At 43.4% G+C, this 144,179-nt stretch overlaps 1 protein-coding gene across 1 annotated transcript; it reads left to right on the forward strand.

Annotated features, from left to right (window-relative positions):
* Positions 1-16,123: 16,123 nt before the first annotated feature.
* rps6ka2 (ribosomal protein S6 kinase, polypeptide 2) lies at positions 16,124-97,021 on the forward strand. Its single transcript, XM_067236000.1, has 17 exons — positions 16,124-16,199; positions 16,280-16,359; positions 31,039-31,145; positions 31,356-31,393; positions 31,492-31,634; positions 37,132-37,202; positions 37,298-37,386; positions 37,821-37,885; positions 38,405-38,507; positions 39,913-40,043; positions 91,350-91,475; positions 91,654-91,743; positions 91,827-91,985; positions 92,157-92,318; positions 95,810-95,886; positions 96,348-96,603; positions 96,854-97,021. The coding sequence occupies exons 1-17, from the start codon at positions 16,142-16,144 to the stop codon at positions 96,977-96,979; spliced, it is 1,881 nt and encodes a 626-aa protein (XP_067092101.1). The 5' UTR covers positions 16,124-16,141; the 3' UTR covers positions 96,980-97,021.
* Positions 97,022-144,179: the final 47,158 nt, after the last annotated feature.

The following is a 144,179-nucleotide window of genomic DNA, read 5'->3' on the forward strand; positions in this document are numbered from 1 at the left end:
CCTTACTTAAATTAAAAGCTTCTCCACACATGGCTATAACGCATTTTGCGTTGTTACTGACAATGATCGCTACCAGTGAGCTTTTTATGAATGAACGATTTTCCACTAAATAAATGTCAAGCTTATTTACGTTTTTGGGGGCATATTTTCAGTTAGCAGATGGCACTGTTTGAATCGCGATTCCATCTGAGATAGCTCTACTACCGGTAACGTTGTTGTTGGAATAATCTTCAAAGGGGGTTCTTTATTAATGAATGAGTGCAATATGAGTAGGCTAAATGCCTGAAAATATCACGAGAAAGGACGTTTAAGTCATAGAGATTAGGTCAATTTTTACACCAGTCTGCCAAATGTATTTGTTTTGATTCAACTATAGGCTTCTGATCACCATTTCCTCTTGGGAAATGAGAAGACAACTATTTCATTCTACACTATGAGCTGCAAAAAAAAAAAGCTTTTAAATCTATGTAATGTTTATAAATAATAACTATGCATTTTTATATGAAACATACTGTAATATCAATTGTAAAAATGTCATTAAAAAACACACCCTTCTGCAACCGACGCAAGCAAGCACACCCTACAATTTCCCCAGAAATTGTACCCTCTCTAGTTAGTTATTATTATTATTCCGCCATGGGTGTCTATGGCAGCCCCCAGAAGCGCTTGGTCGAAAGTTGTGAAGTTTTGCACAGTCATTGGGGACAGTCCCGTGGTCTATTCCACAAAGTTTCATGTGGCCTACTTGGGCACTCTAGCGCCACCAACGGGTCAAAGTTGGAGTTGCGTCTACACAAGTAACTTTTGAACCGTAAGTCCGATTGTCAAAAATGAGGTACTGTTGGATTCCTTGGATCAAGCCGAGTTCAACGCACACCATGGCGTCAATTTACGGTTATGTAGATTTTCCGCCATTTCCGGTTTAATCAAAAACCTTTGAAAGCCTACTCCTCCTACAATGTTTGTCAAATCTTCTTCAAAATCACCAGATATGCTCTTCAGACCAAGCCTCACAAAAGTTATGGTAAGGAATTTTGATCCTCAAAACCGTTTGTCCGTGACAGCCAATCAAATTCAACAGAAAAGCCGCCAAACAGGAAGTGAATTCATATCTCATCAGTTCTTTGAGGCAGTGACACCAAATTTGGTACACCGTCTCAGAACCTTATTGTGAGGATGTCCCCCAAAAATGTCATGTGACTAAAAGGGGGCGTGGCCAGAAGCATAAACGTGTTTTTGCTTATAGCTGTTGAAGTGTTTACCTTAATAAAGTCATTTCTTTGTCTCTTGATGTCTTGTGAGATCCCAAGCCTGACCATCGATAATATTTCATAACAACCGATTTGACGCGGCCGCCATTTTGGATTTCATGAAAAAGGGTAAAAACCTTTTGCACGTACAAGTTTTGTCCAATGTTTACCAAATTTGGCACAGATTATCTTCAGACCCAGGTTCACAAAAGTTATTAGATGGATTTTCAATTTTCAAAACCGTTTGTTCGGTAGAGCCGATCAAAGGCGGCGGTAATAACGGAAGTCACACGGCCGCCTTTTTGGATTTCATGGAAAAGGGTAAAAAACTTTTTGCACGCCCCAATAATTTTTGTCCAATGTTTACCAAATTTGGCAAAGATGATCTTCAGACCAAGCTTCCCAAAAGGCATCAGATGGATTTTCCATTTTCAAAACCGTTTGTTCGGTAGAGCCGATCAAAGGCGGCGACAAAGCCGCCAAACAAGACGTGAGAGCATATATCAGCAACCATTTGTCCGATTGTCACCAAACTTGGATTCCATCATTCCCACGAAGAGCAGAGGGCTGGGGTGCTATACCAGAAAAATCATTGGTATGTTGGTAACTTGGTGTGTTGAATGAGTGCAACAGGTTGTTGTGACTTAATTGTTGCACAAGTGCTATGGAGGCCATGTCCTGCTCTGGACTGCTTGGCCCCTCCATTGCTGCTTGCAGCTATATTTAGGATTCCTCCGTAAGGAGGAAACCTATTGTTATTGTTAGTTTTATTATTATTTTTTATTTTTTATTCTTGTACCATTGTAGTCTATGGCAGCCCCTAGAACCATATGGTAACTTTTTGTGAAATGTGGCACACATTAAGGACAGTCCCTTCTTTATTCACACCAAGTTTCATCTCCCATTAGATCACTCTAGCGCCACCAACGGCTCAAAGTTGGACTTGTGTTTACACACGCAACTTTTGAACCGTATGACCGATTCCCTGGATCAAGACGAGTTGACGTCAATTTCCGGTTATAGAGATTTTCCGCAATTTCCGGTTTTATCAAAAACCTTTGAAAGCCTACTTCTCCTTCAATTTTTTCCCCAGAATTTAAACACATCATCGTCAGAGCAACCCTCACTCAATTATTTGATTTTCAAAACCGTTTGTCCGGTACAGCCAATCAAAATTGGCAACAAAGCAACCAAACAGGAAGTTGGGTCAAATCTCAGCAAATCTTTGAGATGTCAACACCAAACTTGGTATAATGACTCGGAACCCTCTTCTGAGGATGTCCACACATTTTTGGCGTGGCCGCAAGAAGCAAAAATGTGTTTTGTTCAATAACTATTGATTTGTTTGCCTTGATTAAGTGATTCCTTTGTCTCATGATATCTTGGGACATCACGTGTGTAACTCATAATTTGTGATAATAGCCGAATTGATGCGGCCGCCATCTTGAATTTATTGAAAAACGTTTTTTCTGTACTCCTCCTACAAATGTTGTCCAATCTTCACCAAATTTGGGAGATTATCTTCACACCAAGCTTCACAAAAGCTATCACGTTTTTTTGATTTTCGCATTTTCCATCGCATTTCCATCAAAGATTAATCTTTGATGGATTCACACCAAACTTGCTGCGTGTACTCGTTACCCTCTTCTGAGGATGTAAAAAATATTTACTAGGTCATTTGACTGCTTGGCCACCTCATTGCTGCTTGCAGCTATATTTACATTTGTCATGTCATGAACATACTAACGTTTATTACAAAATGGTTAAATCTGCTTTAAAATAACGGGAATAAACTCTATAAACAACCGTCATGTATGTGTGCAACCATTTGTAAAACTGGCTATGTTAAGGCAGGCAAATGTGGGGTACAGTAAAGGTGAAATGGAACGCGTCTTTCTGCCTTGAAGCTGCGTGCGCATCATCATCAAAAACCATTTAGTCTATATTTTTTACTCTACTCTTAAGGCATGTTTAACTTAATGTCTGCACCTCTCTGTCACCAACTGTCTCTGGATTGGGGGGTGGGGGCTTCACAGGGTGTCTACAGGTATAAACAAGTTAAATGTAAGACTTTTTAAGACCTTTTAATACCACTTCCAAATGAAATTAAAGACCAAACTTACGATGGAAATACAAATCAAAAGTGGAAATATACAATAATCTTTCCAAGTAAACACTGATGTCTGTTCAATATGAACAGTATGGTAAAATGACAATAATCGGTTGAGTTTAAGAACATTGACTAAATGTGTGTAATGCGAAAGGATATCACAAAATTGTAATTGCTGTCCTAAATTATATTTATGGTGGAAAAAGTGGAGCAGAAACTAGCAATTCCATGAATCCCATGGAAACAAAGGCAAATGTGTGAGATGTACTGATGTGGAGCACAAATCATCCAAGAAGCAGTAATTCTCTTGAGTGTTTTTTATTCAGATGAATAATCATTGGATTCAGGTCAAAAGTCTATCACTTGAACTGCTTTCATCACTTAAGACACTCAAAGTCAGCAGCTTGGCATGCTGGGACATGGAAAGGATTAAACATTTAGACTTTCATCAAGGTAGAAAATGTTGGTTTGTCCTTTTTCATCAATGTCCTCAAAAACGCAATCTGCAGAGCCAGTAGACACAGTAGTCTGTGGGGTGACTGTCTGTCTCTGGAGGGCTGGCAGGCAGGGGCAGGCAGGGCAGGCCAGCTGGATGAAGCTGTCCTGGGGTCAGGGCTGAAATGAAGCTGTCCAGCTAGAGAGGGGTAGTCCAGCAAGGAGTCTCAGCATACTCTGTTGAGCAGGCCTCTGCATGACCCTCCAGACCTGTAAAAGTGAAGAAAGGGTCCATGTCAGTTGAACAAAATGAAGCTTTTCCCCATCTACACTTGATACAGACTTCAGTTTTGACTGTGAAATGCAGGTATTACTTGAACTTGAATCCAAATGTGTTGACCTGATGGAGACCCATGCAAAGTCGCTCAAAACACAGGTTCGATTCAAGGCTCTGGAAAGAGTATTTAGCTCTAAACTGGTCAATATACACATCTGACCAAAGACCAGCTCGACCTTTAGCCTGGTCCTAACCAGACCCTCGTACATTTAATTTGTACAGAGGGTCTGGGATCGCTCCATTGACAAGCGTTAACTTCCTTGAAGGCGGGTACTCTGTTGAAGTTTTAAACTATTGGATCTGCCCAGAGCCACTCTAATCTGCCATAACCAATTGCTAGCGTTCGCCTTAGCCAACTACTTCACCACGGAGCTAGCTGCCGTAGCTGGAAAATCAAACTTTTCCCGAACCCCGTGGGGAGGAGGGCCACAACATCATGACCACCAACAACACTCAGCAAGCATTGTTCTTGCTCCGGCTTTAACTTATATTATATTATATTCAGCAGCGTTGCCATAACCGCAGAATAGCTTCGCTCGCATCTTTCTCCGCCGCCATTACTGAACTACAACTCAAACTAGTGCACAACATCAACGTCATCGTTCTCAGCCACTCCCTCTGTTCGCTGATTGGACCTACAATTTTTTTTTCTTCTGAAAACCGACTGATGCACTCAAATCCCAGACCTAGTACAGAAGCAAAATCCAAATTGAGCAGAAGTACGTAGGAGGGCAGAGCCAGGCTACTCGACCTTTGCCTGTAATCAATGATTCTGACTGCCAGAGACCTTTAAATAGGCTGACTGAGTGAAACTAGCCTGGCTAACGTAGGTCGCTTTCTCAGGCAAATGACAAAGGAAACAGGATTGCTTAGAAAAATCATAGATACTGGATATCTTCAGCAGGCTCTTGTCTACAAAAAGCAGTCCTCCCTGACGTTTTTGGAGTAGAACTGAGTGAAATACAGTCACTGCCAGTGAGTGAATTAAGTCTAACTCTGAGGCTAACGTCAAAACAATGCACTCTCACTCAAATTGCAAGTTTTCCACAAAGCACAAAAATAATAGGACCATCTGGCTAAAAGCACAATTCCCACATCTCTTGAGGCTGCCCTGCCCTTTTCGGGGGTAGAATTTACCGAACTGTAAATAAAATGGTGAACATGATGCAACAAAAACATGGCTGCCGCCTAAGCCTATGTGGTCTCCCTGGCGTCCGAACTCACTCCAATTACAAAGACTTTCACACCCAAATCAAAATTCTAAGCCTACAGGTCGGTGGGGAATCGCTTTTTTCTCCGAATGGCTGCCCTCCTCAACCTTTTTGGTGGAGAATTCGCCGAGATGCAAAATGATTCACGAATTATAAACACAAAGGGGAAAAGCTAGCTACTTTTCGAGTTCGGTTTTCTGTCACTTCAAACTCACGATCTGAAGGTCTAAAAGTGCTCAAACCTTCACCATAATTCAAGAGTAGTGTACTTTCACAAACCCAATCATTGATTCTATCTTAAAATGTGTAAAAATAGGACTTACCGAACGTGGCTGCCTCCAACACGGCTATCAGGCGACTCCAGTTGAAAACAACAATGGCTGCCAAAAAAAATTTTTCATTCGTAATGGCGAGCTGCGATTGGAAGCGAAATTAAACAGGAGCTAAAAACCGAGGGTGGGGGCTTGGTCAGCACACAATTTTCAGAAAGCATGTGTGTGTGTGTGCGTCTCGCCAAGCTTGCGCGTGTGTCAAGTAGGGTGACCACCTGTCCCGCTTTGCGCTGTATCGCACAGCATTTTCAATATACGACATGCGGGGCAAGGGGTGATAATCAGGGTTCTAAATTAACACCCGCCAACCCGCCAAATGCGGGTTAAAATTAATTTTGGCGGGTGTTAATAAAAACTCACTAGCCAGTTTGGCCGGTGATACATGAGGCATTAGATGAATGATACATAAGGCTCTGTTCTCGGCATGGTTCTCGGTCATTTATCCCCCTGGCAGTACTTCCTAAGTTTCCCATGAACACTGTGCCGTAATGCTACGTGATAACGTTTTATACGCCCATTGGCTACGCGCAGTTGAAGTGAAACCGGCGCGAGAAACCGTGGAAACGAACGGAGCGTCCACCAGAAAACACAAGGAAGAAGTAAAACGAAGCATAGCGGATCATAGGAGGTAATAAGAGCTAGAGTAGTAAAGTAAAAAGTTAACTTAATGCGGCGGTGGTTAGGACAAACTTCTGGGGGCGAGAAAAGGAACGAGGCAGGGGATGAGGAATTGATAGCACTAGAGAAACGAAGAAAAGAAAATGTAATGCCAAATGGCCGACGGGTCGGGAATGGCTTGTGTTTGACAATGAAAATTTTGTCATGTTTTGTAAGGATTGCCGCATGTAGTCTACGCATAAGAAAAATTATGTTGCTTACTGACAGTCTAGTGTAATGGAAATACACTGTTCTTAATAAAGAGTATATTAGGTCAGTTTAATTAATGCCTGCTTATGACAAAACGTTTCTGTAAATGCATGGGCAGGAGTCAATCTCATGACGCGAATGGACGTTTTATCCATTTACAATAAATCGTGTCCTTACGTGTTGGTGATTTCACATACCCTTGCATCATACTTTTGTGCTTCATTTTACTTCATTTTCTGTGTTTTTCATGCCAACAATGTTAATAAAATGATCAAATGCATTCAGGGAAACTCATAATTGTTCTTATTTTCACTGGAAAGAATTTGGCTAGTGTAAATTCTGATGGCTGGTAACTTTAGAAAGTTACCAGACAAATGTATAACCCTGGTGATAATGCTGTACGACACAACGCAAAGCGCGACAGGTGGTCACCCTAGTGTCAAGGGGCAGGATGAGTCTTGAGAATTTGGAGCACGCGCGCTATGGAACAATTCAATTGAATTCAATCATATATTGACATATCAAGGTGAAATTGCGTATGGTACTTCAGAATGATGTAAACTTGAAGGCACAAAGGTTTGAAAAACCATCAGTCAAAATTATATTTGATTTATTAACACAAAGATATTGTGGCAATGTGGACATTTACATAAATACACTTCTTTCAGCCATTTTGTATTTCATTCCTTATTCAATTTGACCCTATAGAAAGACGTGTGTTCTACAAATCTGTAACAATTTTCAAGTCGATTGGATCTATGGTTCATGAGGAGAAGGGTTTTGAAGGTTGTACCAAATTTGGACAGTACAGCAAAATCTATCATGGCGGACCTTATGGGTTCTTGAGGCTTTTTTGTTCCCCATGGGAAATAAGGCATGTATACCAATTTTCAGGCATTTTGGAATAATGGGGCGCTGGGGAAATCACGTAGACTTTGGGAGTGGCTTATAGCGCCACCAATGGGTGTACATGGGCCATTAGCGGTCTGGGAGTAGTGAGTGACCTGTTTTGAGTGACCAGGACTTTATCTCTTCGCCTTTTGGGCACGCCGTATGACAGAAACTCAAAACATAGCTTAGACTACGCATTTTTGTGCGTATGCGCCTACGTACATTTGACAATGTAGCAGCCAATAATGTAATAATTACCGTTAATGTAGTAACTGCCAACAATGAAATACATTTTCCATTCTTAATTTAATAAAAGTTGATAATGTAATAACTTACCAATAATGTAATTAACTTTTCTGAACCAATAACATAATCACTTATTTCCTATTATGCAATAAGTTCTTACATTATTGGCTGGCTATTACATTATTGGGTCGGTTAATAAAAAAGTATTAAAATGGTAATAATTGGAGCCAGTAATGTAATAATACACTTATATCACTGTTTGTTAACATTTTATTAAGTGTCAGACTTCCATAACACTTGCCCTTACTGTTGCTTCTCCCAAATAGCTGCTCAAAAACCTGACCAAACCTGACTCCTGAATCTTAGTCTGAGAAAACAAACACAACAGACACACTCTCTCTCTATCCATCTCTCTTTGAACTTACATTTAGTCATTTAGCAGACGCTCTTATCCAGAGCGATTTACAGTAAGTACAGGGACATTCCCCCTGAGGCAAGTAGGGTGAAGTGCCTTGCCCAAGGACACAACGTCATTTGGCACGGCCGGGAATCGAACTGGCAACCTTCAGATTACTAGCCGGATTCCCTAGCGTCTGCTAAATTACTTAAAGACTAAATGACTCGTATATTGCCCTTTAATTGAAACTCTTATGCATAAGCTAATTTTGTATTTTAGGTCATGTCATATCGTCAGTTTAGAGTTTATAGAAGGAAATAATGTGGTTGTAGATTGCTTGGTGCCACTTTTCAATGACTACCCATGAATTCCATTTCAATCAGGAGAGACCTGAGGGGTGTTCCATCAACGTTGATTAAGGAAAAGCGAGACTTATTTCGACAAGTGTTGCTTACTTTAGCGAGAATTCCGTTCCATGAAGGTGGCTTATTTTAGTTCTAGCTACGTAACCAAGGTAACTTATACTTCTGAACTAGCCTTACTGTGTCAGGGCGTATCCGTTATTCAACCCTGTAGATGAAAGTGCTCAGATTATACAAAGAGCGTTTATCCCACCAGCCCTAAGGGTCTTCAGAGACAGAAGTAATGCTTCCATGACCAGTATCTGTGGAAGATGTATAGGTTCAGCAGGCCCAGCATAGTTTATCTAGATAGATTTTATTGTCATTTAAAAAATATATATACATATATAGAACAACACTTTAGCAACTCTTGAGGGTGGCAATGAACACATAAGAGCAGCCTACCATCCTTAGTAGAAAGTAATAGAAAGGAGAGTAGTACACTATAATAGTAAAAAGGAGGGTAGTAGACCCTGGCAAAGTTATTTTGAAGTAATTTATTAATTTTGTTCAAGATGTGAAGAACATTATTAGCCCACATCAAGTGCAAAACATGGCCTTCTTCAGTGTTTAGAATTGTATCCAACAATTTTCAATTCCTGCAACGTTCTTTTTTTGGCTATTATTCTCAACCTCCTGTTGAGAATATCTGTTGTGATTACTGTCAGAAAAGTTTCAGACAGCGCATCAAATTACGCTAATTATCAGTAGGCCTAAATTAGGGATGCACCGAATCCAGGATTCGGATTTGTCAGAATATTGGGCTTTTTGACGGGGGTCGGTTTTCGGCCGAACCTTAGAATTTTCCATCAAACCCTACGCTCGCTACACTGGTCAATGTAATGACGCCGCCGTTGATTACGGGAAGGTGTTTACGTAGGTGGACCGTTCAATGCAGTAAGCTGAGAGAAAGTGAAAACTGAACTTGTGAACTTGTCTCGTGGTGGCAAGGACCCTAAATAATACACATATTCTTCACTGTTAAAACATTTGTGTATGAAACATCCGAAAGAAATTCAAGAAATCTAAAAGGCTAATATTTTGGATATTGATTGGATCTTGAGATAGGGTAAACATAGGCATATGGTAATTGTCAATATAGTTTTTCCCACTTGTCTTCCTGGCATAATGTTGCCTATTCTTTTATTTACAGTAAAAATAAAATGAAAATACAGTGGACTGTGGATGTTGTTTACTTCATTAATGTGTTTACTGTGTTTATGGACTGATGATGGGAGTAGGATTCGGTTGTGGATTCGGTATTGGGCCGAACCCCAAAAATCTGGATTCGGTGCATCCCTAGCCTAAATGCATTAGTTATGTTAAGTAGATTTGGTAGGTGTTAAGGATTGTGTAACTGGGTAGTGGAGAATAATACAAGGTTAAATATTGGACAAAGTTATTTGTAGTTTAATGTAAGTAATGATGCAATCACAAGATACACAATGAAAACAACACAAGATGTTCGTAGTCTAGTACAATGAATCAGTCGATGATGCAACAGCAGTCTCACAGAAACAGAGTATCAGAATAGAACAAACAAAGACCTTCGTTGAGAAAGTGGTTGTGACAGAGATCAGAAAGAGTTCTTCCCACACCAAGTTCTGTCTCCCTGTCCTCGGGAGACAGGTCTTGTACCCCCCAGAGAGGGAGGTCTGTGACAGGCGATTGGTCAGAAGACCGTGGGGTGGGAATGTGGTTGTCCATTTAAATGTCCAGGGCGTTCATGGTGGCACAAGGTGGGCAGTCCAAGGATCTGGTGATGTTCAGAGAGGGAGGGGGTGGAGAAGACCCACAGGTCTACTCAGGGAGGGGGGCAAACAAGACCCACAGGTCTGAGGTAATACAAGGGAGGGGGGCTCCAGGGAAGGGAGTAGATCGCCCCAAGGTCCTGATGGCGTGCAGGGAGATGGAAGCTGCGCCTCTAAGGAAAGGGGGGGGGGTGGTCGTGTCTCCAGGAAAAGGGGTGAGGCAGACCAGGCCAGGGTCGATGATGTATGGGGGAAGGTGGGGCAGGGTCTCCAAGGGGATGCAACCTCAGAACAGAGTATATCCAAAGGTGGTCAGAGACCGGCTGATCTGACCCGTCCTTAGCAGAGAAGAGTTACTGTCCCAACATTACCTTATCTCCCAAGTTGACACTTTTACTCCCAAGCGCTGAGAGGCCCTTTTGTGCTCACTGCGGTCCCTGAGCATCACAAACTCGCCTCCCAAAACAGTCTGCCTGACATCGATGAGCTGTTAAATATCCACACTTTGAACATGAATGAATGAAAGCCACCACAAAATCATTGGCCGTGTGCCCGGCAAGCACAAACTCCTGGAATGGGCTGGAGGCCTCCTCGTGTTAAGCTGCGGTCCAACCTGAAGTAAAAATATTTTATAAGGATGACTGCACTCACCGAAGACGTTCTGTACTGTCGTCGTGCCTCATACCTTATTTGAGGAGCTTAATTTGCTGACAGCGATGGATCCATGATTTAATGGACTTGCCTTGTCATGCAGCTGAGCTAGCCCAGCTGTCGTGCACTCCAAACTTTTCCAGGTGAGTAATCCAAAGTGGCTTCTACCTTTTACAAAAGATCGAGATTTTGACTTTGCCCAAAAGGTTGTGGTTTTTACTTTGTAGCGACTATCCAGTCCTCCACATTAGTCGTGCCGTAAAGAACCAATGTCCAGACTTAAGTACGTTTGGGCTGTTCCCGTTTATTAAATATAAACCCAAATGATGAATGATGTCGTCCAGGATCCGGGTGGTGGTCTATGGCAGCAGGATGGATGGATATGTAGTGGAGTAAAGGCCTGTAATATTAAAGCGGTAAAAAACGTGTGACCTCCCGTCACCCTAGCCTCCAGTACAATGGTGCCTGTGCCAGATTTGCTTATTTTTTTCGAGCGAACAGGAGGGCGATTTGAGTGGAGCGGGATGCAATCTGCATTGAGCGCTGAGCGATAATGAGCGGAGCGGCATTGTGCGGCTTTGAGTGGGGGAGCGGAGGGGTGAACAACTCTGTGAACCAGGAGCGGAGATTCTCACCGCTCCACTCACTGGTGTCGCTGTGTTGTCCATCATTTTTTCTGTTTTTGCGGTGTCTTATTTTACCCATAATACAAAGCGCAACAACCCTTCTAAATCAGTCTTACGTTAGTCACTCATAGTTAAGCTTTATGCAACAGGTAAATTGAAGGGTCTATGGCAAGTCAGACTTAAAGTTACATTTAAGTCTAAGACTAGGTTTATTTTTATGCAACCGGCCCCTGCATTGTAGCAAGGCAGACTCCAAGAGCTAGAAGTCCTAGAAGTCCAGTTGCATAAACTTAGTTTAAGATTAGTCTTAGCCATAGACAGTCTTAAATTGTTAGGTTAGACTAGTGTAATTAAGCCTGTCTGTTGCATAAATAGTAAGACTGACTTAATCTGGGGCCAGTTGCATAAAAATAGACCTAGTCTTAGACATAAATGTAACTTTAAGTCCGACTTGCCATGGGTCTTTGTCAGGTGATGTCACGGTTGCGAAATCGAAGAGCATTATGGGAGTAGCCGCCATGTTTGAGGTATGAATGCAGTGGTGTTCTGTTGTTGGAGAGTTGTGTTATTAATTTATAAGCAAAACATCTTACATTTATTTATTCATTTAGCAGACGCTTTTATCCAAAGCGACTTCCAAGAGAGAGCTTTACAAAGTGCATAGGTCACTGATCATAACAACAAGATAGCCAAAAAAACATCGCGAGTAGCCAAAACATGAAGCACACATTGTGAACAACCAAAGTAAGTGCCAAAGGGAAGAACCATAAGAGCATGTAGTTAAACAAGTCACAACCAAACAACATGAACAGCTATAAGTGCAAGTGTACCTGTGGGAAAAAGCAAGCAACAGTAATAAAACAATATATCACAGCGAGAACCAAAAATTTAAATCAGTTACCACTAACCACAAGAGCAACAAGTCTCTAAGCAAGAGTCATTGTGATCCTTGAGGAAACTAACATCGGGTCAAGCGAACCGTTCCTAAGTACCGTTGTACTCCCGGAACAAGTGCGTCTTGAGCCTTTTCTTGAAGGTGGAGAGACAGTCAGTGTCTCTGATGGAGGTGGGGAGTTGATTCCACCACTGGGGGGCCAGACAGGAGAAGAGCTTGTGTTGGGACCGGGCGGTCTTGAGCGGTGGGACCACCAGGCGGTTGTCTGAAGAAGACCGTAGGTGGCGGGTGGGGGTGTAAGGCTGCAGGAGAGACTTGATGTAGACGGGTGCAGTCCCGTTCACTGCTCGGAAGGTCAATACCAGGGTCTTGAATCTGATACGGGCCATGATAGGTAGCCAGTGGAGAGAGATGAGGAGCGGGGTAACATGGGAGCGTCTGGGTAGATTGTAGACCAGGCGGGCCGCCGCGTTCTGAATCCTCTGAAGAGGGCGGGTTGCACATGCTGGGAGACCAGCGAGCAGAGAGTTGCAATAGTCCAACTTGGAGAGGACGAGTGCTTGGACTAGCAGCTGGGTGGAGTGCTCAGACAGGTATCTCCTGATCTTCCGGATGTTGTAGAGGGTGAATCTACACGACCGGGAGACCGCAGCAATGTGGGCCGTGAGGGAGAGCTCGTCGTCCATGGTAACCCCAAGGTTCCTGGCAGAGGATGAAGGGGTCACCGTCGCAGATCCCAGGGTGATTGAGAGATCGTGGGAGATGGAGGGTTTAGCCGGGATGATGAGAAGTTCTGTTTTGGCGAGGTTCAGCTGGAGGTGGTGCTCGGTCATCCAGGCGGAGATGTCTGTGAGGCAGGCCTCAATCCTAGCTGAGATCCCCGGATCGGTCGGGGGGAACGACAGTTACAGCTGCGTGTCGTCAGCGTAGCAGTGGTAGGAGAAGCCATGGGAGGTGATGATTGGTCCAAGTGAGGTGGTGTACAGAGAGAAGAGGAGGGGTCCAAGGACGGAGCCCTGTGGGACACCAGTGGAGAGCTGGCGAGGGCCCGACAGTTTGCCTCCCCAGGAAACCTGGTAGGATCTTCCCGACAGGTAGGATGAGATCCACTGGAGTGCAGTGCCAGTGATGCCCATCTCAGAAAGTCTGGCGAGCAGGATCTGGTGGTTAACCGTATCAAACGCTGCAGAAAGGTCCAGCAGAATGATAACGGATGACCTGGAAGCCGCTCTGATCTTCTGTTTTTACCATTAAATGTCATGCAATCGTCTTATACAGGGCTGTAACATATATGTACTCTTACTTTAGTATTTCTGACTATAGTAACACTTCTGGTCCCATGTTATGAAGCTAAAACCTTTATCATGTTATTGCAGGTCAACCTGCATATGAGATGATGGAGACTGACCCAGACTGGGCACCCTCCCTCCACCTGGGTCACAATTTATATATTTGTGCATGTACTGACATTTAAGTCCTTTGGTCGGAATGTATGTAAATCCTGTACCCAGCCATTGCTGAAATGTCCGTGTGCTTCAAGGTATTTACAGTTTTTAAATTGTTCACTTGTATAAGCACTTATACCATAAGGATTGAGGTAGCAATGCGGGGTCAGCACTCCAATTTACTGAAGTCAGCTTGTATGGATGTATGTCTTGAATGGAAGACAATTTCTCAAAATAACGGTCCCTAGCATTTTTTGTGAGTTTATCGCAGTACGGCCTTTTCTCAGTTTTCTTGTGCTTCTCCAGTTTTGCAAATTATTTGCTTGTTATCTCTTGTAAATTATGTTCAGTGCTCAGTCAGTACGTTAGCCTGGAAAATGGCGCTGCGGTGATGTCACACACAACAAACCCACGTGAATGACAAAAACCGATTTACCTTCAATTTACCTGTTGCATAACCAGAGCATGTGAGCGGAACGCTGAGCGAAGAGCGCTGAGCGAAGAGCGGAACGCTGAGCGAAGAGCGCTGAGCGAAGAGCGGAACGCTGAGCGAAGAGCGCTGAGCGAAGAGCGGAACGCTGAGCGAAGAGCGCTGAGCGAAGAGCGGAACGCTGAGCGTGAGCGGAGCGCGGAACGCTGAGCGGAGCGCGGAACGCTGAGCGGAGCGCGGAACGCTGAGCGTGAGCGGAGCGCGGAACGCTGAGCATAGCGGGGCGCGGAACGCTGAGCGTGAGCGGAGCGCGGAACGCTGAGCGTGAGCGGGGCGCGGAACGCTGAGCGTGAGCGGGGCGCGGAACGCTGAGCGTGAGCGGAGCGCGGAACGCTGAGCGTGAGCGGAGCGCGGAACGCTGAGCGTGAGCGGAACGCTGAGCGTGAGCGCGGAACGCTGAGCGTGAGCGGAACGCTGAGCGTGAGCGCGGAACGCTGAGCGTGAGCGGAACGCTGAGCGTGAGCGGAACGCTGAGCGTGAGCGGAGCGCGGAACGCTGAGCGTGAGCGGAGCGCGGAACGCTGAGCGTGAGCGGAGCGCGGAACGCTGAGCGTGAGCGGAGCGCGGAACGCTGAGCGTGAGCGGAACGCTGAGCGTGAGCGGAACGCTGAGCGGGAGCGGAACGCTGAGCGTGAGCGGAACGCTGAGCGGGAGCGGAACGCTGAGCGGGAGCGGAACGCTGAGCGTGAGCGGAACGCTGAGCGTTCCGCTCACGCTCAGTCACATTTACTATGAATAGACTGTGTCTCTACATCTGAATTGCAACTCATTTCTTTCTCTCTGTTTTCATTAAAGATCCTGAAAAGTGGACCTGAAAACGAGTTTTAAGTTCGCCACACCACAGAATAATGTTTTATTAACTACCCATCCAAATTCGAATGAAAAAATAACACCGACAAGTATGTTAAATTAGGTTTTGAAATCGTGAAAAAATCAGCAGTCTTCTCTGCTTGAGACTGGGGGGGCGTGTCGCCTGAAGGAGCTGAAGCTCCGCCCCTCGCTGCCTAGTGCCTACCTCCGACCCAGATAATAGACGCTATGTCAAGCCGAAAAAAAACATAGAATTAGAGTCGAATGGGAGTCAGATGGCTGAGCGGTTAGGGAATCGGGCTAGTAATCTGAAGGTTGCCAGTTCGATTCCCGGCTGTGTCAAATGACGTTGTGTCCTTGGGCAAGGCACTTCACCCTACTTGCCTCGGGGGAATGTCCCTGTACTTACTGTAAGTCGCTCTGGATAAGAGCGTCTGCTAAATGTAAATGTAGCCTACTAACAGATCGTTGGCATAGCAACTCTGCCCTTACCGCAAGGTTTAGCCAAGGGAAGAGGTGGCTAACTTTTTTAGCTCAAATTAAGTCAGTCTAACTATTTATGCAACAGACAGGCTTAGTTAGACTAGTCTAACCTGACAATTTAAGACGGTCTAAGGCTAAGACTAGTCTTAAACTAAGTTTATGCAACTGGCCCCATATGTGTAAAGTGCATTACATTGTAAATGGAACAGTGTTGCTCTCTGTACCAGAAGAATAATTAATTTTTTGCTACCAGTAGTGCCAGTATTTAGTCATAGTCAGTAGACAGTCAGTTTATGAATGTGAATGGGTTAGGTGACAGGGTGCTTTGGCAGGAAAGACAAGTAGAGCTCTATTCTAGTTATAGTTGTCCCTCTTCTACCCTACCACACCCCCATGTTCCATTGTGCTGATGTCAGTCTACTTACAATTTCTCAGTGTTGTCATAAAATATCATACCACGATTCTGATGGCTGTCTGCATCTGTGTTTCAGTTCGGGATCGAGTGCGTTCCAAAATGGAGAGGGACATCCTGGCAGAAGTCAACCACCCTTTTATAGTCAAACTGCATTATGGTGAGAATCAATTCATCATAAGATTGTGAGCAGTGCAAACTTGAAAATTGCTTTGTGTCATGTGTCTGTATGTGCATCAGCATTCCAGACGGAGGGAAAGCTGTATCTAATCTTGGACTTCCTGAGAGGAGGAGACCTCTTCACACGCCTATCTAAAGAGGTCAGCACATAACCATGACGACACAATTCTGATTCACCCACCCAATCCCCACCTCCCTCATGACTAATTTCCCTATCAACACCTCTTTCTGTGCAGTTGTTTATACCCTCAGTTCAGAAATGGTTAAGACTACCAACTGTGTTCCTCATAACAGACAACTTGTTGTCTGTCCTGTCTTCATTATTGTAACTCTTGGAGTCAGCCAGTCATCCCTTTCTTGCCTGTAGCTAGTCCAAACTGCAGACTGCACCAGAAAGAGGGACTATTATTTGTCCTGTTATAGTCCACCAAACCCATTAGGGTCCAAATCTGACATCATGAAGAAGTTGATGGTCCAGTAAATAATCCAAAGCAAATGGAAAAAGTCCCCAAACTAACAGCACAGTGGGAGAGTCACGCACAATGGTAGCATGGATGAACTAAGGTAGGGAGAGCAAAATATTTAAAGGCATGCAGCAGTGCAATACGCTAGCGGAGAAGTCTTGTCACTGGTCTATTGGATAGAAGCGAGCGGCTGGTCGAACAGCTGAAACCCTGATGAGCCCAGGCGATGTAGAGAAAAAGGGGAGAGCACACATAGCGGGGAGAGTATGTAGTGAGACAGAATGGTTATTTACCACCCAAGCCTGCAGAGTTTGGTCTTCCTGACTGAACTTGTGCTAAGCTTCCTTAGGTTTAGGCTGTTTAAGACCTTTGAATCCCAAGCAACCCAACCAGTGGTGAGTACATGATGTTTGAAGTACAGTGCATCATAGGGTTTAATTGCTATTACAGGTTCCCAATCTGTGTGGTGAAAAATCCCTGTTGCTGTTTAGTAAGGTTCAGGTGGTCTTTTCTTTTTCTTTGTTTTTCACAGAATGCAACTTCCCACATGAAACATTGTTTTTTATGTATCTCTTTACTAAATACTTGTTTTTACATGGGCTCTATGTGCTCTCAGTGTTATTGCTTGTCTTCCAAGGTGTATCCTATGTAATATAATATATATAATGCTGTAGTAGACAGACCTGATGGAATGCAGTTGGTTTGGGATTCGAATATACAGTCATGATTGACCCATGTCAAATTGTAGATATTGGGTTACTTAGCTGGAGGCTGACATACAATAAGAATTTCTGCCTGATTCATGCATAACAGGTACACCTTGTAATGTACCATGCAAGGACATATTTTCCTTACTGTATTGCGAGAGAACATAATCCAGTAATTCAAATAAAAAAATGTGGCCTGATGACAGTAATGGAGTGAATGCAGGGTCAGCTGTATTTGTGTAGCTATTTTTTGACTGCTTGTTTTCTTAAGTTTTATTTTATCTCCATGGAGTGTAGAATACATATAATTCTTAGGTTAAATAGTTAAAAAGGTGTGTGTATAGACTGTGTATAACTAAAAACCCTTTCTCGCTGAATATTCAGGGGTATTATCTTCTGTTTTAGTAATTCCTGGTAAAATAATTTTAAAGAAAAAAAGAATATAGGCCTTGATGTAACGTTTCATATTTTATTCTATGGTACATGCTATAATGATTATATCAACTATAAATATAGCTGCAAGCAGCAATGCGGGTTGCTCCGCAAAATGGCAAAATACTATAAAAATGTATATTGTAGAAGGTCGAGAGTTGGACAATAAGAGAGCAAAACGACTTCATGTTTGGCCAACAACAATAGGCTGAATGGGGATTTGAACTCATGAGCATAAGGTTACAAGTCAGTCGACTGTTTTATCCTCTCTGCTACAAACCAACTGTTGAGATTGTATGAGTAGAAAGGGCAGAGTATTAGCTTTGGTCAGCTTTGGGACAAAGGTTAACAAACGGTTGACATTTCAAGGTAAAATTGCATAAAATTGCGCATGGTACATCAGAATGATGTCACCTTGAAGCCAATAAGGTTTGAAAAACCATCAGTCAAAATTATATTTGATTTATTGACACAAAGATATTGAGGCAATGTGGACACTTACATAAATACACCCCTTTCAGACATTTTGTATTGCATTTCTCATTCCATTTAACCCTATATAAAGACACATCTGCCCGCACACTATCCCCATCCATACTGTTTCCCTCTCCCAGCGCAGGTCATGCCATAGCAGAAATGCTGCAGCAGCCGCATGAGATTTAGATGTAGTCCAAAAATTGCCTCCCGCAATCAATACATATCAACCGCAACATTGTTTTCAAACTTTCTCAAAGATGGCTTGAAAACCACAGATATAGACTTTCTTCTATCTTCTCTCGTAAGAGTAGATCTCTTACCAGAATTTTTGTCAACCCACAATCAAGCATATAGCCTCATGGGCAACTGGCTAGGGTACAGCCCGCGTTCAGCTCCTTCCGAGTATAGGCTCTGATAGCAACATAGCCGACTCTCTCTTCCCATTAAACTACACGCATTGCACACTCAGGGTGAACAACAAGATTATATTAACTAACAAATAACATTACAAACATCTAACTGAACGAACACAACAACTGAAATCCTTCGCATGGCCATTGTAACTGAACTATTTTCCACAAGTTTTTGGACATGCCGCACTGCATGCTGGGTACTCAAGAGCGCTGACAGCTGATAATCTAGCTGTGCTCCGACTGCGTGATATGACGAGATGCTAGTGACGCGCTAAGGTCTCTGATTCTCCTGCATTAACAAGTTCTGCTTGATTAGCAAGCTATTTTTACTAATGTTTTGTTAGCCATTGAATGGTAATGCAAGCTAGCTAAAAACAATGTTAGTTAGCTTGGCTAAACTGATTTTCATAGCAACAGAAATCAACAAATCAGATCAGTCGAACTTTATTCAGAAAGGGGGGATCCGTATTTTTTACTCTACTCTTAACGCATGACTGTTTAACTTAATGTCTGCACCTCTCTGTCACCAACTGTCTCTGGAGTGGAGGGTGGGGGCTTCATGTCCAACAAATTACACCCCTGAACTTTTAAAACAGATCTAATGGCTTACTACAATTGTAAATATCCTATGGCTTCTTCTCCAATTGGGCCTCGATACAATGTCATCTAATATTTTCTGCCCATTCTGCACAGTTTTTGGGGACTTTCCACACCAGCACCCTTTGCCCAGTCCCTCTATTCTGCCCTACTACATGTGTTTTCCAACACCAATTACAATCAACCCTGGGCAGGGACGGCGCCAGAGAATTTTGAATACAGGTGCTGAGGAGGTGCTAGATCATTGACAGGGGGAGCTGCACAATTATATATACATAAATACTATTAATAAAGAAGCAGTACTTCTCTTGAGTGGTTTTTATTCAGATGAATAATCATTGGATTCAAAAGTCTATCACTTGAACTGGTTTAATCACTTAAGACACTAAAAGTCAGCAGCTTGGCATAGTGGGACATGGAAAGGATTAAACATTTAGACTTTCATCAAAGTAAAAAATGCTGGTTTGTCCTTTTTCATCAATGTCCTCAAAAAAGCAGTCTGCAGAGCTACTGTGTCTGTGGGGTGACTCTGTCTCTGGAGGGCTGGCAGGCAGGGGCAAACAGGGCCTGCAGGCAGGCAGGGCAGGCCAGCTGAATGAAGCTGTCCAGCTAGAGAGGAATAGTCCAGCAAGGGGTCTGTGATGCTCTCAGCATTCTCTGTTGTTGCTTTCAGCATCCTTTATTGAACTCTGTTGAGCAGGCCTCTGCATGACCCTCCAGACCTGTAAAAGTGAAGAAAGGATCCATGTAAGTTCAGTTGTGAAAAGCACAGCTTTTTCCATCTACACTTGACATAAACTACAGTTTTGACTGTTAAATGCAGTGTCATTACTTGAACTTGAATCCAAATGTGTTGACCTGATGGAGACCCATGCAAAGTCACTCAAAACACGGGTTCGATTCCAGGCTCTGGCAAGAGTATTTAGCTCTAAACTGGTCAATATATACACATCTGACCAAAGACCAGCTCGACCTTTGCCTGTAATCAGTGATTCTGACTGCCAGAGACCTTTAAATAGGCTGACCGAGTGAAACTAGCCTGGCTAACGTAGGTCACTTTCTCAGGCAAATGACGAAGGAAACAGGATTGCTTTGAAAAATCCTAGATACTGGCTATCTTCAGCAGGCTCTTGGCTACAAAAAGCAGTCCTCCCTGACGTTTTTGGAGTAGAATTGAGTGAAATACAGACACTGCCAGTGAGCGAACCAAGTCTAACTCTGAGGCTAACGTCAAAACAATGCACTCTCACTCAAATTGCAAGTTTTCCACAAATCACAAAAATAATAGGACCATCTGGCTAAAAGTACAATTCCCACATCTCTTGAGGCTGCCCTGCCCTTTTTGGGGGTAGAATTTACCGAACTGTAAATAAAATGGTGAACATGATGCAACCAAAACATGGCTGCCGCCTAAGCCTATGCGGTCTCCCTGGCGTCAACCTTTTGGGTGAAGAATTCGCCGAGATGCAAAATGATTCACTAACTAAAAACAGAGGAAAAAAGCTAGAGCTACAGTGGCTACTTTTTGAGCTCGGTTTTCCGTCACTTCAGACTCACGATCTAAAGGTCTAAAAGTGCTAAAACCTTCACCATAACTCAAGAGTAGTGTACTTTCACGAACCCAATCATTGATTCTAGCTTAAAATCTGTAAAAATAGGACTTAATACCGAACGTGGCTGCCTCCAACATGGCTATCAGGCGATTCCAGTTGAAAACAACAATGGCCGCCGAAAAATAATTTATATTCGTAACGGCGAGCTGCGATTAGAAGCAAAATTAAACAGGGGCTAAAAACCGAGGGTGGGGGGTTGGTCAGCACACAATTTCCAGAAAGTATGTGTGTGCGTCTCGCCAAGCTGGCGAGCAGGATGAGTGTGCATGCGCTGTGGAGCCATTCAATTGAATTCAATCATATGTTGACATATCAAGGTGAAATTGCGTATGGTACTTCAGAATTATGTCAACTTGAAGGCACTAACGTTTGAAAAACCATCAGTCAAAATTATATTTGATTTATTAACACAAAGATATTGTGGCAATGTGGACATTCACATAAATACACTTCTTTCAGCCATTTTGTATTGCATTCCTTATTCAATTTCACCCTATAGAAAGACATGTGTTCTACAAATATGTAACAATTTTCAAGTCGATTGGATCTATGGTTCATGAGGAGAAGGGTTTTGAAGGTTGTACCAAATTTGGACAGTACAGCAAAATCTATCATGGCGGACCTTATGGGTTCTTGAGGCTTTTTTGTTCCCCATGAGAAATAAGGCATGTATACCAATTTTCAGGCATTTTGGAATAATGGGGTGCTGGGGAAATCACGTAGACTTTGGGCGTGGCTTATAGCGCCACCTATGGTCGTACATGGGCCATTAGCGGTCTTGGAGTAGTGAGTGACCTGTTGTATCATTGGGCCAAATTTGAAAAAATCGTGTCAAGGACTTTTTGCGCTATTGGGCCATTTAGTGGAGAAATATAATAATAAGAATACTAACAAAAACAATAGGTTTCCTCCTACCGGAGGAACCCTAATAAGAATACTGTTACCACCCTCCCTGGGCTGAGCGAACTGCAGAAGGCTTCCGATGTCTAGGGGCAAAGGAGGGTCTAACCACGAAGGGACCAACACGAACATAGACGAGGGTGTCGATATAACCGTGTGTTTATTGTACAAACAGATAAGGCGTTCCTTGCCTAGTGTGATAACAAGGGAGTAAGCTGCGTGATGGACGTGTACACCCATGGGCGGCTTACCTGTCCCCTCTCTCCTGTGAGTGACCAACAAACAAAACAGAACACAAACACAAATGGTTCAGGCAGGGGGGTCCGTGTACTTTGCGGCCAATGGATTTTCGTTTTGAAATTAGAAAACAAAAATTGGGAAAAGAGCTGTTTCCCGACTACCATTTAAAAATAGGAAATAGAAAACGGAAAACGAAAAAACGACCCGTTATCTGATTTTCTTTGATGTGCTTAAACATGGAAATCGGGAATTAAAATAGTGTGTGGAAATCTCCTTTCTCAATTTTGCATAGATTTTAGTGTTGTGACCCGGAAGTTGCTCCCACGAGCTTGACAGTCACATATTCAGGATGTCAGCATAGGGCGCGCTGCCATTTGTATGGAAGCAAATCAGTGACATAATGTTTTGAATTTTAAAAGGCATTGAATACTTTGAATAATTTAAACAACACCGTATTCACATATTTCAATGAAAAAAAAATATCTGACCCAAAAATTCAAGACCCGGCAATTCAGGTTGCTCAAATTCGAGCCTCCCCATGATTACAGTTAGTTCAAAGCATATTGTTATATTTAAGAATAAGACCCTTACCAACTTTACCAAATGTTTTTATTAATGATTGTACTTTATTTGACAGTAAATGGGAGTCAGGTGGCTAAGCGGTTAGGGAATCGGGCTAGTAATCTGAAGTTTGCCAGTTCGATTCCCGGCCATGCCAAATGACGTTGTGTCCTTGGGCAAGGCACTTCACCCTACTTGCTTCGGGGAATGTCCCTGTACTTACTGTAAGTCGCTCTGGATAAGAGCGTCTGCTAAATGACTAAATGTAAATGTAATAATACATATATTAGTGATGCTTTGAAATTCATTAAATGGCCCATTTCCCCAAAAGTCAAAGAGACTCACTTTAAAATTATTTATAAAATATATCCGGTCGCTGACTTTCTTAGAAAAATATTCAAATTTGGTCTCGAACCTTCTTTATTTTGTGAGGTGGCTGCTGAGACTCTGGAACCATGCTTCAGTCCGATGTAATCCAATTTTGCATTGAAACTCGATTGCTCTGCGAGCAATTTTATCGTTCATCTGCTCTGCTATGCGCCCTCTGCTGACATCCTGAATGTGACTGTCAAGCTCGTGGGAGCAACTTCGGGGTCACAACACAAAAATCTACGCAAAATTGAGAACGATTTCCACACACTATTTTAATTCCCGATATCCATGTTTAAGCACATCAAAGAAAATCAGATAACGGGTCGTTTTTTTGTTTTCCGTTTTCTATTATCAAAACAGAAAATGGAAAATGGGTCGTTTTCCGTTTTTTGTTTTCCTATTTCTAAATGGTAGTTTTTGGTTTTCTTATTTCAAAACGAAAATCCATTGGCCGCAAAGTACACGGACCCAGGGAAAAAGCTGACACGACATGCTACAGCACACACAGAACGCGGATGGATGACTGGGGATCGGAAGACAGTTCTGGTGTCTTAAAGGCAGCGGGGAAGACGGACGGGATTGGGATTGGGCGGAATCCGGATTGAGCACGGCGATCCTAGCCAATCGCTGACAGCCACCTGCGGACAACGATAGGGAGGGGCAAACACAACAGGGCAGACCAACACTAACTGCAAGGCCCTACAGGCCGTAACAAATACTAACAAAAACAATAGGTTTCCTCCTACCGGAGGAACCCTAAATATAGCTACAGGCAGCAATGGCGGGTTCCTCCTCAACATTTCAAACCATTACAAAATTGACATGACACAGACATGTGTTTCATACATGTACACAACATTTCAAGACAATTGGATCAATGGCTGATTTCAAGGCATTTTATGCAAATCTTCACAAATTGTCACTGTAGAGACATCCATGCTGCTGACATTGGCTGGGTTTCCCAGATTCGTTAAGAAGCTCTTAATGCTAAGAGCTTCTTAAGAGCGTTCTAAGAACGCTCTAGAATGCTTTTAGAACGCTCCTAAGAAGCTCTTAGCGTTAAGAGCTTCTTAACGAATCTGGGAAACCCGGCCATTATGCGTTCTTAAGACTCTTTTGTTCCCCATGAGCAATAAGGCATGCGTTCCAACTTTCAGACATCTTGGCCTGACGGGGTCAAAATGCCACCCTTTTGAAAGTGACAACTTTGAAGTGTGTTCTGTGCTCTGGCCAGGCCCATCATGCAGAGATCCATTCTTTAAAAGCTTTGACTACAACAATAACTTCATGAAAGTGAGGATACACTTTACAAAAAACATACCACATGCGGCAACACTGTTTTCAAAGTTCCCCGGGACTGGTTTGAAAACCATGGATATTGGAACCCTGCCTGAATTGACCTCTCTCTAGAATCTCAGTCAAATCTCTGCATCCCCATGCCACTTTGTCATGTGTTCATATGTGGATTGCTTCCTGAACTCCAGGTAGAAGTTAAGAAACAGGTTCTACATTGGGAGAACAAAACTGTTGATATGATTATGGATTATGTCAAACATAATTGTACATTGATGCAGGAGAATGCAGAAAAGAAAGTTGAGAAATTAATGACATTGTAAATGAATGTTTTACAGAAAGAAAATAATATGTTTAAAGGAAAAAGGAGATCCAGGGGCAGGCAGCAAGGGGAGTAAGAGATAGACAGGGATATGTGCATACTCTGTAAACAGATACGCCACAGGGCAGGTTATTGTCACAGTATACAGAAATAGTCAGTACCCTTCAGTCATATACTCCATACTACTGCACTCAACCCCTCCCGTTTTCTTCAGAACAAAGAGCTTGCTGTGGCCTGCTCAAGGACACTCAGACAGTAAACAGCCAAAATCAAAGTAATAATAATCAAGAATAGGGGACGCAGAGCTTCTCTTTTTCAAACACAGAGCTACTAGGTTAGCCAGTTCAAAAGTATACAGTACCCAAATCAATGAGATGATCTCCTGACCCCGAACATCTATTAACCTGACACAGACACAATATACTCTTATTAATATCAAGCTTACGAGAGAACGTACTAACTAGTATCCAATGACTAGTTCTATTGATTAGTGAATAATGTAAGCACACAGGAAATCCCAATTTCTTCCACAGTGGCTCGGGCATCTGATAAGGATGCCTCCTGGACACCTCCCTGGTGAGGTGTTCTGGGCACGTCCCACTGGGAAGAGGCCCCGGGGAAGACCCAGGACACGCTGGAGGGACTATGTCTCTCGGCTGGCCTGGGAACGCCTCGGGGTCCCCCAGGAAGAGCTGGTGGAAGTGGCCGGGGAGAGGGAAGTCTGGGCCTCCCTGCTTAGGTTGCTGCCCCCGCGACCCGACCCCCGGAAAAGCGGCAGATGATGGATGGATGGTTTAAAAGGCTACCTTTTCCTAAACTGACATGCACTGAGTTTCAACATCCATTTACAAATGTTTTCTCTATTTTTTACTCTACTCTTAGTGCATGACTGTTTAGCTTAATGTCAGCACCTGTCTGTCATCAATTGTCTCTGGAGTGGGGGGTGGGGGCTTCTTATCCAACAAATTACACCCCTGAACTTTTAAAACATATCAATGGCCTACTACAATTGTAAATATCCTTTGGCCTCTACTCCAATTGGTCCTAATATTTTCTGCACATTCTGCACAGTTTTTGGGGACTTTCCACATCAGTACCCATTTCCCAGTAATGCTGGGAATACAACTATATGACAACAATAATGTTTAATGTAACTGGACTTTCTAACAGTACAACTGGCCCAGCTTGGCACCCCAATGGTCTAGAAACTCCCATACCTGCATTGCAAATCAAGACGAGACTTTTCATTAAGCCCAGTGGCAGACTCATGCTGTTTGAGCTGATTCTATCTCTGTCCTGGTTCTTCTAGACCTAAGTGCAGCTTTTGACACGGTGGATCATGAGATTCTCTTGGAACGTATGGAGAACTATGTTGGGATTTCTTGTACGTCACTTCAGTGGTTTAGATCGTATCTATCTGATAGATCACAATATGTCCACTATGATGGCTGCTCATCCAGGAGCTCCACTGTAAAATACGGAGTACCACAGGGTTCAGTTCTAGGCCCTCTGTTATTTTCACTCTATATGCCGCCTTTAGGAAACATAATTAGAAGCTCTGGGGTAAATTTTCACTGTTATGCAGATGATACTCAGCTATATATGTCTATAAAGTCTGGAGAATTTCCACATGCTATGGAAAAATGTGTTTCTAGGTTGAGAGCTTGGATGACTGCAAATTTCCTTCTTCTAAATTCGGATAAAACTGAGGTTCAAATTTTCGGTCCTAAAAAATATAGAAATAATTTTTTCAATCTGACCTTAGACCTAGACGGCGTCAAAGTCTCTCAAAGCCAGCTGGTAAAAAATTTAGGAGTCACAATGGACCCAGACCTTTCGTTTGAGTACCATATTAAGCAAATTACCAGAACTGCATTTTTCCATCTACGTAATATTGCCAAAATACGAAAATTTCTCTCAAAGGATGATGCCGAAAAACTAATACATGCATTTGTTACGTCCCGATTGGACTATTGCAATGTGTTGTTCTCTGGCCTCCCAATTACCCACCTAAAAAATTTACAGCGGGTGCAAAATGCTGCTGCTAGACTATTGACCAGAACAAGAAAGTTTGATCACATAACACCTACTCTTGTCTCTCTACACTGGCTCCCTATCCAAGCCAGAGCTGACTTCTACTTCTACTAAGTTCTACTACTAACCTACAAATCTCTGCATGGATTGGCACCACTGTACCTCTCCGGTCTCCTTGCACCCTATTGCCCCGCAAGGACACTTAGATCTAGAAAAAAAAAAGACTAAATGTAAATCTCAAGATGCCGGCTATCTGGTGGTTCCCAAAATTAAGAAAAAAACAGCTGGAGGTAGGGCGTTCTCATATAGAGCACCTCTTCTCTGGAACAAATTACCTGTCTCAATTAAGGAGTCTGATACTGTTTCGACATTTAAAATTAGGTTAAAAACGTTATTGTTTAGTCAATTCTACGACTGTTAAAGGTAAGTATGTTACTAGTTGGAGTTAACGGGGGACGGGTTGTTTCCATCCTTATTCTATAAGTATAACTTATTTTAGAGTTCTCTTCCCCTGGAACAGATTTCATGTTCCAAACGAGGGGGCTGTCGCTGTCTTGGTGTGTGTGGGGTTGCATCAAATTCCCCTTTTTTGCTCTGTTAAATTGCTGCACCAGTCCACACTTGACCGGTGGGGATCTCATTCTATTATGACTGTAACTGTTAGCTGCTCCTGGCATTCTCTAATCCCTGCTCTCCTCTCTCTGTCCCCCCCCACACACATCCCTTGTGGTGTGGGGGGTTTGAGTTGTCAGCACCTGCCTGGTCGTCGGTCGGCCAACGCTGGACCTGGTCGCGAGTCTCCCGGTCCTGTCCTACATCTATAAAGTTGAACAATGGATTTTGGTGTTTCAAAACCCATCGACACTGTATGACTATGTTTAGCCTGTGTTCTGTTCCTCTCTCACCAACCGTCTCTGGAGGAGGGGATCCCTCTCTGAATTGCTCCTCCCAAGGTTTCTTCCATTTTTTCTCCTGTTGAGAGTTTTTTGGGGGAGTTTTTCCTTGTCTTCCTTGAGGGTTTAGGTTGGTAGAGGGGCAGTTCTATGGGCGTATGTGAAGCCCTCTGTGACATGCTTGCGTGTAAAAAGGGCTATACAAATAAATTTGATTTGAGGTTGTCAAATATCACCACTCATGGACTTCTGCCTAAATTGACATGCACCAACTAAGAGCAATGAATTTCAACAACCATTAGCACATTTACTCTCTGTTTCTTGACTCTACTCTTAATGCAAGACTATGTTTAAGTTATTGTCTGAAATTCTCTGTCACCAACTGCTTTGGTCATGCTATCTTAAAAGTCTAGTCCTTAATTGTTTAATTGTGCCAAAGAAGACCATAGAATGACCAAGCTGTGTTTGTTTGATTCAACTTTATAGTTATGAAGAAGAAGACATTCTGTTTCTTTTAACAGTAGAATTAGCTGTGTTCAAACTAGCCACAGAATGGCTACTAGTCTAGAATGGCTATTAGGCCAAGGAGTGAAGGTTGGGGCTTGGTCAGCCCACAATGTCCTGAAATGTTGTGTGTGGGTCTCCCCAAGCTAGCAAGTGTGTCAAGGGCTCTGTTCCCTTGTGTGTGTGAGAATTTGGAGCACGCACACTGAGGAGCAGAGGGAGAGAGGATTTGGGGAATAAGCCCTAGCAATTAGCAAAGCATGCATATTTGAAATATTCATAAAAAATCTACTTTTCATCTTACATTCAACTTTTTCTCAGATTCGTGTACTAAACATTCTCAAGAGTCTTCATTGGGTGTGCTTTGCCTTCGGCAAGGGCACAGCCTTTGTTCTCTCACATATGTATTATTATTATTGTTTCTCTTCACACCCCTAAGCCTTCGTAAATATTTGGACTACATAGACAACCTAGGTGTCAAAAGTTTCGTCTTGGTAGCGATTGAGTTGCTTGTATTTTTATTTACGTTCCGTTGCACGGTTTAAGTAGAAATTAAGTTTTAGTGGCAAAAAGTGAAGCTAATGGTGGCTAACTTGCTAGCCACAGTCAATGACGCTACTTACGTCACTAACAGAGCTAGTCACTGGATGTGTATTTAATATGTGGGGAAAGAAGCAACCCTGTCCCAATATGCTTTTAAATCTATGTAATCTTTATAAATAATAAGTATGCATTTTTATATAAAATATACTGAAATATCAGTTATAAAAATGTCATTAAAAACCCTTCTGCAACCGATGCAAGCAAGCACACCCTACAATTTCCCCAGAAATTGTACCCTCTCTAGTTTGAACTTGTGATTGAATCAAAGTATCGGTTTTTGACCGGCGGATGTGTAAAGCATTATTTTAGCGTCAGCGATAAATTCAATTTGTGACATACCAAGTTTGGTGTTGATATCTCAAAGATTTGCTGAGATGTTATCCAACTTCCTGTTTGATTGCTTTGCTGCCGATTTTGATTTGCTGTACCGGACTAACGGTTTTGAAAATCAGAGATCCCTAGGATGCCTTTTGTGAGGCTCAGTCTGGAGACAATCACGGGCAATTTTGAAAAAATGTTGACCAAATATGTATGAGGAGTAGCGAAAAAACATGTTTCCTTAATCTTTATTGTACAGAAAAATCCAATATGGTGGCCATTATAGGTTTCTTGAGACTTTTTTGTTCCTCATGAGAAATAAGGCATATGTAATGAATTTGAGAATTTTGGGACTTATGGCCTGCAAATGGCATCACTTTGAAAATGGACATATTGGGGCGTGGCCTGTAGCGCCACACATTTACATACATACACCCCTTTCAGCCATTTTGTATTGCATTTCTTTTTCCATTTCACCCTATATAAAGACATGTATTCTACACATCTGTAACACATTTCAAGTCGATTGGATCTATGGTTCATGAGGAGAAGATTTTTGAAGGTTGTACCAAATTTGGACAGTACAGCAAAATCCATCATGGCGGACCTTATGGGTCCTTGAGGCTTTTTTGTTCCTCATGAGAAATAAGGCATATGTGATGAATTTCAGAATTTTAGGACTTATGGCCTGCAAATGGCATCACTTTGAAAATGGACATATTGGGGCGTGGCCTGTAGCACCACCTATTGTCTAAAGTGACCCATGTTTGGTATGGTAGTTACTAATGGTCTGCAGTTTCAACATGCCAAACTTCACAACCTTTTACAGTTCTGGTCTAGGGGCTGGCATTGACTCCCATGGAACCAGCATTGTAATAATAATAATACCACCAATAACAATAGGGTTCTCCTACCGGAGGAACCCTAATAAGAATACTAACAAAAACAATAGGTTGCCTCCTACCGGAGGAACCCTAATAAGAAGAATACTGTCGGAGAAATTTAGAATGTAAGGTTATATTCTGAAAATACTGGTGCTAGCATTACTTTGTCAGTAGAGAGCCCTCTCCCTACATGACCTATAGATGACACTAGGCTTATGTAAACAAACTGACCTAGGTTGACCATTATCATACTAGAGGTGCAATAAACCTTATCTGTGTTGAGTGAATCATATGGTCAAGCCTAGGGTCGGAGACCTCTGTAAGTTTCCACGTGCATGCGCACTCTGTCTCTGGGGTCGATCATATTGACAGCTGATATGCAGGGGAGGAGACTTCTCACTAATAAAGGGTCTAACCTGAAGACTTGTGAACCAGACAAACTTTGTAGCACAATGGCGTGTGATGTTTTTGTCTCCTTGTGGGCCGGCTGCAAGCAATAAAGCTTTTTTAAACTTGTTCACCGACTGACTGTGCAATGCCTGATAGATTAATATTCCTGACAAATAAAAAATAAATAAATAAATAAGAATAAACCTCTTACTGAAGGAACCCTAATAATAATAATAATACTAACAAAAACAATATACCAACAATTACAATAAGGTTCCTCCTGATGGAGGAATCCTAATAATACCAACAATTACAATAGGTTCCCTCCTACCGGAGTAACCCTAATTAAGTGGTACAAAATATGTAAAAGGTTGTTGAACTAAGTTAGGGTATATTGATAGTTGTAGTGTGTATTAAATAACTTTAATACATAATCAATCCACCCATCTTGCCACTCACTCTATCCATTGTCCTTCAGGCCATCCATTCAACCATTTATCCATCCATCTTTCATTTATTCGGCTATTCACCCACTAAAACCAGGAAGTACTCTACGTACATACGTTTGCAGTCTGAAATATTAATTAATGAGTGTTGGGGGTTCACATGAGATCTCTCATATGGAACAGCAACTTTGTCTATGTGCAAACTTACTCTCTGCTTAAGCTCCCTTTTTCTTTTTCCTTATGAGCACTCCTCTAGCCTCTTCCCGCCAGTATTTTTTCAGTGTCATTGTACAATGTCCTTTTGCAGCATTCTTTATTGAAGCCTAACTATTTGTTTGTCTCTCTTCTCCTTCCAGGTAATGTTCACAGAAGAGGATGTTAAGTTCTACCTGGCTGAGTTGGCTCTTGCCCTGGACCACCTTCACAGACTGGGAATCATCTACAGAGACCTCAAACCAGAGAAGTAAGGCACACACACAGGCACACTAACCACCTTCTACCTCCAGCCTCTCCCCATCTCCCTATTTTCAACTGTAATCTTTGCAAATTTCCAACTGGAGTTGTGGGCCATCTACACCTAGTCCACAAACTCAAACAATCCTCCTCCATTTGACATTCTTTATTCTAACCCTTTGGATTATATGAAAATGTTGGGTAACTTCTATCTTCACAGCATTCTTCTAGATGAGGAAGGTCATATAAAAATAACAGGTGAGGATCTGTTTCCCCCTCCTCCCCTAACATGGGCATAGTGCTCATTGTGGTGACTCCCTGAGTTTTCCATGTTTCTTTGTTTTTCTACCCTGCAGATTTTGGTCTGAGTAAGGAGGCCATACAGCATGACAAAAGAACCTACTCATTCTGTGGTACCATTGAATACATGGCTCCAGAGGTGGTCAACAGGCGAGGACACACCCAGAGTGCTGACTGGTGGTCATTTGGTGTATTAATGGTGTGTCTCCACTTTCCACCTCCCTTTTAGGGGGCCAAACAGCGAAGCTGCGAAGCCACCTTAAGTGTTTCTACCTTTTCTTATTATTATAATTATTTATAAGGTTCCATATACTAACAATAACCTATTGTTATTGTTAGTTTTATTAGGGGTCAAGCAGCCAAGCTGCGAGGCACCTATTGTTTTTGTTAGTTTTATTATTAGGATTCCTCCGTCAGGAGGAAACCTATTGTTATTGTTAGTTTTATTAGGATTCCTCCGTAAGGAGGAAACCTATTGTTATTGTTCGCTGGCCCCTAATTTAGTACACAAATCTGAGAAAAAGTTGACTGTAAAATGAAAAATTTATTTATTTCAAATATGCATGCTTGGCTAATTGCTAGGGATATTTCCAATGAAATGTCTCCCCTTGCTCCTCAGCGCGTGCGCTCCACATTCTCACACACTCAGCCTTTCCCTTGACACACGCACAAGCTTGGAGACGCACACACAACATTTCAGGACATGACAGGAAATGTGGGCTGACCAAGCCCCCACTCACTGCTTGATTTTCAGCATAGGCCCTAGAAGACCTAGCCTGGTCCTAACCAGACTCTCGTACATTGCATTTGTACAGAGAGTCTGGCCTCGCTCCATTGACAAGCGTTGACTTCCTTGTAGGCGGGTACTCTGTTGAAGTTTAAAACTGTTGGAACTGCCCAGAGCCACTCTGATCTGCCATAACCAATCGCTAATGTTCGCCTTAGCCAATGCCTTCACCAATACTGTAACAGAGCTAGCTGCCGTAGCTGGAAAATCAAACTGTTCCCGAACCCCGTGGGGAGGAGGGCCACAACCATCATGGCTACCAACAAAACTCAGCAAAACTTGTTTTTGCTCCGGCTTTAGCTGTTGGATATTCGGCAGCGTTGCCACAACGGACTGAATGGCTTTGCTCGCATCTTTCTCCGCCGCCATTACGGAACTACAACACAAACTAGCACACGACATCAACGTCATCGTTCTCAGCCACTTCCTATGTTCGCTGATTCACCGGTAGAAAATCAACCTGAAAAATCAGACTTACGTACCTCATGGCCAGACCTATGTACAGAAGCAAAAATAAAATTGAGCGGAAGTACGTAGAAGGGCAGAGCCAGGCTATAGAAGACCTTGGTGTCATTGCATTTTCGATTTTGTATACAATGGTAAAAAGTTCTAAAAATCCTGAAACATTGATAGTATAGACCAGGGGTTCTCAAACTTTTCAGCCCACGACCCCTAAAATAATGGTGCCAGTGACTCGCGACCCCCGCATCCACGGAGGTGGTTTATGTATACGTGGGAGTAAAAATAGGCCCTGGATCTGATCCAGACCGGGCCACCAGAACCGGGCCCCGTATACGCCACCACAGCTAACCTGTTAATGCATGCAATACTTGATGTGATGCTAGTTCGGGAGTTCGATAGTAAATGCCAATGGAATGCCAAATTTTTTGGCCTTTATTTGAGCGCAAAATATTTTTTGAGCTTTAGTATAAAATAAACAGCTGTTTTGCAATTGGTAAAACCTTATCTATTGAAGGTGATGTATTTTTGTCTCTTAATTTTTCAGCCCCACCCTTACGTTTCTTAGCCTGGTTTTCCATCGTTATTCTTCTCCCGGTGCTCCCGATGGCCAGTTCGCTACTGTGGGGCTGTGCCGCGGTGGTGGATTTTCAAGTCATATTATTTTTAATTTCGTGCTATCAAGGGGTGCTGCATCACCCTCATCGCCCCTAGTTCCCATGGCCATGGGTATTCCCTCTCCAATGAAATCCAAAACTCAGCCTGTCAGTGTCTTGGCTGAGAACGCTGTCTTTAACGTTCGGTCTCTTGACAGTTCAACTAATGCGTCCTCCTGCTTGGATGTCAGATGGTTTGCCGTACTTACAGTGAATGGAAAATCAAAAGGCTGATGGCTTTTTTATTTGCATGCATTAATTTAACTACTATTTTTAACTTGTAAAAATTTGGCTAAAATATGCTATTTCTAATTGTTTTACAATGTTCCTTGATTTCTGGAAATCATCTCGCGACCCCCCCTCGTTGTCTCGCGACACCCCCCCACTTTGAGAACCACTGGTATAGACCATGAGTAACTACCACACCACAAATGGCCCACCATTACCCATAGGTGGTGCTACAGGCCACGCCCTGACGCTCAAAGATACAAGGCTTTCTGGAATGGGTGGGCTGACCAAGCCCCCACCCTTCACTCCTTAGCTTGAAGCAAAGGCCCTTGTGGATCTTGATGGTATTGCATTTCAGATTTGTTATCCCATTGATAAGTCTGCAGCATGGATTTTTCTATACAGTGACAATTTGTGAAGAATATACATTTTTCAATGGTTCGCAATCCATCAGGAGGAAACCTATTGTTAGTTGTTATTATTAGTTTTATTCTTTTTAGGGGCCAAGCAGTGAAGCTGTGAGGCACCTATTGTATTTGTTAGTATTATTATTATTATTCCGCCATGGGTTCCTATGGCAGGCCCTAGAAGCGCTTGGTCGAAAGTTTAGAAATTTGGCACCCTCATTGGGGACAGTCCCCTAGTCCAATTCACAAAGTTACATGTCTCATACTTGGGCACTCTAGCGCCACCAACGTGTCAAAGTTGGAGTTGCGTTTACACATGTAACTTTTGAACCACATGTCTGATTGTCAAAAATGAGGTACCGTTAGATTCCTTGGATCAAGCCGAGTTCAACACACCATGGCATCAATTTCCGGTTTTATAGGTTTTCCACAATTTCCGCTTTTATCAAAAACCTTTCAAAGCCTACTCCTCCCACAATTTTTGTCAAATCTTCTTGAATGAAAGAATAAAACGTTTTTGGCACAGATTATCTTCAGACCACAATCACCTTGACATGTCAAAATAGGACTGAATTACAGCTGTTTAAACTTGGGCCAAATCTGACAACCACTTGCCACAGGAAAAACTGCTTATATTTTTACCCAGTAACTGAACTCTGATTTTCAGCACTGAGAATAGCTCACTAGGATAAGTTGGTGTCCTGGCAACAGCAACCTCAGAGGTTCCAATACAGCCAAAGCCGACAAGCTTGTCATGTCTCTGATTCTCTGTTTAGCGAGACTGTAAGCCACTGCAAAGGAAGCCAGGTACACCACAGTCGCAATCTACCTGTAGTCAAGCTGTGTATAGTCAATGCAATCCTCACACAAACTATCAAAAAGATTTTTTGATGGATTCACACCAAACTTGCTACGTGTATTTGGAACCCTGTTCCGTGGATGTCTAAAATGTTTTTTTCGTCATATAACCTGCTTGCCCCCCTCATTGCTGCTTCCAGCTATATTTATTTGTGGTATTCTTAACCCTTGTGCTGCCTTTGGGTCACATGACCCAAAGGTTCATAACGAACCATCGTTGTGTTTACCCAATTTTACCCAATACAAAAACAAATAAAAATAATTTTCTTTTAACCTTTGCAATGTGGGGGGTCTGAGACAGCCCAACGGTTAAAAGAAAATGCTTCACTTTGTTTTTGTATGCTGTAAAGTTGTCGCAATACGACGGTGGGTCACAAGGACTGATGGGTCACAATGACCCGAAGATAACACAAGGGTTAATTGTACCAGCCAGGACAAGTCTAGTTTTAGCACACTTGTCTAGACCTATGCAGAGCAACCCCCCAGGTGGAAATATAATCTACCTGTCTAGAAAATCTAATTTCCTCAAGAGTAGAAGAACTGGGGGGAGGGAGGACAGAAGAGAGCAAAGAGGTGGTAAGAGGGGAATGGTGGGATGACACAAAGGAAATGTTAAGGTAGAGAGAGAGCAGGGAGTATGTATTTATGTAAATCACATTTAAAAAATGTCTCCAATCAGGATAATAAGGGCATCCTTGCTATAGTTCAGGATTTTCAATAACTTAATCTACAATGAAACAGACAGGGATAGGGAGTCAGTTGGCTGAGCGGTGAGGGAGTCGGGCTAGTAATCCGAAGGTTGCCAGTTCGATTCCCGGTCATGCAAACTGACGTTGTGTCCTTGGGCAAGGCACTTCACCCTACTTGTCTCGGGGGAATGTCCCTGTACTTACTGTAAGTCGCTCTGGATAAGAGCGTCTGCTAAATGACTAAATTTACTCTTCATACACTATACATTACTGCTGTGTATGTTTTAGAGGAGTTGGCCCATCTCCAGGCATGCAGTGTTGAAGAGTTCCAAGAGTGAATTTCTTTCACCGTCACAGTATGCACAGTCACATAGATCAACAGTTGCATAATAGGAGACATAAGGACAGGTCAGACTGGCACATTATTACACTATTTTAATATAGATGCCTGCTGCAATTAATTCCAATTTAAATCTAAAGAAAAAGACAGAGGGATGAAGAGCAAGGACGACAGAAAATTATATAGTGTTAGATCAGAGAAAAAAATATTATTTTGTCAGCAATTTGTGTGGTTAATCTACATTGTTTATTTAATAAATGGGACATATCAGGGGCCTGTTCCATAAAGGCCGCTCAAATAATATGGACTTAAAGTCCCAAACCAGACTTGAATTAGCTTAACAAGTCAAGCGGGGCTAAAGCAGTTCCATAAAGGCCAATTTCAGCTCACGCAGTCCTACTAATTCAAGTCAGATTTAAGTAGTCAAGCTAATTGCACGTGCACCCTATTCTTAAGCAGCCAGAGAGGTAAAACATGGATCATACAATCCACCACGGCAAAAGCAATGCACACGGCCAAGTGACTTCTTCCAGAAAGAACGTTCCCTTTAAGCCGTGTAGTATGACAGCTCCCTCATCCACCGCTTCATCAAAATGAAACGACACACCATGATTGACGTGAACGATAGGCTACGTAGGTCGAGGTCCTTTTTTAGACCTTTAGTTACGTCGTTGATTAAGTAACAAACACCCTCTAAACACATGTAAATTATTTTATTTTTTTACATTGTTTTAAATAAATAGCCTACTATTAATCAATACATTACCCAGTAGCCTAACTTTTTAACATGGTTGTGTCGGGAAAATGGAGGATATAGATGTAGCCTATGGATTTAGGTGTGTTTTCCAATTGTAGACTGTTAACAACTATATAGCTATGATAATTATACTCGGATAATTTAGATTGAGATAGGCCTATGCCTGATGCCTAAACATTTGAAATCACAAACTACTGTAGGCTAGCCATAGGCTACGTTTAACGTGGTGTGTATCAAATCATTGTTCATCATTGTTTAATGCATTAGGCTAAATGTTGTAGCCTATGTAGGCTATTTAAGTTGATTTTCTATCAATGTTGAACATATTGAACTGATGAGAATAAGAAAATGAGAATATCCGTGGTAAATCATCGTTTTCCCGTTGGGTCAGTGTTACAGGAAGGTCTGGTTAAGCACCAAGTCACACTAAGCCTGACAGTTAGCCTGCCCCGGACCAGACTAGTTTCACAGCCTAAGTTGAAATTGTTTCTGTTTTTTGTTTGCTTGCATGTCAGTTTGAGATGTTGACAGGGTCACTACCTTTCCAAGGGAAGGACCGTAAAGAGACAATGGCTCTGATTCTGAAGTAAGATCAAAGACACTTATACATTCCTATGTTTCTGTGTTTGAAATGTCCGTTAAGATACATCTCTGCTGATTGTTGTTGATTTTTTGTTGCAGGGCAAAGTTGGGCATGCCTCAGTTCCTCAGCCCTGAGGTACAGAGTTTATTACGAGCACTATTCAAAAGAAATCCTACCAACAGATTAGGTACAGTGTTTGGCAGTTTATGTTACGAATATGTGTGTGTTGTGTATATCAGTCTGTCTTGCTTCAGTATTGCAGCAGGACATGAGGGCTGAGCAGGTAGGATTATGGTTAGCCAGACAGAAGGGTAAATATAAATAGTTCCATAAATCACTTCATACGTGATTCATCACCTGCTGATGTGATGTGTCATTGCATTTCTTATCAGTATTTCCTACCTGACTTGCTCAACCCGGGACTAGGGTCTTCTGACTCAGGCATGGTACAACCACCTTTCATAAACACAGATTTAGCCAGCTACAACACAGAAAAGCTAGCGATTCCATTGCACGGGTGGGTGGTATTTATACTGAGGAGAGAGGTTAACTCGGTTACACTCATCCCCCTAAACTCACTCCCACATTCTACAATAATCAGTGTGTATGTGCGTGTGTTAGGAGCTGGACCGGATGGGGTAGAGGAGATCAAGAGACATGATTTCTTTGCACCAGTAGACTGGAACGTAAGTACAAACCTACTTGGGTACAAACCTCACTCTCCTCTCTACTCACTCCACCCAATCTCCATTTCTACTCCCCGCCCTCTATCTTGTCCCCTACCTGAAAGGCAACTGTTGCCAGAGGGAATATGAATTTGGTTTCAACAGGATGTTCTCTAGAATAGAGAGAACATTCTACTTCTCTCTCCATGTCTTTCTCTGCTGGCTGGCGGGTGGGCGGGTGGCCGGGAGACAGACAGACAGACAACAGGCAGAAAAACTTCAGAATGAAGAGCTGTTTCTCATTTTCTGTAGATAATTATCTTTTACTTATAGCACCTACTGTTAGGTTGAACCTAGATGTGTTTTTAATCCTGATATACACACACTCGCTGTCTACTCAATATTTTCCTACTCCCTTATTCCTTGTGTTTTGCCCATAAAAACCAAGGTAGCGATGATTGCACCTGCAATCTTGGACCTGAGTTGAAGTGAATAATCACAGCCCTTTTGAGCTCCTCCTGTGTTGTTCTTGTTCTGTAGAAGCTATACAGGAGAGAAATTAAGCCTCCATTCAAACCAGCTGTAGGACGGCCTGAGGACGCGTTCCACTTTGATCCTGAGTTCACTTCCCAAACTCCCACAGGTCTGAATCCAAAGACACAATCACACACACTGCTGATGTAGCGATGTACTGCTGATGTAGAACTAGTTACTGTAATCTGAAAGGTGAATATTTGATACATGCCAGTAGGGCTGCAACTAACGATTATTTTAATAATCGATTAATCTGTTGATTATTATTTTTTATTAATCGATGAATCGGATAAAAAAACTAAAACAAAAAAGCATTAATTTCCAACCCTTTATTCAAAAACAGAACTGACAAATTCACAGTGCAAAAAATCTTCAGAATGTGCACAAACAGGCACACAATTTTGAAAAGGTTATTAATATTAGCGTGGATTTAATGCTATTTTCCAAGATGAGCAATTTATTTGAGCCATTGTTAAGATACTCTGGTGTCTGTTTGAGGTTTTATATTCCCAAAAATATGATAAGTCTACATTTTTCAAAATGTTATGGGTTGTTTTCACCCGGTCCCTAACGCGATGCTGCAAAGTAGCGTCTTCCGAATGTGAGACGAATGTCGAATATGAAACTAACTTCACCTCGGTCAATTAACACACTGATTCGATGTATTTAGTGTGAAATGCTCCCACACCTTGGATGACTTGGGTCGTACTGATTTCTCTGCCTCCGCCATGTGTTTCAGAATAACGATACTCAACAACGTCTCTCCGATGGCCTTTCCTCTACCTCCGCTCCGCGCTCAACTAAACTTTTTTTTTTAACACTCAAACATCTCTGCGACATATTGAATGGCGTAATAATCGCGCGACACAACGAATCCATAATGAAATTCGTTGCCAACGCTTTTAATAATCGATTTTAATCGATTCGTTGTTGCAGCCCTACATGCCAGATATCAGATAATTTTGCATTTAGCCTACTATATGTCTGTTGTTTCGTAGTCAACATGAATACAAAGATTTACATGGTCAGTTCAGATTTCCTCTTAAAAGCAAGATAAATTCCAAATGTAGAAATGTTCTAACATTTGCTGAACCTGCATTACCCACTGTTCAAGCATGGGTGCCCAGCCTGGGTGTCCTTAAGTGCTGCTTGAGCTGTACCAGGCAACCAAACTGACTGACCCTCTTTCTCTACTGTCAATACCAGCTCTTCTGTCATCCGATCAGCTGTCAACACAATCCTGTATTTCAGTCACCTATTACAACACAACAGTGTTATAATTTGACAGCCCTCCATCAGACAGTTGATTGGATCACAGCAGTATTTGAAAAGATATACAGTTAATTAGATGTGTATTGGTTGATACCAATCCTGCTGCCTTCCAACATATGGCTGCCATCCAATCAACTGTCTGATGGAGGACTTGTCTGCAACATCAGTGTCCTAGATATCCTAATGGCTTGAGTGTGACTAAAAAGTATGACTGATGTCTGTTGTTCCCCCTGCATCCACAGACTCCCCAGGAGTCCCCCCCAGTGCAAACACCCACCAGCTCTTCAGGGGTTTCAGTTTTGTTGCCACCAGTCTGGGACAGGAACAGTCCATTGCCGGATTTCGATCAAACACAGTCAACCCCATTGTACAGGTAATGCCTCCAAGTCTCAGCTCTAAATCTCTATCTTCAGCTCTGAGCCGCTCCAGTTATGTAACTATCTGAGGGTATCCTGTCATCTGCCTCATAGTTCACTGAGCCATGTGCAGATCCATTGTCCCTCAGACCAGACTATCAATCAAATCTGTCAACAAACAGACTAATTCTGCAGACAGACATGGTTTCAACTCTCTACTGCACATGACAAAGCTGCAGACCATCTTTGTCTATCTGGTCATCCATGACTTTTGATTTAGGATGAATTAGAACATGGGGGCTCCGCAGTGGCTCACCAAACTAATACGCACACCATTTAGGCTGAAGCCATGCGTGGCTTGGGTTCGAATCTGGCCCAGGCCCTTTACCGCATGTCATCCCCTTCTGACACCAGAACTGTTTTGGAATTGTTACCTCTAACTGTACGATAAAATAGTCAGGATGCCTGATTTAACCAATTATTTATTAACACCAATGGTAAGTCACAAAGATATTTGTGATCCGTCTATCGAAGGGCAACACGCTAGTCGACATGCCTTTTGAGTTTGATGCAGGACAGTTCTAACATCTGTTGATCCTATCAGTATACATGTCTGTCACAGTCACAAGTCCTCCCTATGATCAACCTAATCAATAGTAAGGCTTCACCCTGACTTACAGGATAAAGTCACACCTATGGTTTCTAAAACTAATCAGAATCTATTGTTTCTTACATTCCACAAGATTTCCCCTTAGCAGTTAAGATCACACCATAAACCTATAAACCCTTAGGATTCCCTTCCTATCTCCGCCAGAACTTAATTCAGTCAGTCACCTGTTTTTACAAGCAACTGGTAACATTCTATATTGATCAGTTAACACTTTACAACCCAGGGAGAGGGAGGCAGATTGACTCGTTAATATCTGACTCAAATTATGAAATGTGATTCTGACATGAATCTCGGACATAGGTGAGAATCGTATGCTTGATCAGGGCTCCGACCTTAAAGTAAGCTTATTCACTAATCAACCGTTTATCTCTACTATGGATATATACTTATCCACAGTCACAGTGTGTAAACTGACCCCAGAGGCTACAATATCAACTTTGGAGCATTGAAAGCCCTACTGAAAGTGACTCAGTAGTCACCTACTTCGAAAGTGTATGTCTATAAACAATAATTGCCGAATCAAGCCAACTAGCTCAAGGTTTTCACTGCCTTAGTTTGAGCGATACATACAAGGAGAACCAGTAGCTTTAAATGCAAATGATAGTTTTTTATCTAAATAGTAAGATAATCAATACATAATAATAACTAGAGAGGGTACAATTTCTGGGGAAATTGTAGGGTGTGCTTGCTTGCATCGGTTGCAGAGGGGTGCGTTTTTTAATGACATTTTTACAACTGATATTTCAGTATATTTTATATAAAAATGCATACTTATTATTTATAAAGATTACATAGATTTAAAAGCATTTGCTGCTCATTTACAACTCAAAATACTAAGAGTGAAGTGTAGAACGAAATAGTTGTCTTCTCATTTCCCAAGAGGGAATGGTGATCAGAAGCCTCATAGTTGAATCAAAACGAATACATTTGGCAGACCGGTGTAAAAATTGACCTAATCTCTGTGACTTAAACGTCCTTTCAAGTTTTTCCCTTCTTGTGATATTTTCAGGCATTTAGCCTACTCATATTGCATTCATTCATTAATAAAGAACCCCCTCTGAAGCTTATTCTAACAACGACGTTGCCGGCAGTAGCTATCTCAGATGGAATCGCAATTCAAATAGTACCATCTGCTAACTGAAAATATGCCCCCTAAAACGTAAATAAGATTGACATTTATTTAGGGGAAAATCCCTCATTCATAAAAATCTCAGTGGTAGCGATCATTGTCAGTAACAACGCAAAATGCGATATAGCCCTGTGTGGAGAAGCTGACCCGGTAAATTGTACTACTACGGTACAGTACTAGACTGTGTTCGTCTTGGTAGCGATTGCGTTGGTTGAATTTGATTTAACGTTCCGTTGTACGGTTTAGGCTGAAATTAATTATTTTCATGAACCGATGGACAAAGTTTAGGCTGTGGCAATGGAGTTCAGGTTAGTAGTCACTATTCAGATAGTTTCACCTATTGAACGACTTTTGATTTAAGTAAGGGTAGTGCCGAACAGTTCTGTCGCCGTTTGACTTCTAAACAGCTGTGGAGATGTTTTTGTTAGATACTAGACTACCCTTACAAAAAATAAGTATATTAAAGTATACTAAAATATGGATAGTACACTTTTAGTTCACTTTTGATATACTTTAAAGAAGTATGCGTAGAAAATAGTTCACTTTTGATATACTTTTAAGAAGTATGCTTAGAAACAGAAAATGGTATACATTTCTTCTGGAGTAGGATGTACGTTTTCTATTATATTATTTATATTAATTTTAAAGTACCTTACAGGTTATATTTTTTAGATATTAATGAATAATTGAATAACAAAACAATAACAAAACATTCTGAAGCCCTATAATCTTATACTAATAATTATAAATTGGAGTATTAATGGAAAAAACGAAAAAGCTACTTGAGAAAAAAGCAGACAGAAGGATTGCATTATGCATTTGAAGGTTATTCTGTCAAACTGACTGAAGAACGAAACAACGTGAAAAAATGTGCTGATGAGTTTGCTCTTTGTTCGAAATACAAATGTAACTTCATGAATTTCGTTTTTTAAATGTGTCTGCTTAGAATGTAATGTTTTGTTGCGTGGTCATTGTTGTGGTGGTTTACCATTGTAACCATGAGTTAAATGACTTACGTTTCATAAGAAGAGCTGGATTCTTGCAACGCTTGCGCCGTGATTAGCTTCTTTCAGCTAAGAATCTGTAGTGTAAAGGCTGATATGTGCTTCTGCGTTTTTCGAAAAACGGACACATGGGAACGCCCTCGTCTCCGTGGAACGCCCTCTACGAGCTCTCCGTCAGCCCTCGGAGAGCCACGGAGAGCTCGACGTGCACCTCCTGAATTTTCTACCTATCCGTCGTAATTTCGGAGAGCTATGGAGACCCCCTTGGCTGTGATTGGTCAGTATTAAGAACCGCTTGCGTCAGGGGCGGGGTTGCCGTGATAAACAGGACAAACAGAATCCTTTGACCGCCATTGCTGTAAGTTTTCACAATTCATATTTCAGCTAAACAGTACATGTAAATCAGCATCTGAATTAAAATGTGACGAGAAATGGGCAGTGTAGTTGCTGAAAATGTGCGTATGTTATTGATGAAACGGCTAATTTGTAAATTTGCTCCGACTTCTCGATAACCTAGGTAAATAAACACTCCACGCCGACTTACAACCGTTGCACCACCTACTCTTCTGGCGGTGAATTGTTTTCAGCACCCACAGCCTACGGAGAACCATAAACGAAGTCTATCCGTCCGTATCCGGAGTCGTAGGGGAGTCAGGTGGCTGAGCGGTGAGGGAGTCGGACTAGTAATCCGAAGGTTGCCAGTTTGATTCCCGGTCATGCCAACTGACGTTGTGTCCTTGGGCAAGGCACTTCACCCTACTTGCCTCGGGGGAATGTCCCTGTACTTACTGTAAGTCGCTCTGGATAAGAGCGTCTGCTAAATGACTAAATGTAAATTTCACTTCATCAGTTCTGCGCACTTCTCCAGATACAGCGTTCACTGCATGAGTAATTGCATTCCATGCATCGGTTTTATTTACTGCTTTGTATCCACAGCTGACGCTATTAAATATGTGTTGTTTGTCGCTAACTTTTTGCAGCTGTACCTCCACTTCAGAATTATTAAAGTTTTTCTGTCTTTTGTCGAGGCCTCCACCCTCTTTACCACGTCGTTTTGACATTTCTCTGAGTGTGCACACGGCCCTGCCATATCATGCCCTTTTATGGGAATTAACGGGGCGTTTACCTACGCTAAATAGGAGCAACGGGGCACGAGCTTTCAACTTACGAAATATTGGGATTCATCATTCTAAGAACACACCTGCGAACAATTCTGCTGTTTAAGAACACATCATGAATCACACGTAGATTTCTCTTAGGAACTTTCTTAAGAACAAATTTAAGAAATAACTTAGTAAGATATTGGTGAATGAGGCCCAATGCGAGCTACTTTAGCCAGGTGGGGAAAAGACGTTGAGTTTTCTTTCCAAAATTTAGTAACATCGGCGTCCGGGTTCTGTCTTGGGGATGAGAGGTACTTTTCGACTTCACCTTTGGCATCTCCGGTTACACGTTGCGGCTCGCTGAAGTATGACCCGAACAGGCAAGCTCTTTTTGTTTCAGGCTCGGGATTCAGGTCGGCAGCTGGTAGGGTGTCGGTCTAGGGTGTTCGGCTGGGAGCGTTAATTTCCTCGGTTTCTTTGATGAGGAAGTTGCGGATTTCCCCGAGTTTGTTGCATACTGACTCATCTCGGATTATTATTATTATCTGTCTTGAAATGGGGATCGAACACTGATGCTAAAATGAGATGTTTATCAGTATAGTATATATTCCATAGAGAATTGACACGTTGTTTGCCAACGTTTCTGCCCATTGGAAGTACAGCGTGAGTGCCATCGCAGAGCAGGGATTTGATTTCCACGACAGCAGGGAGGATCATCCCCAGGTTGCCCAGCTCCTTCTGCATTTTGTCTGTGAGGTCTGATATCGGTGTCAGCACACTGACAAGGTGGGTCAGCTGCCGTACTTGATTCAGGGTGATGTTAGCAACATTAGACTTGAGTTTGTTTTGCCATAACGGCTCCTTTTCGAACAACCGGATGACCGACTGAATCATCCGCAGCTGGCTGCAAGCAGTTGTCGGACACCTAATCGGTCGGTTGTCTCGGAGTTCAGGGTGCTCTTTCGTACACTTTTCACCAGGTGCCCGACTTTCACTAACAGCCTATTACAGTTTTTCTCAATTGTTTACACACAAATACTGGTACTTGAGACACAATGACCACAACATGTAACTCATGCACCAACCCCATGAACCAATTCTGCTAAACTACAAGCACAATTCCTGCTTTACACTCAAATTGCAGTTCTAAAACACACTTTTTTCAAAACACTACACACAATTCTCTGCATTTGGCACAATTTTCATGAAGAAAATATTTTGTTTTCACAAGGAACACACTGCCATTCAAATACGCACACTGACTCATCGCATGGACAAACACCTGTCACACAGTTTTACAATTAGCAATCAGAGCTTTAGCATAAAAGGGCAACAGGTGACCTCTTCTGTTTTTGAGCAATGGATGCCAACATTGGAAACAGAGGCAGAGGAGGAGGAGGACGGGGAGGACGAGGATGAGGATGGCCAAGGACCATAATCTCTGATGAGATCCGAGCCGCTTTGGTTGACCATGTGGTCAACCATGGTCTAACAATGAGGGAGGCTGGGCAAAGAGTACAGCCAAATTTGAGCAGGTACACTGTAGGATCCATCATCCGGACTTTCCGAAATGAGAATAGGTAAGAAATCTACTCTGACTACAAAATTGAAGTAGGCCTACTGCATATCAATACAGTACTCAATGAGTACAGTAGTACAGTATTGCCTGTGGACTGTTCTGTATGACTGTAAAAATAAAGTATGTTTAAAGTATTTGGAAAATGTATTCCTACTTTGTATTCCTACACAGTATTTAGAGTATTTTACTATTTGTTTGGCAGAACTGAAAGATTACCAACACAAGGTGGTCTGGGACGTCTTCTGTCTCCTGAACAGGAAACTGAAATCATGAACATGGTCCTAGAAAATAACGCCATAACATTACGGCAAATACAAAGAAAAATAATAATAATGTAACTGTATACACTATACAGTAAATTATTCTGTTGTTTTGTATGTAGACAACTGTATGTGCAACTTTGTGTTGGTTGGGATGTACACTGTGTACATTGTTTTTCTAGGAAAAATACGTAAAATATATTTGTTACCGTGTATTTCTGTGTATTTTGAGATTAAATAACATTGTTTTGAATGTTAAGTTTAATTTTGCAGGAGAAGTGAGGGGTTTTGACCATTGTGTGTGTGTTTTTTTGATTTGTGTGTAGAGTTCTGAGAGTATGAGGTATGCATTCAGAAAATGTGTGTAACCAATCGAGAAAAACTGTAATGTTGTCGTGCTCGTCAACGGCGTCTTTGATCGCCAGCTGAAGCATGTGAATGGGGCATCTCAGATGTAAATTCGACACAAAAAAAGTACTTATTCATCATGGTTTCTACATTGGTGGTTGTTTCTTCCACTTGGATATGCGAGGATGCAGGTGGTCCCTCATCCTCCTCTCCATCTTCAGCGCTGCTGCTGGCATGTGCGGTCACTTCACCCTCTGCCTCCTCTTCAGTGCCAGGGAGGAGGTTAAACGCCTTGATCATGTTGCTGGCACTGTCAGTGACGACCCGAATCTTCATACTTTCATACTTTTGGTAAATACGATCTGCGGTATGGTGCCCCTGTATGTGCTCACAGCCACTCGCGGAGCCAGAGGGGTGGCCGGGGTGGCACTGGACCCCCTGATATCGGACTGGCCACCCCAGGTAACACCCCACGATGTCATCTGCTATCCCTGGCAATTGGATGCTGATTGACATTTAATTTATCTAGTTAAAAGCATTTCTTTTCAGTCAGTCACAAATCACTACGCCAGCGTCTGATACAGCATCAGCGACGGAAGACAAGAGCATTATATTACAGTTATCGTTTTAAGGGTTAGCATTGGGGTTGAGACTTCCTGAACAAAATGTTATGAAAGTTGAGTTGCTGGGCCGCAGAGTAATAGAAAAATATGCATATTGGCAATTGTTCCATAACAGATTCAGATAAGAGAAATGTCTCTGTTTTTGTTTAGCACTTAGCACTACCATAGTAGCTAACAGCGCAGTTGTCGTACTGCGGTGTAGTTGATTCAATTTAGTTTTTTTCATTTTCATCAACAGTATTATTTAGCCATTTGAAATCTATTGTAATGACCTGACCAGGTCAGAAAGGAACAATCGTCCAGGCATAAGATGAAGTTCCCGAATTGATGTTTATTAACCACACGGTACACAGGCTACTAGTACGCCAAACAGCTGTTTGGCCCTAGCCCAAGCTAAATAAAAGAAAGGTAACCCACAAAACAATAGTGACCTTCTCTTGTAAAACCCAGACGTAACAGAAAGAACAGATGCAAAACCCGGTCTTAACTTCGAATGCTCCATCCCCCCTGCCCAACCCCCCTCCATGCCCCTTCGACAACCACTTCAGCATCCGAACATTCCGGGCATTCCCATGATTGGCAGATAGCAGGTCGGACCCTGCGAACACTATTGGTAAACAACCAACTAATAGCCTAACACACGTCTTTCTGTGTGGATCGCTACTCTATCATTGTACCTTAACTGCTAAGATTCCTTGATCAGAATCAGAATCAGAAAGGGATTTATTCGCCATGAAAGTTTGCACAGACAAGGAATTTGCTTTGGCAGGAAGGTGCATACAATAAACATATACCTAAAATTTAAATATGTGGACTAACTATACTAAGGGTACATAAACTAGCAGTACTAAGTGGGATTAGAGTAGAATTAAATATACAATAAAATATAAGTTGCCGTAAATTACAATATAAAAGTACAAAAATACAAATATTACAAAAAATACAAATGTACAAGATACCATGTTGTGGTGCAGTGCAAAAGCAGAGTGTTTTAAGCAATAAGTCATTTGAGTCAGTGTGGTCCCTTGGCCTTGTTGAAGAGGCCAACAGCGGAAGGGAAGAAACTGTTTTTGTGGCGTGAGGTATTGGTCCTGATAGACCGCAGCCTTCTGCCGGAGGGGAGTGACTGAAACAGGGAGTGTCCAGGGTGTCGGCCACAATCTTCCTCGCTCGCCTCAGGGTCCTCGAGGTGTGCAGGTCCTCGAGGGTAGGCAGATTGCAGCCAATCACCTTCTCAGCAGTACGGATGATACGCTGCAGTCTGCTCTTGTCCTTGGCAGTGGCAGCAGCGTACCAGACGGTGATGGAGGAGGTGAGGATGGACTCAATGATGGCTGAGTAGAAGTGCACCATCATTGTCTTTGGCAGGTTGAACTTCTTCAGCTGCCGAAGGAAGTACATTCTCTGTTGTGCTTTCTTGATGAGGGAGCTGATGTTCAGTTCCCACTTGAGGTCCTGGGAGAGGATAGTGCCCAGGAAGCGGAAGGACTCCACAGTGTTGACTGGGGAGTCACACAGGGTGATGGGGGTGAGTGGGGCTGTGTTCCTCCTGAAGTCCACAACCATCTCCACTGTCTTAAGAGCATTGAGCTCTAAGTTGTTCTGGCTGCACCAGGTCACCAGGTTGGCCGCTTCCCACCTATAATCAGACTCGTCTCCACCAGAGATGAGCCCAATAAGGGTGGTGTCGTCCGCAAACTCAAGGAGTTTGACGGACGGATGACTGGAGGTGCAACTGTTGGTGTACAGGGAGAAGAGCAGAGGAGAAAGGACGCAGCCCTGAGGTGATCCGGTGCTGATGGACCGGGAGTCAGAGACTTGTGTTCCCAGCTTAACGCACTGCTTCCTGTCAGACAGGAAGTCTGTGATCCACCTGCAGGTGGAATCAGGCACGTTCAGCTGGGAGAGCTTGTCCTGAAGCAGGGCGGGGATGATGGTATTGAAGGCAGAGCTGAAGTCCACAAACAGGATCCTGGCATAGGATGCTGGGGAGTCCAGGTGCTGTAGGGTGAAGTGGAGGGCCATGTTAACTGCATCGTCCACAGACCTGTTGGCTCTGTAGGCAAACTGCAGGGGGTCCAGTAGAGGGTCAGTGATGGATTTAAGGTGTGCCAGCACCAGGCGCTCGAAAGACTTCATTACCACAGAGGTCAGGGCGACGGGTCTGTAGTCATTATGTCCTGTTGGCCTTGGCTTTTTGGGCACAGGGATGATGGTGGAGGACTTGAGACAGGCTGGCACATGGCATGTCTCAAGGGAGGTGTTAAAGATGTAGGTAAACACCGGAGACAGCTGGTCAGCGCAGTGCTTGAGGGTGGCTGGAGAGACAGAGTCCGGCCCAGCTGCTTTGCGGGGATTCTGCCTCTTGAAAAGTCTGTTAACTTCACCCTCCTGAATGGAGAGAGTCGTCACTGTAGAGGGGGGGAGGTGGGAGGCCTCCTGGGTGGGAAGGGGTAGTTCAAGACTGTCCAATTGTCTTTCAAATCTGCAGTAGAACTCATTCAGGTCGTTGGCCAGGCGGGAGTCGTTAGTGGAGTGGGGGGCTCTGGGCTTGTAGTTGGTAATTTGCCTAAGCCCTCTCCAGACAGAAGCAGAGTCGTTTGCAGAGAATTGGTGTTTTAGCCTCTCTGAGTACAGTCGTTTAGCCTCCCTCACCGCCTTGCTAAACCTGTTCTTCGACTCCTTGAAACTGTCTTTGTCCCCACTCCTAAACGCGGCCTCTTTCTCTGACCTCAACCTTCTGAGTTTAGCTGTAAACCAGGGTTTGTCGTTGTTGTAGCTTACCCTGGTGCGTGTTGGTATACAGCAGTCCTCACAGAAGCTGATGTATGATGTCACAGCCTCTGTGAGCTCATCCAGACTATTGGTAGCAGTCGTGAACATGTCCCAGTCAGTGCAGTCCAAGCACTCCCGCAGATCCTCCATAGCTTCACTGGTCCACTGTTTTGATGTCCTCACAGCAGGCTTACAGCGCTTTAGCTTCTGCCTGTATGCAGGAATCAGGTGGACCATGGCGTGGTCAGAGTGACCCAGTGCTGCTCGGGGGACCGCATGGTATGCTTTGCTGATTGTAGAGTAGCAGTGATCCAAGGTGTTTCCTTCTCTGGTAGGGCATTTGATGAATTGTCTATATTTTGGGAGTTCTTGAGTGAGATTGCCTTATCAATCTATTAACGTTACAAAAGATTAACACTGCAGTCAGATAGCTACCCTGTTTGCTATTGTATAATGCCTGTTTGAAATATGTATTTCAGAGTAGTTCAGTCAAGACACTCACGTGATTGATTTCACCATTTATTCATATACCAGTACATGAAAAATAAGTTTAACATTGGCGGAATGCATGTACATGGGGAAGCGCTCCCTGCTCCCAGCAACGAGTTAAATCCCCAAAACACCGACACTCCGCCAGTCTATACTATGTGTAGAGCGGAGCGTCGCTCCTCCTGTGTCACAGGAGGACCACATGACATCCCACTAATTTACGAGTGACGAAAAACAAGGCATTTCTGGATGCCCAGGTCATGCTATCATTAACGATGACTAAGGCTATGTGTGCACATCCATCATGTTTCATACCATCTGATGCGCGGTCTACGGAATCGTCCCACGCACACGTCCCGTCCAGACCCAGTGCTCAACGAGATGTGCGCCCCAACCAGCCCCATACACCGATCATCTCTCCGGTACCCTTCTCATCCAACGCGGGCAGATGCCACCTCTAGAGCATCGCTGACACTAGCGGCCCATCGACATTGAGCCCAGGATGTAAACAAAGGCAGCACAAGACGCTATGCTGGAACACAGTGATATATTATCCAGTGGGAAGGAACAAGGTATGTGTGTGTCAGCGGCATGCTGTTCCCTGGCCGGTATCCGGGGTACATCCTGAGATACCTCCAACAGAAGCCATAGTGCGTGCAGCATGCATGCGCATAGGCAACAGAGAATCTACAGAGAAATCCAGCGTTGCATGTTCTGATAGCCTTCTCATCCATACAGGGCAGATTTATTCTACCTCTAGAGACCTGCCCTCTAGCGCCTGTCGGCGACCCAAAGGATGTACGCGAAGGTGCGTGTGTGCGCAGACATGGGATGTTACATGAGGATGTGAGAACAAATGTGTCAGCGGAGCATCCGCTGTTCCCTGGGAGTCCAGGGCATCTCAACGGATATCCCCATGTAGACACTGGATTCTGATGGCTAGCTTAGCGCATTAGAGCACGTCTACGTAAAGCCGACACAGTAAAGGGAGAGTGATAGGGAGTTTATCTGCTTTCTGGCCGCTGCTTCCGTACACTGCTCATGACAAGACGGATAGACGGGCTCCCCAGAAGGCTGCATGATGAAGGATTCGCACATCGAACGTACAACTGGACACCTGCCACCAATGCTTTGATGGACAACGGTTGTAGCTTTCGGGACTCATACGGTGCACCATGAAAGGGCACAGCACAGACATGTTTACAGGCAGAGGGCTCAGATAGAACGCACCACAGTATGTATAGAATATTGAAGCCAGGCAGAGTCATAGGATTTTTTATGTCGAAGTGCACACACCCAACCTTATGTAGTGACAGGCTGTGCTGCTGCAGAATCAGATTCTGAATCAGAATAATCTTTATTCGTCATGGAAGTTCATACAAACGAGTATTTACTGGGGCAAGAAGGTGCATACAATAACCGTCTATGGATCTAAAGATTAAAAGTAGAGCAGCACTGTGACGGAACCACCCGGCCCTAATACAGCACGGAAATGCAACCGGAGGAGAACACAGAAAATCCACTACTAAAATCGTCCAGTGCAGAACGCTCGTTCAACAAATCAACTCAGCGCTCCCGACAGCGTGTCGAAGATGCGCGGACTGCTGCAGCAGCCGCATGTCACCCGAACCCCCGCCAGCGCACACTGAATAGATGCTTTGAGACAGGTGGCGAGGCAGGACCTGAACGTTTCGCTCATGTTCGCTTGCCCAGCCACGCGCCTGCGATTTTATCATATGGATGGCGTTGTCCACACGAGCGTAACACATGAAAAGGGCCCATGTGGAATCAAGCCGTTAATGCTGGCCACTGCGCTGCCATGCGGAGCAGGCAGGTCACTTGTAAGGCGCTCTTGCCCGACTATTAGCGTGTGGCTACGCCTTATAGACTAGTCTGAACGGAGAGGAGATACTTGAAAAGCCCCATCATGATTGAACCCTTGCTACTTTTTTGGACGAGTGCATCCACGACGCCCGGCTCTCGGAGCGCAGGCTATTGCACACATGACTAACCGTCGGCGGCTCAGCCGGCATAAAACCCACGAGTCAGGACATTAGCAAGTAAACAACAACGATTGGGATGCTTCTGATGCAGCACAAGTCTCCGACTTTGTGCCGCAATCGATTGGACGCCTGTCCAACAGGTCAGCGCAGTGAGGAAACATGAACGTGATTCACGTCCGTACCTGCAAATTTCGCTCCTCATGCCTGATATGCCACAAGTGCTCGTGGTTGGCTCCTGGACGCGGTCCGCCTTGGGCAGCACAACAGCAGCACGGGAAACGGAGCCGGGCTTCCCTTTCCCCGGGGAGCACACAGTGGCGCGGATGGAATGGCCTCACCGCACTCGAGGAACAAACAGGAACAGCTCCTCGTGGCCGAACCCCATCTTGTACAATGGACAGTCCTTAACCCTTGTGTTATCTTCGGGTCATTCTGACCCATCAGTCATTGTGACCCACCGTCGTATTGCGACAACTTTACCGCATACAAAAACAAAGTGAAGCATTTTCTTTTAACTGTTTGGCTGTCTCAGACCCCCAACATTGCGAAGGTTAAAAGACAATTATTTTTATTTGTTTTTGTATTGGGTAAGATTGGGTAAACACAACGATGGTTCGTTATGAACCTTTGGGTCATGTGACCCGAAGGCAGCACAAGGGTTGATGTTGGCCGATCAAGGCCAAACGGGAACTGCGCCCTGACTCGGCGTCCCAAGTTTTCACAGACCACATAGGTGCAGGGCTCCTAGGACAGAGAACCATCAGGAAGCAGCTTGAAACCTTCTTTCAGATCCCCAAAACACGGACACGCCGTCCAGGTCCGAAGAGAAGGACAGGGAAACACGAAAGACAGATAGGCTAACACAAGACATAGAACGGGAAGCGACCAGCAATGGCAGCAGTGCAGAACACAAGGTAATCGAGGATGCGTGTGCGTGCATGTGTGTGACTTTATAGCGCCGCCTGTCGAGCTAAGCATATGAGCTACAAACACGGCGATGGGTGATTTGACGCGCGCTGCCCGAGTGCCATGCCTGAACTTGCTTCGCTCATGGCTAGCCATGATCTAGTAACTTAAAGGCTGGTAGTTGATTGAAGATAATAATGGGGATATGTTTAAGATTGAGATTGGACTCAAATGTGGGTAATTGGATGTGTAGGCCTACATGTTATTTTTGCTTAGGGTTCACTTCAAACATTAAAAAAAGGGGTGAGATAGCAGACTTCTTCAAAAAGCTGAGCAAACAGGATCAGGTGGAAATAGACCCCAGTCCTTGCACCACCCCAAGACCTCAGAGCAGCTCCCTCCCCAAGGCTACAGGCACCAGGTCAGAGCATACTTGGCAGTCACATGCCAAGTTTAGCTTGTGTTTGTAGGCCACACGTAAGCCTACACAAAAGTTTTTTTCCGATTAATCCTCACTTTAAAATGTTGGTTCTTGATTCATGAGTGTTCTTGTTTTGATGGCTGTGGCATTTTTTGTGTGAGTATACACTAATAGTTATGTTTTAATGTAAAAGATTCATCAAAGGATCTAAACTCTAACCAGGGGGCCGTTCTCCGTACGTCGCTAACTCAGTTAGCTGGATTTGATTGTTGACGATTTGTCATTATCTTGGATTGTTCGGTTCTTCGAAGCTCATCCTGGACTTGCTGTCATAGCAACAGGTCCGTAAGCTTAAACCTGCTCGGGAGCAGGTTTATTTTATGTAAACACGATGAGATTGAGGCTTTACAGGCAGAGGTGATACAGGAAGTCTGTCACAGACATGTCTTGTCCCTTTTTACTACAGGAACCTGTTGCAGAAGGTGCAAGAATAATTAGCAGAATTTAACATGAAACCGAATTAATTGCTTATTGCTTGATAGATAGGCTCCTTAAGCACAGCGCGATACGCGAGCTAGCCTATACTTTTTGAGAGGATAGCCTATAGTTTTTTTGTGAGGGTGTCCTTTACATAATACATTTGTTGAAACCACATCATATATCATACATTAAAGATGATAAATGAAAATATGAAAATATGAAAGTATGAAAAAAAAAACATAGGCCTAGCTTACTGTAATAAGCGATAAAACGCGTTGTCACTCATCTACATTTAATTTGGTCTGCTTTTTGCCAGCCCTCTTTCTTGGATTTTGCTGACTTTGAGGTGTTCCCTGGCGTTTTTATAAAATCTTCAAATTCGGAGTAACCTTCGAGCAAGCTGTTGTGCTGTGTTGCGGAAAAAACAGGGTGCTCATTTTGGCCACGGTGAGCAGCCAAAGACTTATGTGAGCAGCCAGTAGCAGCGTTGCTGATCAAGGTTTCTACTATCGATACATACCCCCTTTTAGACCAACGCATAACTCAATCCAGCTATACTAATTATAAACAACATGGGTGTTCGAAGAACCAAATTAGCCAGATCATGATTAGCAAGATGATGTCATCTTGGATGTGTCATTTGATCTCGGATATAATAAGCGACGTACGGAGAACGGGCCCCTGGTTAGACCCAGATTATATATTCATGACAACAGAGTGACCAAAGTCTCTCCAGTTTGTGAGTACAGTACAGTGTGTGTAAGAAATAAATGAATTGCAATTCAGATGTAGAGACACAGTCTATTCATAGTAAATGTAGAATTTGATTAAAGGGGTCATTAATTGCAGAACCAAATTTACCTTGTCACAGTTGAATAACAACAGTTCAGTGGGTAAAATGGACATACAGTGAACCTCAAAGTCCATTGACACCTCTTTCCTATGTCCGTCCGTCATCTGCCGCTTGTCCGTGGGTCGGGTCGCGGGGGCAGCAACCTTAGCAGGGAGGCCCAGACTTCCCTCTCCCCGGCCACTTCCACCAGCTCTTCCTGGGGGACCCCAAGGCCTTCCCAGGCCAGCCGAGAGACATAGTCCCTCCAGCGTGTCCTGGGTCTTCCCCGGGGGCCTCTTCCCAGTGGGACGTGCCCAGAACACCTCACCAGGGAGGCGTCCAGGACGCATCCTTATCAGATGCCCGAGCCACCTCAACTGGCTTCTCTCGACGCGGAGGAGCAGCAGTTCTACTCTGAGCCCCTCCCGGATGACCGAGCTTCTCACCTTATCTCTAAGGGAGAGACCGGACACCCTGCGGAGAAAACTCATTTCGGCCGCTTGTATTCGCAATCTCGTTCTTTGGGTCACTACCCACAGTTCGTGACCATAGGTGAGGGTCGGAACGTAGATCGACTGGTAAATAGAGCTTCGCCTTTCGATTCAGCTCTTTCTTCACCACAACGGGCCGATGCAGAGCCTGCATCACTGCGGACGCCGCACCGATCCGCCTGTCACGCTCCATTCTTCCCTCACTCGTGAACAAGACCCCGAGATACTTGAACTCCTCCACTTGGGTCAAGATCTCCTCCCCGACCCGGAAATTGCACTCCAATAGACTTTCCCAGTCCCCTAAAGTTGGTGCACGCCCTCCGGTCCCCCTTTTTAAAGAGGGGAACTACCACCCTGGTCTGCCAGTCCAGAGGCACTGTCCCCGATGTCCACGCAATGTTGCAGAGTCGTGTCAACCAAGGCAGCCCTACAACATACAGAGCCTTAAGGAACTCCGGGCAGACCTCATCCACCCCAGGGGCCCTGCCACCGCGGAGCTTTTTAACCACTTCGGCGACCTGGGCCCCAGAGATAGAAGGGCCCCCCCAATGTCCCCAGACTCTGCCTCCACGTCGGAAAGCGTGTTGGTGTAATTACAGTTTTTTTCAAATGCTTACACACATTTTTTTTTACTTGTCCTCTCTTTTTCAAAATTTAACACACAAATCCAACAACTGCTCACACAAAATGCCAGCAGCTCAAGCAGATCCCCAAAAGGAACAGACTCACCTACGGGCTGCAGCGAGGCTGATGCAAGCCTGACTGTGGTGAAGGTCGGGGATGTTGGTCCTGACGTATGAGCGGTATGCCTGGGGAGGACCAGCGACCCAGGAGCTGGATGGTGTGGTCAGCAACGCCCTGGCTGGAAGCAGAGGAGGCCGTACCAATCCTGAATGAATGTGCGGAATAGTGTGAAGGGTCAATACCTGATTTGGCGAGGATTATGGTGGAACCAGAAGCGGGAGGCGACATGTCCTGATTCCGTGAGGAATGGTGGGCTGGAGGGGAGGACATGGCTTCTTGGTTTGGAAAGAGACAGATTATCCAGGGACTCATAGGGGCTGAGGGGAGAGTTAAGGCAGAAGAGGAAGATCGGAACAGCTGGCCTGTTCTGATTTGCTGCGTTTTAGGGTGAAGATGAATTTGTCTGGGGAATGTAGCGTGATGCCAGAGACGCATGGGTGAGCGTAGGGGTTGAAGGTGGACGTGAACTCAAGCACCTCAGGGAGCCAAAGAAGGCCAGGAGGAGCATGGCCTCTTGGGTGGAATCGGAGGAGTAGTCAGTGCGCGGTGTGTATGCAGGCGGCTAGCAGGTCGGCAGTGAGGGGGAGCCGTGCAGAGGGAGAGCAACTTGCAGAAGAAGTTGATGAAGCCGATGCTGCCAAGGTACAGGATAGTGGAAGTGCGGATGGAGAGGTGTATGTGTGCGTGGAATGAAGCTTGGAGGATGGCCTCTTGGGTGTGGAGTGAAGGTTGTGGAGGGGTGCCGTCATGGGATGATGGTACAGGAAAACGGAGGATCCGGAAATAGGAAGTGGTCCCCCTCTTGTGCCAAGAGGCAATTTCAGGATGGAGAGACGGGAGGGGGAGTTAGTGTAATAGCAAAGAGGGGCTTGTAGAGAACAGAGCCTGATGTGGTTGGTGTAGGCGGTTGGTGGAGGCTGGTAGCAGGCCAAGCCTGATGGTGGAGGAAGCTGGTAGCAGAGCCGAACATGATGCAGTGTGGTAGAGGCTGGTAGCAGAGCCAGGCCCGATGCAGTGAGGTAGAGGCTGGTAGCAGAGCCAAGCCCGATGCAATGTGGTAGAGGCTGGTAGCAGAGCCGAGCCCGATGCAATGTGGTAGAGGCTGGTAGCAGAGCCGAGCCCGATGCAGTGAGGTAGAGGCTGGTAGCAGAGCCAAGCCTAATGCAGTGTGGAGGCTGGTAGCAGAGCCAAGCCTGTTGCGGTTCATCAAGGCTGGTAGCAGAGCCAAGCCTGTTGCAGTTCATAAAGGCTGGTAGCAGAGCCAAGCCTGTTGCGGTTCATAAAGGCTGGTAGCAGAGCCAAGCCTGATGCAGTGAGGTAGAGGCTGGTAGCAGAGCCAAGCCTGATGCAGTGTGGTAGAGGCTGGTAGCAGAGCCGAGCCCGATGCAGTGTGGTAGAGGCTGGTAGCAGAGCCAAGCCTGATGCAGTGTGGTAGAGGCTGGAAGCAGAGCCAAGCCTGATGCAGTGTGGTAGAGGCTGGAAGCAGAGCCTGATGCAGTGTAGAGGCTGGTAGCAGAGCCAAGCCTGATGTGGTGTGGTAGAGGCTGGTAGCAGAGCCGAGCCCAATGCAGTGAGGTAGAGGCTGATAGCAGAGCCAAGCCTGTTGCGGTTCATAAAGGCTGGTAGCAGAGCCAAGCCTGTTGCGGTTCATAAAGGCTGGTAGCAGAGCCAAGCCTGGTGCGGTTCATAAAGGCTGGTAGCAGAGCCAAGCTTGATGCAGTGTGGTAGAGGCTGGTAGCAGAGCCAAGCCTGATGCAGTGTAGAGGCTGGTAGCAGAGCCAAGCCTGATGCAGTGTGGTAGAGGCTGGTAGCAGAGCCAAACCTAATGCGGTGTGAAGGAGGCTGGTAGCAGAACCAAGCCTGTTGTGGTTCGTGGAGGCTGGTAGCAGAGTCAAGCCTGAGGCTGGTAGCAGAGCCAAGCCTGTTGTGGTTCGTGGAGGCTGGTAGCAGAGTCAAGCCTGTTGTGGTTCATAAAGGCTGGTAGCAGAGCCAAGCCTGATGCAGTGTAGAGGCTGGTAGCAGAGCCAAGCCTGATGCGTTGTGGTAGAGGCTGGTAGCAGAGCCAAACCTAATGCGGTGTGAAGGAGGCTGGTAGCAGAACCAAGCCTGTTGTGGTTCGTGGAGGCTGGTAGCAGAGTCAAGCCTGAGGCTAGTAGCAGAGCCAAGCCTGAGGCTGGTAGCAGAGCCAAGCCTAATTCAGTGTGGTGTAGGCTGGTAGCAGAGCCATGCCTGATGTGGTTGGTGGAGGCCGGTAGCAGAGCCAAGCCTAATGCAGTGTGGTGTAGGCTGGTAGCAGAGCCATGCCTGATGTGGTTGGTGGAGGCTGGTAGCAGAGCCAAGCCTGACGCAGTGTGGGGGCCTTGCGCCAGTGGAGATGAAGGGGGGCCGATAGTGAGGAAGTCGTCCAGGAGATGGAGGAGGAGGGGACTCATTGAGGAGGATCCAGCGGAGTGCTTCAAGAAACACGAAGATGCATGGCCTGCTTTTGCATCCAATGCCAGGCGGACAGCAAGCAGTTTGAGTCCTGCCAGTGAACCCCAAGAAAACCCAGAAAGGTGGGTGGATGGGAGGGCCTCGAACACGGTCCCAAGGCCCGCTGGGTCGAGGGAGCAGGAGGAGCGAGGGTGGGTCCCGCCGCAGAAGAGCATGCACGGAGGCTCCGGCAGGCAGACAAAGAGCAGCCATCGAAATCGCGACGGACCACCAGGGTCAGTGCCCGCGGGTCCGGACAGGAGGGGCTGCAGGGAGGGGCAGGGGAAGTAGGACCAGAGGAGGCGAAAGGGGGCCAGGCGGGAGCCAGGGGCAGGACCGAACACCCTAGGGCCGAACGGGAAGGAGAGCGGGTGAAGGGCGGACAGCGAAACCCGACAACAGAGGAGGACAGGGCCACGGCGCACAGCATTGGTGCGGGGGGCAGCAACCCGGGACGGGAGGAGAAGGACGGCCAGGACCACGTAATCACCCTGGGGGATGGCCACCCGGAGGGAGGCAGACACGGGGCAGGCAGGATGGCCGGAGCGGAGCCACCTGCAGGAGGGAAGGCACAGGGCAAGGGCAGAGGGGCGCAGCCCGGAGGAGGCAGGGCCAGTCCAGAGCAAGCAGGGGCTGGGCCAGGCGGCGGGGCGGGAAAGGCCAGGCGCAGAGCAGAGGGGCGGTGGGGAGCCCATGGAGGCGACAAACACCGCAAACAGGGCAGGAAGGTCAACGAGGGCAAGAGCCGGACCAGGGGAACAGGGGCCGGGGGCGAGGCAGCAATCCGCCAGGCACAGCCCAGCGCCCGGCAGCGGGAGAGGCGGGGCAGGAGCAGGAGGCGGGAGCAGGCAGGGAGCCGAAGGGAACGGCAGCGGCCGGAGCGGGCGGGCGGCCCGGAGCCACCTGCAGGAAGGAGGCACAGGGCAAGGTTAGAGGGGCGCAGCCCTGAGGGGGCAGGGTCAGACCGGAGCGAGCAGGGGCAGGAACAGGGCCGGGGTCGGAGCGCCCGGGAGCCGACGAACGCTGCAACGGCAGGAAGGCCGGCAAGGGCAGTAGCCGGGGAGCAGAAGACAGGGAGCAGCGTGAAGAGCCGGCGGAGGAGGCGAGGACGGGAACGCAGAGGAGAGGAGGAGAATCCGGGGCCAGCACGGGCAGCCGACCGGCCCAGGAGCGACACCCAGAGCGATTCCAGGTAGAAGGCCCGGTAGGCGGAGACCACGGGGGACGGCCAGGCCGAGGCCCGGGACCAGGAGGTGGAACCGTGGGACCCAAGGAAGCAGAGGAGCCCGGAGCAGCACCACTCGGGTACGCGGCCAGAACGCCGTGGGCAGGACCGTCTCACCAGCCGGGAGGGAAACCCGTGGTCGGCCGGGTGGAGGTCCAGGACGTCCAGCCCCCACTGCAGAAGACGAGGCCGGGAGGCGAGCAGAACAGCAGCGGAGCGGAGCGGGCAGGCAGGCTGATAGCAACAACAGGGTGCACGGAAGGTCGAAGTGACAACAACATGCTAGCACAGGGACCAGAGGAATGGAAGATACTTTATACAGAACTCTTAATTGACCAAAGGGAGTTTGGTCGCATTCTTCCGTGCTTTACTGGGCTGATGCGTATTAGTTTGATTGGAGAAGGAGGAGTCTTGGTGTGCCACCTTCCTCCCGAACTTTAGTTAACCCTTTCAGGCCTAACTCCATATCATATACACACAGTTATTCAAAACCTAAAGCTCTTCTTTCATGAGCTCCTTTGTACATTTCTGTACAAGATTGAAAGTAAATGGCAGACATGAAAAATTCATGGTTCACACGAAAACAAGATTGAAAACAAACAAATTTACTATAAGCATTTGTGGTTGTGAATACAGTATTCAGTACAAAAGAAAGAGTGTAGTAGGACAGAAACCAAACCTAATTTTGAAAAAGGTGATTACATAATGGTGTGTCTGTGTGTGCCATGAACTGTTGCATACAGTAATGTAAAATATTTTCTACAATTTTGGCAGAATGTCTTCTTACAGTCACTGTACTGTTGCACGGTATGATACAGTAATCCACCAGACTGTGACCAATCATGCAATGCACTACAGTCAATGGATGCATGGGTGCTAAAATATGTTTGTGTGTAGTATACCGTGTGTTGTGCTGAAACAGCTATTATGTGTACATTAGAACATGTGTATATTACAGTATATTGTTAAATACCTGTTATACTTTCTACGGTAAAGGTTCAAATTATACCCACCACTCAATCAACTCAAATTAGGCTATTTATAGGCCTATTCTAAAGCCATGATTGGTTGGTGTTGAGTAAAGCAATGAGTGTTTGCACATGTGAGGAGTTAGTATAAGGCACTGATGAATTAGTGTGGCATTTTGATTGGTTGTGTTTTAAAAAGGAAATCAAGATGCTTCCCGTTAGAATTTTGTGTGTTACATGGAGAATTGTGTGTTGTGTTTTGCAAAAGTGTTTTATGAAATTGAAAACTGAGTCAAAGGCCCAAAATGTGCGTATGGTTTTGCAGATTTGAGGTGTGGTTCTGGTGTTTGAGTGTCAGGTTTCAGAAATTGTGTGAAAAATAGGGAATTTGTGTGTAAGCATTTGAAAAAAACTGTAAGGAGGTCTTCAAAGTATTCCTTCCACCGATCCAGGACGTCCCCCGTCGAGGTCAGCAGCGCACCATCCCCACCATATCCAGCGTTGACAGTGCACTGCTTCCCCCTCCTGAGTCGTCGGATGGTGGTCCAGAACCTTTTCGAAGCCGTTCGGAAGTCGTTCTCTATGGCCTCGCCGAACTCCTCCCACACCCAGGTTTTTGCCTCCGCGACCGCCAAAGCCGCATTCCACTTGGCCTGCCGGTACACATCAGCTGCCTCTGGAGTCCTACCAGCAAATAAAGTCCGATAGGCCTCCTTCTTCAGCTTGACAGCATCCCTCACCTCCGGCGTCCACCACCGGGTTCGAGGGTTACCGCCGCGACATGCACCGACCATCTTGCGGCCGCAGCTCCGGTCAGCCGCCTCAACAATGGACGCCCGGAACATGGCTCATTCTGAATCAATGTCCGAATGAGCCATCGAGGCGAGGCCGACTATATCTAGCCGGAACCTCTCTACCTCGTGCACCAGCTCAGGCTCCTTTCCCGCCAGCGAGGTGACGTTCCACGTCCCTAGAGCTAGCTTCTGCAGCCGAGGATCGGACCGCCAAGGCCCCCGCCTTTGGCCGCCGCCCATCTCACACTGCACCCAACCCCCATGACCCCTCCTGCAGATGGTGAGCCCACTGGAAGGGGGTTCCACGTTGCCTCTTCGGGCTGTGCCCAGCCGGGCCCCATGGGAAAAGGCCCGGCCACCAGGTGCTCGCCATCGAGCCCCACCACCGGCTCCAGGGGGGGGGGGCCCGGTGACCCGCCTCCAGGCAAGGGCAACTCAAATCAAATCAACATTTATTTGTATAGCCCTTTTTACACGCAATCATGTCACAGAGGGCTTCACATACGCCCATAGAACTGCCCCTCAACCAACCTAAACCCTCAGGGAAGACAAGGAAAAACTCCCTACAGGAGAAAAATGGAAGAAACCTTGGTTCAGTCAAGACACTCACGTGATTGATTTCACCATTTATTCTTACACATGACAAATAGTTTTACATTGGCGGAATGGATGTACATGGGGAAGCGCTCCCCGCCTTCACTGCATATGCAAGACATGAGGCAGGGAGCAACGAGTTAAATCCCCCACGGGGAGCACAGACAGACAACACGGGGTGAAGGGGACGGTGGTGGGCGGCAGCAACGCAGACGGCAGGTTCGACAATGCGTGTGCGTGCATGGAGCGGCTTTATAGCACCGCCTATCGAGCTACGCCTATGGCCTGAGGGCACGGCGATGGGTGGTATGACGCGCGCTGCCCGAGTGCCTTGCCTGAACCTGCTTCGCTCATGAGGAGCAATTCAGTGAGGTATCCCCTCCTCCAGAGACGGTTGGTGAAAGAGAGGAGCAGAACACAGGCTTAACATAGTCATACAGCCGGGAACAACTGGAACCATTGTTATTTTTCTTCATGGTAGTTTTTTTTTGAGCCACACTTTTGTCTGGTCCTTCACCTGGAACCTGTTTGCCTTGGGTGACCCTACCAGGGGCATAAAGCCCCCGACAACTTAGCTTCCAGGATCATTAGGACACGCAAACCCCTCCACCGCGGTAAGGTGGTGACTCAGGGAGGAGTCACCACCTACACCACGACATACAGTGAACCTCAAAGTCCATTGACACCTCTTTCCTATGTAAATCTCACAATTAAAAAATGTAGCTGTAAAACTGTCGGTTTTGAAAAATCAGACCAGAGCCCAAAAGTTTTCGGCGCGCTGCTCTGTGTACTTCCACAGAATTACAAAGAAGAACGTTTTTCTAGCATATTGAAAATGGACTATGGTGGTAAATGCAGTGTTCCAGGCTATACAGGGAATGCTGACACTTTTCAGTCTTCCTAAGGAACCAAACACTCAAAGGGCTGTGATGTTTGTCTATGAGAAGACCCCTGTGCAGTTCGACCCTCAAGTACACATTTGCTGGAACCATTTCACCGAGGACAGTTTTGAATGACAACCTTGGACAATTTTAAGAAGGATTTGCTAAGCCACTGTTGCTGAAAAGAGGTGCTGTTCCAACCGTATTCATCACAAACGCAAGCTGTAAGTATGATTTTGTTGCTAACAGTACGCCTATTAGCAATGCTAACGTCTCCTGTATCTAGCATAGGTATAATGCTAAATACGTTTCTAAACACATCAACATAACTTACTTAGCAAATATCTCTAGCTAGACTAGCTGTAGCCGGCATTAGAAGGGAAGCTTCCGAAAAAATAGCCGGAAAACGAATAGCAGTCTAGCCTATTGCTAACGCCTGTCTAGATTATCTATTTGAAAGAACTGGAGAAAGGCAGGTGCTAGATACAGGATACGTTAGCATTTCTAATAACTGTTACCGACAAAATCATACAACAGGTTGCGGTTGTGATGAACATAAAGTCGGAACACACCTCTTTTCAGCAACAGCTGCATTGCAAATCCTGCTTTACATTGTCCCAGGTTTTCAAAACCGTCCTTGGTGAAATGGTTCGCACAGATGTGTCGAGGGTCGAACTGCACAGGGATCTTCTACGCTACGGTATAGACAAACATCATGCCCGTCTAGTCAATGTTAGCTAGACTCTAGGGGCCCTATTTTAACAATCTGAAACGCAAGTATCAAAACGAAAAGCGCAAGTAACTTTGTGGGCGGGACACCGGCGCAGTTGCTATTTTCCCGGCGGGATAAATGACTTTGCATTTGGCGCAAATCTAAAATGGGTTGGTCCGAAGTAGCTACATTACTAATGGGTGTGGTTTGGGCGTAACGTGCAATAAACCAATCAGAGCGTCATCTCACATTCCCTTTAAGAGCAGCGCTTGTTCCATGGCGGATTGCTATTATAACGGCGGATTTGCCAGGCGCACGCCAGGAGCGGTTCACAGCCGAGGAGACAGACGTTCTAGTCAGGGCCGTAACAGATAGAGAAGTGACATTGTATGGGAAAGGCAGAGCAGTTTTCTCATTGCACTAAATTGCCCGCTCATGGTGCTCATTCAAATTCTTATTCTTGTTTTTATATATATAATATTTTTGAAGTTGTTATATTTTTACATTGTTTAGTTCTTAGAATTAGTTTAACTATTGTACTTTTTTACTTAATTTAAGACCCGTATATGTTTATTGTTTGCACCTTCCTGCCACAGTAAATTCCGTGTTTGTGTAACATAGGCTACATGGCGAATAAACCAGATTCTGATGGAGATGGGAGAAGAAACCCACCCAAATTAGCTTCGGTTAAACAGGCGTGGGAGGAAATTGCCACAATTGTTACAGATCAAGTTCACATACATAGAGATTTCTCATGAAAATCTTTTTATAATCATTGAAGAAATGTAACACGCCATAAATCAAAACAATGTAACGTAGCTTCGCAGAAAGAAGACCCTGGCCTCGCCAGCAGCTTGCGCCCTTAAAATAGCATCTGAATAACGCGCCATTGACTTTAGACTACTACTAATACTAGTTTTTTCCTGGTCAGTGGCGGAATTGTTTTTCTGAAACTACAAAATAGCACCAGGGAACGTTTGCGCTGGAACACACCTACTTTTTTCGTTGAACCGCCCCCGGGAGGGCAAAGTCAGTCCCTAATTTACCGACGTGCGTCTGTGGAGGGAAAAGTCCGCTTTGCATCGAGTGCAAACTAGGAATGATACTTGCGTCGTTGACAAAGTCAATTGCGCTGGGTGCAAGATATGGCCCTAGGTCATCTGCTTTTTATTAACGCTGATTTGCAAGGAATGCAAGAACAGCTCGATAGCGAAAACGATAGTTAATGGAGGTAACTCCAGTTCTATGAGTGGAGCGGAGCCCCATAGCGGAGCTCTGCTCCTAATGGTTTACCCGCTGCCTAGTGCAGCCAATGACTGAAGATCAAAAAGTATCCGCACCTGTCTCTCACACAGGTGCCCTATATAAGGGGGTGACAGCCGTCACTCATCCTCCCAAAGTATCAAATACAGCTGGGTTGAATAAATCGAGCTGGGCCTTACACTCTATGGGGCTCCGCTCCACTCATAGAACTGGAGTTACCTCCATTAACTATCGTTCTATATCGTGGAGCTCCGCCCCATAGGGGAGCTCTGCTCCTAATGGTTTAGGCGGAGCGAGCGAGGCCAGATATACCCCAAGCGAAACTAGATCTAAAAGACACATTCACGAGTTCAGTAATCACACCATCGATTGAATAGATAGCTTTTATTGAAGCTGGGCTGGTAGCAAAGCCAAGCCTAATGCATTGTGGTACAGGCTGGTAGCAGAGCCAAGCCTGAGGCTGGTAGCAGAGCCAAGCCTAATGCAGGGTGTCGCAGGCTGGTAGCAGAGCCGAGCCTGAGGCTGGTAGCAGAGCCGAGCCTTGAGTGGTTGGTGTAGGCTGGTAGCAGAGCCAAGCCTGAGGCGGTTGGTGGAGGCTGGTAGCAGGGCCGAGCCTGGTGCTGATGGAGGCCGGTAGCAGAGCCGGGCCTGGGTTCCTGGGAGGATGAGAGTGTGATTAGGGGATGCAGAGATGGTGGAAGTGATGTGGATGGTGCATGTATAGTTACCGGGGAGGTGATGTGGATGGTTCATGAATAGTTACCGGGTATGGACTCGGGGTGTGGCGGAGAGTCCTTATGGGTCACGGCCGAGCAGCGGCTCAACCGGATCCCCCGGGGAGCCTGGATAGACAGGGAGAAGCAGAGAAAAGTGGAGGGAGGGTGACAAGAACATGCTAGCACAAGGATCAGAGCAACGGAAGACACTTTATACAAGCCTCGTAATTGATACCGGGAGTTTGGTCGCATTCTTCCGTGCTTTCGCTAGGCCGATGCGTATGAAGTTGATTGGAGTTGGTGCGCATTCTTCCGTGCTTTTGCGATTTGCTTGATTGGAGTATAGGAGGAGTCTTGCTGCGCTATCTTCCTCCCGAACTTTAGTTAGTTAATCTAACTCCCTTAATCTCACAAGGCACCAAGGACACACCTGCTGATGTAATAATACACAGGGTCTGTCCTCCTGGTCAGGCCGCTACTGTGACACAGAGAGCCGTCCAGGGTGAAAACAGGAGAGAGTTTACTTAAAAACTCGTGTTGTTCCTCTCGCCTGCACAACAGCTAAGCTGGAGGGGCAACAGAACACATACAGTATAGACATCTCAACTGAGAATGTCTGACTGTCCCACACTTGGTGATATAACCAACGAACAACTCGCATCTAGGGCCCACAAGAACCTCGCAAGTTGTCATCTCGCTACACCTGATATACCAGCCATGCTAAGGACAGAATTGGCAAAAGATGAGGAGGCAACGTCCATCAGATAATATCGCACAAATGGTGAAGGCAACGACCAAGACGCTGCTTCACAAATCTCCTCCACTCCTACACCCCTGAGGATGGCGGCCGAGGCTGCCACTCCTCGGGTGGAATGAGCCCGAATGCCAGGTGGCACGGGACATCTCATAGACTCGTACGCGACACCAATAGCGTCGCAGAGCCAGTGAGAAAGTCTCTGTTTGGAGAGTGGCAAGCCAGCCCTCGATCCACCGTAGCAGATCAGTAACTGGGGAGAAGATCTGATTCCAGATAGCGCGAGAGAGCGCGCACTGGGCACAGGCTATGTAAGTGTCTTTCCTCCTCTCCGCTGTGCGGAGGTGGGAAACATGCTCTCAGTTCGCATCTCTGTGCCCTGAACGCTCGGCTAATCACCTTGGGGATAAAAGCCGGGTTAGGATGTAACACTGCTCTTGTTCGATCACCTGAGATGAACAAACAAGTCACTACGCTTAGCCAAAGTCAAAGCGAGGAGCAGACTCGTTTTGAGAGAAAGCAGACGTAATGACACATAGTCTATGGGCTCGAATGGTGGTCCACACAGAGCGTCTAACACCAGAGATAAATCCCATCTAGGTGTTGATGCTCCTGGATAGGGCTGAACGATTAATTGCATTTGCGATAATATCGCAATGTGACAAAACGAGATTTTGTAATCGCAAAGGCTGCGATTTTACTTTGGTCACGTGACACGCGAGAGTAACGCAGTTTGCAGACGAAGGATCAACTTTGCACGTTACACTTTACCTTGACCTGTACGATGGCCTCAGGCTCGACAGAACCTGACACTACAGACACTTTGCCAATTTTGCCTGCGCAGTGTCAAGTATTGTGCAAAACCTGCCTGGCTAATGTTGCTACCTCATGGGGCAACACTACCAACCTAATTCGGCCCTAAAAAAACACCACAAAGCCATGTATGATGCATAGCTAAAATACACCAGTGTGTCAAATAAGCCAAATAACACCTGACAGGATCACTGATCTAAATGTTTCAAAGCCTAACTGCATATTAATGTACTACTAAATTACTCAAGCAGTAACAGCATTCATCACGAAAGATATGATGCGCCTCGGTGATACACATACAGTAGGATCACTGTGGCTGACCGTGCCATACTGTTTCTGTTAGGCTACTGACTGGATCAGAAATGTTCAGACAGTGTTTCTTTTTCTTTTAAGATTTAACCTTTAGATGCGTGAGTTCTAAATATTTCTGACTGTCTCCAGACAGCGCAAGTTATTTTTCCGAAACGGTAGCTAGCTAGCTTTAGTTAAGAAACTGCAACTAAAGCGTATACGTTTCTAGTTTAGCTTTGATTTACCAAAATATTTTCAATGAGGTAGGCTACAGGCGGTATGTTCTCGTTAGTTTTTCTGTGTGTGTTATGTTGCCGACTGGAGATCAGTAGGCTAGTATATATCTATATTAATAATAGGCCTACATAATATAATAATCGCATATTAAATCGCAATTGCAAATTAATCGAAAAAAATTTATTTTCGAAAAATCATTCAGCCCTACTCTCGGAGGTGGCCTGAGCCTACATATCCCAGCCAGAAAACGCTTGACCAGCGGGTGGCTGAACAGTGTCGTTTTGGCGAATCCTTCGTGACATGCCGAAATGGCAGCCGCGTAAACACGAACAGTGCTCGAATCTAAACCCTCATCAAACAACGACTGTAAGAAACACAAGAACGTTTCGACCCGACATTAGACGGGGTGAAGGTTCTGTTTTCCACACAATTGCGCAAAGGCTCGCGTGTTCCCTCTAGCAGTAGATTGTGCACGCGCACTCTGAATGGTCTGAATGACAGCATCAGACAGACCTCTGCGCTCTAAGAGTTCCCTCTCAGTAGCCAAGCCATAAATGGGCCTCCGATCACTGGAGGGCTCTTCACCAGGCCTCCGGCCTGAGAGAGCGCATCCATCTGGTGAGGTATGGGCCAAGGCCCGCCTACCAGCATCCCCATCAGAATAACCGACAGCCCCTCCGACCTCGCCCGAGCTAGCAAGGGGAGGATGGAGATTAGAGATGGAAATGCGTACAGTAGACCTCTCGGCCAAGAACGGTGCGTGAACGCATCGACTCCAAGCGGAGGTCTATCCTGTGCACGCAGCGAGAACCATAGATGACACTGTGTGTTGGCTTGTGACGCAAACAGATCCACCTGTGCTCGGCCGAAGCGCGCCCAGATCAGAGACACGATGGACGGATTCAGCCTCCACTGGTCCTCTCTCGGGCCACCCCTTGACATCACGTCCGCTCCCTCGTTGAGCAGACCTGGAATGTGCTGAGCTCTCAGGGAGCGTAGGTGCGTGAAAGCCCAAGTCCACACTTCCTCCGCTAAGCGATGAAGTGATGGAGAGCGCACCCTTCCCTGTCTGTTGATGTAAGCCACCGTCGCTCTATTGTCGGATCTTACACGAACGTCTTGATCCTTCAACACAGGCGTGAAATGGCACAGAGTCAGTCGAACCGCTTCGAGCTCCAGGAGGTTGATGTGACGCGTCTCTGACGGTTCCCATTTTCCTCCTATCGAGCCCGCCTGACATACTCCACCCCACCCAGTCAAGGACGCGTCCGTAAAGACTGGGTAGAGAGATGTCACTCTGCCCATGTCGACTCCGCGCGTCATGACATGCGGGTCTCTCCAATGGTTCAGATCGGTTCAGACTGATCTCGGTATCACCATCAGCCTGCGGCGGTGTCACACAGGATCCAACCGCAGCTGAGCGAACCATCTCTGCAGCTTGCACATGTACCGCTGATAGCGGTTCATGTTGTTTAATTGTAACTTGTTTAACTACATGCTCTTATGGTTCTTCCCTTTGGCACTTACTTTGGTTGTTCACAATGTATGCTTCATGTTTTGGCTACTCGCAATGTTTTTGTGGCTATCTTGTTGTTATGATCAGTGACCTATGCACTTTGTAAAGCTCTCTCTTGGAAGTCTCTTTGGATAAAAGCGTCTGCTAAATGAATAAATGTAAATGTTTAACAGGCCTAATGGCACTACTACATGAGCCGCCGCCATCAACACCAATAGGGACATCACCGACAGTGCGGTGATTGTGCATGAGACCCGGAACGCACGGAGAGCTATCGAAATAGCTTCTCTCCGTGGTGCCGACAGTCGGCTCTCATCCTAACAAATGGATACCTAGGTAGGTAAACTGTTGAGCGGGCCATGGAGCGCTTTTCTCCCAGTTGACAGCAAACCCCAACTGGCTGAGCTGACTCACCAGTGAGGTCAGGTCCTGGATAGCTCTGTCTGGAGACTGAGGTAGAACTAACAAGGTCGTCGAGGTACGCTAGAATGCGTATTCTTCTCCGCCGTAACGGTTCTAGAGCTGCTTCCACGTATTTGGAGAAAGTTCGAGGAGCCAGCGCGTACCCGAACGGCAGGCGCGTGTACTCGTACTTCTTCCCTTCGAAGGCAAAACGCAGAAATGTCCTGTGCTTCAGTTTGATAGGCACATGGAAATACGCGTCCTTCAGATCTATGCTGATCCCAAAGTTGTTCCACTGTATACAAGTCAGCAACGCTTTATCGTTAGCATGCGAAAGGGCCGCTTGGCCATTGAGCACCCTCAGATCTAGAATTGGCCTCATCTCCCCGTTTTTCTTGGGAACCAGAAAATAAGGGGAGTAGAGACCCGAGTTCTCCTGGTCTCTGGGAACCGAGATCACTATCCCCTTGATCAGCAAGCTCACTATCTCCTTCCGGAGCGCGAGTGCCTTCAGCAGGCAGGATAACCGCCACTGCATAACGCAGAGATAGCGGGCGTGCTTTTAGCTGCGGAGCTACAGACAGGAAACCGCTGTATTCTCTTCTGACCCCAGCCGCCGCTGTGCACCGAATCGGCGGCACAGCCCAAAGTGGGGTCGACTTGAAAGGGCTGGGGCAGCGCCCCCTGACCAAGAGAGGTCTGAGTGCTGTCTTCGCTATGAGCCTCGAGAGGCCTCACAGCGTGACACAGGTCTGTGCGAACTGTCGCAGCGGTGGCTCATGTAAAGTGATAACATCACACGCTGTGTTACGGTGCTTTGAGGCGGCTAGCGGTCTGGCCACACGCTTACTAGCTGGGCCAGACTCCGCAACGTGCGTGGTGCTCGATGGTTTGGAATCGCCAGTTGGGGAAAACTCGCAAACCAAAACCAACTCTTTAACTCGCTCGACAACAGTACGAGTGCTCAGCTCTGTACCCGTCGAGACCGTAAGAGGCACTGAATGGAACACTTGTCTTTCTAGAAAAGAGTAAAGTGGAGGTCCAAGCCTCTTTAATTCATCCACATAAACAGGGGTGGGAACCGAAGTCTCGGTCCCCGCCACCAGTCACGCTCTTCCAAACCTCCGCCACCACGCCAGTTGGGGTTAGGCGGACGGTTGTAACCCGCTCTCTCGGGGGGAACAGACGAGGGTGAAACAGGTGCTGCGGGAGGAGCAGCCTGCGTCGCTGTTGCCGCTCGTGCCACGGGACGGCGAGCTCGCTTCCTCCTACTCTGAGAGGCACCTGTGGGAACAGAGGAAAAGGGAGCAGCGTTGGGATTCTTCTGCAGGGGCATATGCCCTAGCAAGTGCTTCCTTTCCTCCTCCAGGCGCAAGAAACGTTCGGATGCTGAAGCCACAGCAGGTCCGAACAAGCCCTCGCTTGTCACTGGAGCATAGAGCAGGGCGGACTTGTCCGCCTCTCTCATGGCTGTTAGAGACAGCCACAGGTGGCGATGACCTGGCACCAGGTATGCCACGAGGGATGGCTCCAAGGGCGGGGGGCCTGACTTAATCGCCTCTCCCAGTCCGGTGTAATGGTAGAATTCTAGTGGCACTGTGTAGATTTGAATAGTCAATAGATGGCGGTTTCAATAAATTTATTTTGCTTGTACAAATCAAGAATTAACAAAGTACTTTGTGATCAGTCATAACGAAGGAGGTGCTAGCCACAGGTCGTTCGCAAGAGTGATCAAGAACAACCCTAAAACCCTGCCTTATATAAACTTTAGATCAAATGGTTCTTCTGATGGTCAATCCATCCATGTAGCAAACTCTGTGATTGGTCAGCACTGCTCAGTGACAGTTCGACTCCATACCAAGTGTCCCACAGTTCTTTAATGTGGCATCTCTCCCCAAATCAGTAGATACTAAAGCCACAGGAGTTCACCGGTCAAATGGTCAACTGTCCTTTGTGTGGGCAACTTCAAACAAGTATTTAATTAACACCACCCATGCAACAGGAAGGGTCAGAGCAGCTTGATCAGTTCCTCTATCTTAAACTGCTCCCTCAGATTACAATAACAATACAATTGAATCCACATTGCCTCCAGACCAGCTGTCTCATCCTCCCCAGGTGTCATAAACTGCAAATGGCATCTCTACCAAATGGAGTTGTTTCAACATTCATTGTATCAAGCTTCTTAACCAACTTTTAGACTTCCATTAAAACACATTCCTCATATATAAAACACACACATTATAACTGTATTCCAAATTTCCACCACACCGGTCACCGTTGTGAACGGGAGCAACGCTTTGACTGGCGCGTTAGTGATGAAGAAAGTGTTTTGTCCGTCTCTTCATAAACGGAGTGACTAAGTTCAGTTGAGTTCTGGATTTTAATAAGTATTATCAATCTGCAGATTGGCAGAGAAAACCAGACCTCTGACAATAAATGACAACACAACACCAGGCTTAGGTCTCAATCAGAGGCAACTCCCGGTTGATAGGGATGACATGGCTCCCCAGCGGGCAGCTTTCACCTGTGAATGCACAACCCTGGTTGCTCTAGTTAGGGCAAAACAAAAGTTTAACATTGTATCATCCATCTGGTGGATATCCATCTGTTTCAATGATAGTAGGGGAGAGACAGGCAATTTCATTGGTCTCCCTAAAACTATTTTGTGTGGGGAAAGTCCATTCCTCCTCTGGGCTCATGGCCATATGAGCTAGTGGGAGTGCATCAGGCCATTTTAGGCCATTCTCTTCACATATCTTGGCTAGTTTGTTTTTCAAAGTTCCATTTTGCCTCTCCACTGCCCCTGCAGACTGTGGGTGGTAGGGACAGTGAAAATGCTGGTTGATCTGGAGCGCTTTACAAAGTTCCTGAACAATTTGACCCGTGAAATGTGAACCTCTATCACTGGACAGTCTTGTGAGGATCCCATATCTACAGATCACATCTCTAATAATAAGAATCTTGGCTATCGTGGTAGCATCAACTTTCCGACATGGGTAGGCTTCTACCCATTTTGAGAACATGTCAACAATTACAAGTACATACTCAAAATTACAACACTTGTTCATCTGCATAAAATCAATTTGTAAATTAATAAAAGGACCACTTGGTGGTGGGTGGGCTGCGTCTCTTCTCTTTGGTCCCTTTTCGGGATTATGCTGCTGGTAAATATGACACTGAGCACAATGTTGCTAAGCCTTTGTGGAAAAAAAAACAGGTGCAAACCAATCTGTATTTACTATTGAGACCATACCCCCCTTGCTCGTATGGGCACATCCGTGCGCCATGCGAGCCAACCAAGGGAACAATGCACATGGAATCTTTCACACAGCCAACAGATAACCAATCATCCCTCTCAGTGTTATCAGCAGCGGCTCGAAGGTCCGCCACAACATGAAGAGAGGGAGTGTGTGTTTCCGGTTGCTGAGACACAAACAAATAGAGACCTGGAACACATCAGAGGAGTTGGCTGCAGCCTTTGCTGCTAAATCAGCTCTAGCATTTCCTCTTGAAACATCATCTGTATTGTTAGTATGAGCCTCACACTTACAACTTAGTAACAATAGCTAGCTTTCTCTGTAGTAGTATTGCAGACAACAAATTATCAATCATCTTTCCATTCTTGATTGCTCCACCTGAGGAGTTAATGAAACCTCTTTCTCGCCATATGGCACCAAAATCGTAAGTAACTCCAAATCCATACCTTGAGTCAGTGTGAATATTTACGACCTTGCCTTCTGACAAACAACATGCCCTTGTCAAAGCAAAACTCTGCTGTGCAGTGTGGAGACAGTTTACCAGATTTGAATGTCTCACTGTCCGTGCAGACCGCATATCCGGAGTTTAGAGAGCCATCCCATGCTCGGGACAAAGATCCATCTACGAACACAAGTTCAGCATTATCAATAGGTTTGTCAAACAAATCAGGTCTGGGTTTTAGCACTTTATCGACAACCATCTCACAGTCATGTGGTTCACCATCATCAGGGGTGGGCAACAATGAAGCTGGATTCAATGGGGAGCATCTATGGATTGTAATGTTACTTTGAGTCAACAATTACAGTTCATATTTTGTAGCTCTAGTGGCTGACAGGTGTTGAGTTTTGGTGCGTAACAGAAAAGCAATTACTGCATGAGGAACCATCACTGCCAAGGGCGACCCCAGCACTATATCTGAAGTTGCTTCCACACATGTTGCCGCAGCACAGACTGCTCGTAAGCACGGGGGGAAACCTGCTGCCACAGTATCTAAAGAAGAACTCACATAGGCAATAGGCCTCTTAAGATTACCATACTGCTGGGTCAGTACACCCTGGTGTAGTCTGGCAGACCGAGAGCTGGCGCCTGGGCCCAGGCCTGCTTGAGAGATACAAATGATTTATCAGACTCAGTTTTCCACAACAAATGAGTATCAGTCTCCTTCCTTAAATCAAGGAGAGGTCTAGCCAACACAGCATAATCAAGGATCTACTAACGACAATACCCGGCTGAACCTAGAAAAAGACTTGAGTTGTTTTGGTGTTCTAGGCTTCGGTATCCATCGGATGGCCTCCACTCTATCAGGCGTCAATAGATGCTCTGTACCTTTGAGTGTATGGCCCAGATACTTGACCTCCTAAGACCATAACTGCAGTTTTGCCTTTGAGGCCTTGTGGCCCTTCTCAGCCAGGCCTGTAGCACAGCAATAGTGTCCTGTTGGCAGGAGGAAAGATTCTTAGAACATATCAAAAAGGTCATTAATATACTGCACCAGAGTAGAGCCGGCTGCTAAGGTGACATCCTGGAAGTCCTCTCGTAATGCTTGACTAAACAACGTAGGTGATTCGGTGTACCCCTGTGGTAGAACTGAAATGTATAGTGGACCTGGCGAAACATGAATGCAAACAGATACTGGCTCTCTTCTGCAATGGGAACAGAAAAGAAAGCAAACAATAGTCATTCACAGAGCTAGAAAGTAACAGGGTTACTTGCTAAGTATCGTAACAGGGTTAGGCACAACAGGATTTATAACACAGGCATTACCTGCTTATAAACCCATAATAAACTTCCAAGTATTTTATTAGCCTTAAAGGATCAAATTGACCTTAAGTCTACCTATGACTCCTTGTTTCAACAAAGCATCAATAACTGGCAAAATACCTTTCCCTACTTCTCTATTACTAGCATACTGAGGTACGGTTCTCAAGAGTCGTACTACAAACAATGATAACAACTGGGGTAGCATTCTTAATGCACCCAATATCATAAGCGTGTGTGGACCACAGTTTCTAGCAAGGCCACATCTGCGGTCGCTAAAATCTATGCATTCCACTGCTGGGGGATGTGTATGGGATTGCTAGGCCAAGTGTTCTTTATCCTAAGGAATAGATAAGAAAAAGTCAGTAGTGCATTTCATTTCGGTTCAGTTTGCACAACAAATTCCTTTCCAACAGATTTACTTGTTACTTACTTTTACATAGTTGAAAGAAATACATGTTCATCTTTCAAAGATCCATCTATCCACCCATAAGAGCTAACTGACAATTGTGTCCACAGGAACCCCAGAAACTACCACTATCATCTCATTGATTTGGGTACTGTATACTGTTGAACTAGCTAACCTAGTAGCTCTGGGTCTTACTTGAAAAAGAGAAGCTCTCTGCCTCCCGTATTCTTGATTATTATTATTATTATTTTTAGAGGACTCTAACCTCAAGGATTTGAACCTATTTTTTTCTTTACTTTAGAGGACTCTAACCTCAGGGACTCTAACCCTATTTTTTAGAGGACTCTAACCTCAATGATTTGAACTTTTTTTTTTTATGTACATATTATTATTCTCCGTAAGACATTCATTTGCAATGTCATTAATTTCTCAACTTTCTTTCCTGCATTCTCCTGCATCAATGTACAATTATGTTTGACATAATCCATAATCATATCAACAGTTTTTGGTCTCCCAATTTAGAACCTGTTTCTTAACTTCTACCTGGAGTTCAGGAAGCAATCCACATATGAACACAAGTGGCATGGGGATGCAGCTGCTGTAAAACTAGAATGTTTTTTTTTCAACAACAAAAAATCCTAGTAAGTCTTTCCAGATCATCTGTAGGATCCTCATGTTTTCTGTTTCTGATCATACACTTTGCTCCAGTCAAGCAACACCCCTCCAGTATTACTGCCATTAAACACCATCAGAAATCTATGCTTTAAGTTTTCTCAACCGGTCTGGAGTTCACCCTCTAAGCCTTCATTCAAATCAATAAAAGTAGGTATGTTGGCATTGATAGCTATTTGCAAATATCTTAGAAATGTTGCTGAGTCCTCTCATGTCAGGAAATCCCTTTCCTTGCTCCCTCAGCTCAGTCACTGACCATGGACCTGGATATGCACACATAGGGTTCATTGATACCTGGGGGTTCAACTGACAGGCCTTCCTGATTAACCTCACCCATCATGTTTTGCTGTGATATAAACCTTCTCTTGTAGGTTCTGTTATGGCTGCACCTGACCCACTGCTTCCCCAAATAATGCATTTTCCCTGTCTCTGGCTCTCCTCTGCATAGCCACAGCTATAGCAACAACATCATCTTCATCGTAGGTAAATAGGCTACAAATCTTTGGTAGACTCTCTTGTTTCCCTTGAGAATTAGCGCTACCTTCAGCTTGTTTCACAACTACTGACTTCTCACAATTAGTTTTGGCACTGTTAGTCTGTTCAAGCAACTTCATGTTAACATGTTCGACTAATGTCTTGAGTTCCCTCACTTTATGACTTTGTTCAGTCTGATCATCTTTTCTCTGTCTCAAGACGCTTCATTCGCCGGGTCATTTCTTGCTTCTCTATCAGAATAAGTTTTAGCTTGATCTGATTGTATTTTCTCAAGATAGACAATGCCACGTCGTCTCGTAGCTTCAGTTAACCATATCATAAACATTGGCCAGCTGACAAATTGTTTACACGTCCGACTTGTTTCCTTGTCTTTCAAAACCGCTTTTAAACTGTCCTATATATATTTTTTTTTACATCAAACGTTCACTCCAGCGGAAAACAATGTCTCGAGTCATGATTAATCCACGCATGCTATCTCTCAATGCTTGACACTGCTTGAATTCCATGTAAATCAAATCATATATCGGGCTGGACTAACAACGTCTCTATCGCTCCTGTACTGGAAGCCCATACTGAATTACAATGTATCTGAATACAAAGTATCTGTAACAAATCTCATAACGGTAGGCTATGTAGCAACTCTTATGATTTACTGCAGCAAGAATCACACAACACTTTAGAATATAGTCACAAAATCACTTGGCACTATAAAACAGTCGCACAATCTCATAGCACTGTAAAACGGTCACAATATTGAAGAATAAAAGAACTACAATATCATGTGGTAGTGAACTACAAATATGGCCTTTTTCAAGCCAAACTATCCTCGCCCTCCGGCGCTCAATCATGGGACGCGCCTATAAAGACCCAACTCTTTGGGAACGCGCATACAATAATTTCCTCAACTCCGTTACCTCATAAGTAACAAAATAACCACAATTCGTGCTTAAAAGGGACGAGTTAATTCATAAACTGCCAGTCTATATCTTTTCCTTAGTATTTGATTGTGTCCGTCGCTGATCATTAAATGCCAAGCTTGTCAGTTAAAGCCTAACTGCCCCTTTACATTGTCAAAGTATCCCTAACTTGTTTAAAACCACTTTACCCTTAAAAGTTGGTTTCTCGCATAAAGCCTGTGACCCTGATACATTATGACCGCCCACCTACCGTGCTTGGTCTTAAGAAAAGCCCAAAACAAAACTTAATACAGTTACAATTCAAACCAAAATAAAAGTCCCAATAAGATCTCTGTTCAAAAGAGAAAAGCCCAACACAAAACTTAATACAGTTACAATTCAAACCAAAATTAAAGTCCCACTAAGATCTCTGTTCAAAAGAGAAAAGGCCAACACAAAACAGTTACAATTCAACTTAATACAATTCAAACCAACATAAGATCTCTGTTCAACTAAGGTTTTCAGCTGTAAACGTGCATTTTAAAAGAAACACATACCTTTCCTTGTTTGGTTCACCCCTGGTCTGCATCTGTAAAACCATACTCTCTGTTATCAGATCCTTTTCCCCAGATCAAGAGTATGGGACGTATTCTCTTAACAGATCCTTTGCCTCAGATCAAGAACACAGATCGTTTTACATACTTTTTCAATACTTCACACGACCAGAGTTCTTGTACGCTATCAGAGTTTGCCAACTCTGACCAAGACAAAGTAAAAATAGCAAGTCAATTAATGACCCAAATTTACTAAACCAAAACTCTAATATTATCTTCCTCCTGTTGAGGCCTAGCAGACTCTGGTCTGCTAAGACCAGGCTCCCAACTGAACGTCACAATAAAAAGGTTCTTAAATTGTTTACGTTACCAGCATCGCAGAGGGACAGCAGGCGCACCAAGCATAAAGCAGTCCGTGAATGGGGTTTTGGAAAAGGATCCCCTTACCATTTAGTTTTGTGCACCACGGGTTCTGTTTTATACTGGTGCTGCCGTGGGTCTCTCCTGGATCTGGTTCTGCAATCCTGACGCTCGACAACGCCAATTGATGAAGAAAGTGTTTTGTCCGTCTCTTCATAAATGGAGTGACTAAGTTCAGTTGAGTCCTGGATTTTAATAAGTATTATTAGGGAGTCAGGTGGCTGAGCGGTTAGGGAATCGGGCTAGTAATCCGAAGGTTACCAGTTCGATTCCTGGTCATGCCAACTGACGTTGTGTCCTTGGGCAAGGCACTTCACCCTACTTGCCTCGGGGGAATGTCCCTGTACTTACTGTAAGTCGCTCTGGATAAGAACGTCTGCTAAATGACTAAATGTAAATGTAAATTATCAATCTGCAGATTGGGAGAGAAAACCAGACCTCTGACAATAAATGACAACACAACACCAGGCTTAGGTCTCAATCATGTCTCTCTCAGCTCTGAAAGCCGGAGGACCATCTTTTATAGGGCACAGGAATGTAAACATAGATAGTGACAGTCAGGCAGTAATGACGTTACAACAGTCTCAGAGGAAAAGATTCACAGCTCCCAACACATGACCACTCAGACTAGAGAGATCATAGTTGGCACTCTCCTTGTAGTCATGACAAAAGACGTTTACCCAGTACTTTCTCCTGATCACGAACATCTATTAACCCTGACACATAGACACAATCTACTCTTATTAATAGCAAGCTTACATGAGAACATACTAACTAGTATCCAATGACTAGTTATATTGATTAGTGAATAATGTAAGCACACCGGAAATCGCAATTTCTTCCACATTAGCCTTCAAAGGCGCCTCCCACGAGCCCTGCACGTAATCAACCAGTTTTGGCATAGTGGGGCACAAGGGCTTCCATGCGTTTAGCATGGGGGCCAACCTCCCACGGGTCCTCTTCCTCCACAGGAGGAGAGGCTGGCAGGGGAACGCCCATGATCTCCGCTGCCTTAGCTATGACAGCAGGAAAATCCGCCCAGCGAGACAGTAGGGGCGGGAGCCGGCTCCTCGTCATCCTCTGAGGCTGAACTCAGCGCTCGCCCTTTCACTTCAGAAAAGGACAGGGGGGCTGTGCGCAACGCAACGCGTCTTTCAGGAAAGCCTCCACAGGAGGGTCCCGTCGGCCCGAACTCTCCTCATCGGAGAGCAGGGCCGAGACCACATCTTCAAGGGGGCTCCTCCACTTGAAAGAAATCATAGCGCAGCCGCCTCTCCGAAACTGAGAGGCCAGCACAAGATTCGCAGACAGGGGAGTCCACCAAACCGTCCCTGGCATGCCGAGGTCCCATGCACACGAAACAGAATTTGTGGCGGCCTCCATCGGCCTCCAGGTAACGGCACCGGCATTGGGCTCTTAAAAGAGCCTTGCGCAGAAGCTGTGGGATGGAAAAACTCATTTAGACTCTCCTCAAAATCTTCAAGCCACTGAATTCGAACAACCCGTGCTGAATTTTTTGGGAGGATGAGTGACAGCTGTCACCCCCTTATATAGGGCACCTGTGTGAGTGACAGGTGCGGATACTTTTTGATCTTCAGTCATTGGCTGCACTAGGCAACGGTAAACCATTAGGAGCAGAGCTCCCCTATGGGGCACGAAATAGAACACCTAGACTGTAGGCATGTAAACTAGTTTAGCTTGCTAACGCAAGAGCATAGGTAGAATGTGTGATGATTTAGCCTAGTTTATTGGCAATTGGCAAATGTTATTTCATGTTCCTGACTGTGTTTTATTCAAATAAATAACCTGTCTTGTCATGTAAATCTACAATTCAAGATGCATGTTTGTCCAGATCTATTTTTCAGCAAGATAGCTAGAGCTAACTGAAGTTGGGTTGAATCACGATAATTTGTTTGCTAAGCTGTAGTGCTAACGTTACCCACCTAAGGCGATCCTGTTTGCTTCGACAACAGAAGTGGAAACAAGTAACGTAAACATTTCAAATGATATCTAGTCAATCTGTTGAAAACAGTGTTGTGTAGACACAATAGATTAGACCTTCTTGTTTCATTGTTTGGCCGTGTTGCATCTTTGCTCCGCAGCTTCATTCGTTGTAAACCAACCAATCAGCGTGCAGCTTATCTATATATTCATGAGCATACCATAAAAGGAGAAATCCTAGCGTTTTTTCCTGGGAAAATTTCACTGGATGTATCAGGGGGCATAGAGCAGCACCCGGGTCATTTTCAGCCCAACCAATGTTACTTACTCTATTCGGAGACCTTAAGGAACAGTGTGAAATACTCCCAAAACCCAGTCAAGCCCCCCTTTAAAGTAACCCTAGTGGACCATACTAGGCCACACTGAAGAACTCCATTGGCTTCCATCTCTTCCAAGGCATGTGGCATGAGCGTGCACTGGCGAAGTGTTGCATCCCTTCCTGTTCTCCTTTACTCAGCGGTTCATAGTCCATGTAAATCATTTTTTTAAATGCTACATCCAGCTTTCTTTTTCTTTCCCTTGTTATGGTTGGGCCTTTGCGCGCAGTGAACGGCTCAGTACTGCCTAGCTAGAGGAAACTGGGTCTTCGGGTACGAGTCTTTGGATCATTTTTCACGTGACTTGCATAGGCTCAGAAGAGGAAACAGAAAGTATTTGTTTACTTCATTCACTTTCACGTGACTAGGTTTAGTAAGACGTGAATGATATTTGTTCACAAGTGATAATTATAGGTTTTGTTATTTTAACTTTTTTTTTTCTCGGCCACGAGAAAATGAACGAATCGCTAGACTGATGATACTAACGTCGATTTTTCCATTTATGAGCTGGGAGATATTCGTAAGGATATAAACATTCAGAAACTAAACATGAGCTAGAAATTTGTATGACGTTATTCAACACCATGCAGCACCTTTACTTTCGGTGTATGGAATACAGTTTGTATTCCAAAAATAGCCTGATGTAAAGTCTCTACTATGGAGGACTAAAAGTGCCAAAATGAATACAAAAATAAAATAAACTAGAGAGGGTACAATTTCTGGGGAAATTGTAGGGTGTGCTTGCTTGCGTCGGTTGCACAGGGGTCCGTTTTTGAATGAAATTTTTACAACTGATTTCTGTATATTTTATATGAAAATGCATACTTATTATTTATAAAGATTAAATAGATTTAAAGGATTTTTTTTTTGCTGCTCATTTACAACTGAAAATACGAGTGAAGTGTAGAATGAAATAGATGTCTTCTCATTTCCCCTGCAAGAGGCAGCCTCATCGTTGAATCAAAACGAATAAATTTGGCAGACCGGTGTAAAAATGGACCTAATCTCTATGACTTAAACGTCATTTTAAGTTTTTCCCTTCTCGTGATATTTTCAGGCATGTAGCCTACTCATTGCATTCATTCATCAATAAAGAACCCCCTTTGAAGATTATTTTACGACGTTACCCGGCAGTAGAAGATGGAAGCGCGATTCAGACAGTCCCATCTGCTAACTGAAAATATGCCCCCCAAAACGTAAATAAGCTTGACATTTATTTAGTGGAAAATCGCTCATTCATAAAAAGCTCACTGGTAGCGATCATTGTCAGTAACAACGCAAAATGCGATATAGCCCTGTGTGGAGAAGCTGCCCCGGTAAATTGTACTACTACGGTACAGTACTAGTAGACTACTGCTGTGTTCGTCTTGGTAGCGATTGCGTTGGTTGAATTGGATTTAACGTTCCGTTGTACGGTTTAGGCTGAAATTAATTATTTTCATGAACAGATTGGCAACGTTTAGGCTGTGGCAGTGAAGTTCAGGTTAGTAGTTAGATAGACTTTTGATTAAGTAAGGGGAGTGCCGAACATGTTCTGTCGCCGTTTGACTTCCTACAGCTGTGTAGATGTTTTTGTAGTGTCTCGCGTAGGCTACAGCATTGCAGTGAGCAACACTGGTTTGAAACCACAGGTAATGATAATTTCACCCACAAATCGTTTACTTGTAATGTAATGTCATAATAAATCCTACAACGAAAATGTATTTGTGAGGAATGTTTATTTTAAAGATTGAAAACAGATGCATCATAGACCACTGTAGTATGTGTTGCTCGGGCAACAGAGGCTAATGTCATGATGCTAATTCTTCAGTGAAATAGTAGACTACCGTTTCCAAAAGTAGATGTGGGCCTACTTCCTTAATAATATCAGCTAATATTGTACATTACATTTCATAATTGTGTTTCACATCACAAAGTAAAATGAGTAAATAGTTATCACCCTGGCCTCTTTGCTTGTGGCGTTCCTGCAGCTGCCTTGCAGTAAAGCTATAGTTAGCCTAGCTATCCCCCAAGTTAACAGATGTGAAACGAATGTTCTGCTACAGGTAGTCACGCGTGTTTTCGTGACGTTAGTGACGTAGTGACGTTAGTAACGTCAGTGACTGTGGCTAGCAAATTAGCCACCGTTAGCTTCCCTTTTCACCACAAAAACGCAATTTCTACTTAAACCATGCAACGGAACGTAAATAAAAATACAACCAACGCAATCGCTACCAAGACGAACCTTTTGACACCGCCGTTGTGTATGTAGTCCAAATATTGACTGATCCTTAGGGGGGCGAAAATAAATAATAATAAATAAATAAATATATATGTGAGAGAACAAAGGTTGTGCTCTCGCCGAAGGCTTGAGCACACCCAATGACTAAATATTAATACTAAATAACCATTAAATAATTACTTAAATGTGTCATTAATTAATTAAAATAGGAATTAAATACATAAATGTGTTCTTAAATGTGTCATGAATTCATTAAAATACCAATACATTTTATGTGAAATACATTTAACTATTTAAGTATTTCATGGTCCATTTACAAACGCTAAACAGCGCCCCCAGTCGATTGCATTTACATTTCACAACGTGTTGCATTTCACATTTACATTTCACAACGTGTCGTGTTGCAGTGCTTCATTAATTGTGTTATCTGTCAAACTTGCCCATCAAAGTCAGTGGGTGGGGCTAGCGCGAATCTAGTCTGATCCATTGCGTTGGTCTGAAGTAGAGTGCCTGGATAGAGACGATGGAGGATCTTCATGAACTTTCTAGGGAGTTGGTGAGACATTTTAGACTTACCTGAGGATGTGGAGGACCTGCTGACTCAGAGCATGTAGCGAGTAAAGCAGAGGAACTTATTGAAGTTCTTGGAGTTATTTCCGCACTTTGCAATGCTACGGCTAATAATCAAGGGAAAGACTCGGTCCTGCTAGCCCCCATGTTGAGACAGCGTGCGAGGTGCAGGACCAAATGTCTAAAACTTGCCCGGAGCTGCTGAGAGAAGCAGCGAATTTGATTGAGGAAGATGCTGATGCACCCTGGTACCAGAGTCACTCTGTGACTGCAAATATCTTGGTCGGAAAGTGCGGAAATAACTCCAAAGAACTTCAATAAGTTCCTCTGCTTTACTCGCTACATGCTCGCTACAATTAATGAAGCACTGCAACACGACACGTTGTGAAATGTAAATGTGAAATGTAAATGCAACACGTTGTGAAATGTAAATGAAATCGACTGGGCCCAGACGTATAATATATGTATTTTACATCAAACGAATTGGTATTTTGATGAATTCATGACACATTTAAGAACACATTTATGTATTCAATTCTAATTTTAATCAATTAATGACACATTTAAGTAATTATTTAATTGTGTATTTATTTAATTCATTGTGGCAATTTTAGTCCTCCATACTCTACTGACTGTAGCTTGCTTTGCTAAATAGCATGCTAGCTAGCAAGCATTCACGATATGTGAGACATTTTATTTATAAGATGTTAAATACCCATGCCATTTGTCTAGTGTTTCACATGATAATTGGTTTGTAGAGTGGTTAACATAAGTAACGCAATGCATTGTATTGTTATTCTGCCAACTTTACTAAATTAAGTCGAAATCATGATCCTGGCTTACTTCAGTCATAAGATGACCGAGGTGAAGTTAGTTTCATATTCGACATTCGTCTCACGTTCGGAAGACGCTACTTTACAGCGTCGCGTTAGGGACTGGGTAAAAACTACCCATACCATTTTGACAAATGATTACTTATAATATTTTTATGAATATAAAACCTCAAACGGACACCAGAGTATTCTAACAATGTCTGGTGTAGGCGTACTTCCTCAGCCTTTATTTTTTCAATTAAGTTTTAAACAAAATTATACAAAATCACTAATCTCTGAAAATAGCTTAATCCTCACAAATCTTGATAACTTTTTCAAAATTGTGTCAAAAACTCTCAAATATACACCAGATTATTCTAATAATGTCTGGCATACCTTCACATACAATACAAAAGAAAAAATCATTGGAATTCTACATAGGGCTGACGTGAGGTGAACATAATATTATTGAACAATGTGAATTTTCTGAAGAACAAAGAAATGACTGACACATGCAGCAATGAGCCCCCAACAGTGCCTGATGCAGTGTCTGCTCATCAAGGTATGTCCTCTGAATATCAGTAAGAGTTAATAAGTATGTAATACAGTAAAGGTATGATATCAGTTATATTGTTTATGTTTGTTATTACTCTAGGAATCTATAAATAATGGTAAAATTACTGAATAAATGGTTCTAAATGTATGAGTAGGCCTACAAATAATAAATCTCTCATTTCAAGTTTGCAGTTAGAATGTTTCTGACGTGTATGACTGGTAGAACTTACGGAATCCTTCGAAGAAACTGTAGTCAAATTTCTAGACTGTTGAAAATAATTATAAATACATTAGAATAAATCATAATTTGCAATAGGGAAATCCCATATGCGGGATGCTCAATTTAGATTAAGGATGTGACCATTTACTAACAACTACACACAGGAGGAAAATGTTAATAGAAAATGATTAGTTTATTGAGATATAACATGCAGTGTTTCATTACCTACAACAAAAAGGGTAGATAATTTTTTTTTAAACTTGAGTCTCGATATGTGGTTGATGGCCACCTTGCTGTGAGGCTGTGCCCCTGCCTGGCCACCCTGTTCAAAATGTTCTAGACATGCCCCTGCGTACACCTGTATGACTTATCCGTTTCTTTTTTGAAGTACTTTGTGAACTCCATTATTGAGGCTATTTTTTGACTGATAAGTGTTGATGACTGCATGACACAGATGGATTCTTGGTCGGGCTTGGGCATGCTTCAGACTCTTTGTGTGAGCATTCCTGGAGCGAAATTGGAGCGAGACATAGGGCAACGCTACGTCCTTTTTAAAAATCCCGCTCTGGGCTCTGTCCAAAATCTGCCCACTCACGCTCAGCGCTCGCTCCGCTCACATGCTCTGCGCCTATCTCCTATAGTAAACAAAACTGAAAGTGATCGGTATAGCTTCGCCATACATACACCCAACCTGTATACACATACAAATTCAAATTGGACCATCACTGGTTTACTCAATGGCTGCAGGAGACCAAATGTGATGCCTTTGCAAGACATGGGAATATGTAAACACATTTTGGACTACTCGATGCACAACACTGAAACATTTTACAACACTGAAAGCATGGGCGGTGCCAGATAATTTTTAATGCAGGTGATGAGGGGGTGCTAGATTATTGACAGGCAAATATTTATATGTAGGTAATTGGTTCAGGTTTTATGTAGCTGTACTTGGCCTACATCATCTGTACTGGACTTCTGAGCAAAGAAATCATATATGATGCATACATTTGGGCGTACCAATTTATAGCACCTTTTTACTATCTACGTATAAGTGTGAATGATAACATTCATGGGTAACATTGTCTAAACATCCATTAAAAAACAGCAATTTAATGCAATCTTTACCAAAATGGACGATTCAATTTCTCACCTGAACCCCTGATGCTGATTCATCACCAACCTGCTCTACATCTGTATCTTCAGGGTGCTGTTTTTCCTGCACAGTAATTCGTCCATTTAAAGATCCTGTAAAGTAAATTCCATGTTTTGCTTCTAAATACATTATATACGTGTGAAATGAGTTCCTGAAAGCATGTGCAAAGCGCTAAAACTTTGTCGCACTGAAATGTGGAGTTAGACCGAAGAACAGTTTCTCTTCCGTTTTCAGATCAGGTTTTAATGGGCGGAGCCAAAAAATGCCATATCTACGTCATTTCGTCCCATCTACGTCAGATCACTGAATGGCTCCTCCTGCTGTACTGTTATTGTAGCTTACATCAGCTAGCTAGCTAGCTTGAGGATGTCTCCCACCACCCGCAACTGCATCTTCCCTGGATGCAAGAACTCCAGCTGCGCTGCAACCACATTTAAGTTCCCTGTTGATAATGAAAGGAAAAATAGGTGGATAGATTTTGTGAAGAGCCACGCTCATGGAAAGCTGCGGATAAACTCCAACAGCCGCCTCTGCGCCACTGACCATTTCACGGCGGACAGTTTTAACATGGACCAGAGACAGACGGGGTTCACCAACACACGGCTTCTCTTGCAGCGCGGAGCCGTACCGAGCATCGCCCCCCCTGCCGTTCATCCTCCGGTCGCACCTGGACCATCCACCGCCGCCAGCAGTTCATCACTCAGTTCTGTGTGCTTGTTATAATTATACTAGATAACTTTTCCAGAGATATCTCTGCTATAATTAGTGCAAACCGCTAACTTGATATTAGGCTACTCGGTGTAGAATGATGGTATTTTGGTGAAATGGTAGCTAACGTGCTAGAAGTAGTTGGAGAGCTCACTGTCTGCTGTCTCTGCTGTAGGTGTTACAGCTCAGGGGAATATTTCATTTATATGCATCTGTATGTTTCACTCATTGAACAAATACATTCTAATTCTATACTGTTTTGTTCGGCTTGACGTAGCGTCCATTATCTGGGTCGTAGGTAGCTTACTTGAGAGAGGCAGTGCCTTCCAGCGAGGGGGCCTAGCTTCAGCTCCTTCAGGCGACACGCCCCCCCAGTCTCGAACAGAGAAGACTGCTGATTTTCTTATGATTTCAAAGCCTAATTTAACATACTTGTCTGTGTTTTTTTTCATTCGAATTTGGATGGGTAGTTAATAATACATTATTCTGTGGTGTGGTGAACTTGAAACTCGTTTTTAATTCCACTTTACAGGATCTTTAATACAGACACTATATGCTTATTTGACTGCTGACATTGGTCGAGATTACAGGGATAGGCATATTACTATCCAATGGATCATATAGGCCTACTTATTATCAGTTAATATCACTTTTGAGTTGCTAGCCTGCTGGTACTAGGCTAAACTAGCACGGTCCCATTATGTGGGTAGGTTAGCTTTATCATTCTGGCTTCAACAAGAACACACTGGTCAAAAGATTGCAGATGCTAGGGATAGATTTAATACAAGCAAAAGTTACATGCTCTACTACACTAATAACTTTCAAAACATGTTTCCATTGTACAATGGGTGGCGATGTAAGGCTAGCAGGTTTGCACTGTGTGTGTAGTTTTCCTACTAGCTAACCTATGACCTTCTTTATAGCTACTTACTCTCTGGGTGGTGAAAAAACTTCTTTTTGGGTGACATTTTCCTATCTATAAAAGCACAAAGGGTCAAAAATATCAATGCTGAGACCAAACAAAATACTAATATGATTTCCTGGTGTACTGCCAGCTCTTTCTGCAACTCATGATTCACGAAGTGTTTCTGACTCTGCCACTTCAGCCACATCTTGTCTCGCAGGCTCGAGGGCGCATTGGTTAACTTGGTGTTGAGTTATGCTTAACTGTTGCAGCTAACGTTGTATTCGGAGGAAAAGAGTGGACGATAGGTTGATCACCTTTTAGCCATTCTTGGTATATTTATTGCATGAGCTACAGATCTGTCGACACATCAGTCTCACGGTCAGACAGCTTCCGATCGAACATATCAACTAGAACAGAAATGACGCCGACGCGCCCTCCACAACACACACGCTACAGAGGTAGCGCCTCCCCGTGGCACAAACATATATTCAATCACAGAACAGTGCAGCATCACATTTACATACAACTGAGGACATAATGAACATATTTTAACACTTGGAAATGTATTTTTCACTGTTCTCGGCGACGAACATAGTATAGATAATAATACGAATGAGTTTTGCAAATATATATTTTTTTAGAAAATTAACAAAATATTGGTGGGGACGATTGTTATGGAAGCAAATCGTTACCAAAATTCAAATGCAAATACATTTCCAGAAATGCATTTGCATTTTAAGAATGTGGCTGCATTATTTGACTCATAAATGAAATTAGTAATCAACGTGGCTGCAAATCGTGACCACAATTCAAATTCAAATGCATTTCCAGAAATGCATTTTCATTTTCAAGAACGTGGCTGCAAAATCGTGACCACAATTACATTCAAATGCATTTCCAGAAATGCATAATGAACTAAAAAGCATTCTGAGCGGCGCAGCAGAGTGACGTCAGTAGCCGCTCTTCTTCAGCTCCCTGCTGACCGAGCTACCCATCTTGTTCGGTAGGGGGCGGTGTGCACATCTGCATTGCATTACATTGCAAATGTGCCGGGACATTTATTGAATTGCCGGGTCTTTAGAGCAGCGTTCCCCAACCGGTGCCCACCGGTCCGTGGGTCATTTCGTACCGGGCCGCACAAAAAATAATTAATTACCTCTGTAATAAATTATAATAAATTCCTTTTAATTGATTATCAGAGTCTGAAAGACGTTTTATTCTGAAAAATGACCTGATTCTCTCCTTCTCCGCGGGCCTTTTCCCCTGAGCAAAAAAGCTCTGCAAAGACGTGTGTTTACTCATTTTTGAGCAAGTTTGTGGGCTTTATTGAGCGGTATCATGCGCGTCTTTTCCTCTTGACACATGACAAGTGATAGTTACCACTCAATGGAGCCTGTTTGAGACAACAACTCTATCGGTGTTTTGGATGAAGGCTATCCTGAGATCGCCACTAAAGCACTGAAAACCCTGCTTCCATTTCCAACATCAAGTGGGATTTTCTGCCGTGACAGCAATCAAACAAAATTATGGAATAGGCCTAAACTGGATATAAGGAACGCACTTCGGGTGTCACTGTCGTAGCTTATAGTCACACACAACAGTGGGACTGACACATCGAAAGCTAGCTAGTAACAATATAACGATGGAAAACCAGGCTAAGAAACTTAAAGATGGGGCTGAAAAATTAAGAGACAAAAATACATCACATTCACTAGACATGGTTTTGTCAATTGAAAAAACGGCTGTTTATTTTACATTAAACTCCAAAAACAATTTTTCGCTCAAATCAGCTAAACTATTTTTCTTGCGCGCTCCGCGCCCTCGCATTAGGTGTGGAAGTCACTAACTAGGATCACATCAAACCCAGAATGTGCATGCACGAAAGCGGTCCGTGGCGCAAAAAAGGTTGGGGACCGCTGCTTTAGAGGACGCATCACAGATCATGGCGCTCCCTCAAATTGTGCAAACACTGTTAGAATTAGCTGAGCAGGTAGAATCTAATAATATATCTGAGTCTGATGCCCGTGACCGAGTAGAACAAGTCATAGAGAGCTTGGCTGCATGCTCTGCCGTCACAGATTTACACATTAATAGTAGCTCTGCCACTGTTTTAGTCATTGTTTGACATCAAGTTGCTCAGTCTGTGATGCATCCTCTAAAGACCCGGCAATTCAATCAATTTCCCGGCACATTTGCAATGTAATGCAATGCATTGCTCTTCTGCAATGCAGAAGAGCGGCTACTGACGTCACTCTGCTGCGCCGCTCAGAATGCTTTTTCGTTCATTTTGCATTTCTGCAAATGTGGTCACGATTTTGCAGCCACGTTCTTAAAATGAAAATGCATTTCTGGATATGCATTTGAATTTGAATTGTGGTCACGATTTTGCAGCCACGTTCTTGAAAATGCATTTCTGGAAATGCATTTGAATTTGAATTGTGGTCACGATTTTGCAGCCACGTTCTTAAAATGAAAATGCATTTCTGGAAATGCATTTTAATTTTCAAATTTTACATTTCAAATTGAATTTTGGTATCTATTTGCTGGGGCATGTTTTGAAAATTAAATCTCAAATGTCTATTTCTTTTTCATTTTAATTAAGTGAAAGATTGAGCACTCTTGAAGAAGAAAATTAAAATGCAAATAGGATGATTGATTACTAATTTCATTTATGAGTCAAATAATGCAGCCACATTCTTAAAATGCAAATGCATTTCTGGAAATGCATTGAATTTTGGTAACGATTTGCTTCCATAGATTGTGTATTTCCCAAACTTTGGCCGTGACTAGTCCCTATGGTCCCTATGCAAACCTACGCCCTGGAAGGAACCTTCTTTCTGCCAAGGGCCATTTGGATATTTATAAAATCATTCGGGGGCCGTACAGAATTATCAACTTAAAAATGTGCCTGCTATATTTGGTCAAACATTTAATTAACTCACCCCTAATGTGATGGCTGGAACTGCTGCTCTTTGGTGAGGTTTGTGATGTTAGCTGGCACGGATGCAGCCTGCTTTGACTAGGGGTGCATCGAACATTTCTTGGGGGGGTATCATGATTACGGAAAGGGATCGTATTATTTTTTATATTGCTACCATTTTTGAGACTGCTTATCGATCTGAGTGTTAATCAGGCGCAGAGCCATACGTTGTAAACATTCGGGGCTTAACCCAAACCAACAACGTATTCTGGGTTTGATTTGCTAGAAAGGAATTCCACACTTAATGCGAGCGCGCAGCGAATTTTTTTGGTACATTGGTACGCAATGCTGCGCGCCTACACAGTCCTCTTCCACATATTAAAATAGTGCTGCTGCCAACGAATAATGAACCTAATAATATGGTTCCTGCAGTGCCATGGCGGGCCGGACCAAATGATTTGGTCACCCCTGCCCTAGAATGTGATGCATAAAAGAATAAACAAAAACATATCAAACATGACATTAAAAGCTGTTTAGAACTGTATGTGCATTAACACAACTTTTAATGATAATATCAGAGTCAGCCTCAGTTCACCTTCCTCTTTAACCATAGGCGATGGTTGGTAATGATTTTGGAAAATGTTTAAAATGATGTCAGAGTTGTATACAGTGTTGGGCAAGCTACTTGGAACATGTAATGAGCTAAGCTACCAGTTACTCTACATTAAATAAAGCTGCACTACACTGAAGCTAACCCCCAGGGAAATGTAGCTAGCTAAGCTACAGCAACATGGCAAAAGTAGTTTACATCATTCAGATCTCATTCAGGCCAGTACAGCCTTACAACATATACAAACATAACCAAGAGAAAAGTTTAATTTCACTGTCTTAAGGGACGCTTCAGTGGGAATATGACTACAGGCTTTAATGTTAAACTTAACATTCTGTTTATTCCTGTTGTTTATGCCTTTAATTGCAGCAACTCCATGGCAACAACATCCACTTCAGAGATTCATATGAGATCAAGGAGGAACTCGGTTTGGGTGCATTCTCTATCTGCAAGCGTTGCGTCCACAAGATCACCAGTGTGGAATATGCTGTTAAGGTATGGTGGCTTTTCAGGGATATCAGTCACTGGACAGCTCAGTTATAGGAACTTGTTGGACACGCTTGACCATAAAAGTGTGCCACCAGTAACATTGCCAACTTTAAATTGCTTTTGTATGTAGATTATACTTTATTTTGGTTCGGTAAAAGAAAATGGGGAACTGTTTTTATTTCAGATCATAGACAGAGCTAAGAAAGATCCATCGGAGGAGATTGAAATCATGCTGAGATACGGGCAGCATCCCAACATCATTACACTAAAGGATGTAAATATCTGTAATCTTGGTGCTTGACAATGTGCATGTGTGCTTATAGGACAGTGTGTATTTTAGCTGTGTCTGTGTTGCAGGTATATGATGATGGGAAGTATGTGTACCTGGTGATGGAGCTGATGAGAGGCGGAGAGCTGCTGGACAGGATATTGCATCACAAGTGTTTCTCTGAGAGAGAGGCTTCTGTAGTGCTATGCACCATCACCAAAACTGTGGAGTTCCTCCACTCACAGGGGGTCAGTAAATACAGAAAAAGAGAGACAAAATGAAAGAGGGAGAGAGTGACAGTGGTAGAAATGGTAGGGGTAGAATGACTGAAGGAGAGAAACAACAAACTGTGGATTGGTTGTTTGATTTTATTTGGGTCAATAATTGATTGGCTCATTTGTTAATGTTATTTGTGTCAGGTGGTTCACAGGGACCTGAAGCCTAGTAACATCCTGTATGTTGATGAGACTGGAGACCCAGAATGCATCAGGATCTGTGATTTTGGTTTTGCAAAGCAGCTGCGGGCTGAGAACGGTCTGTTGATGACTCCTTGCTACACCGCAAATTTTGTGGCTCCAGAGGTAAATGGCCAATTGTAGAGTCTACAGGATCAGAGGGATGTGCCATGACTGTTACCTATCACAGAGTGTTATCTATAAAAAAAAATGGGAACACTTTACATTAAGGTTTTATTAACTAGCACAGAACTACATAGCAATACATACAGTATTCATATACAAATGTACATGTATTGTAGCAACCACAGAGAGACGCAGGGCTGAGACGCATATCATTTTGGGATACTTGAGACAATACAGTGAAGACGCACTTATGCATTTATTTATAAAAATAATCTTACAGGGACAATAGCTCCATCCGGATCGGTCACTCACTCAGAATCAGAATTCGGTTTATTCGCCATGTATGTTATACAAACACGGAATTTACTGTGGCAGCGACGTGCAACCACTAAACATATACGAATCTTAAATTAAGTAAAGGTACAGAAGTTTAACTATTCCTAAGAACTAAACAATCTAAGAATAAAACAATTTAAATATAAAATATATATATAAGAATAAGCAGCATGAGTGGTCAACATAGTGCAATCAGATACTGGGTTAAATAATGAATGAATGTCAATGGGAGTCCTTGGCCTTGTTGAAGAGGCCAGTAGCAGATGGAAAGAAACTGTTCTTATGGCGTGAGGTTTTGGTCCTGATGGAACGCAGCCTTCTGCCGGAGGGGAGTAGCTGGAACAGGGAGTGGCCAGGGTGGGAGGGGTCGGCCACAATCTTCCTTGCTCGCCTCAGGGTCCTCGAGGTGTGCAGGTCCTCGAGGGTAGGCAGATTGCAGCCGATCACCTTCTCAGAAGTGCGGATGATACGCTGCAGTCTGCTCTTGTCCTTGGCAGTGGCAGCAGCGTACCAGATGGTGATGGAAGAGGTGAGGATGGATTCAATGATGGCTGTGTAGAAGTGCACCATCATTGTCTTTGGCAGGTTGAATTTCTTCAGCTGCCGTAGGAAGTACATCCTCTGTTGTGCTTTCTTGGTGAGGGAGCTGATGTTCAGTTCCCACTTCAGGTCCTGGGAGAGGATGGTGCCCAGGAAGCGGAAGGACTCCACAGTGTTGACTGGGGAGTCGCACAGGGTGATGGGGGTGAGTGGGGATGTATTCTTCCTGAAGTCCACAACCATCTCTACTGTCTTAAGATCATTGAGCTCTAAGTTCTGTCTGCACCAGGTCACCAGGTTGTCAGCTTCCCACCTATAATCAGACTCGTCCCCGTCAGAGATGAGCCCAATGAGGGTGGTGTCGTCCGCAAACTTCAGAAGCTTGACAGACGGATGACTGGAGGTGCAACTGTTGGTGTACAGGGAGAAGAGCAGAGGGGAAAGGACGCAGCCCTGAGGAGATCGGGTGCTGATGGACCGGGAGTCAGAGACTTGTGTACCCATCTTAACGCACTGCTTCCTGTCAGACCGGAAGTCTGTGATCCACCTGCAGGTGGAGTCGGGCACGTTCAGCTGGGAGAGCTTGTCCTGAAGCAGGGCGGGGATGATGGTGTTGAAGGCAGAGCTGAAGTCCACAAACAGGATCCTGGCATAGGATGCTGGGGAGTCCAGGTGCTGTAGGGTGAAGTGGAGGGCCATGTTAACGGTGTCATCCACAGATCTGTTGACTCTGTAGGCAAACTGCAGTGGGTCCAGGAAAGGGTCTGTGATGGATTTGAGGTGTGCCAGCACAAGGCGCTCAAAAGACTTCATAACCACAGAGGTCAGGGCGACGGGTCTGTAGTCATTGAGTCCTGATGGCCTTGGCTTTTTGGGCACAGGGATGATGGTGGAGGACTTGAGACAGGTTGGCACATGGCATGTCTCTAGCGAGGTGTTAAAGATGTTGGTAAACACCGGAGACAGCTGGTCAGCGCAGTGCTTGAGGGTGGCAGGAGAGACAGAGTCCGTCCCAGCTGCTTTGCGGGGGTTCTGCCTCTTGACCCTCCTGAAGAGTTGTCACTGTAGAGGGGGGGGGGGGGGGGGCACATGGGTGGGAGGGGGTAGATCAGGACTGTCCAATTGTCTTTCAAATCTACAGTAGAACTGGTTCAGGTCGTTGGCCAGGCGGGAGTCGTTAGTGGAGTGGGTGGCTCTGGGCTTGTACTCAGTTTCTGAGTACAGTCGTTTAGCCTCTCTCACCGCTTGCTAAACTTGTTCTTCGACTCCTTGAATCTGTCTCTATCCCCACTCCTAAATGCTTCCTCCTTCTCTGACCTCAACCTTCTGAGCTCTGCTGAGAACCAGGGCTTGTCATTGTTGAAGTTCACCCTGGTGCGTGTTGGAATACAGCGGTCCTCACAGAAGCTGATGTATGATGTCACAGCCTCTGTGAGTTCATCCAGACTATTGGTAGCAGTGGTGAACATATCCCAGTCAGTACAGTCCAAGCACGCCCGCAGATCCTCCATAGCCTCACTGGTCCACTGTTTTGATGTCCTCACAACAGGTTTACAGAGCTTTAATTTCTGCCTGTATGCAGGAATCAGATGGACCATGGCATGGTCAGAGTGACCCAGTGCTGCACGAGGGACAGCGTGGTAGGCTCTACTGACTGTAGTGTAGCAGTGATCCAGTGTTCTCTTCTCTTGTTGGGCATTTGATGAATTGTCTGTATTTAGGGAGTTTGTGGCTGAGATTAACTTTGTTAAAGTCGCCGAGTACGATAACAAGGGAATCCGGGTTTGCTCGCTCCACACTCAGAATCTGGTCGGCGAGCATGCCTTGGGCCTCTTTAACCTGTGGAGCCGGCGCCATGTAGACTGACCAAAATGAGTGACGCAAATTCTCTTGGCGAGTAAAAAGGTTTACAAGGTAGAAAATAGACGGAAGTACTTCTGTAAACATTTAAAACTCTCTCTTTGTCTCTCTTTTGTGGTGTCTCCCTCTGCCTCGAGGCCCTCTCTCCCCCTGAGCTCTGTTGGCTCAGCTTTTGCGGTGCTGGGTGCTGATTAGCAAACGAGTCGCAGCTGTGTGGCTCATTGGCCGCACCCAACTTGGCCATGAGGCTGCTGTCACTGGTGGGGAGGAAGGGGAAGGGTCCTTCTCTCTGGGGATGCCACAGTATATGTATATCCATACATATCATCCATACATCCATATCCATCCAATACATTGACATTCCACAATTTCTACTTGGGTACCTACTGCTGTATAGTCCCAAAATTGGTACAGTAGGCCTACATAGCAATTGCTATTTATATGGTATTACGGTGTTAGAGGTATATAGGTCATTGCAAAAGTGTAAGAAGGTATAGGATATGGGAGAGGTGGAAGGGGCAGTTGGAGGTTGTGTCCAACACAATATCAATGTTAACATCCACTTACCCCTCAAACTACCTAGAACTACCTATAGTAACGACATTGCAGTTACATAGCAACTGCTACATAGTTACATGGTAGTTTATATAATATTTATGTAAATTCAATGCCAAAAATGTATACAGAACATTATTACTTGTTATAGATATGTAAGACGTATTCAAAGGTTGTGAGGTGTAATTTGTTTGTTACAGGTGTTAAAGAAACAGGGCTATGATGCAGCTTGTGACATCTGGAGTCTGGGGATTCTTCTGTACACAATGCTAGCGGGGTAAGTCTCCTACTTTAGCTTTTGTTTAAGCAGCAGGGAGATAATGGTGAGGACAGAGAGCAAGGGTATTTTAAAGTAATCTGGATAAAGGCAGAGGTGGAGCCAGAGTTAGAGGTAGTCAGAGGGGTTGTAATTGTTCTAAGTGGAGCGTAATCTCCCAGGACCTGGATCCATAGCTTTGGCTCTGTCATTAAGTATTCCTGTCTTTCTGTCTGTTAAAATACCTGCCTGTCTTTGCATGTTTATCTATCTGTAGCTTAGCACCCTGGAATCATGCCAGCCAAAATACACAGCATTTTCTATACACTACAAACATCCTCCATTGGTTCACATCCTCGACCCAGAACCTCACCTCCATATCGAAATAAACAAGGCTTAGTTGATTTTGGAGTAAACTCAAAGTTGTTAGCTGTTTAACTTCTCTAATAACAAGCAGCATCCATATCTTACTGCTTATTTAGATTCACGCCATTCGCCAACGGGCCTGATGACACACCAGAGGAAGTCTTGGCTCGCATTGGCAGTGGTAAGTATGTCCTTACCGGAGGCAACTGGGACACAGTGTCGGATGCTGCCAAAGACATTGTGACCAAGATGCTCCACGTGGACCCCCACCAAAGACTGATGGCCTCTCAGGTGCTCAGACATGCCTGGGTAGTGGAAAGAGATCAGCTGTCCCAAACCCAACTGCAGCCACAGGATGCACACCGGGTGAAGGTGAGAGGAGGTAGACCCTAGGGGGTAAGCTTTTCAGACTTTAGTGTGACCTTTCGTTTCCCACAAGCTAAATAATCCTTTACAAATGTAAAGGTCTTTTGTGTTCTACGTACCCTTCTCCCTCCTCATAGAAATACCTATTACAAGATGGACTATACATTAAAACAAGTACATTAAAAAAGGGCCATTGTTAACCAAATACACATGTTAATGTAGACACCTAACTTATTTAATCCTGTGATACCTGTAGGGTGCAATGGCTGCTACATACTCAGCTCTGAACCGCTTCCCCCAGACCCCCAAGCTAGAGCCTGTCCTCTCCTCCAGTTTGGCTCAGAGAAGAGGCATGAAGAGACTCACATCCACCCATCTATAGCAGTACACCCCGCTCTTAGTTCAACAACTTCTGTGAACTCAAACCCGGATCTGTTACTTTACAATGTTTTAACCACTGAGCCAATAGAGAGGCACTGAATCAGAATGGGTTGTTGAAACAGCTTGAAGAGGCAGGGCATATTTGTGGAGAAGGTCCTACAGCAGAAGTAGAGGGAGCTGTAAAAGGGAATGTGGTTTCCAGTCGACAGGAGAGACAGACTTGGACACCAGGAGGATTTTCATTCATTTGGCAATACATTTGCTGAAGAGACAATCAGATTTTCTTTCAAAATGACACTAAGTTGTCAATGCCACTGTGTTGGTGTTATTTTCTCTTCATCCATATATGTGTTAAGCTAGATTTATACTACTCCGACTCCTATACGGACAGATACAAACGGATTTGGAGGGATTCGATTTACTCTTTTGAATTTATAGTACTCCGAAGGCTGTTGGTGCTGAAAACAATTCACCTCCAGAACAGTAGGTGGAGCAACGTTTTTTTTACCTTAGAGAAGCCTACCCCATGACGTCTTTGTGTGTGGAAGTCGTCGATTGTTTATTTACCCCCTCCCGCCTTTTCCTCACACACAGTGAACAATGGCGAGTAGAACACAAATGTTGACAGCAAATGTGAGGTCCGGAGATGTGAGATTCCGTAAACTATGTCGTTCGGAAATGATGTTGTTAGCGGAACCATCACGGCCAAGGGGTATCTGTAAAATTTGTACGAGAGTCAGAAAATCAGGAGGTGCACGACCAGCTCTCCGAGGGGCTCGGAGAGGGCGTTCCACATCGGAGAGGGCGTTCCCTGTGTCCGTCTCCGTGGAAACGGAGTAGTATAACTTGGGTTTTAGTCCCTTTAGTCCCTCTCCTCTTGGAGAGACGGTGAGACTACCAGCACAACTCCCCTGGCTACAGTGACTAACTTCTTAGCTTTACTACAAACTCACACACATTGTCTCAATTATGTTGATAATTGTCTGAATGGTAGATACTGTAAGGCAATCTCTCAGATTCTTTCCAGGATTCATGTGAAATCGTGACATTTTTTGGTTTAGATGTGTACAACTTAATCACTTTTTAAAGTCTGGCAAATCAATTGGCATTCATCAGTTTATGTCTCCTTCATCTTGGGTAACCTGTCAAATTTCACCAACATGCCATCAAATGAAAGGGTAAATTGTACTCAAACTGAATAAAACAAAACTATTTAGACTTGGTTCCAGTCTAAATAATCAAATTAACATGTTGCAGAGTTTATTTCTTTACTCCATTCTGTGTTTATATTTAACTTTACATAATGATACTGTGCTCTATAACAAAATTGTATTGCAATTTATTCAAAACATTATTAAGAGAGAGTATTGTCTGAAATGTTGACCAACATTTGAAACCCACAAAAAATCAATAATTCAAAATAAGTAGTTTCCAATGCAAATTCCATCCCTAATTATGGAAATAGGACATTTTGGCCAGCTAAAGGCAACATTTTTGGGCCTTTATTTGAGCGCAATTTTGTTTTTGTTTTTGTTGAGCTTTATGTAAAATAAACAGCCATTTTTCAATTGGTAAAACCTTGTCTAGTGAAGGTGATGTATTTTTGTCTCTTAATTTTTCAGAACCCACCCTTACGTTTCTTAGCCTGGTTTTACATCTTTATTCTTCTCCCGATACTCCTGATGGCCAGTCCGCTACTGCAGGGCTGTGCCGCGGTTTGTAACATGTTTACAAGGCAAACATGTTACAAAATGAAGGCTTTAAATCTTACCTACTCTACCATGATCATTGTAAATCAGAGAGAAAGCAAGAGTAGGACAGTAGGACAAGGGAGAACTGAGGAGAAGGTCTCAGGAGATGAGGAATCCACAGAACAATGCATTACAATTCTCTTTATACACAAAGACAACCAATCAGACCAAATCTTGAATGGGGTGTGAGACCCATCAAGTTGAGACCGTCCAGAAACTCCAGACTTTAGCATATGAGAGGTGGGGGCAGGTTTGACACCCAGCCATACAAGTGTATTCCAGCTCGTCTATCGCGCGCTTCTTCTGTTTTTTTACGTCAAACACCAAGGGGGTTGGAAAGGTCAATTACATTAAACTCAAAATCCTGCAATAGTGTCAGGCGCAGCGAGAGGGAAGTTATCAAATGTATCGCTGTTATAAACCTGAAATGTTTCAATTAAATTAGATTGCGCTCAATGTGGCCGCCAAAAGCTGTGGCCAACAGAATTTGTTTTGAAAGCATCCAATGAATGGCAATATATAAATATAGCATCATATAATTTATAGCTGAATCCATTTGCCTACGTCGATAAATAAATACATTTACTTATTTCAAAATGACGTTTTTGTAAAGACGACATTTATTTATTTCATGGGACTTTTATTTCCAAATGCCACATTTATAATTTTTTTGAGACTTTTATTTCCTAACGTCACATATTTCCGAACACCACATTTATTTCTGTGCTGTATTTATTTCCAATCTCACATGCAAACGAGCACAAGATGAAGGCCGATAGGGACACTGGCTTTTTATCAATCCGAAGAACGCGAAGAACGTACTTGCGTCCTTGCGAGAACGGTCTTGCAAGATAGCAAGGACGGAGAATGAATAGGGGTTATGCGCAACATTCTTCCGGGTTCTACAAAACAGATGTAACTACTTCCGGCTGTCCGCTACTGAGGTAAACACAGCGTAGTAATGGCCACCTTCGGTGTTTACAGGAGCTACCCTTAATTACAATTTCCGATGTACACCGTATTGCCAAACCGACGTCCAGAGCCCCGAGTACTCTGTTAGACAAGGTATTTAAGTTTTACATTTCCTCATTTATTCATAATTATAAAGGTATGTAATATATGTAGCTTTTGCTAATGGCATCGGATATAGCGATAGTGTTAGCCTAGCTAACTATCAGTAGTTAGTTGGGTGTGCTCAAGCCTTCGGCGAGAGCACAACCTTTGTTCTCTCACATATATATTATTATTATTATTATTTTTTTAATTTCTTTTTGCCCCCCTAAAACTCAGTAAATACTTGGCCTACATAGACAACGTAGGTGTCAAAAGTTTCGTCTTGGTAGCGATTGAGTTGCTTCTATTGGAATTTACGTTCCGTTGCATGGTTTAAGCTTAAATTAAGTTTTTGTGGCGAAAAGTGAAGCTAACGGTGGCTAATTTGCTAGCCACAGTCACTGACGTTACTAACGTCACTGCGTCACTAACGTCACGAAAACACGCGTGACTACCTTTGCCAGAACATTCGTTTAGCATCTGTTAACTTGGGGGATAGCTAGGCTAACTATAGCTTTACTGCAGGCAGCTGCAGAAACGCCACAAGAAAAGAGGCCAGGGTGATAACTATTTACTCATTTTACTTTGTGATATGACACACAATTGTGATGTGTAATGTACAATATAAGCTGATATTATTAAGGAAGTACATCTACTTTCGGAAACAGTAGTCTACTATTTCACTGAAGTATTAGCATCATGACATTAGCCTGTGTTTCCCGGGCAACACATACTACAGTGGTCTATGATGTAGCGTTATCTGTTTTCAATCGTTAAAATAAACATTCCTCACATATACATTTTCGTTGTAGGATTTATTCTGACATTAGAAAACGATTTGTTGGTGAAATTACCATTACCTGTGGTTTCAAACCAGTGTAGCTCACTGCAACGCTGTAGCTTACGCGAGACACACTACAAAAACATCTAGCTACAGTACACAGCTGTTTAGGAAGTCAAACGGCGACAGAAAATGTTCGGCACTCCCCTTACTTAAATCAAAAGTCTATCTAACTACTAACCTGAACTTCATTGCCACAGCCTAAACGTTGTCAATCTGTTCATGAAAATAATTAATTTCAGCCTAAACCGTACAACGGAACGTTAAATCCAATTCAACCAACGCAATCGCTACCAAGACGAACACAGCAGTAGCCTAGTACTGTACCGTAGTAGTACAATTTACCGGGGCAGCTTCTCAACACAGGGCTATATCGCATTTTGCGTTGTTACTGACAATGATCGCTACCAGTGAGCTTTTTATGAATGAGCAATTTTCCACTAAATAAATGTCAAGCTTATTTACGTTTTGGGGGGCATATTTTCAGTTAGCAGATGGTACCGTTTGAATTGCGATTCCATCTTCTACTGCCGGGTAACGTCGTAGAATATTCTTCAAAGGGGTTGTTTATTCATGAATGAATGCAATATGAGTAGGCTAAATGCCTGAAAATATCATGAGAAGAGAAAAACTTAAAATGACGTTTAAATCATAGAGATTAGGTCAATTTTTACATCGGTCTGCAATAATGTCACGAAAACACGCGTGACTACCTTTGGCAGAACATTCGTTTCGCATCTGTTAACTTGGGGGATAGCTAGGCTAACTATAGCTTTACTGTAAGGCAGCTGCAGAAACGCCACAAACAAAGAGGCCAGGGTGATAAATATTTACTCATTTTACTTTGTGATATGACACACAATTGTGATGTGTAATGTACAATATAAGCTGATATTATTAAGGAAGTACATCTACTTTCGGAAACAGTAGTCTACTATTTCACTGACATATTAGCATCATGACATTAGCCTGTGTTGCCCGGGCAACACATACTACAGTGGTCTATGATGTATCTGTTTTCAATCGTTAAAATAAACATTCCTCACATATACATTTTCGTTGTAGGATTTATTCTGACATTAGTAAACGATTTGTTGGTGAAATTACCATTACCTGTGGTTTCAAACCAGTGTAGCTCACTGCAACGCTGTAGCCTACTGTACCCGAGACACTAGTGTGAGTAGCTAACAACAACTCCTCAGCTGTTTAAGTCAAACGGCAACAGAACATGTTCGGCACTCCCCTTACTCAAAAGTCTTTCAGTAGGGAAACTATCTGACTACTAACCTGAACTTCATTGCCACAGCCTAAACTTTGTCAATCTGTTCATGAAAATAATTTCAGCCTAAACCGTACAACGGAACGTTTAATCGAATTCAACCAACGCAATCGCTATCAAGACGAACACAGCAGTAGTCTAGTACTGTACTGTAGTAGTAGAATTTACCGGGGCAGCTTCTCCACACAGGGCTATATTGCATTTTGAGTTGTTACTGACAATGATCGCTACCAGTGAGCTTTTTATGAATGAGCTATTTTCCACGAAATAAATGTCAAGCTTATTTACGTTTTTGGGGGCATATTTTCAGTTAGCAGATGGTACTGTTTGAATCGCGATTCTATCTTCTGCCGGTAAAGTCGTAGAATAATCTTCAAAGGGGGTTCTTTATTAATGAATGAATGCAATATGAGTAGGCTAAATGCCTGAAAATATCACGAGAAGGGACAACTTAAAAGGACGTTTAAGTCATAGAGATTAGGTCCATTTGTACACCGGTCTGCCAAATGTATTCGTTTTGATTCAGCCTGTCAGCTGCCTCTTGCAGGGGAAATGAGAAGACATCATATTTCATTCTACACTTCACTCGTATTTTGAGTTGTAAATGAGCAGCAAAAAAAAGATGCTTTTAAATCTATGTAATCTTTATAAATAATAAGTAGGCCCGATGCATTTTTATATAAAATATACAGACCCCTGTGCAACCGACGCAAGCAAGCACACCCTACAATTTCCCCAGAAATTGTATCCTCTCTAGTTTAGACTTGTAAACACAACACCACATATGGCCACTATCTTGATTGGAGATGCCATGACAGCACATGTTAAACTGGCAAAGACAGAAAATATTTGTCTTAGCAACACATCTGTCGAGGAACTGTCGTCAGAGGTACAAACAATCCTCAACAATAAACCAAACAACCCTAAGATTATCATCCACACTGGCTCGTTTGATATCCTACACAAGAAAACTGGCACTGAGATACTTAAAAAACATTTCACCCAGCTACTGAACACACTCAACAGATATCAAGATGTATTCATCAGTGGACCGATTGCATGCTTTCGCAGAGGAAAAGAAGCCTTCAGTCGACTACTATCTTTCAACACATGGTTGGCATCTGTTTGTCTGACACACAAACTGAGATTTATTGATAATTCAATGTGTTCTGGAACTGTGCAGACCGTTTTCAAGCTGACGGACTCCACCCAAACCGTAGAGGCTCTCGACTACTAACAGCAAACATCAGTCACGTGCTCCTGACCAGAAATCAAGCTTCTCTCCCTATCCCTGTTGTGTCTAAGCTGACTGACGCACCCCAAACAACCTCCCATGGAACAGAACAGAACATTCAAACAGCCTCCTGCAAGGACATGGGCCCTGCACAGATCTGCACCCCCCGGATGAATTCCCTTGTGATGGAACAGCTCAGTGACATAGACCTTCCCAAAGAAAAGCTACGCTAGGACAGCCACCATGCTATTTCATTAGACATACCGGTCATCATCACAAACAGAAAATGGCATGGTAAAATGCATGGTTACAAACCTGAAACTAGTGTTAGAAGTCACAGAACTATCCATATTTTTCCAACAGATTTATCTACCCCTGTTTTATCTGTTAATAGCCCACAGATGAAACTGGCCCTTCTAAATGTTAGATCACTAAATAACAAAACATTTCTAGTTAATGATCTGGTCAAAGAAAACAACTTAGACTGCATCTGTCTAACAGAAACCTGGCTAAACAATGACACGGCAACAGCAACTTTGATAGAAGCGTGTCCGCCCGATTACAGCTTTCACCAAGTTTCTAGGAAATCAAAAAAAGGTGGAGGAGTCGCAGCTATTTTCTCCTCCAAACTGTTGTTCAAAATCACTGAGCTACGTGAATTCACATCATATGAATATCTTGCTATAGAGCTGAAAACCGAATCAATACTTTTTGTTATTATATATCGGCCACCCAAGCACTCGCCAATATTCATACAAGAATTCTCTGAACTATTATCACTATGTGTCACTAGATATGACAAAGTAGTTTTAAACAGAGATTTAAATATCCAAGTAAATAAAAAAGCAGACCCAAGAACTATTGAGCTCTTAAATCTCCTCGACAGTTTCAATCTAACACATAACAGACCCAACACACCGGCACGGAAACACACATCTAGTTTTAACAACTGGACTAAATATCAATAATATTTCAATAACTGATCTACCCCTCTCAGACCATCATTATATATTTTTTAATGTGGAAATTATCCTAACAAAAAAACAAAAAAGAATTCTTAGTCCATAGAAGATATTTAGACGATACAGCTGTGATTACATTTTCTGAACAATTTGCTCTATATGAGCCGACTAATCATGATTACTCTCTGAATGAAATGGTAGAGAATCTCAATGATGCAATAATATCTGTGTTAGACTCTGTTGTGCCACTGAAAACCAAAAAGAAGTACACAAGCAGAACCTCCCCATGGCTGAGAAATCAAAATGTTAGTGAAACTAAAAGAAAATGCCGCGCAACAGAGAGAAAATGGAGGAAAACAAAAGATCACTATCCACTACAATATCTACAAAGATACACTAACCACCTATAACAAAACCACCCATCTAGCAAGGAGAGAATATTTCTCCAACATTATTACAGAAAATGCCAGAAATTCTCTTCAGAGTTCTTTTCTCCACCATTGACCAGCTGCTTAACACTGTCCCTGCTCCACCTCCATCCTCAGCAGTTAAATGTGAAGAGCTTGCTTTGTTCTTCAAGAACAAAATAACTTTGATCAGAGCTAGTATTATTAATAGTGGGGTCGAAACTGACATCAGTAGATTCTGCAATATAACCATGAGCACATTTACCTGTATCACACTTAGTGAACTTTCCAAAATTGTCAACGAATCTACCTCCACAACCTCAGATATTGATCCTATACCCACAACATTCTTTAAGCGAGTGTTTGATAGTGTCTCAGGTCCGGTGCTAGAGATTATAAACACATCCCTTAGAACTGGTGTCTTCCCAGATGCCTTCAAAACAGCTGTTGTAAAGCCCCTATTAAAGAAACCCAAATTGGATAACAGTCTACTTGCAAGTTACAGACCAATATCAAACCTTCCATTTATTAGTAAAGTACTGGAAAAGATAGTTTTAGTCCAATTAAATTATTTTCTTGAAGAAAATAACATCCTGGAAGTCTCACAGTCAGGTTTCAGGAAATATCACAGTACTGAAACTGCTCCCACCAAAATAATTAGCGACCTCAGACTAAACTCTGATGCAAATAAAGTCTCTATCCTTATCCTGTTAGATCTCAGTGCAGCATTTGATACAATTGATCACGACATCCTAATCAATAGACTGGAAAAGCTTATTGGGTTAACTGATAGTGTATTGAACTGGATGAAATCATATATCACAGGAAGGAAGTTTTATGTTAGTTTATGTGACCATAGGTCCAAGAAACATGAGAACTGCTACGGGGTTGCTCGAGGAAGCTGCTTAGGTCCATTACTTTTTTCTCTTTATATGTTACCACTCGGCGACATAATCAGAGAACATAACATAGATTTCCATAGCTATGCGGATGACACACAACTATATATATCCACTGAACCCAACGATGCAACGGCCATCAATTCCATTACCAACTGCCTGTTGGCAATAAACAAATGGATGAATGATAACTTTCTTAAATTAAATGAAGACAAAACCGAAGTCCTACTATGTGGCCCCAAATCCAAAAGAGAGATGCTTATTAAGAATCTTGGAGGCTTAACCCCCTGTCTTAAACCAGAGGTGACGAGTCTCGGTGTAATCCTGGACTCAGATTTGAATTTCAACTCTCACATTAATAAAGTGACCAAAACAGCTTTCTTTCACCTGAGGAATATAGCAAAGGTACGACCATTCATAAACCAAAATGATGCAGATAAGTTAATTCATGCTTTTATATCCAGCCGGCTGGACTACTGTAACGCACTTTTCACTGGTCTTCCCAAGAAAACCACTGAAAGACTACAGCTCATTCAAAATTCTGCAGCTAGATTATTAACCAAAACTAAAAGGAGAGAACACATTAGTTCTGTCCTAGCTACTTTACACTGGCTCCCTGTTACCTTCAGAATTGACTTTAAGGTCCTTTTCCTCACATACAAAGCTCTACACGGACAAGGACCTAGCTACATTGCTAACTCCTTTATAAACTACACACCAGCTAGAACACTGCGATCATCAAATGCCGGCCTATTAGAGGTCACCAGAAGCAGTCATAAGAAGATTGGTGATTTGGCCTTTGTCAATTACGCCCCAAAACTATGGAACAAATTACCCATAAATATTAGGGAAGCAAACACTCTAGACATTTTTAAAAGACAGCTTAAAACCTACCTTTTTACCGAAGCATTTAGGTAATTTTATCTCAAAAGGGTTTTCCTACTTTTATTAGTTATTTTATTGTAGAATCTTGGTTTAGTAAATTTGGGTCATTATTTGACTTGCTAATTTTACTTTGTCTAGGTCAGAGTTGGCGAACTCTGATAGCGTACAAGAACTCTGGTCGCGTGAAGTATTTAAACAAATATGTAAAACAATCTGTATTCTTGATCTGAGGCAAAGGATCTGTTAACAGAAAATACGGCCCATACTCTTGACCTGGGGAAAGGATCTGTTAACAGAGTGTATGGTTTTATATATACAGACCAGGGGTGAACTAAATGTATATGTTACTTTTAAGATGCATGTTTAAAGTTGTTTTCTCTCTTGAACAGAGATCTTATTGGGATTTTTATTTTTGTTTGAATTGTTTCACTTGTATTATTGTTTTTATTGATTTTATGTAAAGCAACTTGAGCTACAATTCTTGTATGAAATGTGCTATATAAATAAAGTCTTACTTACTTACTTGTATTCTGTCAGTAGTTTAGTCTTTTATTTTTGCTCGCAGACAATTAAAACAGTCAAACGAAGACTGCATTTTAGCGATGGGGTTATAGTACCAACAGTATAATTACTACGATGTCCTGTGTGTTTATGCTGGTCAACCGTTATGTAATCCATCTGACTGTAGGTCTAATGTAGACTGCTGTTCTGGCAGGTGTTTCAGATTTCTAAAATATTGTTAGAATAATGATAAAAGTACTGAATGGATGAATGCTGTATCTTCTTGTCCACCAGTTTCAAACAAAGACAGGTTGACCGGTACTATCAGTGTCAGAGCAGCTTGTCACAGGTCCATGCAGAAGAATAAAAAACCACACAGCTTGAGAGTAGGCTAATGTTTAGGGATGGGTTTGGGTATTCTGTTCAATTTTGCAGTCTGTTCCAGTTCAATGACTGCAGCATAGCATGCGTTCATTATGCGTACATTACAACTGATTTCATTTGACCATGAGCATGTTCTCGACTATGTAAACATTCTTCTGAGACACTTGATAAATGGCTATAGTCTACCTGTTAGTGGAGAAGTAAGGTAATTGGGGAAAAGTTGATTGACAGTAAATCTTTCTATTGCAACATATTTGGTATGGTATACCTCACCTCGTATTGTAATAGACTTGTAGGAAACCCCTTGTCAACATACTTACCCCAGCAACTTTACTAGGCCAATTCTTAATTCAGCGGTATCTGAATAGTAGCAAAATTCACTTCAAAAACACTTCAAAGGATACATCAGTATCAATGTTTGTCTAATTGTCTCTTTGTGTATTTTACACAGATAGTGCTACGTGATTCAGAACCTGTCGTCATGACCTCCAGTCAGTGTTCGTGCAAAGCTGGCACAGCAGTGTGTAATGACACTGCTGCACTGCTCTTTCAGACAGCTCATTACTCAGAGCTCAATATCCAGGTTGTCCCCCCTGTTCATGCCTGCACAGAAACTGAACAACAATAGCACAAACCCATAACTACAGTAAGGGTTGAGGCAAATGTACTGTATATGTATGTAAGAGTTAGGCTATGTATGCAGCAATAAAAATTGTAAATTGGTAAAAGAAAGTATTGGGATCTAAGGTCAGAAGCATTTTGAGGTGCAGCGTAATATAATGGAGACTCGGTTTATTTTCCGAGCGGTAAATGGGACTGCACCCGACTACATCAAGTCTCTCCTCCAGCCTTACACCCCCACCCGCCAACTACGGTCTTCTTCTGACAACCGTCTGGTGGTCCCACCGCTCAAGAGTGCCCGGTCCCAACACAAGCTCTTCTCCTGTCTGGCCCCCCAATGGTGGAATCAATTCCCCACCTCCATCAGAGACACTGACTGTCTCCCCACGTTCAAGAAAAGGCTCAAGATGCACTTGTTCCGGTACTTAGGAATGATTGGCTGGACCTGATGTTAGTTTCCTCCAGGATCACAATAACTCATATTGAGAGACTTGTTGCTCTTGTTGGTTAGTTGTAACTGATTTAAAGTTATTGTACTCGCTGTGAATTATATTATTGTTGCTTGCTTTTTATACAGGTACACTCTTGCACTTCTGAAGTTCATGTTGTTTAATTGTAACTTGTCTAAACATGCTCTTATGATTCTTCCCTGTGGGACTTATTTGGTTTTTCACAATGTATACTTCATGTTTTGGCTATCCGCAATGTTTGGGGCTATCTCGTTGTTATGATCAGTGACCTATGCACTTTTGTAAAGCTCTCTCTTGGAAGTCGCTTTGGATAAAAGTGTCTGCTAAATGCATAAATGTAACTATCCCTCCAACGTCAACAGCTGCAAAGTTCCATAGTCTTCGGGTCTTTTACCAAATGATGGAGTGGAAAGGGGAAGTGAACGTATGGACCAAAAGACTGGGGGTGGCATGTTTTGGATGGGAGATTTATGCCAATAATGACCATCAGGTCATTGGCAGAAGGGTGATTGGATGAAGATTGGGCCGATGTATTTGTCATATGAATGGTGTTTCTGCCTATTCAAATTAGAGCATATTCAATAAGTGTGGATCTCATGTGCATATTCAAATTAATTTCAAAAGAAACTTGTAATACAAAAAAAGTTACTTTTCATGTTTACTTTTACTATGTTAAGTTTTATTGTGGTAGGAGTAAAGGAAAACATTAAGCCTATTTGGGAGTATTTTGGGCATATTCGATTCGTGTATAGCTCATTTGCATATTAACATTCATTTTTAAAGAACTTGTAATACAAAAAATGTTACTTGTCATGGGTAGTTTCAGTATGTAAAGTTTCATTTTGATAGGAGTAAAGGAAAAAAATAGCCCCATTGGGGTGTAATGTTGCCTGGCCTTATTGGCACACATCTCGGATTGATGAGAATTTAACATATTTCCTCAACTACGATTTCTTAGGACTTTTAGTATGTTGTTCTGGACACCTCATAGAAATGATCTAAGCTGCAAAAAAAATGTTTACATTTTGTCTGTCGTAAAACGCTACTTTGCCTGGACTAATAGTAACAAAGTTACATACTAGCTAGTTATAACAGTTACACAGAAAGAGACGCAATACGACAACGATGTCCAAGTGGACTCAAAGAACGCAGTGTTCGGCAATCAACTGCAACAACTACCAATGTGACAGTAGTTATGCCTTTCATCGCTTTCCCAAAGACCCTGACAGGTAAATTTTGTCGGTAGAGTAATCTTATGCACCTGCTAACTTTAACGTTTTTTTTTTGTCTAGTAGTAGGCTAGTAATCCTTCTAGGAACTGCAGGTCCTAGCCATAGAAACCAGAATCATTATTTATATGGATATGACAGTAAATTAAAACTAGAAAGGCATTTCCTGCTGAAAATGCGTTGGAATGCTGAAAGATGAAATTATTTTTCTTAAATTGCAGAAAATACAGAAATGAGAAAATACCCGCAAGCTGAAATGAATGTCAAAAATGTGTGACTCACACAAAAGAGGCAGTGTGGAAACTGAACTGCATCATCTAACAACGCTAAGAGCTGAAATACAATGCGGGAGAAGCTGAAAGCTGAACTGTTAAACAGAAGAAGAAGTAGGTCTAGGCTAGCTAGTCATAAAAAGAATATTATAGTCAGCTGAAATTATAGTTGGGATAGTAATAGCAGTAGCAGATGTGTGCATTGAGTGCGTTTTACTCGGCTTTCTTAGTAGGATTCAATGTGCTGATTGTATTAAACATACAGCAGTAGGGCCGATACAGGAAGACACGGCGACACTTTGTTGCTGAAGGATGATGGTGCAAGTTTTGTCCTTGGAGCATACAACGATTAATAAAAAGAATCATGTAGACGCGCTTATTGAGTAATCGCATAACTAACTAGAGAGGGTACAATTTCTGGGGAAATTGTAGGGTGTGCTTGCTTGCGTCGGTTGCACAGGGGTCCGTTTTTGAATGACATTTTTACAACTGATTTCTGTATATTTTATATGAAAATGCATACTTATTATTTATAAAGATTAAATAGATTTAAAAGCATTTTTTTTTCCTGCTCATTTACAACTGAAAATACGAGTGAAGTGTAGAATGAAATAGATGTCTTCTCATTTCCCCTGCAAGAGGCAGCCTCATCGTTGAATCAAAACGAATAAATTTGTCAGACCGGTGTAAAAATGGACCTAATCTCTATGATTTAAACGTCATTTTAAGTTTTTCCCTTCTCGTGATATTTTCAGGCATGTAGCCTACTCATTGCATTCATTCATTAATAAAGAACCCCCTTTGAAGATTATTCTACGACGTTACCCGGCAGTAGAAGATGGAATCGCGATTCAGACAGTCCCATCTGCTAACTGAAAATATGCCCCCCAAAACGTAAATAAGCTTGACATTTATTTAGTGGAAAATCGCTCATTCATAAAAAGCTCACTGGTAGCGATCATTGTCAGTAACAACTCAAAATGCAATATAGCCCTGTGTGGAGAAGCTGCCCCGGTAAATTGTACTACTACGGTACAGTACTAGTAGACTACTGCTGTGTTCGTCTTGGTAGCGATTGCGTTGGTTGAATTGGATTTAACGTTCCGTTGTACGGTTTAGGCTGAAATTAATTATTTTCATGAACAGATTGACAACGTTTAGGCTGTGGCAATGAAGTTCAGGTTAGTAGTTAGATAGACTTTTGATTTAAGTAAGGGGAGTGCCGAACATGTTCTGTCGCCGTTTGACTTCCTACGTACAGCTGTGTAGATGTTTTTGTCTCGCGTAGGCTACAGCGTTGCAGTGAGCAACACTGGTTTGAAACCACAGGTAATGATAATTTCACCCACAAATCGTTTACTTGTAATGTAATGTCATAATAAATCCTACAACGAAAATGTATTTGTGAGGAATGTTTATTTTAAAGATTGAAAACAGATGCATCATAGACCACTGTAGTATGTGTTGCCCGGGCAACAGAGGCTAATGTCATGATGCTAATGCTTCAGTGAAATAGTAGACTACCGTTTCCAAAAGTAGATGTGGGCCTACTTCCTAATATCAGCTAATATTGTACATTACATTTCATCAGAATCAGAATCAGAATGGGTTTTTATTCGCCATGAAAGTTTGCACAGACAAGGAATTTACTTCGGTAGGAGAGCCTACCTAGGCAGCCAATTTCGGCGCCAACTAGAAAGTTACAGCATAACATGAGGAGAGAGGAGGAGAGAAAAAGGCAACACCCAGACAATGCTCCTAGAGGAGTACAGTGTGGGAACAGACAAAAACCTCAGCACATAAGCACAACAACATTTACAAAAACACGATACTTGCAACGGGGAGTGGGGGGGGGGGGGGGGGGTAGACAAGCAGCATCTGGACCTGCAGCCATGGTAGGCGCTGGACACAGATCCGCCAGCCACCCTGGGGAAACAAGCAGGCGAAGGCGTTGGATGGGGGTGGGGGGGTGGTGATATCTGTAGTGGGTGAAAGTTAATGTGTGAGTAAGTCTGGGTTGGCGCCCTCGACCTAGGCCACAATCAGTCCGATTCTCCCTATGCAGATTGTGTTGGCCAGGAGACATCCTTGGTCATGACCCGGGAAGAGACCAAACCACAGATGTCGGTGGGGGGGGGGAAGGGAGGAGCAAGATAGTCTCGCTTCAGCACTCTCCAGGGGAGTTGTTTTCCAGCGACGACTTTGGCCAGGGCTTGTGCTGGTTACGGGGCCGAAAGAGGATAAGATTGGGGTAGTTGTTTTGACGAGTAGCCGCAACTCAATTTTCGCGTCCACCCTTCAGGAAGGTCTCCAAGTCCTCCATCTTCCTCTGCAGAGCCGCAAACTTATCCCTGTTGTAATCAATGCTGCGTTGTAAGTTCACAGACTGAGCTCCAGCAACTCTGCCCACCGCATCAATCATATCGGGCAGCCTAACGGGGCTTTTGACGGCTGCAGCCGTTTCCTTGATTTTCCGATATACAAAGCCAGCGCCTATTCCAAACAGCAGAAAGCCTGTAATCATGGTTCCGAATATGAAGATGTCTTCAACGTCCTCCACGGAAAGCGCCGCTAGACACACGACACGCCAATTCTCCCACGCGTCCATCGTGTAGCCAGCTGCGAACGTCCCGTCCGGACAGTTGGGTTCCCCCGAACCCGAGCTTCTCTTCGAGAAGATGGTGTCAATAGCATTGAGAGACCAGCTAATTAATTCCATGCTTCTAGTTTCGGAGAGTGATGATGAGAGAGTATCTTGAGACAAGACAAGACACAGACACAGCCAAGCAGGGAAGGTCAGGCAGGGGAGGAGAGAAAAATGCGACCGCCTTCGTCAAGAGCAATGCAAGACATTCATAATTGTGTTTCACATCACAAAGTAAAATGAGTAAATAGTTATCACCCTGGCCTCTTTACTTGTGGCGTTCCTGCAGCTGCCTTGCAGTAAAGCTATAGTTAGCCTAGCTATCCCCCAAGTTAACAGATGTGAAACGAATGTTCTGCTACAGGTAGTCGCGCGTGTTTTCGTGACGTTAGTAACGTCAGTGACTGTAGCAAATTAGCCACTGTTAGCTTCACTTTTCATTTACATTTAGTCATTTAGCAGACGCTCTTATCCAGAGCGACTTACAGTAAGTACAGGGACATTCCCCCGGGGCAAGTAGGGTGAAGTGCCTTGCCCAAGGACACAACGTCAGTTGGCATGACCGTGAATCGAACTGGCAACCTTAGGATTACTAGTCCGACTCCCTCACCGCTCAGCCACCTGACTCCTTTCACCACAAAAACGCAATTTCTACTTAAACCATGCAACGGAACGTAAATAAAAATACAACCAACGCAATCGCTACCAAGACGAACCTTTTGACACCGCCGTTGTGTATGCAGTCCAAATATTGACTGATCCTTAGGGGGGCGAAAATAAATAATAAATAAATATATATGTGAGAGAACAAAGGTTGTGCTCTCGCCGAAGGCTTGAGCACACCCAATAACTGCAGAATAACAATAGTGTTTTTGCTTGCAGCAAACACACTAATGAATGGGTTTCAATGGTTCAGAATGTTCAAGTCAAATTCAATTGTGACGTCATGCACTGACAGAACTGTTTCTCACCGCGTCAATATTTGACACTGTTTAACACTTTCCTGCCTGAATATGCAGACTTTTTCAAATAATATACCTGAACTGTTTATACCATTTTGAAGACAAGATTTAGGGCTTTCTAATGATGTAAATATTTATATGATCATGTTAGGCAAATCATCCTTTATCAAGACGATTTCACGGAGCCATTCTGACAAAAGTCTTCTCAGTCTTCATTACTTTTTTAGAAAACCTAATTTTTACCCACTTTCACTACAAGATAGAGGATAAGTTAGAGTGTATGAAACGTGCGTACCTTTGTCGTGAATTCAGAACAGCAGACAGATTTAAGATAGACTATTTTGTTTAAAAGTTATGACCACTGAAGTGATGAGTGGGATAACGCAATTCCAAGCTAGCGCGATGGCTCTTCATAACTAAAAACGGTTCTACTTTTTTCCACAATCGACCAAATTGGCCAAACAAGGTATGTACATTGAATTTAAAGTGTACGTAATCTACCTAGATTATTTTTCTTTAAGAAAGTTTCACAGAAATCTCCAAAAATCGAGGCTCAAGACTGTCATATCCGACTGTCACGAACAGCCAAACCGGTGTCACGAAAGGTTTACTGCAGCTGGCGTTACTACGAACAAAAGCTTCGTAACTGAAAAGTTTTTACTTTTAGTTGACGATATTGAACACAGACGTTAAAAAACTTGTCTTTACTCTAAATTTCTTCTCCGTTTTCAATTTGTTGCAGTAAATCTAACACAGTAGGAATTCTCCCACGACATCCGCTCGCTCCGCTTTGACAAATATGTTTTCTCAGTCCACCATACATTAGACGAGCTAATTTTTGAGCACTTTCAATACAAGATACAGGCCATGTTAGAGTTGATATATATATACATAATTGTGTGGGCAATGTAGAACAGCAGACAGATTTGAAATATGATCTTTTGTTTTAAAGTTATGGCCATTCTAGTGACGAGTGCTTACAACGCTGTCATCATAGCTGCCATAGAACGGCGAAACAAGTTCACATAGCAAGCTAGTTACGTCTATCGTTCGTTACCTACAAACAAATGCTTCGTAACAGTATTTACTTTTTATCAGCGTTATTGACAACAGAGGTTAAGGAACTTGTCTGTAATCAAAATATCCTCTCCGTTTTCAATTTGAAGCAGTAGATCTAGCTTACTGTAGGAAATCTCCCATTGAATCCTCTCTCTAGCTTCGCTTCGGCCAAAGATGGACGACGATGATGACCATGCATGCATTATTCACGCCTACAGTACGGTGTTCTGTACAAATACCACTTTGACATACATGATCCGCTGGCTAGATGTAACATGATCTTATTTACTACCCACAATAGTTCAGCCTTTTTGCAGCAGCATTTTGATCAGTGTTAGAGTAGCTTTTGCAGTTGCACAACAAAGTCACGTAATGTGACGAGATTGAATTTAAAAGTATAAAAAAAACTCACCAGGGACAAAGACAACATCGGCAAACCTGCACCATGGATTATTATATTTATTACATCTTTAAATTCAGTGTCTGAACAGGACTGGGTGTGCAGGCACACATGATTAATTTCTCCTCCATCTTGATACTGAAACCTAGATTCTAGGTTCTAGGTTTGCTGACAATGACAACCGTTGCTACGTTACAAGAAACAAGGAACCAATCCGATTGGCCAACGCTCTTCATCACTATATTTAAGAGCTAGAAACACTGTTCCACTGTTTAAACTGTATTTCTGTTTTTACATCTTTCAATTATTAATACTTTTCAGAATCAGAATGGGTTTTATTCGCCAAGAAACTTCAAACAGACGTGGAAGTAGAAGTGCACCATCATTGTCTTTGGCGGGTTGAATTTCTTCAGCTGCTGTAGGAAGTACATCCTCTGTTGTGCTTTCTTGGTGAGGGAGCTGATGTTCAGTTCCCAATCGCGGAAGGACTCCAGTGTTGACTGGGGTTGCACAGGGTAATGGGGGTGACTGTCTTAAGAGCATTGAGCTCTAACATAACGCTTTAACATTTATGAAATTAAATAAGATACCCTTTTCATTTCACTCTTTTTTCTCCTTTGTCAACCGTAAGAAAATATTGCAATGCATGACAATGACAGATATACCTTTAACACTGTCTCACCATTCTGGTTTCAAAGCAACGCTTTTTTCACCTTCATACTGCTGACATACTTTTGTCTGCTATATTGATAAAACTAACTGTTGTTATTTATGCAATATGGCAGCACAAAGCACTTAAAACATTAATAGGTTTAAATGTCACAAATGTAGGCTACTTCCTTGCTGCTCACTACATGTTTAAGCTACCTACTCCATTCAAACATCAATGTGTTCTATTGACCAGCTGTTTACAGCTTTAAACCCCCCCATCTTTCTATATTTTGAAATGGTCATGTTTTAAAATCAATGGAAGTCAATGAAACATAGGTTGCTATGTTTTATTGACTTCATGATAGGCATGATCTTAGTTGCGCACTCTATTGAACGGAGTGGGTGAGCGTTCGCAATCGAAAGGACTGCCGGCAACGAAGATAGTTAACGAGGGGATCAAAAAACTGACCTATACCGATCGAACTGAGGATCCTACTACGAAGTCCAGCGGACGTTCTTCCTGGGAAAGCAGACGGCGGGGGAGGGTCTCGCCAAGTGTCGAGTTAAGTACACTCATAACTGTGTTTGTCTTGTGCAATTTTAAGTAGGGATATTTAAAGTACCGGTAGCCTACCAGCGTGGGAGGCGAGAACAAGATACGGGGAGGTGACTATAGTCAGAAGTGGGGTATTTGGGTCTCCCTCGCACGTGTGACGTAACCTAGGTCCGTGAGTAATTGAGTGCTGGATTTGCAGTGATGCCAGGGTGCCCCTTTTATGAATGAGAAACAATTGTCTGGGTTAATAAAGACTTGCACTGTTATACCCTACCTGTGGTTCTTTAAGGCTGACGTTCCTAGCAGTAATTTCCTGTTACATAAGGGAACCCACATTTATTACAGTATTTACACTGAGCATGTTTACAAGCGTTGGCATTTGATTTTGCATTAGTTAAAATTAAATTCAAACTGCGTAGAGAATGAATTGACCGAAATTCATTCTTGATTTAAATACCTTAACAAATATATTTCCTTATAACAGTATTTACAGCTGCATTACGAACACGGTGATGAAGAATCTGCTCTTTCGCGGGCCTAGCCTGCTCGTGCAACCTACTTTCGCCAGCATCCATGGAACCAACACTTCAGTGACCGCTCGAGCAGTACTTGACCAGCTCACGAGAATAAGGCTCTTGGTACTTTTGTCAGAAACTGTAGTGGCTGAGCCTTGACGCAAGACGGTAATACCCCTTTAAAATGTAGAAACTTAGCTAGCTAATTAACGTTCTTTTGTAACTATTATTTGGCTAAATGTATTCTATTGTAATGTAAATGAGCTGCGGGCTCATGTAATTAGTGGCTGAAGGTGTGGCTGATTATAGGGGGTATAGAGGAGTGGTTAAAAGGGGGACTGGCGGAGACAGAGGGGGGCTAGTCGGAGCGTGAGCACTTTGGGAGGCGGGTGGCGAGCGTTAGCAGTTATAAGGACTGCCGGCGACGAATACAGCGAGCGAGAGGGGTTAGTGTTCCTGTGGTAGGAGGGGAGGAATATCTGCCTCCTTTAGCAGCGACAGGGCGGGGAAAGTAGGAGAGTGCTCTGTAATTGATTGTCGACTTAAGCAACAACCCGTCCAGCCAACATCCAGTCCGGAAAGTGTACGGCGGGCCCAAGCTCAGACCCCGGGGGAGGGTCTCGCCAAGTGGCGGCTAAGTACCCTATCATTGTCTGTTGTCTTGTCCATTTTAATTAGCTTTATTAAATTACCTGGCAGTGGGAGAAAACAGGGTGCGAGGAGCAGGGCACCGTCCAAAGGGGGATAGTTGGGCTCCCCTATACACGAGTGAAGTAGCGTAGGTGTGTGTTCGAGTGAGTGCCAGAGTGCAGTGACGTTGGGGTGTCTACTGGGGGGTTGGCCCAGCTTCGAGAGTGCAGTGACGTTGGGGTGTCTACTGGGGGTTTGGCCCAGCTTTGAGAGTGCAGTGACGTTGGAGTGTCTATTGGGGGTTTGACCCAGCGTTGAGAGTGCCGTGCTTTCACAGGATTGGGGAGGGTGGAGTGTGGTCCGGGGGAGCCAACTTCCTTGAGTGCCGGTGTAGCCTGTGTTGTGCCCTGGAGTATTTCACCTCAGCTTATGAGTTTTTAGAGAACCCTTGTCCTGACGCAATAAAGGCCTTGTTATATTGTTACCCGTTTGTAGTGGTGTTCTTTCAGCCTGACATATTTGGCAGTAATTTCCTGCTCCACGAACGAACCAATATTCATTACATTGGTGGCAGCGGTGGGATACAGTGAAGATGTCAGAGCCGGAGAGTAGGCCTACAGCGGGTCCGAGTCAGTTACCTGTGGTTCCCTCTAACCCACGACCTATTTTTATGCCTGAAACCTTCACCGGTACAGGGAGAGAATGGTCAGATTGGGCGGCACAGTTTGAAATGGCAGCTGATGTTAATAACTGGAATGAGTCCTTAAGATTACAATTCTTGAGCCTTCTTTTGTCGGGGCGAGCCCGGGAGATATATAGTGGATTACCTGCAACGGCTAAAACTAATTACGTCTTGTTGAAAGACGTGATGGGCAGGTGTTTGGATCCATGTGATAGTGATGACTGGAATCGAGCTAGCTTCTCTTCTCGTAGGAGACTACATAATGAGACAGTCCGTGAATTTGGCCTTTCACTCCGGCGTCTGGTTACTAAAGCCTACCCCTCAGCGGATCCTAACACCCAAGACATGTTGGCTAAGGATCATTTTGTTGCAAATGTCGGAAGTGGGGATTTACGCGTCAGTCTTCGTAGCGCAAACCTATAACCCTGGAGGCCACTATTGGCCTGGCTGCGGAGTTGGAGTTAATTAAAGGGTTAGAGAGCGGGTTGACTCCCGATGCCAGGGTGCGTGGAGTGGTTGAGAAACCCGCTAGTGATGAGCGGATCAACACTCTACTTGGAGTTGTAGAAGGTTTAAGACAGGAGGTCCAATCTCTGCAAGTTACTGTACAGGCAATGGCTAAACCCAGTAAAGCTGCCCCCACGTCTGCAACAACAATGTTGGCTCCATTTTCACACCCGGTACACACCTCCATGCCTCCCCCTAGGCAGGACACGGAGAGAAGCGGGGGATGTTTGGAATGCGGGTGTAATCGGCATATGCGACGTGACTGCCCTTATTTACAGGGAAACTAGAAGGGGTGGGCACAGAGGGCCAAATGCTCACCCCTCCATCTGTCCCTATGGAGGCCCCTGTTCATTTAAAGGGTGGATCCGGTTATCTTAAAGCTAAGATAGGTGGGTTTGACTGTCATGTACTTGTCGATACCGGAGCCTCATGCTCTGTTATCTCTAAACAATTATGGCTTACTGTTACAAATGGGGGGTGCAGTTTAGTAGATTATGCTGGCAGAGCTACGGCGGCAAATGGTGGGGGAATGGCTGTTATAGGGTGTTGGCAGACCGTATGTCAGCTTGATTCCCTTGCGCTTGTTGCTAAGTTTTTGGTATCTGATATTCCCTCTGAAGAGATCTTACTAGATTTTGATTTTTTATCGCAGTATGGTGCGGTAGTTGATTTGGGGCGGAAACAATGCCGAATTATGGGGAAGCAATTCCCCCTGGTTGATCTCAATACATCTTTAGAACCTCAAACAGTTATTATTCAGTCTGATACTGTAGTGGCACCACGTAGCGAAACCATCGTTTGGGGCCAGGTTCAGAACAGGTGGGGAGACTACGCAGAAGGGCTGCTGGAACCTGCTGCTTCCATATCCAAACACTGAGATTATGGTAGCTCGGGTGGTCTGTAGAGTTCAACAGGGTAGATTGCCCATACGAGTGATCAACGTAACTAATGAGGGTCTAACCCTAAAGAGTGGCATGAAGGTAGGCACACTGTTTACTGACATTGAGGTGGAGGATGTGGGAAAACAGTGTGTAGAGGGGGAGATGGATGGATGCTTGCCACCATGGACAGTTAAAACTCTTATGGACCAATTTGAAGTAGGGGAAAAAGGTTTGGGGATAGAAGAGTTGGAAGCAGTTCGACAGTTACTACACAAGAATATGGCTGTGTTTAGCCGGGGCGAGACTGACTTAGGCCGGACTCCTTTGACCCCCCATGAGATTGATACTGGGGATGCCAAGCCAATTAAAATGCACCCCCGAAGGATACCCCTCCACTTACAGCAAGAGGTGACGAACAATTTAAAGCAAATGCTTGCCAGCGAGGTTATTCGGCCTTCCTGCAGTCCATGGGCAGTCTGGTTGTGCTTGTTAAAAAGAAGGGGGGTGGACTGTGTTTTTGCGTGGATTACAGAAAGCTCAACGAGGTTACCAAAAAGGATGCCTACCCCCTTCCTAGGATTGATGATGCGTTAGATAGCCTTAGTCATGCATGCTGGTTTTCCACTCTGGATTTAGCTAGTGGCTACTGGCAGGTGGAAGTAGACCCTAAAGATTGGCCTAAGACTGCTTTTACCACACGCATGGGGTTATTCGAATTTAACGTGTTGAGCTTTGGTCTTTGCAATGCACCCAGTACATTTCAGAGGTTAATGGACCTAATCCTCGCTGATCTGCAGTGGAATACATGTTTGGTCTACTTGGACGACATAATTGTGTTTGGCCGTACGTTCCAGGAACATTTGATGCGTCTTGATGGGGTGCTTGAGAAGCTTCGGCAGGCCAACCTTAAAGTGAAACCATCAAAGTGTGATCTGTTCTCTACCCAAGTTCGATACCTCGGGCATGTCATCTCTACGGGGGGTGTGATGCCAGACCCAACCAAGGTAGAGGCGGTTAGAGAGTGGCCAGTCCCCACCACTCAAACAGAGGTTAAGAGCTTTATTGGATTAGCTTCTTATTATAGACGTATTGTGAAAGGTTTTGCAGATGTTGCTCGCCCGTTGCACCAGCTAGCGGAACAGGGGAGGCGTTTTAAATGGAGTGAGGACTGCCAGAGAGCTTTTGATAGTTTAAAAACAAGTTTGATTACAGCCCCTGTGTTGGCTTACCCAGACCCCAGTAAGCCGTTTATCCTGGACACAGATGCAAGTGATGCAGGGATTGGGGCAGTGTTGTCTCAGGAGGATGGGGGACTGGAGAGAGTCATAGCATACGCTAGCAGGGCCCTTACGAAGCAGGAACGCAAATATGCCACTACAAAAAAAGAGCTCTTGAGTATGGTGACCTTCACCAAATACTTCCGGCATTATTTGTTGGGCAAAGAGTTTGTACTGCGAACTGACCATAATTCCCTGCGGTGGCTCCACAATTTTCAGGGTTTGGAAGGACAGTTGGCTCGCTGGGTGGAACAGCTGGCAAGTTTTCAGTATAGGATTCTTCATCGCCCAGGCAAATTACATAGTAATGCAGATGCCCTCTCCAGACTTCCAGCGTTTCTCGAAAACGAGAAGCAGTCTGATTCAAATCCCCCTCAGAAGATGATAGCCAGACCTACTACCAAGGTGAATGCGGTGCAGGAGGTGCCGCCTTCTAGGAAACCTAGCAGAGAGGAGGAGATGGATGAGCTCTCTCAGGCGCAGATGGCTGACATGGGGTTACGGCGAATATTGGATTATAAACGCCAGGTTGTCGATGGGCCGATGCTGGAAGATCCTGACCTGCAATCATATGCCCCTGTGTGGGATCAGCTCCAGGTGCAGGGCTCTAGACTGGTTAGAATTCCCCCTGCTTACACTGATGCGGCCGACCAGGTACAGGTGGTACTGCCCCAGTCGATGGTGCCGAATGTTTTAGAACAACTGCATAGTGTCTCTACTGGTGGACATCTGGGAGTACAAAAACTGCAGGGCAAGGTGAAAGACCGGTTCTATTGGCCTGGGTGGTTTCGGGATGTGAAGCAATGGGTTGCGAAATGTGTAGATTGTGCTTCTCGCAAGACTCAGGGGAAACAACCATGTGCTCCCTTGCAGCCATCGGTGGTGTCAAGGACCTTTGAACGGGTGGCGCTTGACATTCTCGGGCCCCTCCCGGAGACCCCCCAAAAATATAAGTACATCCTGGTTGTTGGGGACTATTTTTCTAAGTGGACAGAGGTTTTTCCATTGCCTAATCAGGAAGCGGGCACTATTGCTAAGGTTCTGACTGAGGAGTGGGTGTGTTTATTTGGGGCGCCACGCAGTATCCACTCGGACCAAGGGCGCAACTTCGAATCAAACCTGTTTAGGGAATTATGTAAGCTCCTGCATATCCATAAATCTCGGACATCCCCTTACCACCCCCAGTCTGATGGGATGATCGAGCGGTTTAATCGGACTCTGTTGTCCATGTTGTCTCTTTTTGTGGGGGACAACCAGTTGAACTGGGACACACTACTGCCTTATGTCATGCTGGCCTACCGCAGTAGTGTTCATGCAAGTACCTCCTTCACTCCCTATAAAGTATTGTTTGGCCGAGAAATGGTTTTGCCCATTCACATCATGCTAAAAGTAGACGGTCAGGAAGTATTTGCCTCTGTGGATAATTATGTGTCTAGGCTTAGCGATACACTGTCCACGGTAATCGAAGCAGTTAAAAATCACCAGTTGAAGGCCTCGGTACAACAGAAGAAGTCGTATGACTTTAGGGCTAATTTCTAATACTATTCTGAGGGAGAATTGGTCTGGGTAAGGAATACAGCCAGGAAGCGGGGGGGGGGGGTGTCCCAAACTGCAGAGGCGGTTTAAGGGTCCTTATAGAGTTTTGGAGAGGGTGACAGATGTGCTGTATAGGCTGGTGCTAGAAGAGGGAGGGAAAGAGAGTGTGGTGCACTTAAATCGTCTTAAACCTTTCACTGCTTCTTGGACAGAGTCAGCAACTGCCCCGCTGCCCTCCAGAGGAGTCGAAAAGAAAGACGACTGGATGCCTCCTGACCAGCGGCGAGCGGAAGTCCAGCTTGGCGCCAGTTGGGTCCATCACCGCCATCCCGGGAGACATGGCCCTGTTGAAGTGGCACCACCGCTGCATCGGACTGATGTGGATCCTGCTTCAGAGGGCGGTGGAGGAGCACAGAGGCCAGTCCCATCAGGGGTCCCACCAGCCTCTGAAGTAATGTCATCTACAGATACAACGGCATCGAGGCCAGGGCCAGGGTAAAATCAAGATCCAGGTGTTGCGCCTGTGGAAGGGGGACGTCCAGTGCGCCAACGGCGACCACGAGCGTGGTCCAGGGACTATCGCATGGCCTTAGAGTGACTCGAGGACGAGTCTCGGTCTCTCAAGAGGGGGAAAAGTGTAATGGAAATGAGCTGCGGGCTCATGTAATTAGTGGCTGCAGGTGTGGCTGATTATAGGGGGTATAGAGGAGTGGTTAAAAGGGGGACTGGCGGAGACAGAGGGGGGCTAGTTAGTCGGAGCGTGAGAACTTTGGGAGGCGGGTGGCGAGCGTTCGCAGTTATAAGGACTGCCGGCGACGAAGTCAGCGAGCGAGAGGGGTTAGTGTTCCTGTGGTAGGAGGGGAGGAATATCTGCCTCCTTTAGCAGCGACAGGGCGGGGAAAGTAGGAGAGTGCTCTGTAATTGATTGTCGACTTAAGCAACAACCCGTCCAGCCAACATCCAGTCCGGAAAGTGTACGGCGGGCCCAAGCTCAGACCCCGGGGGAGGGTCTCGCCAAGTGGCGGCTAAGTACCCTATCATTGTCTGTTGTCTTGTCCATTTTAATTAGCTTTATTAAATTACCTGGCGGTGGGAGAGAACAGGGTGCGAGGAGCAGGGCACCGTCCAAAGGGGGATAGTTGGGCTCCCCCATACACGAGTGACGTAGCGTAGTTGTGCGTTCGAGTGAGTGCCAGAGTGCAGTGACATTGGGGTGTCTACTGGGGGGTTGGCCCAGCTTTGAGAGTGCAGTGACGTTGGAGTGTCTATTGGGGGTTTGACCCAGCGTTGAGAGTGCGTGCTTTCACAGGATTGGGGAGGGTGGAGTGTGGTCCGGGGAGAGCCAACTTCCTTGAGTGCTGGTGTAGCCTGTGTTGTGCCCTGGAGTATTTCACCTCAGCTTATGAGTTTTTAGAGAACCCTTGTCCTGACGCAATAAAGACCTTGTTATATTGTTACCCGTTTGTAGTGGTGTTCTTTCAGCCTGACATATTTGGCAGTAATTTCCTGCTCCACGAACGAACCAATATTCATTACACTTATGTTTTTGTACTATGTCCTAACTGTCAACATTAGAGTAACTTTCGAGTAACTTTTTACACAAGTCACCGTTTTTGATATTGTAGCTAATAAATGTAGCTAGCACTAACGACTTGGACTGTAGACTTCAACAACTAGCAAATACTATTTCTAATCCTATTTGGACTAGTAACTGGATAATTTATAGTATTCTGTGGATAAATAGAGCAGTTATAATTTCTGATATTTTTATATTTCTGTAGTGTGACAGAGGCAGGCACTAAATGTTAAGGACTGAACAGTTGGATTGGTAGGACACCAGATAACTAAAATCGACTAATGGTAGTATCGTGTTGTTTACTTACAGACTTCTACAGAAACAACATCTTCACATTGATCACGGTAAGTCTATTTGCTGAACATGACACCAATGTGTCATGAATGCCTTTTTTTTACACTTTAAAATCTCTGCTCAGGGGGCACAAATTTAGCAAAGACTGTTTGACACCCCTGGCCTAGGCATTGCGACTGTTGCCAAGCAACGCAAACATTTTGGTAAATGAGATTGAGACTTAAGTAAATGTGATATTCTAACTGAGTGTTGGCTAATATTATTTACTTTCACTAGCTACCTAACTCGCTGAATTTACTCACTAACATTTTTCAATTTATTATACTATTGTAATTTTAATTGCAATAAAGAAAAGAAACACAGTAATACTGAAAAAAGAACTACTACATAAGAATACTACTGAACGATTTAATAAACAGACATAGAAAAAAACTGATACAACTAACTACACTACTATAATATACCTAATAAATTATACAACTATACAACTAATAAATAAAATAAACAGGCAGAACTGGAAGAACAAATTGTAACAGGGAACACAATTAGGAACGACATGCCATTGAAAAGGAAAGTAACTAGGCCTTCTGGATCACCTGGAAAACAGAAGGGATGCAGAGAAAATGGGATTAGCAAAACTATAGATTCTGAATAATCTTTTCTCATTGTTTTTCCCCTAGCATGGACGCAGTGACCTTAAGAAGCGTACTTGTTGGCAAAGCATATGCAGGGCCCTACAGCCGACCTCCACCGATAACGGTGACTGTTGTGGCTACCAAAGAGTGGACCAAAGTCCTGGAATGGGACGAAGAGGAGGTGGCTGCAGTCATTGAAGTCTAACCTGACCTGTGTAGTGTCTGATGGGTTCACTGTATCCAAATTCAACCTAATGGAGGAAAACATGGGGAAGATATCAGTAGGGAATACTTACATCATTAGGCAGTATGGCATATACAGCATCAGGGGGAAAGAACCACTTCTTTTTATAAAGAGAGAGACGCAGTTTTTTAAAACTGTGCCAAAAGTGGTGGCACCAGACATACAAAAGCAGGCAGAGGAGCTGTTAAGCCCCCCCTCTACAATGCACCACTTAAGTGATGGTGTAACTGGCCATGGCACTGTCCAAGGCTTCGTCACCTATCACCATCAGCATCCTTGGCATGTCTGAGGAAGAGGGACAGCGGTCTTTCTTTTTGGAGGATGGCCGTGTTATCAATGTCAAGGAGGAGCTTTGGACCGGCCACCTCCAAGACACAACTCCAACTCTGCCCTACACTGTCAAAGTCACTCTGGACGGGATGTCCATCACATCCTTTGTGCCCTTATCCGAACTGTAATGGCAAGCATTATAGAGGATATGGGGTAACAATAAATTTTTCTTTGAATGTACAGTGACTCTCAGCGACTTTTTTTTTGGTCCTTACTACGATGCACTCGGCTCATGATTCGATACGTATCACAATACTGGGTTCACAATACAATATGTATCCAGATATGTTGAACCCCCCCGCCACCCAAAAAATAAAATAATTCTAATTTAACAACTTCAAGAATGTGCAATATTTCAGTATTTTATTTTAACTTATGGATGTTAAGTAACAATGTGTATTCATTTGTGTCACTGAACAACTGATGTTTTCCATTAAATTAGAAGATGGAACTTCTTAAAGCAGGTTGTAGTTGCACCCACTGCAAGACTTTGTCGTTGTGGTACCGTCTTAAATGAGACAATACGTTTGTCTGAAACTGAAATAGAAGATGCCCTGTCCACAAGTCCGACGTCTGGCAGCATTTCGGTTTTACAGTCGCTCGACAAGTGGACATGCTGTGTGCACGTGTGACGAAGGTGCAAGAGGTATCGTGTTGGTAGCTCAATCAATAGGATAAAACGGATGTCATATAAATAAAACAAATCGGCAATGCTTTTTTTTTGCACCGCGATGTATTGTTACACCTAGTCCTTTGAGACTGAAAAGCTTAGTACAATGTTGAACCCTAACGTTACTCCTTAAGTAGCATATTTGCTATTGCCATGCCTCTATCACGCTGTCTGCATGACCTAAGCTAGCTAGCATGCTGCAGCAGCCCAGCCAACGTTTTTTTTTAATTCAACTAAATTCATTAACTGAAAGGACATATAAACAAGCAAACGTCCCTCCCTACACCTCGCAAGGCCAAAGCAATCAAATCACATCTTTCCAGCTACCGAAACAATGTATTGTAGATATCTCCCGTACAGTCTATGATATCAACCAATAACTAAACTTGCAGAAACAATGAAATACAATGAAAAACTATTCACATTGTAAGTTCAGTGCACATTGTTTTTTTCATTATATCTACAGAGATAAAAATGTTTGATTATGCATTTAAATATCAGTCTTCTGGACACAGCTTGTGATAAGTATGATATGCTCTTGTGTGCTGACATAGATTTTTACGATATGTGCCCAAAAATGCTTAAACAATTTATAGGTTTATTTTGCACAAACGTATCCCTCCTGCACCCAACATTTTTACGCAATAAACTCCGTTCAAACATCAACCTGTTCAAGCTGACCAGCTGTTTACAAACCCATTTATACTTCCAGTAGCATGCCGAATGAACGAGCAGCGAGCAAAACGCCCCTCACTACACAATTTAAGTAAAGGAACAGTTTGAAAATACCACAATGCAAAACAATGTCACTTTCCTACTGCATTCTCATTGTGTTGAAAAATATATTCTTAACCTTTTTTTAGTTTTTTTTTTTACCTTCATCACTATTCAAAGTAAAATCGTGTCAACACACTTAAGCTAAAAACACTAATTGATAGAGACTTGTTTTAACTGTTATCACTACTCAGTTTTAAAATATGAAAGGCTGGGAAATAATTTTCTATTGTGATGTAATAAAAAAACTTTTTCTCACAATACTGTTTACATACTTTCACACTGTTTTTAAGCTATAAACACATTTTTAGGATTCCTCCGTAAGGAGGAAACCTATTGTTATTGTTAGTTTTATTAGGATTCCTCCGTAAGGAGGAAACCTATTGTTATTGTTAGTTTTATTAGGATTCCTCCGTAAGGAGGAAACCTATTGTTATTGTTAGTTTTATTAGGATTCCTCCGTAAGGAGGAAACCTATTGTTATTGTTAGTTTTATTAGGATTCCTCCGTAAGGAGGAAACCTATTGTTATTGTTAGTTTTATTATTATTATTATTATTATTATTATTATTATTATTATTCTAGTTCCATGGGAGTCAATGGCAGCCCCTAGAACCCTTGGATAACTTTTTGTTAAATTTGGCACACTCATTAAGGACAGTTCCTTCTATACCTACACCAAGTTTCATGTATCCCATCAGACCACTCTAGCGCCACCAATGGGTCAAAGTTGGACTTGTGTTTACACACGCAACTTTTGAACCGTATGACTGATTTACAAAAATGAGGTACCATTGGATTCCCTGGATGAAGACGAGTTCAACGCACCCTATGACGTCAATTTCCGGTTGTATAGATTTTCCGCTATTTCCGGTTGTATCAAAAACCTTTGAAAGCCTACTCCTCCTACAATTATTGTCATATCTTCTTCAAAATGACCATAGATGATCTTCAGACCAAGCCTCACAAAAGTTATCCCATGGCGTTTTGATTTTCTAAACCGTTTGTCCGGCACAACCAATCAAAATCAGCAAAAAAGTAACCAAACAGGAACTTGGGTCAAATCTCAGCAAATCTTTGAGATATCAACACTAAACTTGGTATATCGGTGGACGACACTACAACATGTTACCATGTGCAAAGGCAACTTCATATCTCAAAAGATGATTGATATAAAGCAAATCGAATTTATCGCTAACGCTAAAATAATGCTTTACACATCCGCCGGTCAAAAACTGATACTTTGATTCAATCACAAGTTCATATGAAGACTCTTGAGAATGTTTAGTACACAAATCTGAGGAAAAGTTGACTGTAACATGAAAAGTCGATTTTATGTGAATATTTGAAACATGCATGCTTGGCTAATTGCTAACGAAATTTTCAATGAAATGTCTCCCCTGCTCTTCAGCGCGCGCGTGCTCCACATTCTCACACACTCAGCCTTTCCCTTGACACACGCGCGGGCTTGGCGAGACGCATACACAACATTTCAGGCAATTGTGGGCTGACCAAGCCCCCACTCATTCCTTGGCTTGAAGTGAAGGCCCTTGTGGATCTTGATGGTAATGCATTTTAGAAAAAGTTCTCAAAATCCTGAAACATTGATAGTATAGGCCAGGAGTAACTACCACACCACAAATGACGCACCATTATCCATAGGTGGCGCTACGGCCAAGCCCCAATTTTCCATTTACAAAGTGATGCCATTCGCATCCCATTTGTCCCAAAATTCTGAAATTCATTAGATATGCCTTATTTCTCATGAGGAACAAAAAAGCCTCAATAACCTATAACGGCCGCCATATTGGATGTTTTTGTACAATAAAGATTTAGGAAACACGTTTTTTTGCTACTTCTCCTACAATTCTTGTCCAATCTTCCCCAGAATTGGCAGGTATCATCGTCAGAGCAACCCTCACTGAATTCTTTAACAGATTTTTGAATTTCAAAACCGTTTGTCCGGTACAGCCAATCAAAATCGTCAACAAAGCAACCAAACAGGAAGTTGGATCAAATCTCAGCAAATCTTTGAAATATCAACACCAAACTTGGTGTGTCACGTGAAAGACACTACGTCATGTTCCCATGTAGGAAGGCAAATTAATATCTTCAAAAATGATTGAAATGAAGGAAATCAAATTTATTTCTAACGCTAAAATAATGCTTTACACATCCGCCAGTCAAAAAACTCTGATTCAATCACAAGTTCATGAAGACTTTTGAGAATGTTTAGTACACAAATCTCAGAAAAAGTTGACTGTAAGATGAAAAGTTGAATTTAGGTGAATATTTGAAAAATGCATGCTTGGCTAATTGTTAAGGAAATTTCCAATGAAATGTCTCCCCTGCTCCTCAGCACGCGCGCTCCACATTCTCACACACTCAGCCTTTCCCTTGACACACGCACAAGCTTGGCGAGACGCATACACAACATTTCAGGCAATTGTGGGCTGACCAAGCCCCACTCATTGCTTGGTCTTTAGCAAAGGACCATGTGGATCTTGATGGTATTGCATTTCCGATTTTGTATGCAATGGTAAAAAGTTCTCAAAATCCTGAAACATTGATAGTATAGGCCAAGAGTAACTACCACACCACAAATGGCCCAATATCACCCATAAGTGACGCTACAGGCCACGCCCTGGTACACAAAGATACAAGGCTTTCTGGAATGGGTAGGCTCACCAAGCCCCCTCCCTTCACTCCTTGGCTTGAAATAAAAGCCCTTGTGGATCTTGATGGTATTGCATTTCAGATTTGGTATCCCATTGGTAAGTCTGCAGCATGGATTTTTACAGTGACAATTTGTGAAGAATATAAATTTTTCAGTGGTTTGCAATGTTTGGAGGAATCCGCCATTGCTGCTTGCAGTTATATTTATTAGGATTCCTCCGTAAGGAGGAAACCTATTGTTATTGTTAGTTTTATTATTATTATTATTATTATTATTATTATTATTCTAGTTCCATGGGAGTCAATGGCAGCCCCTAGAACCCTTGGATAACTTTTTGTTAAATTTGGCACACTCATTAAGGACAGTTCCTTCTATACCTACACCAAGTTTCATGTATCCCATCAGACCACTCTAGCGCCACCAATGGGTCAAAGTTGGACTTGTGTTTACACACGCAACTTTTGAACCGTATGACTGATTTACAAAAATGAGGTACCATTGGATTCCCTGGATGAAGACGAGTTCAACGCACCCTATGACGTCAATTTCCGGTTGTATAGATTTTCCGCTATTTCCGGTTGTATCAAAAACCTTTGAAAGCCTACTCCTCCTACAATTATTGTCATATCTTCTTCAAAATGACCATAGATGATCTTCAGACCAAGCCTCACAAAAGTTATCCCATGGCGTTTTGATTTTCTAAATCGTTTGTCCGGCACAACCAATCAAAATCAGCAAAAAAGTAACCAAACAGGAACTTGGGTCAAATCTCAGCAAATCTTTGAGATATCAACACTAAACTTGGTATATCGGTGGACGACACTACAACATGTTACCATGTGCAAAGGCAACTTCATATCTCAAAAGATGATTGATATAAAGCAAATCGAATTTATCGCTAACGCTAAAATAATGCTTTACACATCCGCCGGTCAAAAACTGATACTTTGATTCAATCACAAGTTCATATGAAGACTCTTGAGAATGTTTAGTACACAAATCTGAGGAAAAGTTGACTGTAACATGAAAAGTCGATTTTATGTGAATATTTGAAACATGCATGCTTGGCTAATTGCTAACGAAATTTTCAATGAAATGTCTCCCCTGCTCTTCAGCGCGCGCGTGCTCCACATTCTCACACACTCAGCCTTTCCCTTGACACACGCGCGGGCTTGGCGAGACGCATACACAACATTTCAGGCAATTGTGGGCTGACCAAGCCCCCACTCATTCCTTGGCTTGAAGTGAAGGCCCTTGTGGATCTTGATGGTAATGCATTTTAGAAAAAGTTCTCAAAATCCTGAAACATTGATAGTATAGGCCAGGAGTAACTACCACACCACAAATGACGCACCATTATCCATAGGTGGCGCTACGGCCAAGCCCCAATTTTCCATTTACAAAGTGATGCCATTCGCATCCCATTTGTCCCAAAATTCTGAAATTCATTAGATATGCCTTATTTCTCATGAGGAACAAAAAAGCCTCAATAACCTATAACGGCCGCCATATTGGATGTTTTTGTACAATAAAGATTTAGGAAACACGTTTTTTTGCTACTTCTCCTACAATTCTTGTCCAATCTTCCCCAGAATTGGGAGGTATCATCGTCAGAGCAACCCTCACTGAATTCTTTAACAGATTTTTGAATTTCAAAACCGTTTGTCCGGTACAGCCAATCAAAATCGTCAACAAAGCAACCAAACAGGAAGTTGGATCAAATCTCAGCAAATCTTTGAAATATCAACACCAAACTTGGTGTGTCACGTGAAAGACACTACGTCATGTTCCCATGTAGGAAGGCAAATTAATATCTTCAAAAATGATTGAAATGAAGGAAATCAAATTTATTTCTAACGCTAAAATAATGCTTTACACATCCGCCAGTCAAAAAACTCTGATTCAATCACAAGTTCATGAAGACTTTTGAGAATGTTTAGTACACAAATCTCAGAAAAAGTTGACTGTAAGATGAAAAGTTGAATTTAGGTGAATATTTGAAAAATGCATGCTTGGCTAATTGTTAAGGAAATTTCCAATGAAATGTCTCCCCTGCTCCTCAGCACGCGCGCTCCACATTCTCACACACTCAGCCTTTCCCTTGACACACGCACAAGCTTGGCGAGACGCATACACAACATTTCAGGCAATTGTGGGCTGACCAAGCCCCACTCATTGCTTGGTCTTTAGCAAAGGACCATGTGGATCTTGATGGTATTGCATTTCCGATTTTGTATGCAATGGTAAAAAGTTCTCAAAATCCTGAAACATTGATAGTATAGGCCAAGAGTAACTACCACACCACAAATGGCCCAATATCACCCATAAGTGACGCTACAGGCCACGCCCTGGTACACAAAGATACAAGGCTTTCTGGAATGGGTAGGCTCACCAAGCCCCCTCCCTTCACTCCTTGGCTTGAAATAAAAGCCCTTGTGGATCTTGATGGTATTGCATTTCAGATTTGGTATCCCATTGGTAAGTCTGCAGCATGGATTTTTACAGTGACAATTTGTGAAGAATATAAATTTTTCAGTGGTTTGCAATGTTTGGAGGAATCCGCCATTGCTGCTTGCAGTTATATTTATTAGGATTCCTCCGTAAGGAGGAAACCTATTGTTATTGTTAGTTTTATTATTATTATTATTATTATTATTATTATTATTATTATTCTAGTTCCATGGGAGTCAATGGCAGCCCCTAGAACCCTTGGATAACTTTTTGTTAAATTTGGCACACTCATTAAGGACAGTTCCTTCTATACCTACACCAAGTTTCATGTATCCCATCAGACCACTCTAGCGCCACCAATGGGTCAAAGTTGGACTTGTGTTTACACACGCAACTTTTGAACCGTATGACTGATTTACAAAAATGAGGTACCATTGGATTCCCTGGATGAAGACGAGTTCAACGCACCCTATGACGTCAATTTCCGGTTGTATAGATTTTCCGCTATTTCCGGTTGTATCAAAAACCTTTGAAAGCCTACTCCTCCTACAATTATTGTCATATCTTCTTCAAAATGACCATAGATGATCTTCAGACCAAGCCTCACAAAAGTTATCCCATGGCGTTTTGATTTTCTAAATCGTTTGTCCGGCACAACCAATCAAAATCAGCAAAAAAGTAACCAAACAGGAACTTGGGTCAAATCTCAGCAAATCTTTGAGATATCAACACTAAACTTGGTATATCGGTGGACGACACTACAACATGTTACCATGTGCAAAGGCAACTTCATATCTCAAAAAATGATTGATATAAAGCAAATCGAATTTATCGCTAACGCTAAAATAATGCTTTACACATCCGCCGGTCAAAAACTGATACTTTGATTCAATCACAAGTTCATATGAAGACTCTTGAGAATGTTTAGTACACAAATCTGAGGAAAAGTTGACTGTAACATGAAAAGTCGATTTTATGTGAATATTTGAAACATGCATGCTTGGCTAATTGCTAACGAAATTTTCAATGAAATGTCTCCCCTGCTCTTCAGCGCGCGCGAGCTCCACATTCTCACACACTCAGTCTTTCCCTTGACACACGCGCGGGCTTGGCGAGACGCATACACAACATTTCAGGCAATTGTGGGCTGACCAAGCCCCCACTCATTCCTTGGCTTGAAGTGAAGGCCCTTGTGGATCTTGATGGTAATGCATTTTAGAAAAAGTTCTCAAAATCCTGAAACATTGATAGTATAGGCCAGGAGTAACTACCACACCACAAATGACACACCATTATCCATAGGTGGCGCTACGGCCAAGCCCCAATTGTCCATTTACAAAGTGATGCCATTCGCATCCATTTTGTCCCAAAATTCTGAAATTCATTAGATATGCCTTATTTCTCATGAGGAACAAAAAATCCTCAATAACCTATAACGGCCGCCATATTGGATTTTTTTGTACAATAAAGATTTAGGAAACACGTTTTTTCGCTACTTCTCCTACAATTTTTGTCCAATCTTCCCCAGAATTGGCAGGTATCATCGTCAGAGCAACCCTCACTGAATTCTTCAACAGATTTTTGAATTTCAAAACCGTTTGTCCGGTACAGCCAATCAAAATCGTCAACAAAGCAACCAAACAGGAAGTTGGATCAAATCTCAGCAAATCTTTGAAATATCACCACCAAACTTGGTGTGTCACGTGAAAGACACTACATCATGTTCCCATGTGAGAAGGCAAATTAATATCTTAAAAAATGATTGAAATAAAGGAAATCTAATTTATTTCTATCTAACGCTAAAATAATGCTTTACACATCCACCAGTCAAAAAACTCTGATTCAATCACATGTTCATAAAGACTCTTGAGAATGTTTAGTACACAAATCTCAGAAAAAGTTGACTGTAACATGAAAAGTTGAAATTTGGTGAATATTTGAAAAATGCATGCTTGGCTTGTTAAGGAAATTTCCAATGAAATGTCTCCCCTGCTCCTCAGCGCGCGCGCTCCACATTCTCACACACTCAGCCTTTCCCTTGACACACGCGCAAGCTTGACGAGACGCATACACAACATTTCAGGCAATTGTGGGCTGACCAAGCCCCCACTCATTGCTTGGTCTTTAGCAAAGGCCCATGTGGATCTTGATGGTATTGCATTTCCGATTTTGTATGCAACGGTAAAAAGTTCTCAAAATCCTGAAACATTGATAGTATAGGCCAAGAGTAACTACCACACCACAAATGGCCCAATATCACCCATAAGTGACGCTACAGGCCACACCCTGATACACAAAGATACAAGGCTTTCTGGAATGGGTAGGCTCAACCAAGCCCCCTCCCTTCACTCCTTGGCTTGAAATAAAAGCCCTTGTGGATCTTGATGGTATTGCATTTCATATTTGGTATCCCATTGGTAAGTCTGCGGCATGGAATTTTACAGTGACTATTTGTAAAGAATATACATTTTTCAGTGGTTTGCAATGTTTGGAGGAATCCGCCATTGCTGCTTGCAGTTATATTTATTATTATTATTCTAGTTCCATGGGAGTCAATGGCAGCCCCTAGAACCCTTGCATAACTTTTTGTTAAATTTGGCACACTCATTAAGGACAGTTCCTTCTATACCTACACCAAGTTTCATGTATCCCATTAGACCACTCTAGCGCCACCAATGGGTCAAAGTTGGACTTGTGTTTACACACGCAACTTTTGAACCGTATGACTGATTTTCAAAAATGAGGTACCATTGGATTCCCTGGATCAAGACGAGTTCAACGCACCCTATGACGTCAATTTCCGGTTATATAGATTTTCCCGCTATTTCCGGTTGTATCAAAAACCTTTGAAAGCCTACTCCTCCTACAATTTTTGTCATATCTTCTTCAAAATGACCAAAGATGATCTTCAGACCAAGCCTCACAAAAGTTATCCCATGGCGTTTTGATTTTCTAAACCGTTTGTCCGGCACAGCCAATCAAAATCAGCAAAAAAGTAACCAAACAGGAACTTGGGTCAAATCTCAGCAAATCTTTGAGATATCAACACTAAACTTGGTATATCGGTGGACGACACTACAACATGTTACCATGTGCAAAGGCAACTTCATATCTCAAAAAATTATTGATATAAAGCAAATCGAATTTATCGCTAACGCTAAAATAATGCTTTACACATCCGCCGGTCAAAAACTGATACTTTGATTCAATCACAAGTTCATATGAAGACTCTTGAGAATGTTTAGTACAAAAATCTGAGGAAAAGTTGACTGTAACATGAAAAGTCGATTTTATGTGAATATTTGAAACATGCATGCTTGGCTAATTGCTAACGAAATTTTCAATGAAATGTCTCCCCTGCTCTTCAGCGCGCGCGCGCTCCACATTCTCACACACTCAGCCTTTCCCTTGACACACGCGCGGGCTTGGCGAGACGCATACACAACATTTCAGGCAATTGTGGGCTGACCAAGCCCCCACTCATTCCTTGGCTTGAAGTGAAGGCCCTTGTGGATCTTGATGGTAATGCATTTTAGAAAAAGTTCTCAAAATCCTGAAAGATTGATAGTATAGGCCAGGAGTAACTACCACACCACAAATGACGCACCATTATCCATAGGTGGCGCTACGGCCAAGCCCCAATTTTCCATTTACAAAGTGATGCCATTCGCATCCCATTTGTCCCCAAATTCTGAAATTCATTAGATATGCCTTATTTCTCATGAGGAACAAAAAAGCCTAAATAACCTATAACGGCCGCCATATTGGATTTTTTTGGACAATAAAGATTTAGGAAACACGTTTTGTTGCTACTTCTCCTACAATTTTTGTCCAATCTTCCCCAGAATTGGCAGGTATCATCGTCATAGCAACCCTCACTGAATTCTTCAACAGATGTTTGAATTTCAAAACCGTTTGTCCGGTACAGCCAATCAAAATTGTCAACAAAGCAACCAAACAGGAAGTTGGATCAAATCTCAGCAAATCTTTGAAATATCACCATCAAACTTGGTGTGTCACGTGAAAGACACTACATCATGTTCCCATGTGAGAAGGCAAATTAATATCTTCAAAAATGATTGAAATAAAGTAAATCAAATTTATTTCTAACGCTAAAATAATGCTTTACACATTCGCCGGTGCAAAACTGATACTCTGATACAATCACAAGTTCATGAAGACTCTTGAGAATGTTTAGTACACAAATCTCAGAAAAAGTTGACTGTAAGGTGAAAAGTTGAATTTTGGTGAATATTTGAAAAATGCATGCTTGGCTAATTGCTAATGAAATTTCCAATGTAATGTCTCCCTCTGCTCCTCAGCGCGCGCGCTCCACATTCTCACACACTCAGCCTTTCCCTTGACACACTCGCAAGCTTGACGAGACGCATACACAACATTTCAGGCAATTGTGGGCTGACCAAGCCCCCACTCATTGCTTGGTCTTTAGCAAAGGCCCATGTGGATCTTGATGGTATTGCATTTCCGATTTTGTAGACAATGGTAAAAAGTTCTCAAAATCCTGAAACATTGATAGTATAGGCCAAGAGTAACTACCACACCACAAATGGCCCAATATCACCCATAAGTGACGCTACAGGCCACGCCCTGATACACAAAGATACAAGGCTTTCTGGAATGGGTAGGCTCACCAAGCCCTCTCCCTTCACTCCTTGGCTTGAAATAAAAGCCCTTGTGGATCTTGATGGTATTGCATTTCAGATTTGGTATCCCATTGGTAAGTCTGCAGCATGGAATTTTACAGTGACAATTTGTAAAGAATATACATTTTTCAGTGGTTTGCAATGTTTGGAGGAATCCGCCATTGCTGCTTGCAGTTATATTTAGGATTCCTCCGTAAGGAGGAAACCTATTGTTATTGTTAGTTTTATTATTATTAGGATTCCTCCGTAAGGAGGAAACCTATTGTTATTGTTAGTTTTATTATTATTAGGATTCCTCCGTAAGGAGGAAACCTATTGTTATTGTTAGTTTTATTATTATTATTATTATTATTATTATTATTATTCTAGTTCCATGGGAGTCAATGGCAGCCCCTAGAACCCTTGGATAACTTTTTGTTAAATTTGGCACACTCATTAAGGACAGTTCCTTCTATACCTACACCAAGTTTCATGTATCCCATCAGACCACTCTAGCGCCACCAATGGGTCAAAGTTGGACTTGTGTTTACACACGCAACTTTTGAACCGTATGACTGATTTTCAAAAATGAGATGCCATTGGATTCCCTGGATCAAGACGAGTTCAACGCACCCTATGACGTCAATTTCCGGTTATATAGATCTTCCGCTATTTCCGGTTGTATCAAAAACCTTTGAAAGCCTACTCCTCCTACATTTTTTGTCATTTCTTCTTCAAAATGACCAGAGATGATCTTCAGACCAAGCCTCACAAAAGTTATCCCATGGCGTTTTGATTTTCTAAACCGTTTGTCCGGCACAGCCAATCAAAATCAGCAAAAAAGTAACCAAACAGGAACTTGGGTCAAATCTCAGCAAATCTTTGAGATATCAACACTAAACTTGGTATACCGGTAGACGACACTACAACATGTTACCATGTGCAAAGGCAACTTCATATCTCAAAAAATGATTGATATAAAGCAAATCGAATTTATCGCTAACGCTAAAATAATGCTTTACACATCCGCCGGTCAAAAACTGATACTTTGATTCAATCACAAGTTCATATGAAGACTCTTGAGAATGTTTAGTACACAAATCTGAGGAAAAGTTGACTGTAACATGAAAAGTCGATTTGTGGTGAATATTTGAAACATGCATGCTTGGCTAATTGCTGACGTAATTTCCAATGAAATGTCTCCCCTGCTCTTCAGCGCGCGCGTGCTCCACATTCTCACACACTCAGCCCTTCCCTTGACACACGCGCAAGCTTGACGAGACGCATACACAACATTTCAGGCAATTGTGGGCTAAACAAGCCCCCACTCATTGCTTGGTCTTTAGCAAAGGCCCATGTGGATCTTGATGGTATTGCATTTCCGATTTTGTATGCAATGGTAAAAAGTTCTCCAAATCCTGAAACATTGATAGTATAGGCCAGGAGTAACTACCACACCACAAATGACGCACCATTATCCATAGGTGGCGCTACGGCCAAGCCCCAATTTTCCATTTACAAAGTGATGCCATTTGCATCCCATTTGTCCCAAAATTCTGAAATTCATTAGATATGCCTTATTTCTCATGAGGAACAAAAAAGCCTCAATAACCTATAACGGCCGCCATATTGGATTTTTTTGTACAATAAAGATTTAGGAAACACGTTTTTTCGCTACTTCTCCTACAATTCTTGTCCAATCTTCCCCAGAATTGGCAGGTATCATCGTCAGAGCAACCCTCACTGAAATCTTCAACAGATTTTTGAATTTCAAAACCGTTTGTCCGGTACAGCCAATCAAAATCGTCAACAAAGCAACCAAACAGGAAGTTGGATCAAATCTCAGCAAATCTTTGAAATATCAACACCAAACTTGGTGTGTCACGTGAAAGACACTACGTCATGTTCCCATGTAGGAAGGCAAATTAATATCTTCAAAAATGATTGAAATGAAGGAAATCAAATTAATTTCTAACGCTAAAATAATGCTTTACACATCCGCCAGTCAAAAAACTCTGATTCAATCACAAGTTCATGAAGACTTTTGAGAATGTTTAGTACACAAATCTCAGAAAAAGTTGACTGTAAGATGAAAAGTTGAATTTAGGTGAATATTTGAAAAATGCATGCTTGGCTAATTGTTAAGGAAATTTCCAATGAAATGTCTCCCCTGCTCCTCAGCACGCGCGCTCCACATTCTCACACACTCAGCCTTTCCCTTGACACACGCACAAGCTTGGCGAGACGCATACACAACATTTCAGGCAATTGTGGGCTGACCAAGCCCCACTCATTGCTTGGTCTTTAGCAAAGGACCATGTGGATCTTGATGGTATTGCATTTCCGATTTTGTATGCAATGGTAAAAAGTTCTCAAAATCCTGAAACATTGATAGTATAGGCCAAGAGTAACTACCACACCACAAATGGCCCAATATCACCCATAAGTGACGCTACAGGCCACGCCCTGGTACACAAAGATACAAGGCTTTCTGGAATGGGTAGGCTCACCAAGCCCCCTCCCTTCACTCCTTGGCTTGAAATAAAAGCCCTTGTGGATCTTGATGGTATTGCATTTCAGATTTGGTATCCCATTGGTAAGTCTGCAGCATGGATTTTTACAGTGACAATTTGTGAAGAATATAAATTTTTCAGTGGTTTGCAATGTTTGGAGGAATCCGCCATTGCTGCTTGCAGTTATATTTATTATTAGGATTCCTCCGTAAGGAGGAAACCTATTGTTATTGTTAGTTTTATTATTATTATTATTATTATTATTATTATTATTCTAGTTCCATGGGAGTCAATGGCAGCCCCTAGAACCCTTGGATAACTTTTTGTTAAATTTGGCACACTCATTAAGGACAGTTCCTTCTATACCTACACCAAGTTTCATGTATCCCATCAGACCACTCTAGCGCCACCAATGGGTCAAAGTTGGACTTGTGTTTACACACGCAACTTTTGAACCGTATGACTGATTTTCAAAAATGAGGTACCATTGGATTCCCTGGATCAAGACGAGTTCAACGCACCCTATGACGTCAATTTCCGGTTATATAGATTTCCCGCTATTTCCGGTTGTATCAAAAACCTTTGAAAGCCTACTCCTCCTACAATTTTTGTCATATCTTCTTCAAAATGACCAGAGATGATCTTCAGACCAAGCCTAACAAAAGTTATCCCATGGCGTTTTGATTTTCTAAACCGTTTGTCCGGCACAGCCAATCAAAATCAGCAAAAAAGTAACCAAACAGGAACTTGGGTCAAATCTCAGCAAATCTTTGAGATATCAACACTAAACTTGGTATATCGGTGGACGACACTACAACATGATACCATGTGCAAAGGCAACTTCATATCTCAAAAAATGATTGATATAAAGCAAATCGAATTTATCGCTCACGCTAAAATAATGCTTTACACATCCGCCGGTCAAAAACTGATACTTTGATTCAATCACAAGTTCATATGAAGACTCTTGAGAATGTTTAGTACACAAATCTGAGGAAAAGTTGACTGTAACATGAAAAGTCGATTTTATGTGAATATTTGAAACATGCATGCTTGGCTAATTGCTAACAAAATTTTCAATGAAATGTCTCCCCTGCTCTTCAGCGTGCGCGTGCTCCACATTCTCACACACTCAGCCTTTCCCTTGACACACGCGCGGGCTTGGCGAGACGCATACACAACATTTCAGGCAATTGTGGGCTGACCAAGCCCCCACTCATTCCTTGGCTTGAAGTGAAGGCCCTTGTGGATCTTGATGGTAATGCATTTTAGAAAATGTTCTCAAAATCCTGAAACATTGATAGTAAGTAAGTAAGTAAGTAAGTAAGTAAGACTTTATTTATATAGCACATTTCATACAAGAATTGTAGCTCAAGGTGCTTTACATAAAATCAATAAAAACAATAATACAAGTGATAAATAATTCAAACAATAATAAAAATCCCAATAAGATCTCTGTTCAAGAGAGAAAACAACTTTAAAAAGTAGGAAAACCCTTTTGAGATAAAATTACTTAAATGCTTCGGTAAAAAGGTAGGTTTTAAGCTGTCTTTTAAAAATGTCTAGAGTGTTAGCTTCCCTAATATTTATGGGTAATTTGTTCCATAGTTTTGGGGCGTAATTGACAAAGGCCGAATCACCAATCTTCTTATGACTGCTTCTGGTGACCTCTAATAGGCCTGCATTTGATGATCGCAGTGTTCTAGCTGGTGTGTAGTTTATAAAGGAGTTAGCAATGTAGCTAGGTCCTTGTCCGTGTAGAGCTTTGTATGTGAGAAAAAGGACCTTAAAGTCAATTCTGAAGGTAACAGGGAGCCAGTGTAAAGTAGCTAGGACAGGACTAATGTGTTTTCTCCTTTTAGTTTTGGTTAATAATCTAGCTGCAGAATTTTGAATGAGCTGTAGTCTTTCAGTGGTTTTCTTGGGAAGACCAGTGAAAAGTGCGTTACAGTAGTCCAGCCGGCTGGATATAAAAGCATGAATTAACTTCTCTGCATCATTTTGGTTTATGAATGGTCGTACCTTTGCTATATTCCTCAGGTGAAAGAAAGCTGTTTTGGTCACTTTATTAATGTGAGAGTTGAAATTCAAATCTGAGTCCAGGATTACGCAGAGACTCGTCACCTCTGGTTTAAGACAGGGGGTTAAGCCTCCAAGATTCTTAATAAGCATCTCTCTTTTGGATTTGGGGCCACATAGTAGGACTTCGGTTTTGTCTTAATTTAATTTAAGAAAGTTATCATTCATCCATTTGTTTATTGCCAACAGGCAGTTTGTAATGGAATTGATGGCCGTTGCATCGTTGGGTTCAGTGGATATATATAGTTGTGTGTCATCCGCATAGCTATGGAAATCTATGTTATGTTTTCTGATTATGTCGCCGAGTGGTAACATATAAAGAGAAAAAAGTAATGGACCTAAGCAGCTTCCTTGAGCAACCCCGTAGCAGTTCTGATGTTTCTTGGACCTATGGTCACCTAAACTAACATAAAACTTCCTTCCTGTGATATATGATTTCAGCCAGTTCAATACACTATCCGTGAACCCAATAAGCTTTTCCAGTCTATTGATTAGGATGTCGTGATCAATTGTATCAAATGCTGCACTGAGATCTAACAGGATAAGGATAGAGACTTTATTTGCATCAGAGTTTAGTCTGAGGTCGCTAATTATTTTGGTGAGAGCAGTTTCAGTACTGTGATATTTCCTGAAACCTGACTGCGAGACTTCCAGGATGTTATTTTCTTCAAGAAAATAATTTAATTGGACTAAAACTATCTTTTCCAGTACTTTACTAATAAATGGGAGGTTTGATATTGGTCTGTAATTTGCAAGTAGACTGTTATCCAATTTGGGTTTCTTTAATAGGGGCTTTACAACAGCTGTTTTGAAGGCATCTGGGAAGACGCCAGTTCTAAGGGATGTGTTTATAATCTCTAGCACCGGACCTGAGACACTATCAAACACTCGCTTAAAGAATGTTGTGGGTATAGGATCAATATCTGAGGTTGTGGAGTTAGATTCGCTGACAATTTTGGAAAGTTCACTAAGTGTGATACAGGTAAATGTGCTCATGGTTATGTTGCAGAATCTACTGATGTCAGTTTCGACCCCACTATTAATAATACTCGCTCTAATCAAAGTTATTTTGTTCTTGAAGAACAAAGCAAGCTCTTCACATTTAACTGCTGAGGATGGAGGTGGGGCAGGGACAGTGTTTAGCAGCTGGTCAATGGTGGAGAAAATAACTCTGGAATTTCTGGCATTTTCTGTAATAATGTTGGAGAAATATTCTCTCCTTGCTAGACGGATGGTTTTGTTAAAGGTGGTTAGTGTATCTTTGTAGATATTGTAGTGGATAGTGATCTTTGTTTTCCTCCATTTTCTCTCTGCTGCACGGCATTTTCTTTTCGTTTCACTAACATTTTTATTTCTCAGCCATGGGGAGGTTCTGCTTGTGCACTTCTTTTTGGTTTTCAGTGGTGCAACAGAGTCTAACACAGATAATAGTGCATAATTGAGGTTCTCTACCATTTCATTCAGAGAGCAATCATGGTAAGTCGGCTCATGTAGAGCAAATTGTTCAGAAAATGTCATCATAGCTGTATCGTCTAAATATCTTCTATGGACTAAGAATTCTTTTTTGGTTTTTGTTAGGATAATTTCCACATTAAAAAGTATATAATGATGGTCTGAGAGGGGTAGATCAGTTATTGAAATATTATTGATATTTAGTCCAGTTGTTATCACTAGATCTAGTGTGTTTCTGATAGTATAGGCCAGGAGTAACTACCACACCACAAATGACGCACCATTATCCATAGGTGGCGCTACGGCCAAGCCCCAATTTTCCATTTACAAAGTGATGCCATTCACATCCCATTTGTCCCAAAATTCTGAAATTCATTATATATGCCTTATTTCTCATGAGGAACAAAAAAGCCTCAATAACCTATAACGGCCGCCATATTGGATTTTTTTGTACAATAAAGATTTAGGAAACACGTTTTTTTGCTACTTCTCCTACAATTTTTGTCCAATCTTCCCCAGAATTGGCAGGTATCATCGTCAGAGCAACCCTCACTGAAATCTTCAACAGATTTTTGAATTTCATAACCGTTTGTCCGGTACAGCCAATCAAAATCGTCAACAAAGCAACCAAACAGGCAGTTGGATCAAATCTCAGCAAATCTTTGAAATATCACCACCAAACTTGGTGTGTCACGTGAAAGACACTACATCATGTTCCCATGTGAGAAGGCAAATTAATATCTTAAAAAATGATTGAAATAAAGGAAATCTAATTTATTTCTATCTAACGCTAAAATAATGCTTTACACTTCCGCCAGTCAAAAAACTCTAATTCAATCACAAGTTCATGAAGACTCTTGCGAATGTTTAGTACTCAAATCTCAGAAAAAGTTGACTCTAAGATGAAAAGCTGATTTTTGGTGAATATTTGAAAAATGCATGCTTGGCTAATTATTAAGGAAATTTCCAACTAAATGTCTCCCCTGACCCTCAGCGCGCGCGCTCCACATTCTCACACACTCAGCCTTTCCCTTGACACACGCGCAAGCTTGGCGAGACGCATACACAACATTTCAGGCAATTGTGGGCTGACCAAGCCCCCACTCATTGCTTGGTCTTTAGCAAAGGCCCATGTGGATCTTGGTGGTATTGCATTTCCGATTTTGTATGCAATGGTAAAAAGTTCTCAAAATCCTGAAACATTGATAGTATAGGCCAAGAGTAACTACCACACCACAAATGGCCCAATATCACCCATAAGTGACGCTACAGGCCACGCCCTGATACACAAAGATACAAGGCTTTCTGGAATGGGTCGGCTCACCAAGCCCCCTCCCTTCACTCCTTGGCTTGAAATAAAAGCCCTTGTGGATCTTGATGGTATTGCATTTCAGATTTGGTATCCCATTGGTAAGTCTGCAGCATGGAATTTTACAGTGACAATTTGTAAAGAATATACATTTTTCAGTGGTTTGCAATGTTTGGAGGAATCCGCCATTGCTGCTTGCAGTTATATTTATTATTATTATTCTAGTTCCATGGGAGTCAATGGCAGCCCCTAGAACCCTTGGATAACTTTTTGTGAAATTTGGCACACTCATTAAGGACAGTTCCTTCTATACCTACACCAAGTTTCATGTATCCCATCAGACCACTCTAGCGCCACCAATGGGTCAAAGTTGGACTTGTGTTTACACACGCAACTTTTGAACCGTATGACTGATTTTCAAAAATGAGGTACCATTGGATTCCCTGGATTAAGACGAGTTCAACGCA

The sequence above is a fragment of the Osmerus mordax genome, chromosome 5 (assembly GCF_038355195.1).
Source record: "Osmerus mordax isolate fOsmMor3 chromosome 5, fOsmMor3.pri, whole genome shotgun sequence".
NCBI lineage: Eukaryota > Metazoa > Chordata > Actinopteri > Osmeriformes > Osmeridae > Osmerus > Osmerus mordax.

What these genes read in the sequence shown, in the direction of transcription:
- rps6ka2 (XM_067236000.1), top strand. Translation starts at nt 16,142, where the DNA reads ATGGAGAGGGACATCCTGGCAGAAGTCAACCACCCTTTTATAGTCAAA. An exon ending in AGGTCATATAAAAATAACAG is followed by an intron (nt 31,394 to 31,491) that starts GTGAGGATCTGT and finishes TCTACCCTGCAG; the next exon opens with ATTTTGGTCTGAGTAAGGAG. An exon ending in GGTCATTTGGTGTATTAATG is followed by an intron (nt 31,635 to 37,131) that starts GTGTGTCTCCAC and finishes CTTGCATGTCAG; the next exon opens with TTTGAGATGTTGACAGGGTC.